This window comes from Sceloporus occidentalis, unplaced genomic scaffold, assembly GCF_023333645.1.
Source record: "Sceloporus occidentalis isolate IW3139 unplaced genomic scaffold, rSceOcc1.0.p SCAF_3, whole genome shotgun sequence".
In the NCBI taxonomy this organism is placed as follows: domain Eukaryota; kingdom Metazoa; phylum Chordata; class Lepidosauria; order Squamata; family Phrynosomatidae; genus Sceloporus; species Sceloporus occidentalis.
The window spans coordinates 209,280,438-209,424,616 of NW_028316983.1; the positions used below are offsets into that span (position 1 = coordinate 209,280,438).

Sequence of the window (144,179 nt, forward strand, 5' to 3'; positions counted from 1 at the left end):
CAGAGACCTTTAACATTTCAACTAGATGGACCTGAGGACTATAGCTATGCCCACTGAATGAGAATTAGGTACAGGTGAACTTGGAATAAGGTAGCTTCTGTGTAGGGATGGGAAGGATATTAAAAAATATTCAAAAATGATAAAAAAAACTTGGTGGGTTTTTTTTTTTTTTTTTTTTTTTTTGGAGTGTTGATGAGAAAATCCTTGACTGACAAGGATATTTGTATTTTTGGTCTTATTCTATGCAAAATTCACATTTGGTGTTTTCTGTACATAAAATAACATTTTCTGTGCAGAAAACTATATTTCTAGGCAGAAGTTTTATTATCTGTGTTTTCTATTCAAATCAACCATATGCAGATTTTGTAGAGCATAGGTCCCCCATTACAGCATTTTCTGTGCAGGAATCAAGGTTTTCTGCACAGAAAATAATATTTCTACACAGTCTGTTTAGAAGAGCTTCTTGTAAATGGGAAGAAAATTTTTAAAATTGTGACCAAAATGATGAAGGGTCTGACAACTATGCCTTATGAAGAGAAACTTAGGGAGCTGGGTATGTTTAGCCTGGAGAAGAGACAATTAAAAGGTGATATGATATCCCCTTTAAAATATTTGATGGGGTGTCATATTGACGATGAAGCAAGCTTTTTTTCTGCTGCTCCAGAGAATAAGACCCTGAGCAATGGATGCAAACTACAGGAAAAGAGATTCCACCTCAACATTAGGAAGAACTTTCTGACAGTAAGAGCTGTTCAACAGTGGAACATACTCCCTTGGAGAGTGGTGGAGTTTCCTTCTTTGGAGGCTGGATGGCCATCTGTCGGGGGTGCTTTGAGTTTGGCCCTTGTGGTCTCTACCAAAAGTATGATTCTATGATTCTAAAGTTACTTATTTCGTCATTTGAGTAGGAAGAATGTCTTGGTGAACGCACTGCATTGAAAAGTGCATGCATATACATTGGGCCCTTCCCTTACGCAGGGATCTGCCCCCCCCCCCCCCCGTGTAAGTGAAATTCTGTGTATGCTGGAGCCCCATTAGAAATAATGGGGTTCACGCCCATGGCATGGTGCAGTGCACGTGCCACAGGAGCACACCCCATTACTTCTTCTGGCGTGTGCCAGGGCTTTTTCCGGTGTGACTTTCAGCATAGGCTAAAAGCTGCGCATGTTGCGCCCGCATATCATGCGGGCACACTGTAGATATATTTCTTCATTTATTAGACACTATTGACTTAAGAAGATTTCTACTTATTCTCAAGTAGAACTTGGTTGGGAAATCTATTTTATATCACAGCTATCTTAATCCTTTAACATTGGCCATGATGGAAGAAGTAGTCCAAATTATGGAGGATATGAGCTTTCTTATGTCAGATTTTAAGATATATCTGGACAGCCAGGCTGTCCTCTGCACTGCTAATGTGTATAATCAAAGTATAGAAGTAAGAGGTGTTAGTGCACTACACTGAATTACCACAAGGCTAATATTAATTGAGTGGTAAAATGGGAGTATTGGGGATTGTTTGTTAGGCAGTGTCCAAAGCCCCCAAACAGTCCTGAAAATCATACTGTGACACCTTCTGGATCCAGCTGAATAGATGCTGAAAAACTTGAATGCATGTGCCTTGAGGGATTGTGTATGTATTTGTGTGTATTTATGTGTGTACATTCCTGTTGCTAATGTGGATGTTTAGCTTCTATAATCACAGCAAGACAGCTGAGGACTCCAGTAAAGATACATCATTATTAGGGGTTAAAAAAAACCCCCTCATTATTATGTGCTGAAAGCAACTGAGACCAGACAAAATATAATGCCTAAAAGATGGAGTTGTGAATCCACACATCCCCATTGCAACTTTTGCCTCAAGCTTATTAGGCAGCCTCAGGCAAACTACTCTTTCTCAGACCCATGGCCCTCATCTGGAATTGGGGGAATATAATACTAACATACCTTAGGATTCACATAAGGACAATATATGTGAAGTGCTTTGAGCAAGTGAAATGTATATATCTTTATCGTCCCCATCATCATCATCATCATGATCTTCATCATCATTGGTCTGTCTAATCATATAGGAAGCTTTACAGTGCAAATGTGTCTTAACAAAGTGACTGTAGTCTGAAATGAACTGAACCTCTCTCCAAATAAAGATCCCTAGGACTTTTAGGCATTTAGTATGATTATGAATGTCAAGTGATAGAATGATGGCTATACTAATGTCTCTGGAATCAGGTCTAGAATAGTTAGTTCTCCTTCAGATCTTCACATTAAGGTTCTATAACAGTTAATACCCTTTTCTGTCATCATTGTTCTGTGAAAATACTTTACTAAACTAACTGTAATCCTTAAACTGTAACCTTACACTTATTTACTTTACAGTGGGATTCAGAAAGCCTTAGTTCTGAGTGAAAATGCAAAGGGTTGTGCTATGAGTGCATCTGTTTTCTCCTTCTTCTTTTAACCACTAAAGAATGAGTGGTCAAAATAAATAAATACACCAAATTATGGGATTAGTAATCCAACACACTTGTGAACACCAGGTTAGAAAAAGCTGACCTATTATTATTATTATTATTATTATTATTATTATTAACCTTTATTTATGAAGCGCTGTAAATTTACACAGCGCTGTACATACGATCTTTTTAGTTAGACGGTTCCCTGCCCTCGGGCTTACAATCTAAAAAGACATGACACAGAAGGAGAAGAAAGTGGAGGAGGGAAAGGGTAAGAGGTCCAGCAGTTCCTCTCTACCTCCAAGGCCTGGACCAAGGCAGATGGACTGGAGGGAGGGCTTGGGTTCTTAATGGATGGTTAATCATTTTCCGGGGGAAAAAAATCTGTATTATCATTAAATAGTATTTATACTTGTATAATGCTTCCATGTATTGTAGTGTTGAAATCATAACATAGTATGTTCAAAAAAGGTAGTCTTGAAAAACATATCTTTGTAGTGGGGGCATGCATTTTTGCCAGTTGGTGGCAGCTTCCTGTGCCATGTGGAAGCATGAATTCTGGAAATACTTGGCCAGTTCTACATAATTTCCCAAGCTCTGATACAAAACTTAGAAAAATGATTTTTGGACCATATCTCTCAGAATATCCCATGCAGCATAGCCGAGGGATTCAGGGAGTTGTAATCCAAAAATAACTTTTCATCTGGTACATTTGGAGGATGCCAGGTTGGGGAAAACATTATGGTAGGCTCACAATCAGGACAGTCATTGTGCCTGTTAAAAAATGAGCACCTCTACATAGTGGCACTTCCCTGCTTCTTTGTGTGTCAAATAGTTTTAAACATAAGAACTATTAATGATAGGAGGTTAGTTTTGTGAATGAGGTCATGGCAGTTCATGAAAAGTTATGTGGAGCAAATGTCTTTTGAGTGAGCATTTAAGGAAGTGGGAGTTGGCTTGATAACAGTTTCAGGTGCAGGTCTCAACATGCACACCTAAGATTTCTCTGTAGCTGTTTGAGTTGGCATTTCAGAAAGATGAGTTCAGAGAAGTAACCTTGATTTTTATTAGCTTGTTTTCTTTTTTTATATCCTCATCAGATTGATTACATCTAATAGAAAACAGGACAATTAGCACACCAAGGAGTCTTACTGATAACACAGGAACACTTTCTGATAGCATCCTTATCAGCTGGGAATGAGTTCAGAATCTTTTAAATTGCAATACAGTGACTTGCACTGTAGTCCTTCCCTTGGAGGCTGAAACTGTAAGTGATAGAAAATACAGGATCACCTACAGAAATGGCAGCACCATCTTCCTCTGTAATGGATAGTAAATATTTCTAGGGTCACCAGGTTATTCCATCCCAAAACCTTAGATCTAGCATAGCCTCTGGTGATGCCAGAGGAAGTAGCTGGTAGTGATGTTACAAGGGTTGGCTCCTCTTTGTGTCATTAAGCTTGACACACTAAGCATCAAGCTGTATGATTCAAATAGAAAAGGGGAACAGTGGATCAGTGGTTAAGATACTGACTGATGATGTCAAAATTGGCAGGTTGGCAGTTTGAGGACCAAGTGCCATGTGATGGAGTGAGCTCCCATCAACAGTTCCAGCTTATGCCAACCTAGAAGTTCGAAAACATGTAAAAGTGCAAGTAGATAAATAGGCACCACTTTGGTGGGAAGATAACAGCATTCTGTGCAGTCAAGCTGGCCACATGATCACAGAGCTGTCTTTGACAACGCTGGCTCTTCAGCTTAGTAACAGAGATGAGCACTGCTCTCTGCAGTTGGACAAAATCTTGTCAAGTGAAAACCTTTACCTTTACCTATAATTCAAATAAAAACAAAATTCCCATTTAGTATTTATAATTAACTACTGTTGTAGAAATTAATTGTATGGTCAGTATGTATGAATGTATGTTATTGTTGATAACTTATTTTAATAATAAAGTTCATTATAAAAAAATTCCCAAAGGAGATTACATACACTCATATACAAACACACACACTTTTCAGTGCAGAGCAGACTTTGTGAGATTCTTCCTCCATGCCCTGAGGATGAGAGAAGAAGATTTAGGCACTGAGATTTGGGAATCCTATTCTTAATATACATGTCCTGTTATCATTATGACAAGTACTTCTTTATTACTGTGGTGGCACATTATTTCTTGATTGCTGTGCCTCTGCACAACTAGATAGTGACTTTGATTCACTAGATCTAGTCAGAAAAGACCCATTCAAGTCAGTGGGACTTAGGCCCACCACAGTATACTTGTCCTAGTGATTTTAGTGGGCCGCTCATAAGTATAATTAAGTCAGGGTTCAATCCAATGTGTACAACCTCATCCCCCTGGACTGCTGCTGCATTGTATATGTAGAAGGCCTTTTATGGTTTTACAGAAATATGTAGCTCACAGTGTAGACCCACATTTTTTAAAAAAAAAATCCCATAAAATGTGTGGGGTTCACTATAAGTCAGGAGGTGACTTGAAGGCACATACACACACAACACAATTAACAAATGCCCAAGTATGAAGATCTACCAACCTATTTCCCACCATTGTGAGTGGTAGAAGATATGGAGATAGGAGGGAGGGACTTCTCAGTTGTTGCACCATAGATAAGGAATTCCCTTCCCCTGGAGGCCTGCTTTGACCCAGCATCTGGTGTTGCTTTCAGTCACATTGAGACCTGGGCCACTGTCAAACCTCTTGTACAGCTACATGTGCAGCACTGGGCACAATGGCTTGCTCAGGGTGTAATCCTGTAAAAGTACATACATTGGTGGGAATTTTCACTTTGCTGACTTGAAGTTGGATTTAGGTCCTGGCTTTTACCCAAGTGTTTGGCTCTTATTGACCCCAACTCTGTTCTGATTTACTGTTGTTAATTTTCATATTGGATTGTAGATTATGGTTGTTTTATGGTTTTCTATTGAATAGTTTTTATTGATTGTATCCTGCCCTGAGATCCGTTCATAAATGACAGGTTAGAAATATTATAATCAAACAAATACACACACACACACACACACACACACACACACACACACACACACATTTATTTGAAGCCATTTTCTATTATGGTGCTGTGGTAATACTAAGCCTGAATGAAATTCCAGGCCACAGAAACATCTTCTAAAGGTCCTGATTTGACAAAAACATTCCAGATTTATCCTGTGTTGTCCCACTTTTCTCCCTCTTCTTCCCACTTTCCTCCTTGGTCCTCAGTTTACTTCAATTGCCAAAAAGTTCAAACTGCTAAAAAGGCTTGCATTGAATTAACTCAGCAGTGTCAAGAGGAGAATGCAGACTCTTGCCCTTACCTGTAGATTCAGGCAAAAGCAAATGGCTATAACCTCTCTGAGTTTGTGTAGTCTTCTTCATGAATAACTTTTGTCATCTTGACCATAATCTGATGTTGCTTGGTCATATGTGTCCCAGTTTTCATTTGTGAAGTGTTGGAGGACATGCAGAAGCAGTTATTTTAGAACAACAACTGCTCCTGTCTTAAACCGACACAGGCACACACACACACACACGCACAGGTATTCCAAGTATAATGAAGCTTTATTTAGACAAGTTATTAAAATGTGAACTTGGAGCTGATTTTTTTTAAATTAAAAATATTGATTGAGAAAACAATTAGTGACTGGAAACAGTGGACGATATCACTTGACTGATATTGGAAGTATAATCCAGTGTCATCCTGAATGGAATCATGAGTATTCACGTTATTGCACAAAAGGTTACCACACTTGATTGCTGGCAGTCCGGACACACTCTGAATGCAATCACGCGTCGATCCACAGTTAAATAAATTCGGTGAACTAGCGAAGTCACAAACCCTGTTCCTAGGCAACTTCACACTCAGTGTGCTGTTGTTTGGTGTGATGTGCATGTATCCTTTAGTCCTGCCCCCCCCTGCAGTCTGGAAGGGGGGGAGTTCCCATGAAGCCAGACTGCAATTCCGCTTCAATTTTGCTTCTGCTTGCCTTCAGCATTGCTGAGGGGAGGCTGCTGCCTGCTAATTAAGAGGGATGGATGGGGAGCTATTGGATAACCATTATGTTTTAACATGACAAGAGTGAATATATGCTCATTTTAACATGAATAGAGCATGTTCTTTCGACCATTCTTCCTGCTCCCCCCTCCAACCTCTTTTGTAAATTGTGGGGTTCCTTGATTCCTCTCTCTCACTCGCCTAAATGTGCTATGCTCCAGTCATCTGGCGTCTCACTGAGCATGCGCAATGGTGCCAATTCACAATTCAGACCCCACCGATGTGATGGCTTACTTTGTATCAAATGTGGGTCATGTTTGGAGAGGCCATTACAGCGAATTTAAGGTGTGATAAGTAATCATGTAATTGCATGAATTTTCAAATTGCCCACGCTACCTTCTCTTTCAAAATTGACAGCCTCCCATCCCGCTTGATAAACACCAGTAAAAAAGAAGTCTTCTGAAAGTTTATTTTATCTTTTCTCTTCTGCTGCTGCTCCCAAGGGTCTTTGAGTCAAATGAAGCTTTCATACTGAAATCCTGAGAGAACCTAACCCATTTGGCAATCAGCTCAAAAAGTTTTGCTCAGCATCTGTGAACCTTTCAAGTGAAGATTTGCTTTCCTAGTATATTTCAAGAAAATGCTAAAAAATGCTGTTTGAAAAAAGTTAATCAAGTTTTGAGACACAGATATCACAGATATCTATCACCTGAAAAGAGTACTAGAATAATAATCTTGGTTCTGACACTTCTTGGCATAAACATTTCAAAGTTTGATATTATTCCCCTGACAGCCTAGTAGAAGTCCCAGTAATTAAAACAATTTTTTCTCTCTTCTGCTTCATGATATGGATAGAACATCTGGCTGGATGAGGAAAAACCGACTCAGCCTGAATCCAGAGAAAACGGAGGTACTCGTGATAGGTTCCCCTGGTCCAGGAATGGCGGTGGTTCCACCTGTCCTGAATGGGATCACGCTTCCTGTGAAGGACTCCGTGCGCAGACTGGGGGTGCTTCTTGATTCGTCGCTTCACCTTACATCTCAGGTGAATGCGACGGTCAGGAACACCTGCTATCAGCTTCGGCTTATTCGCCAGCTGCGCCCGTACCTGGCCCAGAGGGACCTAGAAACGGTGGTACATGCTCTGGTAACCTCTAGATTGGATTTCTGCAACGCGCTCTACATGGGGCAACCCTTGTATCACACTCGGAAGCTACAGTTGGTACAGAATATGGCGGCCAGGCTGGTCACTGGTACTTCCAGGACCAGCCATATTACACCGGTGCTTAAAGACCTGCACTGGCTGCCTATTCGCTTCCGGGCACAGTACAAGGTGTTGGTGATTACCTATAAAGCCCTACATGGCTTGGGCCCAGGATACCTGAAAGACCGCCTCTCCCCATACATTCCGTCCCGCACCCTCAGAACTTCTGGGCAGCAATTACTTAGGGTTCCTGGGGCCAAACTCTCCTCTACAATGAGGAGGACGTATTCCATCGTTGCCCCGACCCTTTGGAACACGCTGCCCACAGAGCTCCGCTCGGCCACCTCCCTGGCTCAGTTTAGGAGGGATTTAAAGACCCTCCTATTTCGAACTGCATTCCCCGAGTGAAGTCCTAGATGGCCTCTCTCTCTTTGCCGACGGCAAGTTGGAGGGCTGACCGGGGGTTTTATGATTGTTTTAATTTGTCTTATTGTATGTATTGTTTTTATTATGCTGTTCACCGCCCTGATCAGTGGAAGGGCGGTATATAAATAAAAGTTTTATTTATTATTATTATTTATTTATATCAATCATAATGTGAAATAGTTTTTTTGTGGGTTTTTCGAGCTATGTGGCCATATTCTAGCAGGGTTTCTTTCTGACATTTCGCCAGCATCTGTGGTTGGCATCTTCAGAGAATGCTTTCCCTGGAAAAAGTGGGTCTATATATACTGTGTGAGCCTGGGAATGCAGGAGTGATTTGTGTGTATTGTTCTGTATTGATGGCTGGCCTCAGGCTGGGAGGCTAATGCAAACGAGGATTAATGTCTGCTAATTGGTGATCATTATCTGCTGGGAAAGCCCCTGACTCTGAATGGTTTCCCATTTGCATTTGCTGAGTCCTAATTTTGCTATTCCTCAGGACTGGTAGCCAAATTTTGTTCACTTTAAGGGTTTCTTCTTTCCGGTTGAAATTGTCCAGGTGTTTGTGGATTTCAGTGGCTTCCCTGTGCATCCTGACATGGTAGTGGTTGGCATGGTCCAGAACTTCAGTGTTTTCAAACAGTATTTTATGCCCAGGATGGTTTGTGGCATGTTCTGCTACTGCTGATTTTTCTGGCTGACCCAGTCTGCAGTGTCTCTCATGTTCCTTGATTCTGGTTTGTACACTGCGTTTGGTGGTCCCTATGTAGACTTGTCCGCAGCTGCATGGTATGCGATAAACTCCTGCGGCTGTGAGAGGTTCTCTCTCGTCCTTGGCTGAGCGAAGCATTTGCTGGATTTTCTTCGTCAGTTTGTAAACCATTTGAAGGTTGTGCTTCCTCACCACTTTGCCTATTCTGTCTGTGACTCCTTTGATGTAAGGTAAAAATACCTTCCCTTTGGGTGGCTGCTTGTCTTCACTTCTCTGGGTTTTCCTGGGCCTGGTAGCCCTTCTGATGTCTGAGCTGGAATAACCATTGGCCTGTAGAGCCTGGTCCAAGTGCTTCAGTTCATCTTCCAAGAAGTGGGGTTCGCAGATGCGTTTTGCTCGGTCTACCAGTGTTTTGATTGTGCTTCTTTTTGTCCTGGGTGATGGTTGGAGTTCTTGTGCAGGTATCGGTCTGTATGTGTGGGTTTTCACTATACTGTGTGACCCAAACGTAGGTTCGGTTTGCAGATGACAAGGACATCCAAAAATGGCAGTGTTCCTTCCTTTTCTTTTTCCATAGTGAATTGGATGTTGGGGTGGATGTTGATCAGATGGTTCAGGAATACAGCCAGGTCTTCTTCTCCATGGCTCCAGATGGTGAAAGTGTCATCCACGTATCGGAACCAAGTTGTGGGTTTTTTCGGTGCAGTTTTCAGGGCTTGCTTTTCAAAGTGTTCCATGTAAAAGTTTGCTATCTCCGGGCTTAGAGGGCTTCCCGTTGCTACTCCATCTCTCTATGCAAATGGGAAACCATTCAGAGTCAGGAGCTTTCCCAGCAGATAATGATCACCAATTAGCAGACATTAATCCTCGTTTGCATTAGCCTCCCAGGCTGAGGCCAGCCATCAACACAGAACAATACACATGCAAATCACTCCTGCATTCCCAGGCTCGCACAGTATATATAGACCCACTTTTTTCAGGCAAAGCATTCTCTGAAGATGCCAGCCACAGATGCTGGCGAAATGTCAGAAAGAAACTCTGCTAGAACATGGCCACATAGCCCAAAAAACCCACAAAAATCTATGGATGCCGGCCATGAAAGGCTTCAACTTTACATAATATGAAAGTCAATAAATTAGGATGTGGTGGTGAAGGCATGACTTTGGCCCAATCCGGACGAATGTAAAGAATGTATCCAGTACATACTATGGTTAGGAAAGGGCATCACTTCCTGATGCCCCTAACCCTAGTACGTACTGGATACATACAAAATGGTGGCACCCATTCCACACGGGCGCTGCCATCTTGATGTAGCGGACGCATAGCATCCGCACGTCGCGCCCCAGATGTGACGCCGCGAGTGTGCGACTAGCGCCTCGCGGCGTCACATCTGGGGTGCAAAAAGAAGCACCATTTTTGGGCTTCTTTTTGCTCCGTTAGGGAGCCATGCAGTACGGAAACTGCGGCTCCCTCGCAGAGCAACCGGCGGTGCCCACAGACCGCTGGTTTTAGGAGGTCTGTAATGTGCCTTTGCCCCATTCCAGACGGGCATATAGTACATCTCCAGGATGTACTAGGGTTAGGAAGGGGGGGTCACTTCCTGTCACCCCTAACCCTAGTACGTACTGGGTACGTACAAAATGGCGGCACCCCTTCCACACGGGCACCACCATCTTGACGTAGCAGACACGTAGCATCCGTACATCGCACCCCGGATGTGACGCAGCGAGTGCGCGACTAGCGCCTCGTGGCATCACATCCGGGGTGCAAAAAGAAGTGCCATTTTGGTGCTTCTTTTTTGCGGTACAAGGGAGCCTTGCAGTTTGGCCACTGAGGCTCCCCCCGTGCTGCAAATGGCAGCGGCGGCAGACCGCTGCTTTTAGGCAGTCTGTAACGCGCCATAATCTACTTTTAAAATTCTTAGTTTTACCATTTCGAATAAGTTTTTTTACTTAGAAATTCTGGTGCTGTAGGAAAACCAAATGTACTGGCCATCTAAATAAACTACTAATTTTCAATGGATATTTGAATCACACTCTCCACCATTTCAAAGATGGAAAGTGAGATGCTTGTGGCCAAGCAACATCAGAGTGTGGCCAAGATTCAAAGATTCAAACTGAGTGGGAGTTTTTGATTTTTAAAATATTTGACTACAACTCCCATTAGCCCTTAACATTAGCTATGCTGGTTAGAACTGATAGGAATTGGAGTCCAGTGATATCAAGCGTACATTTTCCCACATAATCTTCGAAAGTAATGCACTTGAATCTCCAACCTCTTTACAGATTTTTCAGAGCTATTTCAAGGAGTTGCTTCATTCCGAAAGAATTCCAAATCTGTTCAAACCAACCTACATTAGATTTAGATTTCTGAAGATTTTAACACCCCTAATTTTTCTTCAGAAATATAAAAAGAAGGGGGAAAACATTGCTATATTACATAAAATATGCATTGATTTCTAAGTACAGTGGAACCTCGCCATACGCGGGGGATCCGTTCCGGATCCCGCCGCGTATGGCGATTTCCGCCTATGCTCGAGCCCCATTGTAAACAATGGGGCTAGTGCACGGCGGCGCGGAGGTGTGTGGGGCACAACGGGTGCATGCACCCATTCAACTGAATGGGATGTGCCACCCTTTTCACCCTGCGCGCACCCAGCGGCTTGAGCGCGTACACTCAAAGCCGCTTATAAAAAGTCCACGTATGCGGAGGCGCCACTGTACAGTGAGCCTACCAGCCAGTTGTGGACTGGAGCTCCTGCAGATTGCTCCGCTGCCATTTTAGCCAATGACTAATATTGCCCACATACACATCACCACCGATTGACTAGTATGGCTTTGAGCTCCTGCTTTTTTCCCCAATCCATGGGAGCAGGGGTGGTGAAACCAAATCCCCACGGATGGGAGGGGCCCACTGTACTATAGCAGTCTTTTAAATGTATAAAATAATGATTATATGAAGTGTTATTTAATTGTTAGGCCTAATTGTAGTAGGACCCCCCCCCCCCCCATCACTGGTTACTTAGTAAGTCACCACTTATGTAAGCACTATTAATCCAGGGAGTTTATTTTATTGGTAAAACAGTTGACTTTATCTCTGGAGGGGGGGGGGGGGAACCAGACTGCATGAAGGGGCAGCTTGAGGCCGCCCCTGCCCAAGATGCCTTAGGACTGCAGCAACCACAGGCTGTGGTCCTGAGGGTGCCCTCTGGCGTGAGCCCAAATTGGAGTGGAAAAAAACCCATTCCTTTTTGGGCCTGGTTTCTGTGGTCTGGGCACAGCTTCAGTGTGTTTTCCGCACATCTTGGGGGCAAGCCCACAAATCCCATAGAAGCCAGCTTTTTTGACCCATCTGTTCAAGCCCTCATCCATTATTCACAACACTTTCTGGAATGATTTTCCAGAAACAGCATGAAAGAATACCACTGAATATAAAATGTAAAATTCAGATTTACTTGTCATGTCAACTTTAGTAGATGTATTATCTTTTCCATAATGAAATATTCTATAGCCTGTGGTACTAAGACTATGTATGTCTGCTCCCCTTTTAATTGAATCCTTGTGTAAAATGCTCTGTAACTCATCTACAGGGGGAGGGGGGAGCCTCATAACACCTAATCTACACTCAGAAGTATTGTCCTGTTTGGTGATCTTGGAATTTATTTATTTATTTATTTATTGAAAAATGAGACCCAAAAGGTAGCCACAATATCTCATTTCTCCCATATGTGATAGAATGAGTCTGATATATCACATCATCTCCACAACCTAATAAATTATTTTTTTAAGTATATGATTCATGTCAGATGCCAGAAATGGATCATTTAAATATCACCTCTGAATGTTTGGCACAAATAACTATAGACCACATCTGTTTCCAGGATTCCAATAGAATGGGCAATTTCCTACATTACCCAAAGACCTTCAATATTGCCAAAAGTTAAGTTGTATTATTAAAGCAAAAATTTTGCTGCACCACTTCCTTAGAGACTACCAAGACATAATCCATAACTGAACTTGAAAGTAGTCAAAGAATAAAGTATTTGAGCCATTGAGCAATAACATTCTTATATTCTCTGCACAGTGGTAGGATGATGCGTTGGAACCCAGAACAGTCTATCATAAGCTGTTCAATATCGTTGTTGATTTGTTAAAGATGCATATTGTGCAACCAGGCCTATTTGGTGATCATGAATTTGAATCTTTAACAAATCAGTAACTGACATTGACCAGTTGATGCTGAACTATTAGGGGCCCAGAGCATGTCATTCCTAATAGACAGCAGCACAGAAATAATATTTCAAGCCTGTAGCTTTGGTGAGACACAGTGTTCATCTACACTGTAGAAATAATGAAGTTTGACACCACTTTAACTATCATGGCTCCATTGTACAGAATCCTGAGATTTGTAATTTTGTGAGACACCTGCACTCTTTGGCATAGATGGCTGAAAATCTTGTAAAACTACAAATTTCAGGATTCCGTAGGATTGGGCTACAGCACTTAATATTGTGTCAAGCTGCATTATTTCTACAGTGCAAATGTGACCCTAAAAGCCTACTCCCATGCATGTCTACTTAATTACTCAAGTATCATATCATTTATGATAACAAAACCACCAGAGTTTGAGTAGTTAATTGCAGAAGAAGACATAAGCTATAGACATTTTCCTTCAGCCCTAGTTGCTTAGCCAGTAAATAGTTTAGGGCAATTTTACCAACTTATAGCTCCCATTGATAATCTCTTCCTGTGTTACTGAAGTTGTATTCCATGATAAATATTATAAATCTTTAACACACTATATCTATATCATTAAAACAAGCAAGGACCAAGGAAGGGTATGGGAATATATATGGGTTCCAGATGAGATCAATCATAGAAGCTTATTATTTTTAAACTGATAACTTTTAAATATATTTTTAGAGATGCATTTTCATTTGCTGCCATGCATTTTCTTGCTTATAGTGTGTTAATGTCACTTTACAGTTTCATATGTTGGAGAGATGTCAGGACTTCACCAGTGTTAAGATACCAATCCAAAAATGGTGGTTACCTGACTCCTTCCCCAATTCTTTATTGGTTTGGCCATGTCCAAACATCCTTACTATGTTTCATTCCTACACAGAGCTTAGGAAAATAATTTCATCAAGTACAATTCCTAACTCCCCAGATCCCCTAGTTAGCATATCATGCTAGCAGATGGATTTTGGGAGCTGTAAACCAAGAGTGTAACTCTGCCAAGTTCAGTAGGCAACAAGCTGACTAACAGCCAAAGAAGTCTTATCTCCCTTTCTTATGGAAAAATAGGCCAAGAATTTGCCACCCAGTGTGCCAACCTGTTCAGACAGTCTAAATACCTCAGACAAATGTCAGAGAAGAACATAATCTTCACTTGCTCCAATTTTACCGGGACAGTCATGATTATTCTTCCCTTGTCTCACTTCTTCAGCTACATTAAAATGTCTCAGTTTCTCTTTCTTCCTCTCATTTTCTCCCTTTGTCCTCAGCTTATTTCTGAGTTCAGTGTTCTGCACAAAAGTAGTTTTCATGCAATTAACTCAGCAGAGGGGAGAGAGGAGAGGAGTAACAGAATGTTGCCTTTCCCAGTGGACTCAGGCAAAAGCAAAATGTTGCATTCTCTCCTAGCTTCCTTATTAATAACTGTTGCCGTCTTGATAACACTCTGATGCTGCTTGGCCATGTTTGTCTGATTTTCATGTGTGAAATATTGGAGGGTATGCAGGAAATACCTGATCTCCATTCCCCATGGAAAGCAAAACTTAGGTGGTTGCTCATTGGCTATCCTATAGCTGGGAAACCTACCAATCAGCTAAGCTGCATCCAAGGAATCACCTCATCTCCCATTCTCCCATGGTGACTGGTGGATTCTGAGAATTGTAGATACAAAATTATTTATTTAGTGTATTTATACCACACTTTTCAGCCACAAAGGCTCTCAGTGTGTTTTACAGCTTGTTAATTTGACAGTTCCTTGCCCTCAGACTTACAGTCTAAAAAGACTTGAAACAAAAAGAGAAAGGAATGCCAGTGAGGCAGGGGATCAAGTCTAGTATATACTGCTGGTCGTTCTCTTCCTCCAAGGCCAGGGCAGTGCCAGTTGGAATGGAGGGAGGATACTCCACCTACTTCTGGGGCTAGGCATGTTGAGCTGCTCATGCCTCTTCTTCTCCCTCTCCAAGGTCAGGATGGTAGCAGTTAAGATGGAGGGAGGGCTTTTCATCTGCCTCTGCTTTCCAAATGCTACAATTTCTTCTGTTGGGAACATGCTGGTTTGGTCCTGTACAGTTGGAGTATTCCAGTCACCTCATCAAGGCAATAATGATATTGATCCCAGTTTTTCTCTAACATCAGAGTTGGGGAAGGAACTGGGGTCATTAACCACCTTTGCAGTGTAAAGATTCAGCTTTAAGATCCAATTTGTTCTACTCACGTTTGGTTTCAGGATGAAAGTCCTTGCTCAGCTCATTCTCACATATGGGAGCATGAAACTACATATGAAAACTTCTTTGTGTCTTGTGAAAGACTGGGATATTTTGTATTGGTCTTGATAGAGTTTTCATATTTACAGAATCATTTCTCCCCATAAGTTTGGAAGTGCAGTAGTGGCTGCCTTCTAATTTTATAAATATCAGAAACACCAGATGGGTTGTTTAAATGTGTTTGATGAGGCACCTGATCCAGCTGTGCTTGTGTGTGTGGTCCCTTTGTGTCACAAAGAGAAAGACACATGTTGTGCAAATAGGATAAGCCTGTCCAGGAAAAAAAGTATTCATGTTCACACACTGAAGTGAGAGGGGTTGACCAATTCTAAACAGTCCATCTCACTGAGAATGAGAAATGGAGTTGGCAAGTGAGAAAGTGGTTGCCTGAATGTGGTATCTGTGGAATCATTGGATGGGTACTTTGTGCTTGATCAACAATTTCACATACCTGAATTGCTTTCCCATTTGAACAAGGGTCAGACTATCATGTTAATGATTAATGAGATGCAACAAGTCACAGTTTTACAGCTCTTTAAGAAGAGTGTCTCTTGCAAACAAGACATTACCAAGTAATGTATTACTACAGTTTTTACTCATGCAATAGGTGATTGGAAAATGTTAGGGATGTAATTCTTCACTAAGTTCTTCTTGAAGGTAGCAATGAATAATTTCAGCAATTTTCTTCCTATTCCAAGAAAGTCATAAAAATCCATGCAGTTTTTGAAGGCTATTAACAATTCAGGACTTATTCTGTACAACATTTGTATGTGGTTGTTTGGTATATGCCCTTTCTGCATGGAAAATAATATTTCAACACAGAAATCTTAATTCCTGCAGAGAAAATGTTGCTTTCTGCACAGAACAAAGTCTGCATTTGGGGATTTGTTCTCTGTAAAATTCATATGTGGTGTATGTTTGTTTTGTTCTGCACACAGCATTTTCTATGAAGGAAAATAGCATTTCAGTGTAGAAAAATTAATTCATTTGGGGAAAATGCTATTTTCTATGTAAATCAATCAAATTTATCTATGCAGAAAATGACAGACAACAAATCTAGATGGACTGCCAAAAACCTTGAAAAACAAAAGAAAACTGATCAAAAATCCAGATCTGGTATCAAAAAACAGGTAATTTCGATACCAAACAGTGCAGGAGAAAGGCTAAAACATGTTTCAAAGAGGAACTGCTATACTTGAATGTTTCCACAAAGGAGAATTCACATTTGTTTAAAACCAAAAAATATGGAGGTTCGTGGGAAATCTGGAAAGGTCAACTGCTGCAAGCTTTCCCCTCCCCCCCGGGAGGGATACTTGTAACACCAGAGCTCCACTAGAGTAAATTGGGATCTAGATACCAACAAGTAGGTCCCACAACTCCCACTTATTTAATACTTTCACTCTTTTTGTAGTGAACAGCTTGCTTTACATATCTGGGGTTACAGGGTGTCCGTGTTAGAGTCTTACTACCAGCTTCTGGCATGTTTGCAACCGATATACCACAATGTTTTGCACACAGGGTTTAAGGCTGACACCCTAAATGTTCAAAAGTATGACCCATCAATTACAGTAGATACCTTCCACTCTTCCATTTTTTTGAACATCTAGGTTCTTGCAGTTTTACAACAATAATGCTGCAAGGATAAGAAACTGTATTTGGACTATCCTCCCAATAGCTTTTTCTCATAAAAAGTCAGACAATGGTTGTAGTAAGTACAAGTAAGGCCTAGGTATGGAGTGTGCATGATGCAGGCACTGTGAAAACCTTGTTCAAATAAGCAAAGCCTCTTGCATGTGAAGGCCTAGAAGAAAACTGAAATTTCTTCACCCCTCAAGAATGGGGAAAAATGGATGATGCATTTTTTTAAAAAAAATATTATGAATAAAATATTTAAGACAATGAGTTGATATATTTACTCCCTCCATTATTCCTAAAAGCTATGTACTAGATAGATCTTTATGTAAGAAAATGTATAGTAACTGACAGAATTATAATTCCTTGTCCTGCTTTCCTTTTTTTTTTAATTATTTTTTATGGCAGTGAGTGTTCTATGTCTGCTTTACACTCTGGAAGACTAGCTCAAACAATTTTCTTTGTTTTACTAATGTTGCTCTTCCTCTCTCTTTTTGCCTTTTTCTCATAAATGGGAAAAAGCAAACAGGTAGTTTAGGTATTCCTTATGCTTCAGCTCAATTTATAACAATAATATTTTGAAAAGCAAATTCTAATTCTAATTATTTTTGGAATAATTTGTACCTTTGACATATCAAACTTTCATTCCAAGTTAAATAGTATGTAATACATTCTGTTTTCCTAAAGTACGAAAGTGATATTTTCCCAGTTTTAATGAAAAAGACAATTTCCCTTTGAAAAACTCCCCAAGGAAAAGCCAGCTTTTCCCCCCCATGGCTTCAAAATCTTCAGCTCTGTCCATACTGTTTCCTGATGGAGGAGTGGAACACAACATTGCTGGGGGGTTTTGTGTGTGTTTATATGTGTGTAATACCCAAAACATCTTGCACAAACAAATAGCCACTTTTGTTCTTTGTGCAGGATCACTTCTTTTTCGCATAGAAAACAGCAATATTGCACAAAACACAGACATGGCGATCTCATATGAACAACCACCCATTATTCTCAAGCAATTTCCAATATGTATTTTTGTGCAGAATAATTTCCTGAAATAATTCAGGTTATGTGAAAACCAGGTGAGGACTGCATGGAATATTATGGAAATCATTGATCCTCACTTGTGGACAGCCCTAGTAGGCAGAAATGAGCTAAATGGGTCTGATTCACTGTAGGGCAACTTTTTGTATTTCTCATAGTAATTTCTGTTATGCACAGCCCTCTTTTCTGCCTCTTTGCTGTACATGAATATCAAAATATTACGTGCAAAGAGTGGAATGATGTCTTCCTATCCATAACGCTTACACGGAATTTCCCTTAATTTAGATTGGATTTGGTGCATTGTAAGATTTTCAACCTATTGTTAATAACAACAAACTTACTGTTACTTTTAAAAAAGTAAAGCAGATTTAAAAAAAAACCCAGCTGGAAAAAGATTGCAGTTAAAGGAACACTCATGCCTGTCAGAAACCAATACTTAAAAGTTTCAGTGAAACATTGCAAGATAATTAGGCTGATTGTACCCCATAAAAAGGAGGAAAAGGTACAGGTTAAGCTGAATTGTTTCTTTTTATAACTCCTCCCATTGCAACACATAAGTGACACAGTTACAACTAATACTTCTATTACCAGTCACTGATTGGCAGAAAAAAAGAGTAGACTGCATCTTGTCCATTGAAGGAAGTGTCATTTTCTCAAGTCACATTCAGCAATGAGGATCTCAGAGCCAGTTCTGGACATGGATATGACAAATTACACTGAAGGAGTCTTAGATCCAAGTTATACTAGTTTGGAGTTTGAAACCATGCAGATCTTGTATAATGGCAATGGTGAGTTTGAATCTTTTCAGACATGATAATCTGAGCTTGCAAGTAGACAAGAAAGATTAAGAAAATGACACTTGTAATGGGTTAGCCAAAAGTTTCACTGTAGTTTTGTTTTGATAACTGTAACTCTAGTTTTCACTCTCTATCTTTACATATTACCAATAACTGTGTTAATAAAATTATAAACTCTTGAATATAGAAAAGGCTATAGACTAGCAGGTGGCCATAGATCCTGTACTGTTCTTTCAGGCTTGATAGCTAAATTCAGTTTAAACCACCCCCAAATGGTAGTGAATGTGTAACAGTTCTGCTTCATTTTTGGTGGCCAAAATATGAAAGAAACAAGAACTTCTATTTTTGAGCAGGAAAAATATCTGATAAAGAATACTAATGCATACAAACATCTATGAAGGCAAATAATAATAATTAACAACAACTACAAAAATAGGTTGAAATTTATTTAGTACAAGAATCAGAAAACTTAACCCAAGAATTTAAAAATGAAGTATTAGATGTTTAAAAGCAATTATGGATAGTCTGATCTAATTAATGTATTGTTAATTAATATGATATCTTTACCATATCTTTGGATAATATCTCTGTGATAGACTGTTTTCAGAAAGAGATATATAATAAAAAAAATACTGTACAGAAAATAAACTGCCAGTTCTAAGTAACATAATGACATTATAGGCATGTCAATGGGCAATTAATCAAAAGAAGAAAAATATTCTTTTTGCATTTATGTTATTTAGTGTAAGATGAACAAGTAACTTCCATTGACAGGTTGGAAATGGAATATTTTTGAAGATTATATTTAAAATGACAGCTAAGATGCAAATATGCAGAGGGAAAAATAATTGACTATATAGAAAAGCATCTGATGGTTTTTTGTGCAGCTGATACGTTTAATATGTGGTAATATTTCCACTGTAAGCAAACTGAAGTGAGTTGTTAATCACAAGAAGTCCTTACAAGCTAATGTTTAGTGGAGAAAACATTTTGCTATTTGATTAGAGTAACTTTTTAACTTTGGTCAGGTGGAAATTGTCTATGTGAAACGTTAGTTTTTTGTGGGTTTTATGGACTATGTTCTAGAAGAGATTATTTCTGACATTTCATCAGCATCTGCGGCTGGCATATTCAGAGAAGATGCTGGTGAAACGTCTAGAAGATGGCCACACAGCCCAAAAACCCCATAAAAAGCTATGGATGCTGACCATGAAAGCCTTCAACTTCACATTGAAACATTGTTATTACTATGTAAGCTAGTCTGATATGAAGCAAACAATATTGAATTTTCATAGAATCACAGAATTGGAAGACCATTTTACTCAGGCAGAGCTTGAGATTTGAATGATGTAGCAGTAGTGTGTATGAAGGAGTGTGCTGTACTGTGTTATCCTTTATTAGTAATTATGTTTAAACTGTTTTCAACCATGTTTTTTTAAAAAATAATAATACTGTTATTTAATTATTTTTAAAAAACCAGTTTGCAAAATAAGATTTTACAACTTATTCATGTTTTAAATTACTGGACACTGCCTTGCAACCCACCCCAGGAGAAAAGACAGGGGTGTAAATTCAATAAATAAATAGATATAAATAAATAAATATGAGTTACTCAGATGTGTGTGGAAGAGATCAATTGGGGGGCTTAGAAGGAATGGCCAAGGAAGGCTGCTACCACTGCTCCTACATATTGTTTCTATTTTCAATCACATTTGGGTCTTGTCAAATTGCAGATCCAAGAGCCTTATATTGACTAGGGTGATGGGAGAAGCACTTCAGCAACCTCTGGAGGGCCACATGATTATGTCCACTGCTCTGATGATGCAGTACCCTCTGTGCTTTGTTCAATTAAAAAAGTAGTCTTGTGTCATCTTTAGTAAATCAGTAAATTAGTTTCTGCATAAATTTTATGGGTCACAGCTGACTTCTTCAGATGTTCTAGGATATCCTGAATGCTTTATGAATCTTGAAAGTACAGCAAGACTACTTTTTCATTCCCCCTTTATACTGGAACAAGATAACATAGCTACCTCTTTCAAAATTACTAGCTTTTGTGTGTTTTTCAAGGACATGGAATATAGGGATGAGACAGACCACCTGAAAATGGTGGTCTGTAGGCACCCGTTTTAACTCTGGAGGGATGCCACAGCCACCAAACCGTGCAACGTCCCTCCGGAGTAAAAAGAACCCAGTTCTTCCAGGTTCTTTTGGTGGTACCTGGGTTATGTCACGAATGTGCCACTGGTGCATTCATGACGTGAGCAATGCGCAGCGATTTGCGGGTGCTGCGTGTCACTTACATAAAGATGGTGGCCCCCCATGTGGACGGAAGGCCGCCATCAGGCTACCGCCTGCCCATACTAGGGTTCTGGAGTGTGCGGTTGCCACACGCTTCAGAACCCTAGTTTTGGTGGCAGGGCGGTGCTTTTGGCCCGTCTCAGATCATAATAATTTTAGGGATACAGTTGTGCAGGAAGCATAAACTTATATTATTTCATATCCTCTTTAAAACCCACTGGATCTTTAGTCTCAATGTAGCTGAAAAGGTGGACTCACTTATTTGACAAATAAGAAAACTTCCCATATAAGGTGGAAGGCTGGTATTTATTTATTTATTTATTTTGCCGATAGCCTGCCATTCTCCCAATGTGGGACCATTCACAATAACTTTCCAACAATATGGGAAAGTACTGGTACTTCTTCATTCATTGTTGCCCCGGTCCCTAAGGACTCAGTCATCAGTGAATAAAATATACTTAGGCCCAAATAATGTAAAATTTCAGAGACTGACAGTACTACTTTGAATATGTATATAATACTAATGGAAAGGACAGTGCAAATTGAAATCACAGTATTTTATGTTTGCACGTATACCACTGCATAGGTGACACATCTCCTGTCACCTTCTTGTAGTTCCATTTGACAATTTAAGAAACTTGGCCTAATCAAATTTGAGTAAAATTAGAGCTATTTCTGAGCCAATTAATTAACACTATATTCCAAATAATTGTGTAGCTGTCAAGGGTATTTTTTACTTATGAGAATAATGCTATCTATCTTAGAATCTGTTATTTTTGTGTATATGTGTTTCCCTTATTTTTAACCAATTGTGAAAATTATTGTTTATAGTTTATTTGGGGAATTTGGTTTGATTTATACCCTTCACAGTCTGAGACCCTACATTGTAGTTTACTTAGCTGGTGCATGCACTGCTAAGTCCCTGTCCCTGAATAAACTGAATTATCTTTGTGACAACAAATCACAAAATGAACCCCCCCCCCCACACACACACACAAAATGTATGAAGAAAAACAGTAAGTGAATAATTTGCAATTGTATACACATCAAGGCATAATGAGTTTATTCCTTAAATTTTCTGGTTATAACATTTAGAATGGGATTTAAAATCATTGGAATCTCAGACCTGGGTGTGTTGATCTACAAAAGTTCTTTCTATGCTCAGAATATTATACAAGCAGCAAGCAAACAACCAAACATCCAAGTCACCCAGCAGCCAGATAAAGTAGTATTGCAAACATCCATCAGAGAGATAACAGACCCTGGCTAAAATCCTGTTGGTTGATCCTGAGTAAAACAGATCCATTGAATCAAGTGCTGAATGATGAGTTAATACATAAATCCAATTGTTTTTAGTCTAGTCACAATATGATTTTGGCATGTGTTTGTTTTTCTTGTGCTTGTCATCTTCCTTTGGAATCCAGATGCTAACTCCAACCAGTGATGACAAGTGCATTCTAAGCTGATCTTACCTTTTAACCAGGGAGACCCTTGCTTGTTTCTCCACCTGAAGACATATGGATGTGAGGCCTTATAGCCTCGTTACATAGAATCCCCAGTCACTGTCAAGTCACTTGAAAATTTATGTATAGTGATTTTGCAAGCATCCCAAAGAATGTAGCCTTATGGCAGCATCTCTCAATTATTTAAGCTAACAAGGATTTTTAAGCAGTTAGAGACATATGTGAAGCTGGGCAATTGTATTAGTGCTGTAACTTCTATTATAAGTCTTGGGGGTTAGCAAAACAAAAAAAGGCATTTATTGTTATGAGCATCATAAATTCTGACAAGTAGGCATGATAGGTTTATTGGAGGTAATTAGGCATGCTGTGTTTTCTGCCATCTTTAACTGGGAAATGCTAATTAAAAGAGAAAGCAAGTACAATCTCCAGGATGGGATAATTTAGTTGCAAGGCTGAATTCCCCCCAAGCTTTATTCCTAATTATGTACCTTGTTCTTCTCCCTCCTCAGATAGTTGCTCAGCAGAGCCACTCAATATGAACACTGCAGACAGTGGAGTCGTTGGCCTTTGTGCAATATGTGGAGACAGAGCAACTGGTAAACATTATGGTGCTTCAAGTTGTGATGGATGCAAGGGGTTCTTCCGGCGCAGTATACGAAAGAATCATGTTTACACCTGCAGGTATAAAAACTATCAAATGTAAAGAATGAAAAAGTATTTCCCCCAGTATTTCTATCCTGTACTTTTTCGTAAACCCTACCAAGAGTTCTAGAGTAAGGACAGAGAGGAATTTTGTTCAGTTCACATTCTAACTTGAAATTTCTTAATTTTTCCTTTTCAGGTCACAATCTTATCTGAAACTGCATTATTCCTTGAAATGTTCACTTCTTTAAAGATGTTATAAGCAAATAATTTTTGTAAAAAACCCCAAAAATCTAAAATATGAAAAACCTTAAGTCAAGTGATCATTTTCTCAGTGGGGTGTCTCTATGTGTGGAGACACTCTTTCTTATTGAGGATAAGAAAATGGATGGATAGCCTTTGCACTCAGTCATAATGAACCTTTCCCTATCTCCCTCAGTGTTTCACAGTTGAAAGAATCATTTCAGAATTTCAGTTGCCTTCCTGTTTTCAGATGTCAATGAGGTCAAATTGGGTATTTGCTGGCCAGCCCCAGAAACAATGACACAAAACACAATAATGAAGTAGACACCAAGACATGGGTTGAAATTGGGCCATTTTATTAAACTGACCTATTTATTGATTTCTTTAGAGAACTGCAACTGGGGGGGGGGGTATCCTAACGTGAGAGGAGCTGCAGTTTCCCCTGGGAGATCATACCTGAACCCCAAAGAGAATCCAAAAGCTGGGTTGCTCTCCAACTGGCCTACATCAGGAAGACCAACCAGAAAGTACCTCTCCTTATCCCTATGGATTAAAGAGAGGGTTTATCCTTTAGGCCAGCCTCAAGGGCTATCTCTTTCCCCACCTCCCAGGTCCCAAGACCTAAAGAGATAATTTCAGATACCTCCTTTCTACCAAAATGGTGACCTAGGTGCTCATTGAACTCTAAATCTCCCCCATTTCTGCCATAGATAAGGGGCAAGTGTTGGTGTAGCCCTATCTCCCACTAAGCCACAAAGACACCCCAAATACCTTGTTGCAGCTCTCTCAGGAAAAGAAAATCAACTAAATCTGATTAACATAATCAGTCCAGTAAAGCTCTGGTCTCTCAAAATTAATGTGAGGGTGTGACAAATAATGGTCCAATCACTAGACATTTCTGTCAGCCCAGTGTTGGGCACCATTGATCAAATGTGGCAGGAGTCAGGGAGGGATGTGTGATCCTCTGGAACTTCCCCATCCCTGCCATGGTCTGTATGCCTGGAGTACGAATCATGCAACCCTCCATACATTGTTGGACTGCAATTCTCAACATTTCTCACTAGTGGCAACATTGGCTAGGGTGAATGGGAGTTAGAATCCAACATCTGACTACAGAAAAAAATTCCTTGCTGAATGGTCATTGGCAGTAAAAGGCACAGTACACTGAACTGCTTTTTGTGTCTGGCATTTACAAATCTGAATCAAAGTATTTCGTTTGGAAATGACAAGAAATGTAGATTTTGATAATAATTGTTCTGGAAGAAACATTTGCTTTCTGCCTTCTCACTGCCTTGCTATCCCTTGTTTTATTTTTACTTCCCATATCTCTGATATATATATATATATCTCCATCCCTCAAGTACTACTAGATCTGTGCTACAAGATGCCCTCTGGCATTTTCTTTTATCTGCTTCTCATTTTTCAAGAAGGTTGCCTAAGACTGCTACCGAGGTTAAAAGGTACTCTCCCTCCTGCTATTACTATCACTTGACTCTGGTCTCTCTTTCAAGAGATGATTCTGTTATCTTGAGACTTTCTGGCCCAAATTTATCTATATCTATATATGCTAATATTGAAGTGGTGAAAACAGTAGCATGCCACATGGTATGCTGGCTTTCAACCATTATGAATGATATCTAAAGTGGTATAGATGTCTGATTGTATCAGACTATTTTAAATACAGTAACTCACACCATTGTAGAACCTTAGCCAAAATAATAGTCTAACCAGAGATTTGAAATACTACTTTTAAGGCTATTTATTCTATGTTTTAGTTAAATTTATACCCCACATTTCTCTCAATATGGGACACATTGTGGCATAACAATTTGAGTTAAGACAATAATACAATCAAAACAATGGATATTAGAAATATTTGTAAAAACATATCTTATTAAAAATTAATTTAAAACAGTTTCAAAAAGACCACCAAATTATAAAAATAATGTTAGAAATACAATACACTCAAATTAAAAGACCCTTAACTGCCTGCAGAAAGTAATCAGAAATGTGGCCAATTGAGCTTCCCAGGGGAAGGAACCTCCAAGAAGACTCTATCCCATGTCCTGTGATGGTGGTAGGACCAAAGAGAGAAAAGATCTTAAAACTTAGGCCAGCTTATATTGGAAGAAGCAGACTTTCAGACTGTCTGGATGACAATTCCCAGAATTCCTCCAGTGACCATGCTGATTGGGTAGGATTTTCAGGGTCAAAACACAAAAAGTAATGTTTCCATATTCTGATTCTAAACCCATTTTTTAAAAAACAAACCCTGACTGTATGAATATTTTTCTGTGGAAGTGAAAAGCATTTGTAGGCTCACCAGTACTTTCCAGACAGTGCTGGACAAAGTTATCTTGTCAGCCTAACTCAAGGTGCATAGCAGTGAAAAACAATTATGTTATTTTGGCATCTGAGACAGAAAATCCCACAAGCACCTCTTTTTCTTCCTAGTGCTAAAAATGAAATAATAAGAAAATAAATGCCAACAAATTTCTATCCTTTCATGACACCCAGAAATGTGAAGGTGTCGCGTTACCCATATGGCAGGCCACCCCTGATCTCAGGTTTTTAATATTTCTTAGTTTGGACATGGATCCCATTGATATACTTTCTGACCTTGGGTTCTCAGACTCCATTCTCGACTGGTTTAGATCTTATTTGTCAGACAGATCTTTTGCAGTCGTCACAGGTGGTCAGACTTTGTTTTCTGTTTCCTTATCTGTTGGAGTTCCCCAGGGCTCTGTTCTGGGTCCCCTTCTGTTCTCTCTCTACACACTGTCCTTAGGAAAACTCATCAGCTCTTTTGGTTTTTCCTACCATCTGTACACTGATGACACCCAGTTGTATCTTTCCACCCCCTGACCTTTCTCCAAGGCTTGAACAGCAAGTTTCGTCTTGTCTCTCAGCTGTCTCACAGTGGATGTGCATTCGGCGTTTGAAGCTCAACATGTCCAAGATGGAGCTTCTTGTCTTTCCTCCTACACCCACCCTTCAACACTCCTTTTCGGTCTCTGTGGACAACATTTCCATTCAACCAGTCCAGCAAGCCCGCAGTCTTGGTTTTATCTTCGATTCTTCTCTGTCGTGTATCCCTCAGATCCAGACTACAGCCAAGGCTTGTAGATTCTTTTTATACAATATTTCCAAAATCCAACCATATCTCTCTGCCTCTACTGCCAAGATCCTGGTTCATGCCCTAGTGGTCTCACGACTTGATTTCTGTAACATCCTCCTGGCTGGGCTTCCTCTTTCTCACCTCCATCCTTTAATTTCTGTCCAGCATTAAGCTGCATGCCTTATCACATCCGCCCACCACTCTGACCATATCTCTCCTTTGTTGGCATCCCTTCAGTGGCTCCCCCTCCCTTTCCATATTCAGTATAAGCTCCTGCTGTCGACGTTTAAAGCCCTCCATGGGCTGCCCCCTCCTTATTTATCAGACCTTCTTTCTCCTCACCTTCCCACTCGAGCCCTCCATTCTGGTAGTCAAGGTCAGCTGTCCCAGCCCAGGATTTTCTCTGCCCCATCTAGGAATCGCCCCTTTTCACTTGCTGCCCCTCATTCCTGGAATGTTCTTACCCCACGAGCAAAGGCCATCACTTCTTTAACCAGCTTCAAAACGGAGTTGAAGACCATCCTGTTCAGAGAAGCATTCCCAGACATTGCGTGATTATCATTTGTTATTTGATGTTCTTTTTTGTTGCCTGTGTTATTGAACCATTTCCTGTATTGCTATGTATTTTATATGTATTATCCTATTATTTCTTAGATTGTACACCTTAGGCAGCGTTACTCTTTTATATTTATTGTTTTTATGTACAGCGCTGTGCAAATCTACAGCGCTATATTAATAATAATAATAATAATTGCTAGTTTAGATGTTTTGGGGTGTTTTTTGTTTGTTTGTTTTAAAAGGGTGGTCAAAGTTAGGTCTTGAGATCAGATCTCACTCCTCAGGAACCTGATTGGAGATGCTTTCTCCCTGTCTATGATGCCACTGTTTGGTGGTTTTCTACCTTTTGCATGGGTTTACGTTTTCACCATCCTAAAAGAGTGAAAAACATAGTTACTACTCTCCAGATTTATTTACTACTACGAGTAGCTTTAATTTAAATTATCCTGTTCCTCTGAATTCTAGATTGAAGGGTAGGATCAAAGATTGAAGGAATAGAAGGAAATATTAGGAGCAAAGACTGAAGGATAGAGTTTTGTCTTTATGCCTTGTCTCAGTGCCTCTCAGGGGTAGGGTTGCTTAGAAGTTGAGAGCTGGATTAGGGAAACTGACCATTGGCTGTTCTGGCGGAGGATTAAGTGGACTGTAGTCCAATATACTGGTAGAATACCAAGTTGGAAAAGGCTGTGATAAACCTTTGTCCTGATCCAGCCAGGCTCTTTCCTTTAGGGGCTGTGCATTCCGACAAGAAAGGCTGGTCTGGAGGCAAAGTCGGGGCATGGTGTCTACATGACACATGCCCTGAGTCCATACCCAGGCCAGTGTGACACCATGTGTTGCTCCACATCGTGTGTGGTATCACAGCGCTTCTCTGATGCTGTGTCTACATGATGCAGCACCAAAGAAGTGTGGAAAAGTTGCACACCAGCAGCTATGGTGCCCTTTTGAGGGTGCAAAAAGGAGCCTTTTTTGCAGCTCCTTTTTTACAGCTCCTTTTTGTGCAGCGGAAAGCAGAGATTGGGGCTGTGGCATGTAATTGCTGTGGCCTCAATCTGGTGCTAAAAAGGGTGGCTGAAGGCTGCCCCTTTTGGACGGTCTGTCAAGCCTATTAGTTTCATAGTCCTCATCATCTATGCACCAGCAAGAGATGAAGCTGCAAAAGGAGTCACCCTAAACATCTTCTAGAATGAGAGGAAATTGTATATGCTTTACTTTTCACAAGATGATGAATAACCTAATGGGACTTTACTTGCCCATCACAAGGCATTGTTTCTTTTAGAAGAATGGCAGAGAGAAATGTTTCAGGACTGATTAAAGGAAAAGGAGCAGGGAAGGTTGATACTTGAAGACATTGTTTTGACAGTGCCCATTAATTGTTTCACCCATGCTAATCAGGATCCTCCTGTACTTGCACTCTAATATATTTATCCTCGATTCTGTCCAACAGATTTAGCCGGCAGTGTATTGTTGATAAGGACAAGAGAAATCAATGCAGATACTGTCGTTTAAAAAAGTGTTTTCGTGCTGGGATGAAGAAGGAAGGTAACTTTTTTTCTAACCTCCTGTTCAAAGAAAAAACACTTTATATCAATTAGAAGGAAATAAAATCTATAAGCAAATAAATAGTGACTCTGGAATACTTCCTGAGAAAGCGGGGTTTTTTTACCCTCAAAACAGAAATAGAAATATGTCTCCAATAGGACGTTAGCTCATGGTGTAATTTTTTGCTACTGCTAAGATTTGGCAGGGGCTAATTTTAAAACAAAACATAACATGCTTTCTTCTATAGTCCTGTATAGAAGGTTGCAAGGAGCATACAACTCACTTGCTGCAACAGCTGCACTAGCTGCTGGTCTGCTTCTTGAAATAATTCAATATACTGGTTATTAACTAAAAGGCCGATATAGCTCAGGTGTAGGGTGACAAACTGCATCTCCCCATATCAATTGTATGATCCCTGAGATTTTCATGAGATGCTCTATTATCACTTGCATGGTCTGCATGCAAGAATAGAGTAAGTAAAGATTTATCTCCCTGTGGAAATAAAGTTTTAAGGGAAATTTTGGCAGTGATTTAGTGCGTTCAGTAAAATCACTGTTAATAATTATCACCAACGAGACCATGGTCCAAAACACACTGCAAAAATAATCCAGTTTGAGACCACTTTAAATGCCCTGGGTCAGTGCTAGAGAATTCTGGAAACTGTAGTTTTGTGAGACATTTAGCTTTCTCTATGAGAGAGCTCTGATGCCACAATAAACTACATTTTTCAGAATTCCCTAGCACTGAGCTTAAAGTGATCTCAAATTGGATTATTTCGGCAGTGTGTTTTCTCATTTTGGGGAAGGAGGGGAAAAAACACAGGGGAAAGGGACATGTGACCTTTGATGTCAGTGTTCTTTGTATAGATGTGAAAGAGATCTGGGAGTCCAAGTATACCACAAGTTGAACATGAGTCAACAGTGCGATGCAGCAGCTAAAAAGGCCAATGCAATTTTAGGCTGCATCAATAAAAGTATAGTGTCTAGAGTGCGGGACAGACCGTCCAAAAAAGACGGTCTCCTGGCGCCTAGCTTTAGTCCGCGGGGAAGCTACAGCCTTCAGACCGGGTGACTTCCCCACGGACCAAAAAGAATCCTCAAAAAGTGGGTTCTTCTTGCGGTGCGATTATGACACTGTAGTGCACCAATGGTGCACTCACAACATCATAATGGTGCCGTGACGTGTGGACGCTAGGCATCTGTCATGTAATGATGGCGGTGCCCATCTGTATAGGGCATATTCTCCATAGGGCAACGCCATTTTGACACCTTCGTCACGTGCGAAGGGTGTCTAAAAGCATCGCTCCTCGCATGTGACAAGGGCATCCTATTGCACCCATCTGGACCGGGCCTAGATCAAGGGAAGTAATCGTGCCACTCTATTCTGCTCTGATCAGGCCCCACCTGGAATATTGTGTCCAATTCTGGGCACCACAATTCAAAAAAGACATTGAGAAACTAGAGTGTGTCCAAAGGAGGGCGACTAAAATGGTGAAGAGTTTGGAAACCATGCCCTATGAAGAAAGAATCAGGGAGTTGGGGATGTTTAGTCTGGAGAAGAAAAGGTTAAGAGGTGATACAATAGCCCAGATTAAATATTTGAAGGGATGTCATATTGAGCTTGTTTTCTGCTGCTCCAGAGACTAGAACCCAGAGCAGTGAATGCAAGCTACAGGAAAAGAGATTCCACGTCAACATTAGGAGGAACTTCCTGACAGTAAGGGCTGTTCAACAGTGGCGCACATTCCCTCCGAGTGTGGTGGAGTCTCCCTCCTTGGAAGTCTTTAAGCAGAGGCTGGATGGCCATCTGTCAGGGATGCTTTGACTGGGAGTTCCTGCATGGCAGGGGGTTGGACTGGATGGCCCCTGTGGTCTCTTCCAACTCTGTGATTCTATGTATATAAAAGCATTTAATATTTAGTATATGTTGAATTCAGGAATCTTGTGGATAAATGGAAGAACCTTGGTTGGAATCTAATTTAGATAGGAATGAAAAAAAAAAAAACTAATCTCTGTGCAAATTTTTGTATAACTAATTAAAATCAAAATAAGATAGCACACACCCTCATTGGTCCTGGACTAGGAAGAATAAGAGCTACCTTGTTCTTTTTAAATTTTTGCTTGTTGCCATTTGAAACATTCAAAGAAGGAAAAGTGTCAACTCAATTTCAATCTGTTAAAAGAGCAAGTCATAATGCTGTTTATTTGCCCAATGTGGGCACATGCAAAAGAAACAGAACATCAATATTTAGTGCTCAGTATCTTAAATAAGCTCAATGTCTTACTGATACAGATTTACATGTCTCTAAATCCAGAAAGGAGATCCCAGAAATAATCCAGTCTGACACCACTTTAACTGCCATGGCTCAGTGCTATGAAATACTGGAATTTGTAGTTTGTTGTGGCACCAGAGCACTCACTATATATTTGTGTATATGTGAACAAAATTCCATCAATGAGATTGTCTTGTCTTCTGTGTTCTTTCTTGGTTTTCTTTTTTATTTAACTTTTATGCTAGAGATTATATTCTCATGATAGGATTATCTAGAGTGTTAAAAGCCTACATTTTTGAATTAAAGGTCTTGGGGAGTTATGGGAGCTGCAGTTCAAAAAAAGTAATATTTTAAAAGGTCTAGGCTCACCATATACATGTGTGTGTCTGTTTGGAAAAAATGGCCATATTGAAAAACCAAATTGAATTGCGTACAAACAAAACAGTCCTTTCGAAGATACTCGGTGCTGCAGTTGCTTTAAATAACTTCTAATGCAATCCAGCCACTTATACTGGATGATCAAAGCAGTTAGATGGACATTTTTCTGGTATGATTTTGTATTTAAAGATTTAACCACAGTTTGTTGTTTAGTTGCTGAGTTAAGAAATGAAAAAGATAGCATTTTCTCCAGTTAAAAAAGACTGGAGCATCATTCTTGATTCACGTCTACATGACCATTTATCACTTAGTGTTTATCACTGTACGGCATTTCTTATTATGACCTTAATAAAAGGCCCATCAGTGAATGTCCTTGGCTAAGAATCTAGTGCGCCTTCACCATAAAGTGTGTTCATTCTTCATATAAACTGCAGAACACTATATAGTGCACAGAACACTTTATTATTGAAGCATTGGTGCTGGCGCGCCACTTCTCAGATGCAGATTGCTTCCCTAAAAATAACAAACAGATCATTGGAAATACAACAGCTGCTCTTATAAAACGTTATGAGGGTCTGTGTAGACTGAGGAATATGTTGATCAGAACTGTGCTTTTCTATCCTTGATGTAACCTTGGACATAAAATAGGCTCAGGAAAACTGATAGGTAGCTGCATTTATCACTTTCATTTGTTGTATTAAAAGGAACACCTTATTGCTTCACCAGCCTTGTAGATCCACTCTCCCACCCTCTTTTCAAAAGCTTGTAGGAATATTTCTGTTTCAAGCTATCTGTTCAGCAGTAGAGCCTGGAAAAGTTAGTTTTGGTGTTACAATGTACAGAATCAACTCTTCCAAACTCTGCTTACAAGGCAGAACTTCTTACATCCTTAAAGCTTGCCATGGACTGAAAAAACAGCAGGTCATATCTAGAGTTGCACAGTGCTTTGATTCTTACTGAGCAGCTCCTTTCACCAATTCAAAGCTGCTTTAGAGAGTTGAGGAGCTCTGAGTTGGCCCTGGATCAAGAACTAAATCCTCAAGACTGGTCCTCACCCAAGACCCATGCTAAAACAAACAAACAAAAAACGGAAAAAAATTGTCAAAGAGAAAGATAGAAGCACTTTTATGCCTCCATTTTCTACATGACATTAATTGAAATTTCATTAAGAGTAAGTATCATTGAGTTCAGTGTTGCATTCTTTGGTACATATGTATAAGGAGATTATCACACGGATGCTTACCATCGCTAAAATGTGGCTAAATCATCCAAAAACCACAACGGTGTGAATACCAGTCATGTTTGTTTCCCATGATTAAATTGTCAGGGAGCCTCAAAGCATTTGTGCAGCAGCCATTTCTCCAATAACAGAAGTTCCTGTTATTGGAGAAATGACTGCAGCATGAATGCTTTGATGATGGGAGAGGAGCGGGATGTCTCCCTGATGATTTAATCATAGGAAATAAGTGCAACTGGAGATCACACCGCCATGGTTTTCTGATGATTTAGTCATGTTTTAGCGATGGTAAGCCTTCATATGATAATCTCCATTCTTTACAATGTTCCAATACATCCCTATGCAGTTTTACTTGAAATTGTCCATTATGCTCAATAAAACTTACACTCTGGAAAGGGTGCTTAGACTTGCAGTTTAAGGCCACAGTCCCACACTGATTTACCTGGAAGTAATTACTGAATACAGAAAGATTTACTACAATACAGTGCAGACAATTTAGCACTGCATTGTTAATTTTTCTTCTTTCCCTCCAGGTTTTCTTTCTTTCCTTGTTGAATGGCCAGTGTAGACAGGGTATAGATCAGGATCTACTGGTAGATTTGTGGGTAATTTAGTCAATAGTGTTTTTTTTTTACTTCAAATCTTTTAATTTAAGGGGAAAATATTCTTCTTCCCTTACTCTATTCTAAATTGATGCAAAAGAAAATGGGACTCCTGTACCTTTAAAGGTAGTGCAAAAGAGTGGATTTCAACATCTATAGTTTCTCCTTTGCTTTACCATCTGAAATCCCTTCTTCTACACAGTTTCGAAAGGTTTAGGAGCCCTCTCATCATTTGCATGTGGATGCAATAATCCTAAATTAAACTCATGGCATTTGTTTGTTTTAATAAGTGTATATGCCAGAGTATTTTATCAATACTGCTTATGGCTAACTTGTGCTGCCTCTTGGGTTTATTAGCGTGAAGGCCAATGTAAAATCAATAAAGTCTACAAACAGATGTTTGTTTGGGTCCTTGATATTATCAGATAACCAATATTATATTTCAAACATGGTAGGATTATTTCAGCCCAGAAATTACCCATGTGCTTTCAATGCATTGTTAATGAGTGTTTTAAAAAAAATGCTGGCGTTACTGGCCTAAATTTTTACTGTTAGTACCAACTAGAGTAGATATATTGAATATATAGGAATCACCTATATGTTGATTCATCATTCAACATTTGATTGAATGGATTTACTTTAGCTGAGTCATCAACAGGATTCTAGTCTCTAGGTGCACTATAAAAATGATGGGGAAGGACAGGTACTACAGAAAGTAGGATTAGGCTTTTTTGAGTGTATGGAAGAATGGTGAATAATGTTCATTTTTTTGACACACTAAACCTGCTCCTGGGTTTAGGAATATGTCACTGTAATGATAATAATATGGAGAATATGAAGAAACAGAATGGTTCCCAGTTGGCAAAGAGGTCAGGCAAGGCTGCATTCTATCACCGTACCTGTTCAACATGTACACTGAAAATATCATATGAAGAGCAAGTTTGGACTCAGAGGTAGGAGTGGAGAAAGGAATATCAACAATCTATGATATGCTGATGGCACCATATTACTAGCAGAAAACATCATAGACTTGGATCAATGACTAAGGAAGGTCCAAGAAAAAAGTGCAAAAGCAGGCTTACAGCTAAACATAAAGAAAACAAAAATAATGACCATAGAGGAGCTACATAAATTCATTTTAGATAATGAGGAAATCAAAATAGTTGAAGAGACCTTAATAAGGCCAGGAGAGACCATATTTAAAAACCAGGAAGTGAAAATGTTTCCAAATATCTGGGAGCTGCATGTGGCCCCTGGCCAACACCTTCCCAACCTCTGCTTTAAAGTCACCTCACGTAAAAAACATAATTTCCAGCATTGCACAGATGAAAAGCAGGACATGTATGGCAAAGCAATATTACTCAAAGAGTGTTGTTATGATGGCAAACATTATTAATGGATAGCGCATGGTAAGAGAGGCTACAGTAGTTTGTTTTTGCCTGAATCTAGAGGAAAGAGCAAGATTATACCCTGCCTCTTTTCTTCACCCTGATGTAGCTGAGTACAAACTACATTTGAACTCAGTTTGCAGCAACTGAAGTAAGCTGAGGACAAAAAGGGAAAGTGGGAAGAGAAGAAAGAAGCTGGGACATTTTAAAAATTGCTGAACAAGATGTATAAGAGAGGATTAATTGGAACTGACCATTTCAACTTGGGACAGTTGTAACATATGACAAATATTTAACTTTTTCCTTCTCCAATGCTTCTAATCCTGAGATTTGTCTCCCCAGCTACAGACTCAAACCAATATAGCAGTTTGCTGAGACTTCAGCAAACACTTTGCGATCTGGACCTCTCCACTGCAAACCCTGTGGCCATGTCTGTCATTTAATTCTTTAAAAACAACAATACAGTGATGTAAATTTGACATCATTGAATAAGGTGAAATTAGGCCCTCAGTTCAAGCACAAGCAATAGCAGCTTCATTTATATACCGCTTCTTACCTCACTGGGCAGTCTCTAAGTAGTTTACAATTGTAAGGTAATTGCCCCTATCAAACTGGGTATTCATTTTAGCAACCTTGGACGGATGCAAGGCTGAGTTGACCCTGAGCCCCTGGCTGGGACTGAACTCACAACCTTGTGGTTTGTGAGTGAGCAGCTGCAGTACTGACATTTAACCATTATGCCACCAGGCTCTTCTTCAGTCCCTCATCAGCATATTATGGACTTCTGTGCCATTCAAGCATTTGGGAATCAGCATGTTGTGCTTAGCTTATCTTCCCACATCAACTACTTTGGCAGCCTAAAAGTAGTAGCAGCTTTTCAGGATTACCTCTAAAAAGCCATGAGATGCAGTCTCAGTTCAGAAAAGCAACGGTCATAAACATATATTGTTTTAAGAGTGTTTATTATAATGTTACTATAAGATATAATAAAATGTTTGCTGTTTTTCTTTCTGAAATAACTACCAAATTTGGACAACACAGTCTATGGTTCATACAGTTTCTGAATAATACTTTGCAAAGCAGTTCAGCAACATTGTCTTCAAGCAAATAAATTACAATCAATGTCTGTTTTTCTCCCCAGCTGTCCAAAATGAGCGGGACAGGATAAGTACAAGGCGAAGCAACTCTGAAGGTAGCAACAGTCCTTCTATTAACACATTGGCCCAGGCTGAAGTGCTTTCTCGTCAGGTATGCCAATCCTGAAAGAGTCATTCTGACCTTTTTCTGTCTTGATCTTTTCTGAATGCAGGGTTCTTTTCATATTGATAACAGGGAAGAAAATTATAATTATTTCTATTTTATAGCAATAACTTATGCATGTTTCAGATTCAAAATAATTAACTATGTGATTAGTCAGGCACTAACCTCATTAGATGTATATTGCAAGGAATCTCGTGAAATATTTCCCCAGCTATTTTGAAGTTGATGGAATGCCTAGGGTTGAAGTTGATGGAATGTCTAGGGTTCAGAGCTTTAAAATCTACTTTTGTTGTGGCAATGAATACAGAGCTTGGCTAGGGGGTGGCAAGAGAAAAGGAAGGAGAGAGAGATATTATGATCATTCTATGCAGCCATCATAGAACCCCAGGAAAAAAAATTCTTCATGCAGATTAAAGATGAAATATTGACAATTGTCTGTGATGTACAATCTGACCTCTTGACTCTTCCAGACTGGTCAAAGAAGTGTGAGCTATCATAGTATAGCTCCTTCATTGTTTCTGGGTATTGTGTTGGGATGTAATTATTCACTAACTTTCTTTGTGAAGGTGGAAGTGAATAATTTCAACAGTTATCTTCCTGTTGCGAGAAAGTCTTAGGAAACTAAGCCATTGTTGAATGCTATTCGCACTCCAGGACTTATTCTGTGCAAAATTATGACATGGCCATTTTGCAAAGAAAACAGTATTTTCTGTGTGGAAAATAATATTTCAGTGCAGAAATATTAATTCATACACTCATTGCTGTTTCCCAACTCAACCATTTGCAAAATTTATGCAGAGGAAACCCCCTATTCAGCATTATTTGTGCTGTTGTTATTGTGTGCCTTCAAATCATTTCTGAATTATGGTGGTACTAAAGCAAACCTATTACAGGGTTTTCTGGCCCGTTTCTTCAGAGGAAGTTTGTTACCTGTTATTACCTTTCTTTCCCTTACCTTTGATGTCCATCTTTGACTTCTCTTTCCACTAAAGCTTCTTGAATTTGTAGCATAGCTACAAGAACTGACTGTCAGGAAAAGGAGTCGTGAAGGCTACAATCCTAGTCACACTTACTTGGGAGTAGGTCTCAATTGGACTTAACTTCTGAGTAGATTGATGTAGGATTGCTTTGTTAGTCTCTGTTGTCATGCACAAAACTTTATGTGGGCTTTCCTGTTACTAGGAGGAAGATGTATTATCTTTATCTACAGGCCAAATAACAGAGAGATTGATTATACACCTAGATGCACATTATTTATATGTGTGCATTAGAGTAGGCGGCAGCAGCAGGTCTAGGAGGCAATTTTTTGCCCTTGGAACCCCACAAGGGGCTACATAGACAGCCAAAATGGCCAAAAGAATATAAACAAATGCTAATGGCCAGGAAGACCATTATCATAATCATGCTGTGAAAACTTCAGGCCTGGCTTTGCAAAATGGGTATTACTGGGTTTTCATATTAAACACTGCAGAGGGTCCTGAACCTAAGTAAAAGGTGATACTATACTTGGAGACTTTTGATTAAAAAAGAAGTCTGGTAAGTTTGATGGAGTGAAGGACTCAGGGCTGCATGTTCATCCCAACTGTAGATACATTGTCTGCTGTTATATACGTTGTTGTTGTGTGCCTTCAAGTTGTTTCTGACGTCGTAACCCTAAAGCGAAACCTATCATTAGATTTTCTAGGCAAGATTTGTTCAGAGGAGGTTTACTATTGTCTTCCCCATATACTAGGGGATTGTATATTGAGCGGTTTATATGCAGAAACTGTAGGCACATGAAACACATTTGGTAAACATAACTAGAATGTTATTGTAAGGATCACTCTAATAATTTTTTAACTTTGTTCACAATTTCTTTCCACTATGATCAGATCCCTGTTTCAAGCCCCAGTGGTGGTAATACTGACATAAATATTAAGAAAATTGCTGGTATTAGCGATGTCTGTGAATCTATGAAGCAACAGCTCCTTGTTCTTGTTGAGTGGGCAAAATATATTCCAGCCTTCTGTGAACTACGGCTAGATGATCAGGTATGATTTAATACACTGGAAAACCTCTGTTGTTAACATGTGTACAGTGTAATATTTTTATTTTCAGTTTGGAAAGAACATGGAGCTACTGAACTAAACTAAATCTGAGACTCTGGGACAAGTTTATGAAATATTTGCACCTAGAATCTTTCATTGTTGAGAAAAGTCTTGGTAGGACTGGGTCTAGGAGCAAGACAAAGCAAGACCTGGTTCCAGGATATCCTTACCACACCAGCAGACAGAAGCAGATCAAGAACTTGAAAAAATATATTCCCAGTGACTTGGGGGGGGGGGGGGGATAACTGAAAGAGAAGTAATTTAGTGATTTACAGGTTCACTTTAGTGGATTTTAGTGATTCACTTTATATGGGTCACTGCTGATTTAGAATCAAACCAAGCATTCCCTTGGTACAGTATATGTGTGAACGAATTCTGTGTCTTCTTTTCCTTATGGGGAGGGAGGAGGAAATTTTACCTGGAACACAGAATATGGAGATACTTATCCCTTCTCTCCCAGTGCTGTCACTTAAGATGCATCTACAATAATGCAATTTGAGACCACTTAAGTGTTGTAGCTCCATCCTATAGAATCCTGGGATTTGGAGTTTTGCACGGTCTTTAGCCTTCTCTGATGAAGAGTGCTGGTGCCTCACAAAACTACAAATCCAAGGATTCTATAGGATGGAGCCATGGCATTTAAAGTGGCATTATTTCAACAGTGTAATGTAGATGCACCTCTAGATTAAATTTCCCTGTTTGTTAATTGTGAATTTATTAGTTACATTTTTATCATGCCTTCCATGCAATGATTAGTCCTCCCCCTGCTCCCAACTATATCTTCATAACCGTCCAGTGAAACAAGTGAAGCTGAAAGAGTTGCTGAAAATCACCTAATGAGTTTTGTGGCTCAGTGAGGACTAGAACCTCGCTTCCCCATGTCTCTGTGCAGCAGTTTAACCACTACGCTGTATTAGCCTCCATATTTTCATCTTGTGGGGTGGGGAGTATTGCAGTGATGATAGAGACAGCAGAGATAATTCTCCCTTCCTTGATCACTACTTTCTAAGATGTTCTTCCCATTCACTTGTCTGTAATTATTTAAGGGAAAACTAGATGCCTAACTGCATGCTACAAATCAAGACAATAAATTATCTCTGAAAGGAAATGCTAGAGACCTCTTTGTACTGTACTTCCTTTCCAGAGGCAAGTTGAAAGGCTAAAACTAATGGGGTCAGGGCAACTAAATTACATCTAGGGACAGTAAGGAAATGTTTCAGGTTTTTCATTATTGCTTTAAGTATTATATACACTAAAAAACTGGCAACAAAGCAACAAGAGAAAGCACTGTCTTTTAACATAATAGCAACAGCTACTTCATACGATGTGTCGATTTTACTTGCTTAATTTTTGATGTTACAATGTTTTGTATGCAACTTTTTCAAGGTTGCTCTGTTAAGAGCACATGCTGGAGAACACCTGCTTCTTGGAGCAGCAAAACGCTCGATGGTTTACAAAGACATTATTCTTTTAGGTAAAGTTACCTTTATGTTTCTTCTTAACAGCATCATCCTATCCATGTTTACTGAGAAGCAAGTGTTTGTAGCATAAGACTGAAATCAATGACACATTGGATTGAATCCAGAAATAGGCATGTGGTTGGCACAACTGGTCTCTCTTGTCCCCTCCTTGTGATAACAGACTTATCTGGAATGGGCTATAGCAGAGAGAAAAATGGGCGAGAAGGGGAGCGATCTGGCAAGAACATATTCTATTTTCCATCTACGGACCCTTAGGGCAGGATTGGGGGAAAATTGGCTCTCTTTTTGGCATTATAATTTTCATCATCTTTTTCCATTACCCTTTCTGGATGGAGCTGGTGGAAATTGCAGGCCAAAATATCTGGCAGGCCAAAGGTTCCCCACCTCTGTCACAGGAGAAAAAAGGTTGTTGAAGGAAGTAATTTGTATGTGTTTTCCTATCTAGAGCATAGAATCCCTCCATTCCTGAGCAGGAACGGTCTCCAAAAATTATATTAAAATGATAATTGACTGTTGTAGCTAGTTTAATGAGTCTTAATCTGCTTTTAATATTTGTCTGTAAAGGTAAGAGGGTCTCTCCTATTGGTCAAAACTTTCTCACCTACCTTAAGAACATAAGAAGAGCCCCACTGGATTAAATAAAAGGTCTTTGTACTCCAGCATCTTGTGCAAAACTGAATGAGTCTGGGACGTATGCAAGCAAGACACAAGTGAACATATGGGAGACATCAGGTCTTTTCACACTGTTATAATACTGTGATTCCACTTTAACTGCCATGGCTGAAGTCTATGGAGTCCTGAAAATTATAGTTCAGTGAGGCTGGAGAGTCTCTGGCAAAGAACTGTAAACTACAAATTCCAGGATTCCATAGGCTATTGCTATGGCAGTTGAAGTTCAGTTGTTTAGTGTGAAAGGAACTCTGCTTTATTAATTTTTTTTGTAAAATTAAATGCTATCACCAAACATATATTTATGGGGTGAACAACAATATGTACAGTTATAAGCTTTAATACAGTTGTCTCATGGCATACTATACATAGGAAGAAGCAGTGGTATGAATAGAGAAGCAACTTAGTGAACATTTAGATCAATGGATATATGCCAAAGCAAAACTAGAAACCAGGTAAGTGTTATTAGACTACAGATATTGTTGCTAATAATTGTTTTCTTTTCTTTTTTTAAGGTAATGATTTTGTAATTCATCGCAACAGTTCTGAAATTGAGATCAGTCGAGTAGCAAATCGGATTCTTGATGAAATAATACGTCCATTTCAGGAAATTCAAATTGATGATAATGAATATGCCTGTCTAAAAGCTATCCTCTTCTTTGATCCAGGTATTTTCAAAAATGTCCTCATGTCTCCCAAATATATTAGAGATAGGAAAAGGAAAATTTGATTAAGTTATTTGGATGAGCAGAACATTGTTGATGCTGGAAGAATTTTAGTTTGAGCCTCCTCTTGGATGTTGAAAGGTATCTTAATTCACATTGCTTAGACTTAAAGTCACAAGACTTGCCTATGTGTTAGGTGTTCTTGTCATATTAAAAATAATATGTCATTTGTATTCTGAGATTAAAATTATGCAGAGTGAAAGGAAACCTTTTGTAACTATTGGAGAGTAGGCATTTCTTGCTTTTTGTCTATTAACTTTATTGCACAGGTCCTGGAACGAGCCTGCTGCGTTCTAAAAGGGAACGTGATGGGGATGGGAGGCAGCATAGAAAGCATCTTACCGCACAGGGAGAATACTGCCTCTGCCGCTGGACATTCCCATTGCGTTTCGGATGTGTTCCCCTTGAGAAGCATTCCTGAAAATCGTCCCCTCTGGGATGCATCCGGAACAAGATGGGAACGTCTGGCAGTGGCAGCAGTGTGCTCCCTGTGTAGTAAGATGTGTTCTATGCCGCCTCCCATCCCCATCACATTTCCTTTTAGAATGCAACAGGCCCGTTCCAGGGCCTGTGCAATAAAGTTCCATGATAAGTAGTAACTGTTAGGTTTTCTGACTTAGCAATGTATTTGGATTCCCACCAGTACCCAGAGCCATGACTATATTTGCAACTGAAAGAGATCCATCTTAAATACCTTGAAAGCACCAAATCCCATCTGATTTTGGAAGCTAAACAGACTTAAGGAGTGGTGATTCTTTTTGGGACACAAATTGTTGAGACTTATTTTCCAGTTAATATCCTGTCTCACTAGAGACTCTATAGACAAGTAGAATGGATTATATTGTGCTTCATTGTCATTATTTTTCCTGATTATGTGTCTTATCCTTATGTGACTGTTTTAAGTTAGTGTTGTTTTAATAGGATACTTTATATAATTGTTTTAAAATACTTTTTAACTGTCAGGTCTTTAGCTCTGCTTTGTTTTAATTTATGCTGCGAGCCATGTTGCGACCTTGCCAGGAGAAATGAGGAGTATGCATTAAAAGGAATTAACTGATTCACTAATTAAATAAATTTTCTGTGTTCTCTGAAGATGCAAAAGGACTGAGTAATCCAATAAAGATCAGGAACATGAGGTTTCAAGTTCAGATCAGTCTGGAGGATTACATCAATGATCGCCAGTATGACTCCCGGGGACGATTTGGAGAACTCTTGCTGCTGCTCCCTACTTTGCAGAGTATTACCTGGCAAATGGTTGAGCAAATACAGTTTGTGAAACTCTTTGGATTGGTTAAAATTGACAGCTTACTTCAGGAAATGTTATTAGGAGGTGAGTATATCAGTAGATTTAACAAATGATTCCTTTTTTTTTTCTTCATTGGTCCAAGACATTGGAGAGTTGTGCTACTTGGAACAGATGGTAGGGGGTTAGTGAGCTCAATGTCTTGCTTAAATATAAAGAAAGTGTCCATACTCGAGTTGAGGGCGAAGCAGATGGGCATCCAGGAGTGGCCAGAAGCTTCTCCCAGCTCAATTTCCCTGGGGCCAGGGTAAACACGCGCTGCAGCCCCAAGGGCACCTCCTGCTACAGTCCCAAATGGATCACAGAAAGTAGTGGGAAAAAGGTGCTCCAATGGCATCCATCATGTAAATGCCACACCTCCAAAGCAGCCAGAAGCCACCCCATCTATCCTTCTGTTTCAGGTCATAGTTGTTCTGTTTAGACTACTGTGGGGCAGCTCATATGCCTTCACATGTTGTTGGACTACAGCTCCATAAACCCTCATTATTGTTTCTGCTGGCTAGGGATGATGCAAATTGTGGAAAACATGTGAAAGGGCACAATCTGATCACCCCAAATTTAGACCTTTGGATTCAACTAGAAATGCAAAATGCAAAAGGAAGTGTGGTCATGGTGGTGTCAATGCTGACAGCAGAAATTCTTTTATTATCTGGGAAGGTAGTGGTCTGTAGAGGTACTGTAGCTCTGTTTTAAAATATCTCATCACATTTTATAAGCTACTTTATAAGTTTTATTATTTCAAGCATGCAGTGTACATTAAACATTGGTTGAATTTGGTCAGAATGGGAACAAGCCAGTATAAATCCTAAATCTGCATGTTCATCTCCTTGCCTGACTATCTTTCCCCAAAATTCCCATGAGGAGAGCTCAGAAGCTTTTATCTCAACTGTTGATTAACTGAAGCTCAGGTCATGCAAATTCAACAACTTGTGGTTAATTTCAAGTAGGCTTGCTTTGAGGAAGTAACCAGATCAGAAGTAGTTTGTGTCAATAAACCATATTTAAGATTAATTCTGTTTGTTTGGTTTAGAGATAATAATAAATTGAAGTTTATCAAAAACAGAAGCAAAAGGCTTTGATTTCCTCTTGAAATCCTTTTAAAAGATGAAAGAAGTACAACTTGCACAGGTTCAATCCTGTCACAGGAAAATAATGACTAAGCACCAATTGTAGAATAGCAAAAGAAGGCTATGTAGACATTTAAGGATGGGAATATTTATAAGTTTCATTTTGTCCAACATTTGATTTTTTAAAAAATCTTCATTTCTTCCCATCCCAAATCTGTAGTTTGTGAATTTCTGTGATTCTTCAAAAAACAAACTGAAATGTAATTCTCCACTATTTATATTGACCAAATCCAATCGTTGTTTGTTGTGTGCCTTCAAGTTATTTCTGACTTATGGTGACCCTAAGGTGAATCTTTATGCTAATGTGTAAAGATAAAGAAAACTACTACAATGACCAATGCAGAGAAATAGAAGACAACAACCAAAAGGGAAGACCAAGAGACCTATTCCACAAGATTCAGGAAATCAAAGGAAGATTTAAGCCAAGGACTGAGATGCTCTACGACAACAAAAATAATTTAATTCAAGACATTGGATGTAAGACACAGATGAGTTATATAAAAGAGATGACAACATGAAGGAAACATGGAAATAAGAGTCATATGTATATGAACCCCAAATTTCTAAAAAGCAAGGTGAAAAATGCAACAAGAGAAATGGCAAAAAACAAGTCTCCAAAAACAGATGACATTTCAATCAAACTGCTACAGCCACATCGACAGAGTCAACTCTAATGCTAACCAAGATATGTCAACAGATATGGAAAACAAAGCAATGGCCAATAGACTGGAAACGGTCAATATACATCCCTATCCACATAAAAAAAAGAGAGACAAGAAACTGCAGGAACTAAAGGACCACAGCACTGATCTCACATGCAAGCAAAATTATGCTCAGAATTCTGTAACATAGCATCCAACCATACATGGGCCTGTTACAGACTGCCAAAATAAAGCTGCTTCGGGTCTCTTTGGAGGTATGCTATTTAAACGATGCATGCATCCTAAGAGTCCGGAAGCTGCACCAAAAGCTGCACTCCGGTGCTTAGGAATGGAGTGTGGCTTTGGTGCAACCTCCGGACTCTTAGGACCTATGCATCATTTAAATAGCATACCTCCAAAGAGACCCGAAGCAGCTTTATTTTGGCAGTCTGTAACAGGCCATGTAGAGAGAAAAAGAGGCTAAGGAACACCACTTGACCGCAACTCTGCCATGCGTTCACATATTCGCTAAGCCCCTAGTCACTGGGAGGCGCTCTTGCGTTATGGCCCCCGCAATGGCTATACGCCTGCCCAATTCACCCCCAGGTCCCGACTGACTCCCAACCCAGAGCTCCGTAGCCCTGGTACCATACCATGCAGATCCTGGCCTATGCTGCCAACTCCAAGTTGTGACAAAAACCCACAAACCAAGCGGTGGGTGGGTGGGAGAAGCACTCCATTGCCTCCTCCCTTCCTACTTGGCTCCGAACCGCTCGGAGCCAAGCGCCAACTGAGGGCCGGAGCCGGCTGCGCGGCCTTAAATAGGCCCCGGCTCCGCCCCCAGGTCACCTGATCCGGGAGACTCCTCCTCCAGGGCAACTGACCAATGAGCTTCCCTGGAGGACCGGAACTCCCAGATCATAGAGCCTGGCCCCTAGAGCGTCGTGGGGCAGAAGCAACTCCCCTTCCGCCCCGTGCACCAATAAGGAGAAACAGAATGGTTGCCAATTGGCAAAGGAGTCAGACAAGGCTGCACCTTATCACTCTACCTTTTCAACTTATATGCAGAATATATTGTAAGAAAAACAGGTTTGGACACAGTAGAGGAGGAGTGAAAATAGGAGGAAGAAATATCAACAATCTGAGAAATGCTGATGACACCATAATACTAGCAGAAAGCCTCACAGACCTCAAACAACTACTAAGGAAGATCAAAGAAGAAAGTGCAAAGACAGGCTTACTGTTGAACATAAAGAAAATAAAAATAATGGCCACAGAGAACTTACACACATTCAAACTAGATAATGAGGAATTAGAAACAGTAAAAGAGTTCTCATACCTGGGATCAAGCATTGATTAGAATGGGGATTGCAGCCATGAAATTGCAGCTATGAAAGAACTAGAAAAGATCCTAAAATACAAAGATATACAACTCAGCACAAATGTTAGAATCATATAAGCCATTGTATTACCTATTATCATGTATGGGTGTGAGAGCTGGACAGTTAAGAAAGATGATAGGAAGAAAATTAATTAATTTGAGATGTGGTGCTGGAGAAGAGTGCTGAGGATTCCATGGACAGCCAAAAGAACAAGCAAATGGGTCCTAGAACAGATCAAGTCAGAAATCTTTCTGGAAGCCAAGATGACAAAACTTTGGCTGGCGTACTAAGTCATGAGAAGACATGAATCACTGGAAAAAAACAATAATGCTAGGAAAGGTGGAGGGAAGTAGAAGGAGAGGAAGGCTGCACGCTAGATGGAAGGACTCTATTAAAAAGAGGAGTATGAGTTTTCAGGAGTCGAGCAGAGCAGTTGAGGAAAAGGGGTCTTGGAGATGTCTCATCAGCAGGATCACCATGGGTTGAGATCAGCACAAAAGCAGTTAACAAAAGCATCAAAGGTGAATCTTTGTGAGGTTTTCAGGCTATGGTGACATGTTCTAGAAGAGTTTTTTCCTGACATTTCACTAGCATCTGTGGCTGGCATCTTCAGAGAATGCTAACCTGGAAGAGAGTGGGTATATATATACTGTGACCCTGGGTGAGAAGTGATTCCCATGTTAATCTGTGTATTGTTCTGTTGTTGATGGCTTCCTCAGGGTAGGAGGATATGCAAAAGAGGATTAGTGTCTACTAATTGGTGATCGTTTGCTGGGAAAGCCTCTGACCCTGAATGGTTTCTCATTTGCATTTGCTGAGTCCTGGTTTTGGTGTTCTTCAGGACTGGTAGCCAAACTTTATTTACTTTGAGGGTTTCTTCTTTCCTGTTGAAGTTGTCCAAGTGTTTGTGGATTTCAATGGCTTCCCTGTGCATTCTGACTTGATAGTTGTTGGCATGGTCCAGAATTTCAGTGTTTTCAAACAGCATTTTATGCCCAGGATGTTTTATAACATGTTCTGCTACTGCTGATTTTTCTGGCTGACCCAGTCTGCAATGTCTCTCATGTTCCTTGATTCGTGTTTGGACGTTGCGTTTGGTGGTCCCTATGTAGACTTGTCCGCAGCTGCATGGTATGCGGTAAACTTTTGTGGCTGTGAGAGGGTCTCTCCTGTCCTTCACTGAGTGCAGCATTTGCTGGATTTTCTTGGTCAGTTTATAAATCATTTGGAGGTTGTGCTTCTTCACCAGTTTGCCTATTCTGTCTGTTACTTCTTTGATGTAGGGTAGAAATACCTTCCCTTTGGGTGGTTGCTTGTCTTCACTCCTTTGGGTTTTTCTGGGTCTGGCAAGCCCTTTGATGTCTGAGCTGGAATAAGCATTCGCCTGTAGAGCCCAGTCTAGGTGTTTCAATTCATCTTCCAAGAAATGGGGTTCGCAGATGTGTTTTGCCTGGTCTACCAATGCTTTGATTGTGCTTCATTTTCGTGATGGTTGGAATTCTTGTCAGGAAGAAACTCTTCTAGAACATGGCCGCATAGCCTGAAAAACCACTAGGATGCTGCCCATGGAAGCCTCCGACTTCACAAAGGTGAATCTGTCACAGTTTCTGAAGCTGAGAGAGTGTGGCGTGCCCAAGCTCACCCAGTGGATTTCCATGGCTGACTGGAGTTTTAAACCTTGGTTTCTCGGGGTCTCAGTCCAACACTCAAACCACTAGAATACACTGAATCCCAGTAAGAGCAACTATTCTTAGTACGGAGAGGATGATATTGTAGACACCTCCCATCTAGATCTTAAATGTGAGCAATTTTTTTTTGGGGGGGGGGGCAAGCGGGGAAGAACTGTAGTAATGAAACACTACAAGCATATTACAAGGATTCAGATCTGGACATTTAGTAGTTAGATATCTGAAAACTCTGTGCTGGAATTCTCTTTGCCCCAGATTCATTTTTTAAAATTCCTTCTTGATAAAAAGAAATGTGAAAATGTTGGGAATTTTTCTGTAAAAAGAAAATGAAATTGTCATCCATCCCTAAATCTAGATGGAGAGAAAGTTTATTAAGCATAATGTATTTTGGAATGAATCCTTCGGGGACTCTGCAGATAAAGATGATAGGAATTTGTGATACACAAAACCTATTGATAAAATGTCACATAGGCAAGTAGCACATGTTGTAAAATCCAGAATCAATCAAACAAAAGCAATAATATTGTACTTAATTTGCTTTGCCTAATGAGTATGAAGCTAACAATTACTCAAGAGTACTCTAAATGCCAATTAAAATATTTGTATAGCAAAAATAATTACTATTTCTATATTTTGCAAAAATGATATACTATAAAAACATATCATTTTTAGATGCAATAGAAAATGAGAAACACTAAAGAGAGAGAAAATGGCATTTGTAAACTATCTTTTAAAACAAGGGTTGGCAAAATGTGCTCTGGAGGCAGCATGTGGGTTCAAGAGCCTCCCCAGGGATCATATTGTCCCCCCCCCCAATGTCAACTAGGGGAGGTGGCATTTTTAACACATCTCTCCAACATTCAGTTTCTTTTAGGTCTGGGAGAGGACTTTTCTAAAATGCGAGAGAGAACAGGGAGTTAAAAACACTTCCTGATCTAAAGCAGTCCCTGTGAGATTTAAAACATGGTGAAAATAATCTCTAGAGAGAACTACGAGAGCCATACGCTCCTACTGAGGAGGAGGACAGCTATTGAATAATAATAATAATAATAATAATAATAATAATAATAATAATAATAATTGGTGTTCAGTGGCTCAATATTGTTCACAGAAGATACTTTTAAGCAGGTAGAACTAATATTGGACATTTGATCTCTAGATGGCATTTGGAGGGGGGAGGGTTTCTGAGTTTGTTTATTGCTAAAAGCTATAAGCCATCACAGTTCAATGCAACTGAGGTAAAATCCAAACAAATAAACTACAATAACAATAATAAATATAAAATAGGATACAGATAACAAGCAAGTGCTGCAAAAATATAAAAATGCAAAAATACAAAATGACCTTTAATATAAATTAAAAGCCCCTGGATCCAGTACCATGTATCTTCATCACCTCCATGTAATTCTTATAAATGATTTTGATGCCTAGATTTGCGACCAAGTCAAATTTTGCACCCATTGTTGTGATATATGCATTGTTGCCAGCCAATAGGATACAAATCTGATCAAGGGGAGGTCAACTGGAAAGGGAGAGGAGAATATAATTAAGACACATTTGCATAGGGGCCATATAAAGAGGTTATTGTAAAAGATAGTGGTGCATGGCCTCTACTCACAAATGCAAAGTCTTTTAGTGCACAGGAATATTATTATATTCCTTCCCTTCAAGTAGGCGGATGGATTATACGGAAAGAGGGCATTTGGGTGCAAAAAAGTGCTTTTGATTTTTTTTAGGCTTTGTGACTCTCCAGGTTCTCCTGGAGAGCCTATGTTGTCACCTATCATCCCCTTCTGTTTCGAAAGAAGAGTATTCAACCAACCAGATCCTATGTGTAATATTAGTTCTACCTGCTGAGAAGTATCTTCTGTGAATAATATTGGGCTACTGAACACAAGTGGTTTTTTTTTTAGTCAATGGCTGTCATCCTACTCAGTATTTTATGAGATTGTCCTCTGGACCTACAGTCTCATAACTCATCTTTATGGTTGTCAGCAACAGATAGTGACCCCCAAACCTACCTTTTCAGCCTGCCAGTGCCCCAACAGAAAGGTAGATTTTTGGTGGGATGGCTTCAACAAATGTAACTACACTGGCAAAGTTCTGTCATTACAATTATGGTTGATCATGCAGGATCTGGCCACTACAACATGTATCACATCTAATATGCAACTATTTTCATCCTTGCTTTTGTCACAGTTCAGTCCATAAAATCTTATAGGTTATTTTGATAAGGGAAATGAAACATTTCATACAGCAACATGTTAAATTGTACTGATGCATGTTTTGGGGATTTATTGCAGGTACTTCTAATGATGCTTCTAATCTCCATCCAGCACATCCTCATCTAGCTCAAGATCCCCTCACTGGACAAACTTTGCTTATAAGTCCAGTGACTGTTCCTGTACATTCAGAACAGATTTGTAAGTTTATTGCAAATATCATTTGATTATATAGCTTCTGTGGCTTATTTATATTTTATTGGGGGATCAGGTAATATTTGTCAGTAACATCATGCTTGTTTCTATTCCTTCCATACATGCATGCCATGAATTTGGTTCAAGTTACTTTTAATCGTACCAGATATGAACACAAAGATATTTGTGGTCAAGAAAAAGCATTCATAGCCTCCCATCAAAATTATTCAAGCATAACTGAGACCAAGAGCTTGGAAAATTCTCGTTTTTAAAGAACTGGAACTCCTAGAATTCTTCAGTCGGCATGATTGTAGCTAGGGGATTCTGGATGTTTAATCAATAGCAACAACAAAATATTTCCAAGCTCTGATAGAGACAGTGGTTTTGTTCAGAAGTCAGGCTGCCCAGTAACTGGATTCTTACTCCAATCCCATGATAAACTCTGTGAGATAAATTCATTGTTAGCCTCAAATACAGAAGATCAGTTGAAATAAATGGGACTAGTTAGTTACCATTTAGGTAAGATCCATCGATTTCAGTGACTCGGCCCAAGTTGGGATGGACACTAGATTTAGCTCTGTGGGCAGTAACCAATAAGTGCTACAGACATATATAAATTCCACTTCTTCTCCAAGCCAAGGCCTGTTTATTGCTACCACTCTGTGCTTCTAGCACAAGCTTGATTAGATTATTGGTTAATTTATTTTCTTTTATTTATTTTCTTTTCCAGCAACTCCTGAAACTCCACTTCCTTCTCCTCCACAAGGCTCTGGCCAGGAATACAAGATATCTACAAACCAAGTTACTGTTATTTCCCAGCCATCTCTTTTGAAACAAAAGCCATTATGATACTGATCAATATTTTTTGTAGTACAAGCACTGTGTTAAACCATCATGACACTGGAAAACTCAGGACACAGAACTTCGACCTGCTATTAAAGAAGACAAGTACTGGTCTCTTTGGAGAAGTTTTTTTTAAAAAAAGATAGGCATACACACACATGGGGAGGAGGGAGAGATTGCTTTTGCTAATATTTTTTTAAAACCTGAATTCAGATAGAATTTGTGGTTTCTAATATGTGATATGATGAAAAAAAACTGCTCCATGTTTGCAGTGCTTTGAATCACAATTGAGGAGATTTAATTTATTGTCCCTCTATACCATTTGTCATCTTAAAAAATCTTAAGTAATATTCATTGCAGAATGCAAAGTCTGATTTTAATAAAAATGAAATCTGAAATGTAGAAATAATGAAACGGCAAAGCGAGTGGTTTTAACAGTTAATCAAAGCAGGCGTCTCATTTTCTTGAGTATATAGTACAGGTTAAAAGCCAAAATGCTTCCTGAAAGCATATATATATTGTGTGTGTGCGCGCACATGTACATGTATTGCACATGTTTAGTCAGAAATAAGGCTCACTGTATTTGATCACAACCCGGGAAGTGTACATAAGACTGGAAATTGTATAAAAGGCAGTCACAGTTATTTCAGTGGAATTTTTTAAGTCAGTGAATTTTGCTCTTGGACTTGCTTCATAAATACATTTTCATCTGTACCTAAACATCAAAAGATTTTAGGTTCTTCATGTACAATTAGTTTCTTGCACATTCTTTGTCTTATTATAAGCTGCTTTGTTATGTGCCATTAAAGCATTTCAATAATTTAAAACAATAAGATAGGAGTGCTACCAAAATTGGCCTTCCCTTCCACCAACCCACACACCAACAGCTGCTGGTCTGTTCCATGCTAGTGGGTAGTGAATTTGCTCTGGCTTTTAAAATGAATTTTAAAGGAATTCTCCAAAGTCTGAAATCCTGTCTCTGCCCCCACTTTTTGTGGCTCCTTTTTGCGCCCTGGAAAGGCCTGATTGGGGCTACGGCATGCGGTTGCTGCGGCCACAATCCAGCTAGGAAAGGGGAAGCATCATGCCGTCCCTTAAGGGCTGCCTGTACAGCCCCTTAGACATAATCATTCACATCTTTTCTGAATGGTTTTTTTTTTAAGAATAAATGTTTTTTTAAGTAGAAATGTTTAAAATAATGACAGTGGACTCCATATAAATAGCAGTACATCTCTTGGATCCAATGTTCAATGTTAGCAATGTTACTGATGAAGCATTGCTGCCAGCATTATTAGGCATTTTTGTCGCTGGTGTAATGATCATGAAAACGAAGAGAATAAAGATGAGCATGGTAGCTCTATGCTGCCTCAATCTCTGTTCCTATTGCCCTTCATGTGTTGAGGCTGAATGTCTGTGGTCTATCCATGTACAATTTAGAATGCTGAAGGTGGGTGTTGCTGCTGCTGCTGCTGCTGTGTGCCTTCAAGTTGTTTCTGACTTATTGACCCTAAGGTGGACTTTTCACAGATTCAAATTGGCAAGATTTGTTCAGATGGGATTTGCCATTGGCACCTGAGGCTGAGAGACTGTAACTTGACCAAGGCTACCCACTAGGTATCTGTAATCAAGTGAAGATTTGAACCCTGGCCTCCAAGAATCCTAGTCCAACCCTCAAATCACTACACCACAATGGAACAATTAATTAATGAAATTCCAAACTAGACGACGTTTGGTCTCTACTACAAGGTTGTTCATATTTTTGTATAAACTTCAAAGATTTGGTTAATACAAATTTATATTTGATTCAGACAAGCACATAAACAAAAGCCTATTTCCATCCTGCCCCCTCGCAGCTTTTCCCCTTGAAATAAAATAAAATAAAATGTGTAACTACTGCTCTCCTATCCAGACATGTTACACTGATTTCCCCTTATGATACGATGTTGCATTCAGTTCTTTCCTGTGAATGTCAGAGCCCTTGGACCTCATGGGAATGACTCCATGGCATGGCTACTATCCATATCAATGCTGTCTGGAAAATGTACTAGGGCATAATCCCATCCTGTAAGCGGCAACTCTGATTTGACTAAGAAGGGACAGCCACATTAGAAAGACCACCAACAACAGCTAGGGATGTGTTGCAGCCAAACTGCTCCACTAAGACACCCCTACACAGGCATCCTGTGATATGGCTTCTCCAACTTTGTTCTCCATCACCTGACCACAAGTCTAGGCTATGAGCAGCCTGGAAAAGAGTGAAGAGAAGGTGAAGTGAATTGAATGAGACAACTGCACTTTTAAACTCACCACTCGTGAGGAAGGAATGCACAAGTGGTGACCTGAGCTGAGAATTTGGATTATAGACCTTTGTGGACCAAGTTGTTCATCTGGAACATTCTTGAGATTCTATAACTCAAGTCATCTTTAATTTGTGGCTTCCACTACAGGACAGGACAGTGTGGTTGTGGTGATGAAAAAAAGGAGCCATGTTGTGGACACTTTGAGCCTCATTTTGCTTAACTCAAGATATTGATATTGATATTACAGTTGGCCCTCCTTATACATGGATTTTTTTAGCCACCAATTCAAGCATCCACAGCTTGAAAATATTTTTAAAATATATAAATTCCAGTAAGCAAACCTTGATGTTAGCATTTTATGGAAGGGACACCATTTTCTTGTGCCATTGTATTTAACAGGACTTGAGCATCCACATATTTTGGTATCCACGGGGGGGGGGGGGGTGCTGGAATACCAAGGACCCACTGTACATAAGTGGTGCAGCTAGAGGAACAGAAGTTTTGGTGCTTAACACTGTAAAAAAAATTCCTTGATTAATGACAGAATGACTACATTCTAGAATGCTAAAATGTTCCAGATATTAGGATTGACATTTGTACTCTTTTGTTTGAACTCTTAACACTGAGGGGGAACAGACTGGCAAGAAGATAGATTGGGGCCACAGCAAACACATGCCATGGCCTCAACCCGCCTTCAACAAGGCTGAAAAAGGAGCAGATAAGACCTGCTCCTTTTTTGGTCAGCTCCATGGTGGCTTCATGATGCTCTAGCAGCTTGCGGCATTTGAACACCGCACCACAAGAGCACCATGAAGCCACCCATGCCTGGGCAGCCAGGAGGCTTCAAGCTGGCTTCCCAGCATTATTGCTCCATGTGGTGTCTAAATGCTGCGTACCGATGTTGCCTAAAAGTGGGTTTATTGTGCCCATCTGTTTGGGCCCATTGTTGCCTATTTTATAAAATATGTTTCCTTGTTAAATAATAAGTATATTGTAATTTATTAAGAATCTGATTTATTGTCTAAGTGTAAAAATTATTTTTGTAAGCCTGAGTGTACCAAATCAAAATGACTACCTTTGTTGAAACAGCACATTGTGCTGAGCTTTCTAAACTAAGATGTAATATATGAATATAGGCTTGAGTAGCCATGATATGGTTGCTGCAAATGTTTTCAGATTGACTGTTTTTCATCAATCCTCAATAAACATATATTGAAAACATATGAATGTTAAATGGGCCTTGAAGTAACCTTTCTCCCCCTTTGCATAAAGTAAACAGCAATGTTGTGTTTCTTTTAAATTGCTATTTTAGCCATAAGCAGAAAAAGTTAAAACACATTGAAATCAGATGAGAAACACATAACTCTACATCAGCTAGAGCTGTAATTAGGATAAATTCCTCTATTCCATTTCCTTATACTGTTCACTGAAATCCCTAAAATTTCTAAGAAGTATAGTACTTTGAAAATGGAAGCAATTGATAGTTCCCTTTTTGAGGTTTCGTACAAGAAATCACTTGCAGAGGATGGAAAAGAGGACTTCCCGGCAGAAATATAAACATATTTAAAGTTCTGCTAACTCATGTACATGTGCATTTCTTATTTTACTTCTGTTGTTTTCTCCAGTTGGGAGTGGATTGACTATGCCAGCTCCATACATTGTGTAGTTTAGGGCCTTTGTAGTGGTGAATTGTCTGAGGAATGGTGGAACATAGATCCCATGGCTCCACAACCTCCTGGACATGCCCTTGTCTCCCACATGCTCCAATTTTGTAGCTACTCCTGGACATGAAAGTGTGACAGTGGTAGAGCTTTCCTTCACTGCCATGAGGAGACCTCTGTATAAAAGTAAGTTCTATTAGGATAAGATCTGAAGGGACAAAGATACAGCCACCTAACTCTAATCAGGCCTGATTCTGGTTATAATCTGGATGAGAAGACTGCTTGGATAGCGCATCTACACAATGGAGTGTCAGTGAGACCACTTCCAACAAGGTAAGCATTCCACATTGGTCAAAAGAGGAAGTACATATGTAGAATTCAGGGTTAGACCAGAGTTACAATGTGACAGAGAACACATGCAAATTAACAGATGTCAGGTTTGGGCACCATCTACTTGGCAAGGCAATCTTTCCCTAGCAGATGACATGTTCAAATGGCCTAGTCAGTGTTGGTAATGAAAAAGGAACAGAGAACAATGTTACTCCCACTCCTTCCCTTCCACAATGATTTACTAAAGGAAATAATGCTTTAAAGATGAGGTAATAAGGCAACAGGGAAGTAATTTAAAAAGATATAGCCAAGACAATTTTAAGGCAAGGAAAAATTGCCTTATCCTGCCTTTTTCTTGCTCATGATGATGGCCATAGTTAATATTTTCCACATTGATTGTATCTGTGGGTGGGCAAGCAATTTTTTTTAAAAAAAAATCTCATTGTTGTGAGTTTCAAATAAATTATTTATTTAGGTTGTTTAAATATTCCTCTTGGTAACAAGAATGATTTGATATACATTATGGCTAGGGACAACAGAAGCTTTTTGCTTATGAATGGGCTATGTTTGATTTTTATTTATTTTCAGTTGGTGGAAGAAAACTGAGGAAAAAGTAAATCCCATACAGAAATTGTGTTTGTATAGGCTCTTCCACAAGAATGGAAAAACCTATGCAAACTAAAATCTTACAAGGTCTTTTCAAGACTTTTTAATGCCTACAAGAGTTTACATTGCAGTTTTATTTCTGTGATACATTTCTCAGAAGACCTCAATTTTCACCCATAGAAGAGTTTATGAAACCGTACTATATTTTCTACTTCTACTCCCAGATCAATGTCTGTTCTTTGTCTCCAATTCTTTGGATCAATACCTATCTTCTTTTAAAAGTTAAGATCAGTGCAGGGAGGAAAGAAGTCACTTTTGTTGCAGAGGATAGCAGGAAGGAATCAACAGAGAGATATTTTTACTGTCATGACCTCAGACAAGAAGACAAGAAGACTGAATGCCAGATTGCAGTTGCTTTGTTAAAAACATTATTGCCATTGAGGTTTTCAGCAGAAAGATCATTTAAAAAAAGCAAAGCAATAAACAAAGTACTACAAATTACTATTTATTCTTATTAGATATATAGGCTAGTAGTAAACTTTACTTCTCTTTCATATAATAAAGTTCATCTCAGATACTGATATAGAAGGACAATCTTTTTCAGTATAAAGAGTGTATATTAAAATGAGAAGAAATCTTATAACATTTATTTGACCTTGTATAGTTTAATTAGAATAGTCACATAATCTGTGGATAGCTAACTATCCATATTATACTCTGCTTATGCACCTGAATGGAAATAAGATGACAAGGAATATTAAAATGCTAGCCATATAGCACTTCAGATAATTACATTTTTTTTAATCACTCAGCTGTATTGCCACTGGCCACAGCTTGAACTTCTACATTTGGGGAAGGTATCTGCATATTCAAAGTTCAGTTGGAAAGGGACAAAATAGATTCAAAATCCTCAGGTGTTAAAAAGTAACTTTGATGTCAAAAAGTACATAATTGCAGCAAACTGGTAATTTTTTTAAAAAAAGTTTTCTTTAAAAAAATGAATGAATGAAAGAAAGAAAGAAAGAAAGAAAGAGAAAGAAAGAAAAAGAAAAGATTAAAAATTATTGTCCACATAAACTAAATATGCATACATTACTGTCAGAACTGGAGTTTTCTCACAGCATTCAATATTTTTGTATCTTCTTAAAACTTTATATTTCATTCTTAGTCTTATGAAATGGATGAAAAGTAGAAATTCCTATGAAAATTAAGGACAGCAAAATTAGGTTCAGTATCAGTCACATGATTCATGCATTTTTGATAATCAAATTTTGAATCTGCCATAAAGATGGTAATTGGTATACATGATTCTTTGGAGGCTGGTACAACTAAATCTAGAACTCGTTCACTGTAATGCTGTATAAATCTCTATGAAATGTCTCTTTTCTGGGCTGTATACCCACTGTGTCCTAAGTGTTCACAAGAAAGGGCCCATTTACACTATGGAATTGTAGCACTATTATTCCATTTTAACTTCCAGAGTTCCCTCCTATGAAATCCTGTTTTTTTTAATTTGGCGGAGCACTGGAGTGCTCTTGATGGGAAATTTAAATGCCCCTCCTTAAACTTCAAATTAAAACCAGTGTGGTGTAGTGGTTTGAGTGTTGGACGAGGACTCTCAAAGGCCAGAGTTTTAATCCTCACTCTGTCATTGGGTGAGCTTAGTTAGGCAAATCATAGTCTCTCAGCCTCAAAAGAATGGTAAACTCCGTCTGAACAAATTTGCTGAGAAATCCCATGGTTGATTCACATTAGGGTTGCTGTAAGTCAGAAATGACTTGAAGGCACATAACAACAACAAACTGCAAATCTCAGGATTCCATTAGATGAAATCATGGCTACTGGTTCATAAAGTGGAATAGTAGTCATGATTCCATAAAGTGGAGTAGTATTCCACTTTATTCCATTTGATTCCGTAATCAGTGATTTCATAAAGTGTAATAGCAGTGCTATAATTCTGCAGTGTGAATGGGCCACAAGAGTAACTTTCAACTGTATAATATTTTAAAAGATATTACAAACCTGAAACTTATATACCCAGGCCTGAATCCTATTGGTCAACTAGAATAGACTTGAACTAGTGGAATTTACTAATGAATAGTTTCAACAATTCAACAATTAATTCAATGGATTCAACTGGCTTACCTCTTCCAGCTTCATTTCTGCCAAATATGCCAGTTTACATCTTCTGGCTTCAATTCTGGATACAGGATGCCCCCCGGATGCTATCATAACTAAATCACCAGTGATCTTCACAGGATGCTGCCACCCGGATGCATTCCAGGTCGAAGCCTTGCTCAGCTGGCCAATTTTTTAAAGAAGCCCCCTGACTTAGAAAAAGTGTGGGCTGAGTGAGGCCTCGACCTGGGATGCATCCGGATGGCAGCATCCCATGTAGATTGGTGGCGATTTAGTTATGATCCGGGGGCATCCTGGATCCAGAATTGAAGCCAGAAGAGACAAGATATCATTTGCCCAATAGATAAGCTCCTTTGCCCAATAGATACTGCTAACTAACAGAGTTCAGAATTATGCATATTAGCTTTGTTTCCAGTATGAATGGGAGTGGATCTTTTAATCTAGCTCCTTGAGATTTGCTCATTGTTATCACCACTGCATCTACTCATTCCATTCTTTGCAGTGGTCTAGTCATTGTGATTTCTTGGATCTACACTAGAATTATTCCAAAAACACATACAGAGACACACAGACACACAGACACACAGACACACACACATAATAGGCATGGTTTGCTGAGGTAGTCCTATGATTTTAAGTGAAAAATTTCTTCTCTCTGTTTTTTTTTTAAGAGTTGCAGTGCTACAGTGTAAATGTGCAGTTTCATCCAAGCACTGATAACACTGATTCAGGGATGCAGTATAACTCTGAAAAAAATTTTTTTTAAAAGAGAGAAAGTAGTAAAGGATGTTTTGTTTTGTTCCAATACATCCCAGAATTAAAACGACACCCATTTGAAGGATGAAATAAAATGTTGCAAGTGGTGCCATAAATTGCCATACAACAGGAATGTAGTTTGAATATTTTTTTAAAAAAACCTGAGAACTACAGAAACAAATACTGCAAGCTATTGACACATTTGACCTGTCTAAAGGAGACGATTGCTAAGGATTTTTGTTCCTGCCTGACACAAAAAGGGAGCTTAGTACAAAAATCCATGATAAAGAAAAATTTGTATTGTTGACAAACATTTTTGCTTTTGCAGTCAAATGAGACTGCATACGTGAGATTATATTTCAAAGGCTCAGTTGTACAGGCTCAGTGCAGTGGGTTTATCTTTGATGCTCATCAGACTTCTTGGTAGGCTAGACCCCATCATTAAATAAATGCATTATATTATTATTGTTTCTTTCCTACTATCACCGTTTCTCTTTCTAAGACACTTTGTTCCTTACACTGTACTGTGTGGGTCTTTATTTTCAAAACAAGTCCCATGCATCATACCTTTTCAAGACTCTTTGGATAATTTAAATATATGATGCACCTAACACTACATTTGTCTGTCATGCAAGAAATATCTTCAAAAAGTCTGGTGTGTTTGTAAAGCAAGAAGAGCTCTTCTGAAATTCTTTTTGTGCCTTGTTAACTAATCTCCTTATCATAGCCTTCTTTCCCTTCCTCCTGCCACAAATTAATCCATCAGAGACATGAATGATCCTGATTTACCTTCTGTGGAGAGATGCTAGCATGGATTTATATTCACCTCTATATTACAATAGGCTATTACTTCACCTTAAAAAAAATTAAGATCTTTGCCACAAATATTTCTCCAGGGACAAACTATTCCAAACATTGCAAAGAATCATCTTAGATGATCAAACTAGACTCTAGAGTTGATATGTGATCCTTAGTTTCCTTGAAAACAGAGCTTGGAAAAATTATTTTTGGATGACAACTCCCTAAATGTCTCAGACAACATGGCTACTGGGGAATTTCTGAAGAGAAGGTCCAAAAAAGGTAACTTGTTCTGCTTGTAAAATTCAGTGAAACTGGCTGAGTGTTAATAAGGTTTAGACATGGAATTTGGAAATATCTCAGGTTTAACAGTTTGAGGATACCTGGTACACTACCAGCTGCTGCAAAAGGGTAGGAAAGTGTTGCCATATGAGGTAAGGTATTATGCCAGTTGAAGGTCCAGCTTTCTTCTTCAGTTCTTCCTTTAATTTGATTATGGGGAAATCAAAATGCCAAGCACTTGGAGCCTTTGCTGATGCAGGCTTTCACTTTATATTGCTGTGTGAGCCATCCATCCAAAAGAAGAACATACCTGATATGCTGATCAGAAGAGAGATAAGAGAACAGTCAGTACATAATGCTGGGGTGGTGATGGTGGAAATGTGATAGCAGTAGGTTGTGGTGGAAGTAGAATGGATCAGCCATGGTGGCATGGGATCCAAGAGAATGCAAAGTGGCCAGGAGAAAAGGGGAAGGGAACAGCTTCGCAAGACTACATGGCCCTGTTTGTGAAGGACTGTGACAGCTAGAGAACATAGATGTGAAAGTACCACCTTAATCAGTCACTGGAATATTAGAAGTTGCTAAAATGAGTTTATTTGCCCATAAATACTAGATGAGTTTATTTGTCCATATATTCTAGTACTATCTACTGTGACTGACAAGGTCTGAAGCAGAAGTTTTTTGCATCACCTTACATAATTCTTATAACTGGAGATACTATGGATGAAACCTGGGGTTTCCTATTAAGCTATGGTTCCTCCCTCCAGGGGCTGGTTTGACCATTACATGATGCAAATGCTAAGTCTTCTACCTATTTGTTATAAATTCTTTTTTTTTTTAACTTCCACGATGGAGAAAACACATTTTCAGCTTCAGTTGTTTGCCTAAATAATTTGGCTGGGTTTTGGCTGACTTTAGAAAGTGGAAAGGAGCAATATTTGTTGCTCCAACCCACACACCAAAGTGTATTGTTACCTCAGCCTCCCATTATCTTCCCCAGACCTTCTCAGTTTGGAGCATCTGCAGCTAAAGATTCAATTTTTGTACCACTCTGATGAGAAATGGACAATTGATGGCCACCCTAATCAAGATAGCAAGTCAGTGTCATTTATTCAAAAAGAGGGGGAGATAGAGACGTTCATCACTGCTGGCTGTTGAGGTGGGATTGAAGAAACATTTTTGATTGAGTCAATAGTGCCTTGACCATGAATATTTAGTTAGTGAATCTGGAGCAGTTACAGAACTATAACTCTAGGTTACAAATCTGTAACTGCAATACAGGATGCCAGCCAATGTTGTTGTTGCTGTTGCTGCTGTTATATGTGTAGGTATAATAAGACAATTAGTACCCTGTCTGTTTACTGTGCTTTTGTTTTCATACCTTTATCAAGACAGTGGACTTCCAGTTTGTATTCTCTTTTTGGGGAATGGGCTGGATGAGGGAAAACAGACTCAAGCTGAATCCAGAGAAAACAGAGGTACTCATGATAGGCACCCCGAATCCAGATAGGGAAATTTGTCACCCTATCCTCGATGGGGTTAAGCTCCCCCTAAAGGATAAAGTTTGCAGTTTGGGAGTACTCCTGGACTCATCTCTACAATTATCGTCTCAAGTAGATGCGATGGCCAAGGAGTGCTTGGTACCAGCTACGCCTGATACGCCAACTGCGCCCCTGTCTGGATCGAAAGGACCTTGAAACCGTAGTACATGCACAAGTAACTTCTCGTTTGGATTTCTGCAATGCGCTCTACATGGGGCTACCTTTGTACCAGGTTCGGAAGCTTCAGTTAGTTCAGAACGCTGCAGCCAGATTGGTCATGGGTACCCGAAGATCGGACCATATAACACCTATATTAAAATCTCTCCACTGGCTGCCTATTAGCTTCCAGGCACAATACAAAGTGTTGGTCATTACCTTTAAAGCCCTACATGGCTTGGGCCCGAGTTACTTGAGGGAGCGCCTCTCCCTGCATACCCCCCCCTGCACCCTCAGAACATTTGGGACATATTTACTTGAATATCCCAGGGTAAAATTAGTAAAAACTTATCAGAGAGCCTACACGGCGACAGCTCCTGCTTATTGGAATGCTCTCCCTGAGAGCCTATGTTCCACACTGGATGCCTTCAAGAAGGCTTTGAAAACGCATCTTTTTCAGATAGCATACCCCCCTGATTCTCTTTAGAGATAGAATGGAATACCCTAATTAAGATCCAGATATCCAACCACAACCGATAGTTTTTAAATTGATTTGTATATGTTATGAGACTTTTATTGAATTGTGTAATATTGCTGATGTAACTGTTGATATACCGTATTGCTTGATTATTGTACTGCTTTGTATTGTACTGTATTGTATTGTGACATATGTCACATAACCCGTATATTGTGAACCGCTTTGATCAGATGGAAAAGCGGTATACAAATAAAAAAATTATTTATTATTTTTTATTATTATTATTACCCTGTGGAGGGTTTTAGGGACACTATTTTTTTATTATTGTACTGTATTATTAAAGTTATTCTCAGCTCCTTCTCAGTGTTTTTCCAGGACTTCTCAGACTCATCTGACCTTATTCCATGACAATTCTGGATGAGGTTCTGCCAAGAACAACTGTTCAGTGAGAATGAGAGTCAGACCCTAATACTATATACAGTCAGGCAACATCCTTGTTATTGTTATCAAAGTGCCCCATGTATTAGAAATCAATCCTTACTTTGATTTGACTCTGTGAGAAATGTGCAACCTCCTCATGCTCAGTTTTAAAGTTGTGCTCTGAAAATGAGGAGGCCACCCCTCAAAAAGTCAGAGAACAGGCTGCTTATTTTTTAATTGGGTCCCATTATGAATTTGTGCCTTATTTAGTTATTTAATATATATCCTGCCTTTCTCCCAAGTGAGACCCAAGATGGGCCAAAACATGAAGTACATATAATAAAACATAATAATAAAAAGTAAAAAAGCAAACAAACTGTAAAACAATATAAAGGCATGAGTACAATATGACTACAAAAATAAAAGTATCACATCCCCCCAATAAAGTTCTTTCTGCATAGCCACTTGTTGGCTGCAGTCCTCTATCAGGTTATACATTACTAACTTTACATAGTCTTAGCTACATAGAAGAGGTGCTAAAAACATTGTTAGTAAATTGAAAAAATACATAATAACACATTGGCAAGAGTATCCCAATGTCCATTGGTCCAATTGTGCGTCAGCTCCAATATGCACCAGTCACTTTGTTGTTTCCTCTGTGTAGCAGCATGACAGCAGCTCTTTACTGGATATAGATGTTGCAGAATTGCCCAGTTCTGTCAACAAACATTAAGGGTCTGGAAACAAAAGGGTCTGGAAACCATACCCTATGAGGAGAGACTTAGGGAGCTGGGTATGGTTAGCCTGGACAAGAGACAATTGATATAACAGTCCTGTTTAAATATTTGAAGGGGTGTCATTTTGAGGATGGAGCAAGCTTGTTTTCTGTTGATCCAGAGAATGGATGCAACAATGGATGCAAGCTACAGGAAAAGAGATTCCACCTAAACATTAAGAGGAAGTTCCTGACAATGAGAGCTGTTTGACAGTGAAACACACTCCCTCAGATTGTGATGAATCTCCTTCTTTGAAGATTTTTAAACAGAGGCTGGATGGCCATCTGTCGGGGGTGCTTTGATTGTATATTCCTGCATGACAGGGGGTTGGACTGGATGGCCCTCGTGATCTCTTCCAACTCTACGGTTCTATGATTTTATTATTAATACACTGATAAAACTGTAAATTCCCAAGAGGATTCTGACCATTATTATGAATTTTATTTATGGCCCACATTTTCCTCCACTCTGGAACCCAAGGTAACTTACACATTAACATGATTACAATTCAAAACATACAAAAAGTCAATATTAAAATGAGATCACACTATTAACCATATTTAAAACATAAATTTTTAAAAATATTGTAAAAGTTACCCAATGAAACCTAAAACAATACTGTACTTAACAGCCCTTTGTAAAAAAGGCTTCAATTCTAAAAGGCTGTCTGAAGTCTGATGATGGAAGAATAGCAAAAGGGAGGCCATTCTAACCTTCTTAGGCAGGTTGTTACAAAATGTAGGGGCAGCCGCCGAGAAGGCTCTCTTTCATAATTCCAGGAGAAGTACCTGTGAAGATGGTGAGACTGAAGACATTATTACACATCAGGTTAGAGACGAGTTGCAACCATCTAGAATGGATCTTATCACACTGCCCGGTGCCTGGGCAGTAGGCAGCCTGTTTCCAACCTGGGCTTCTCCAGCAGCTTTTCATGAATGGCAGAAGCTTTTAACGAACAGGAGAAGCCCAGGTTGGATATGGTCTGCCTACTGCCTGGTCACTGGACAGTGCAATTAGATCCCTGCCAGACAGTTACAACCCATGTCTATACCAGCATGGATTTCATGTGCAATGAACTCCTGAGAGAAGGGCCTCTCCTGTTAATCTCAAGGTATGGGCAGACTCACATCAGGAGATGCAGGCTGTAAAACTGTATAGCACTTTATAGGTCATCACCAGCACTTTGAACAGTGCCCAGAAACAAACTGACAGCCAGTGGAGCTGCTGGAACAGGTTAATTGTATGATACATGTTTACCTGCTGGCACCCAGAAAGTTTTCTCCCATGTCCTCACCAGCTGTATCTGTGAAGGTGGTGGAACTGAAAGTCCCCCCTTGATTATCTTAAAACTCAGGTAGGCTCATATAAGGAGATTCAGTCTTTCAGATAGTCTGGACCTTATTGTGCTTGTGATAACAGCACTAGGAGGATAAGCTTTGAATGCTTTTCCCATCACCAAAGCCCAGCCCTGCATGAACTCCTTGACTTTCTCCAGCTTCCTCAGTCATTGGTAGCCCTGGGAAGTTCATTTAAGATCTTCTAGAATAATTACATTTCATAGCACTCACAGCATTATATTTAACCAAAGCTCAGAAATAACTAGCAACAAATTGCTAATTACTTGTCAACAATTCCTTTCTCAGTAATACTCATTAACATATAGGAAATTACTTTTTAAATGAAATTTAATCAGGAATATTTCATGACTATGCCTTTTGCAGTCTAAATTCAACATTTATTGACTGTTTTAGTTAAAGGAGCAGAGGAGCATGAATCAAGGGCTAGCTTGTGCTGCTGCGTTGTGCACAAAGGAAAGTGTGTTTTGTATCACAAGTCAGCAGCTGGTTCAATGTTTTTTAAAAGTAAGCAACTACTTTAGTAGCCTGCAAGAAAATAATGATAATGATGATGATGATGATGATGATGATGATGATGATGATGATGATGATGATAATAATAATAATAATAAATGATCCAAACAGCAACCCTAACGGGCTGTCTTGCTGCCTGAAACACCTTTTTTATTGGAAAGGTAAGTTAAAGTATAATGAAATAGATAAATTAAATAATATAATTACCTTGTAGCTATTGCTATCACAAATTCCTTTAAAGAACTATGCTACAAGTTTTGTATTTTCCACAGCCCATTTCCTGGGCTTTGGTAGGTTTCAAGAAAAAAACACGATAGAAATGCTTATAAACAAGCAAACAAATGCACAAGCCCCCTCCCTCCCATCTTTTGGTTTTCCAATAGCATAGCAATCTACAAAGAATCCTCCCTTTTGAGTTTTCCTAGAGCTGCTTCCAACCATAAATATATAGAAGAAAAGAAGAACTGAGAACTTTAAAACAAAGTCATTAAAATTTGATCAAGAGCAAAGAGCTAACTGTGTTGAAACACATTCAGCAGAATAGAGTGCCAAATCAAGCAGCGAAATTAACCAAAGTCCTTACTGTCTGTGTAAGAACTGATCTTACTTCAGATGATACCCTTGTTGATTGATGTCAACCTTTATGATCTTTTAACATGGGATGTACATCACAGAACAATTGTCTGTGCAGATGTACAGGGGAATGTCTAAGCCTTGTGGCTGACAATGTCTGAATTTGGTGTAGTTTCAGTCATGCATATAGTACCGAACCAACCTCCAGTTCCAAGAGAGTAATATTTTTGTATGAACCTAACAGCTTTCATATCTATCATTACACATTGGAAGTGAAGTCTTGGAAAAGAAATTAATATTCCCTTAACATTAATAGAGAAATCTCATATATTCATGTACAGAATCATAATTAGTATCCTGAGCCTGTTTGGAACTGAGCTGAGGCAAGCTCAACCATCCCTAATGTGAAACAGAGGCTTGTAACAAGTCAAGTTGATCAAGTTTCCTATTTTGTTAACTTTATGTTCCAAAAAAATTAAACGCTTCACTGTTACCTATCAACCAGCTGTTCAATGTGCACTAAAGAAAGGTGACCACTTCATTCTATCATTTTTTTGCAATAAGGACTTTTGCAGAGATAAGTGACCATAGCAGGATATAAAACATATGCTTTCCCAGAAGACAAACCATTAAATAAAGATAAACTATCAAGTGGATTGGCCATGCTGATTAATTTAAAATTAAATTGTTGAGTACAAATTTGTCAGTTTTGTTATCCCAATATTATCTTTTTTTGTTGATAGGGTTATGGGCTTAATAAATGAGCAGAATGAGGTAGACTTACTTTACTGCAATTTCAATAGGGCTTTTCTGTGGTCCCTTTCTGGTAAAATGTGGGCTAGAAATGATACTACTCTTAAGTGGATTTGTAACTGTTTGATGGAAAGAACTTAACAAGTGATCACAAATTGTTTCTCATCACCCTAGAGAGAAGTAAGAAGCCGTGTTCTACCAAATTATACACCAGAGTCAGCTTTGTTGAAATCTCAGTAAATGACTGGATGAAGGAATAGAGGACATGCTTATAAAATTTACAGATGATACCAGACTATTACATATGTAGCTGTAGCTTTTACATGGGAAGATAGATTCAAGATTCAAGGTGACCTTAAGAAATGAATAATACTACTGACCAGCATATTGTTGGTTCATCCCAACAAGAGTAGACCTATTCATTCAGTTGTTGAAAGGTGAGTAAACATGTAGATAAAGACCATTGATAGAATGGGCCTACTCAAGACTAGCAGCAGAATTTAGGCCACTATTACTCTTAAATGGACACATTATTTAATAAAAAGATTTTCAATTTGAATATGGGAGAATATTTGGCTAACAAAAATTCAGATGCAGAAATATAGCTGACACCTGGTGTGATAGCAGTACATCTGAAACGATTCCAGGAATCCTAGTAGACAACAACCTAAGCATGAATTAATGGAGTGGGAACATGGCAAAAAAGCCCAATGAAATTCTAGGCTGCATTAACAGAACTGAAGTGTCAACATAACTCTATTCTGGTTAGGTCATACATCACTTGGAGTACTGTGTCCAGTTCAAGAAAGGCATTGCCAAGATAAAACATGTTCAGGAAAAAGAGATCGTGATGGTAAAAGGTCTGGAAATCCAATTGTTGAGAGCAGTGTACTGTTGTTGGATTTTTTGTTTTGTTTTGTTTTGTTTAGAGAAGGGGAGCTCTTCCACTAGTTCTCTTCAGGATCTTAGAGGCTGAAGGCTTTAAAAATGGAAAATCAATCAAAGTGCTCCAAGTGAAAATAAGGTAGAAGCCAAACTGATTTTGCAACAAAAAAAAACAACAACAATTATCTCTTTATTGAAAAGACAGAAAAAATAGTAGCAGAAACCAGCAGAACACTCTATAGACTATGTAAGTTGCTTCTCAAAATAAAAGAGGGGAAAACAACAACAAAAACATGGAAGCTAAAGGCTCTCCGCCTAACAAATCTATGGGGGAACTAGTGGGGGTGTAGCTAAGCTTAAGGGTCTTACAGACTAAAACACACACATGAGTTTTCTCACTGTCTGACATGAAGAAGATGACTGGAGTCTGGGGAAGATCAGAGAGAGAGAGAGAGGTCCAAGAGAGGGCAGGTCAAAAAGAGAGATTCTCTCTCTGTGTTTGTATTTTAAAAGTTTTCCTAATCTGAGGGGCAGTCTCCTAAGAGTAATGGAGATGCCTCTGGGTGAAACAGACATGACTTGAACATATGCTTGCAAAAGGGCCGAGGTGAAGTGCCCTTCCAGTTCTGATAATGGTGCTTAGGCTGTCTGAGACAATGAGCTGGAGATACACAGGACAAAGCCAATCAGTATAGATATCTACTCTCCTTGAAATCCAGGTGTGTTTGCCAGTCTCTTTGAAGGTAGCACAATACCTTACCTTGGGGCATGTCCCAGACTAAGCCAGTTTGGCAAGGTCTCCATTCAGCAGAGGTAGACAAGACAGTTAAGCATTAATTGCTCTCAATCATTTTCTTGTCAGTGAGGGGTGGGGGATGAGAGAATTTCCAGTCTTGCCATTTAAAACGAGGCTTCCCTTTTCCAAGACGGACAAAGAGTCCAGCCACAGCCCTAGTTTGTTCAGTTTGAATTCTTTAAACTCTGACAACAGACAGCTTTTTGAATCATGTGCATCAAAGTCTAATATTCATATTTACTGATCATAACTGCTAACACTATAAGGAATTGTTGCAGAAACTGAGTATGTTTAGCCTGGAGAAGAGAAGATGGAGAGGTGATATGGTAGCCATTTTAAAATATTTAATGGACTGTCATGGGAAGTTAGAGTTAGACATAGGTTTCTGCAGTTTCAGAGGACAAGAATGGAACTATTCTATCCAAATTACATGAAAAAATATTGCAACTAAACAACAACAAGAACTTACTGTAAGAGCTGTCCAACAGTGCAGTAGACTCTTGGAAGGTGATGGACCACTTCACTGCAGCTTTTGAAGCAAAGATTGTATGACCCCACTTTATCTGTAGATTGCTGCATTGGCAGGGACTTGGATGGCCCTTAGGATCTCTTTCAGTTTTATGATTCTGTGAAATCATGTTGTTGTTGTTGTTGTTGTTGTTGTTGTTGTTGTTGTGTGCCTTCAAGTCATTGATCTATCATGGGGCTTTCTTAGCATGATTTATGAAATCATGCCAGACTAATTTTATATCCTTTCAAAATCGATTGGTAGATTAGTGGGATGTTGTGGGTGTAGTTTAACTAGATAAGGCCCTCCTTATCTATGGTTTTTTTTTTATCCACGGATTCAAGTATCCATGGCTTGAAAATATACATTCCAAATAGCAAATCTTGATTTTCTATTTTATATAAGGGACACCATTTTGCTTTGCCATTTTATCTAATGGGACTTGAGCATCCACAGATTTTATTATCCACAAGGGATCCTAGAACCAAACCCCAGCGGATAACAAGAGAGATTTTGTAGCACCTAACTGAAATCTCTAATACAAAATCTCTCTAATACTGATTCTACAGTCTAACACAGCTATATCTTGGTTTAATATGAAATACCACAATGGTCTGACTCCAATAGATACACTTATTGTGGAATCTTTGGAGAGAGCAGAGGTGATCTTTCATCCTTACTTCTTTCCTTTCTGTACCTCAGTTACAGGGTGTGTTTGTGTGTGTGTGTGGGAGGGGGGAGGAATAATCACAACTCAATCCTTTGGGCACTGTTCAGTGGCAGGTGCACACCCAGGAATGCTTTGGTTACTTCTACACAGCTGTGGTAGATGGAGCAACCTCCATCTCCACTTCTACAATGACAATATCTTTTTCAATGGCTGTGTGATGGCAGATAAAGTGAACTTGGATTCATTTTTTCACTTCAGCAATGGTCAGAGAACAGAGCTGTGACCAGGGGCTTATTTCACACACTACACAATTAACGTGCTATTTGTTCCACTTTCACTGCCATACTTCTATGCTATGAAATTGTGGGATTGTCAGTTTAGGGAGGACATTTTAGCATCCATATGAGGAGAGAATTAGGGATCTGGCAGGGATGTAGCCAGGATTTTGGGAAGGGGGGGTCCAGACTAAGTGCCATCATTATAATGGGGCTTGGGTGTGGCGGCACAGCAGCATGCACCATTCATTGTATCTAACGGAAGGGGGGGTCCAGACACCATAGACCCTCCCCTTGGCTACGTACCTGGATCTGGGTATGTTTAGCCTGGAGAAGAGAAGGTTAAGAGGTGATGTGATAGCCCTGTTTAAGTATTTGAAAGGCTGTCATATTGAGGCTGGAGCAAGCTTGTTTTCTGCTGCTCCTGAGAATAGGACACAGAGCAATGAATTCAAACTATAGGAAAAGAGATTCCACCTTAACATTAGGAATAACTTCCTGACAGTAAGAGCTGTTTGACAGTGGAACACACATCCTGACAGTGCAATGCAGTCTCCTTCTTTGGAGATTTTTAAACAGAGGCTAGATGGCCATCTGTCAGGGATGCTTGGCAAGGGATTGGACTAAATGGCCTTGAGGTTTCTTCCAACTCTATGATTCTGTGATTTAGAATTCTGTGCAAGAATACTCCAGTGTCTCTACAACTATTAACTGAAGGATCCCATAGAATGGAACCATGGCAGTTAAAGTGGGGTAAAAGCACTATAATTGTGTAGTGTGAATGGACCCCAAAACCTCATCCCTGCTGCTATTTTTTGTTATCCAGGGCAAGAGGCATTCTTTGAAAAGTTATTGTTGCTGTTGTTGCTATTGTTGTGTGCTTTCAAGTCTTTTCCAACATGGTGACATGGGGGGTTTCTTGGAAAGATTTGTTCAGAGGTTTGCCATTGCCTTCCCTGAAGCTATAACATGCAACTTGCCCGAGGTCATCCAGTGGGTTTTATGGTTGAGCTGGGAATCAAACCCTGGTTGCTAAAGTTATAGTCCAACACTCAAACTAACTACACCATGCTGGAGCTCTGTGAGAAGCTATCCCTCCCCCTTCTACAACATCACTTCAGTGTACATACTTGCATAACCTGGGTTTACACTAATTGATGTCAACTAAAAGATCCTGGCTAAGGTCATCATATCCTTTTTGGGAAACTGCTAAATATGGGTTAGATAACATCACTGTTTTAGCAGGATAGTAATAGCAAGTACATTTCTATGCCACTTATCAGTGCAAATAAGCACTCCCTAAGCAGTTTACAAAGTGTAAGCTAATTGTCCCCAACAATCTGGATACTCATTTTAGCAACCTCAGAAGAATGCAAGCCTAAATCAAGCTTGAGCCCCTGGCTGGGACTGAACTACCAATCTTATGGTTTGTGAGTGAGTGGTTGCAGTACAGGCATTTAACCACTGTGCCACCAGGGTTCCTTGACCTGTATCTAGTTGATGAAGCTTATGCCAAGTGTCCTCATCAAGACCTTCTTGCCAAACTAGACAAAAATTATGAGTAGGTGCTGCAGGTTACCACACTGAGCTCCAAATTGTCTAATATATTTAGGAATGATTTGGATGGAAAAGCAGAAAATATTTTGGCTTATATCAGGTGGAATGGGCAAAGTAACACCTTTGAAAACAAAACCAGGTCTTCAGAATGAGTTGTTAGGGTTAAGAATTGAGCCAAAGCTAGCATAATCAACTTCAGCAGAAATGAATGTGGAGTTACAAATTTGGATGGAAAGTCAGGAACATAAATATAGGGTTCATGACCCCTGAGTTGAGAACAGCATGTGAGAAAAGCATCTAGGCGTTTTATAGGCCACAAGCTAAACATCAATCCTCAACGTGGTGAAACATCACTGTCTAAAAAGATTTAGACTGTGTATTTGCAACACCTTCATGATGATATAAACTGTTTGGAACATACCACCTTTGAGATTAGTTGCAGCTTTTAAAGGAAATGTTGGAGGAGCTCTTACAGATTTCCTACACTGGATGACCTTTGATTCTCTGATTCCCAATTTCATGTTTATAGTCTATCATTAGTATTTTACTATGGATATTGTGCTTTTTATAGATCTGTGCTTTCTGTTTTTGTATTTATTGACTGTTTTCTGTAAACTGTTTTGTGGGCCACTGAGGATCATGTCTGTCCTTATACTTGATTTTCTGGTAACTGGCCACAACAAAAAGTACACTGTTATAATGTTTGTTTTTTTCTTGATTGGTTATAACAAATCTTTATCCAAAATGGGATTTCCTCTCTGAAAAATATAGAAAAGGGAATGACCTGGCATGCTCCTGCAGAGTCCAATGTGCTGGCAAGAAGAGCCTCAGGCACTGTCAAGATGCTAGACCCAGACTTATATTTTCCCCTTTATCTGCTTTCCAAAGCTCATGATAGAAACATGATTCATTTTACAGAATTTAATACACTTTTTTCCAGTCATAAGGCTTAAAACAATAAACAAATTTGTTCTATCATCACAAGCCGATATACTTTGGTGAAATTAGCTCCTTATTTTCATATATTTACAATCTTGATTTTTTTCCCTGTACAAAAACCTGGGAATATAAAACTAGAGAATTAATTGCTATTTCACCTGGAACATTATAGAATGCACCCAATTGTCTGCTGCATTTGCTTTAGTGTGACTACCAAAAGAATGGAGGGAAATGAAGAATTATCTGAAAGAGGACAGACAAGGAAAAGAGACACAAGGCATTTCTTTTTGTATACTCAAACCTGATGTTTCCTAGTGGTAAAATTTTAAATGCTTCATGCAAACAAAAAATGCAGAATCAGGTCAGCTATAGACAAATGTCAGTAGACTGGATGCAAAATGCACTGCAGGCAGAAAAAGATGACATTTATCAGTCATCCATACATCAGTAACTAAAACAATTTTAGGGTTGTCTAGACAGGCATCCATTATTTCTTAAATTTAAAAGCTTTAGTAGAAAGACAACAGCAAAATGCTCTATTTATATTTAGGATTTTTTTTTTCCCTTCCAAGAGAGATGAGACAGGCAATGGAAAAGTGGCAATTTTCAAACCGAAAACTAAGATTTGCTGATTTCTAGGAATATTTTTAACCGATGTACTGCATATATGCGCATGGATGCAGGATAATTTATTGCTTTATATCAATAGCAGTGGAACTGAATTATCAGAGTGTGCATATTTTTATTCGATGCTATTACTCCAGTAGTTTGTATATAACAGGCATGATCCAGCTCCAATTAAACACTTTGTGGATTCATACTGTTTGCCATGAGTATGCTAAACATATGGTTAAATCATTCTTACAAAAACTGGTAGAACTAAAATGATGTAATTTTACCCCACATATTCTTTATCATATTTGTACTCTGATCTTCCTTCAGGGAGTCCTGACCCTATACAAAATAATATGAATTTCTGTCATATTATCTTCATTGCCTTGCTGTGACAAAGGTTAGATTGAGATGGCAACATGTCAAAGGTCAACCAGTAGATTTTGTGCCCACCCAGAGTTTTGAACTTGAGTCTCCACAATCCCAGTTTAATATCCTATTCTCTACCTTAGAAATGAATGCTAGCTAGAAACAGCACTCAGACAGGATGCATCTGCAGAAATAATGCAGTTTGACTCCACTTTAACTGCCATGGCTCAATCCTATTGAATCCTGAAATAATCTGAATAGTATTTGTCATTAAAATTTGGGGTGTGATTTTGCCACTTCGTAAAAGGGGATGCTGGATGTTTACTTGTGAGTACTCTTTTTTAATCCCAGTTCTGTATGCATAATGCAAAGATGTGGAACTCACATTCTTTAGATGTTGCTGGATTATAACTCTTCTCATCCTTTTTTACGGATTATTTTGGTTGGGTCTGATGAGACTTGTAGTCTTACAATATTGCCCAGCCCCTGCTTTCTCGATTTCAAAACATTTGTGCCTAATAAAGTTGAGGAGATTTTTTTGTATAAAATTCCATGCTACATAAATTTTAGCCTTAAGGCACCACGGGTATCTTTTGATTTTACAGTAACAGAACTATATGGTTGCCCTATGTGTGTGGGGTGGGGTGGGGAGGAAACAGTATTGAACACGGTATTTTTGAGGTTGTTTTCAAAGCTGAAATAGAAATAATATATTTGAATGAATGTCATTCTTTGCCCTTGCTGTCTTAAGGCTTCTTGCAAATTGAACGTTAGATAAGTATAATTCAGTGCATATTTACTAATAAACAATACCTTTGGTACTTTACATATCTTTCTAAGTGTGCAAAAAACAAAACAAAACAAAAACAGAATCATCAGCTTACTTCCCAGTAGGCACACATATATTTGTGCATGAATTGTTAATTTATTCCTAATTGTGCACATATTCCTAATTCTTCCTCTTCCTGTAAAGTTTGCTAAATTTTGAAGACGAATATAAGAGAATACTGATCGTGTAGAATTATTCCCCCTCCTCTAGACAACTGACTCCTTTGATATCTTTGTATGATTTAAAAAACAACAACACACATGATTTGTACAGGTAGGAAAATAGATGGGGAAAAACAATCAGAAACAGGATAGCATAGACTGGAGGAAAGAGATTTTGTTTTTCATCCCCAAGGAATATTAGATGAAGAGAAGGGGATTTAAAAATGGTTTTCTTCTTGTTCTTTTCCTTGGGTGCTGCTTCATTGGTATTATCACTGACAAAGAGTATTACCCTACTTTCCTTTTCTGTTGCAATCGATCTGTCTCTCCACTAGGTGGGGCTGTAACAATAGATTTCTTATATTTATGATAATAAGGAAACGGTCACGAACCAATTTGAAAGGCAATGTTCATTTTAACAATTCAGATACACTCCTGTTAATTTGTATTTTATAAAGGTTCAGCAGGCTTCACCGAATGTCTTGTTAAGCAGAGTTTTAAATTTGCTTCCAAATCTGCCATTTGATTGTCCATTTTAGAGAGTGTAGTTTATTTTATGGGTTTTTTTTTTAAAAAAGGTGATTGCATGATATTTGCATGAAGTGGATACATTTGTGTATATGCATAGGTGTAGTAAAATAGTCCCTCTCATACATGAGATATGGCATTTAATGTAATTTTTCTGCATGCACCAGGATATGATCAAAATGCCAGGCTAGCAATGAGACCCACGTGTTGTTTAAAAAATATATCCAAATAGGGAACATGATGGGCTTACTGTGTAAAGCCCAGCAGGCAGGCTATTCAAGATCCAGAAAAAGAGAGGGGGGGGTATGGTTTTCCTTTTGCAGCAATTATTTCTTCAAGAATATTTACAATGTCTTAAAGAATCCCTATGTCAGGCATGAGCTAGGTTCCTATTTCTGTTCAGCCATGAAAATGGCCACAATAAAATTGCCTTCTTTTACTTCACCGTGTTGTAGATGTGCAATGTAATGGAGTGAGCAAGAAAAAGTAGAAATGCATCATAATCACAACCATGTTTTTTTTTACCAGCCTCTGCAAAGTAGCAGGTTATCCACAGCTGAAAAAGGATGCACAGCCAGATGGGTTTATGGCCTGATCTGGCATAACCATTCTTATTGCGATCACTGGAGTCTTTCCTCACAATATGATAGCAGAGGCAGAAAAGAGGATGGATGTGAAATTTATTGGAGTCCATTTTTTATAGGAGTCTACTAAAAATCTGATTTTTTTTTCATATTCCGAGGGAAAAGAAATTCAGATTTTAAACATTCAAATGTGAGAGAAAACAATAATGAGAGATCTGTGTGGCCAGGCCCAGATTTTTGAATGTTTACAACTTAAAAGTCTTAAAATATTTTAAGAATGTTTACTTCTTAAAAGATTGTTTACTTGTTGAAGGAGTTTGAACATTTACTTCTTAAAAATCTGGGAATCGGGCTATGATATGTTTCATCATAGTTGTATCCAGGTGTTCAGGATAGCATCAACCTACAACACCATAATATTAGCAGAAAACCTCAAAACCTGGAACAACTTAACGTTGAAGATAAAGAAAACAAAAATAATGACCACCTTGTTAGGAAGGATCAAATTAGGGGAATTTAATTAGCTCAAATTTAGCTGAGAGGTGGCCCTAACAACACCACGTGCTAGGATTGGGTCCCTATGTGTATACCAGAGGTCACCAGTACACCCCACGAGAAAGAGACTCTGATACCAATTAGGTGTGATTAATCTAATAACATTTATTAAAGCACAAGTAAAACCATGCAGCAAAAAGGGGACACACACACACGCACACACTCAATGCTACAGCAGGGGAGAGGTGAGTTCGGGAGATAGGTTGAGAAGGAGAGGCAACAGTAGGATATACTACCTTAGAAGTCTTCTCCGGGAAATCCTGATGAAGCTTGGATGGACAGTGGATCACGGACACAGGAGCGGGGAAAGAGGGTCACGGAGGCTTGAGAGCCGGGTTCAAATGGGTGACAGTGAGAGCTCAGTGTAGCTCAGTGATTTCAGCGGAGCTTAATGCCCAAAGAACCCAGGCTCAGAAAAACCCAAGGAAGGTCTGAAAACTCAGTGTTTATATACTGTCAAATGTATCTGGAGGCTATGGGATTTGCTAGACAAAGGCATTGATTGCTTGGACATTGTTAAGCCGATAGCAAGCAATGGATTGCACAATGCATCAGGTCAGGACACAGTTTGGAAGGGCAGCTGACTTGATTGCTGAGCCATTAAGCTGATCACTGGCCCATTAAGTGAAAAGCCAAGTCTATAGTCTAATCTTGGGCTAGCAGAGGCGAATCTGGTTTGGCGACTCCCAAGACTTCCTATGCAATTTCCCAATACTACCTTTTTCTCTAAGGCTCTGCCTGGGTCAGGTGAGCTGCCTACGTGGTCTCTCCACTTTTAGGTTAATGGCGGGTCCTTTATGGGGTCAGTCAGGGGTCATAGCACAGACTGCATATACCCAAAATTTTATATAAATCCAAACTTGGTAACAACCTTCACAAGTTCAACCTAGACAATGAAGAAATAGAAATAGTAAAATAATTCCCATACCTGAGATCAAACATTGATAGAAATGGAGACTGTAGTCAGGAAATCAGAAGAAGATTAAGAATGGGGAGGGTGGCTATGAAAGAACTAGAAAAGATCGTAAAATGCAAAATGTACAACTCAGCATTAACGTTAGAATGTATTCCCTGTTACCATGTATGGACATGAGAGCTGGACAGTTAAGAAAGAATCTAGGAAGAAAATCAATTCATTTGAAATGTGGTGCTAGAGATGCATACTGAGGATTCCATGGAACACATCATGAGAAGGAGGGACTCACTGAAAAAAATAGTAATGCTAAGAAAGTTGGAGGGAAACAGAAAGAAAGGAAGGCCACATGCTAGATGGATGGCCTATTAAGGAGATCCTGGGTATGGATTTACACTGTACAGGAACTAAGCAGAGCAGTGTAGGACTGGGAGTCTTTGAGGTGTCTCATCCATAGGGTCACCATGGGTCAGAATCAATTCGAGGGCAGTTAACAACAACAAACATTGATACAATCAAAGAAGCAGCAACATTCATTCTGTTCATACACAAACACTGCTACGGTTTTTGAGATAAGTTCAACCTGAATTAGCTCTGCCCACTTTCTTAATTATTTATTTGTTTGTTTCACACCATCAAATAATATGACGTGTAATAGCAGAAAAGGAGAACGTCCATTATTGATGGAGGTTCTTTGCACAGTGTGGAACTTTGAAAAAAACACGGTATCCAATGATGCAGCGAGGCTGCAAACAGAGAGGATAGGGGCGAGCTTTATCTATTACAGTTTTATTACAGTTCAGTCACTTCATTTTTATTGGTCAGACTGTGTTTTCAAGAACATTACATCAATATCCCACCAGCATGGGTTCTTTTCATCCCCTTCACTGTTCCCATTACAAAGAGGCAATTACTGTTTTTGTTTATATGTCCTCTGTTGGATCTTTCCATTTTTATTTATTTCTGGCTTTAATTCAACAACTTTTCCCTTTAAAAAAATTTTTAAACATGGAACATAAGGAGAAAACAACTTAAGGAAATAGAAAATGAAGAAAAAATAGGGAAGAAAAAGGAAGAGTAAAGTGATTTTTTAGAATAAGAAACTGAAGCAATAAAAAAAGCAGTAGTGACAACAGCTCTGCAATAAAACAAATAAATAAAGGTCTCTAAAGACAACAACAATAAAAGCAAAAGGTGAAAAATTAACTAAACACCAGTTACATTTAGCCCCCAAGAAGACTTCAACTTAACAATTCCAAAAAATATGACAAAAAAGAAGAAAAAGTTTCCAAGTTTAAGAATTAGTCACTTTTTCAACAGGGAATCTGCAAAACAGTTCAGATGGAATTATTTACCAAGTAGAGAGGTCTCACAAATGTAAATTTTCATCTTTTTTCACCTCTCTTCGGGAGATTTGGTGGCTTTTTAGCAAAGTGGGTAGACAGAGATCTTTCCAGCCTCCTCTCTTGATTCCCAGACAGCTTCCAAGACATGCTGCTGCCCGGCAGATCCTGCTGTCTTCTGGTGCATCTCTCCATTCTCCACTCCATGCTCCTCCACTCCTCCAGTTCCACTGTGCTTTACAAACAATGGCACTCTTTGGATCCCCTAATTTCTGGGGACTCACTTGATAAATGGAGATTGCTTCTATGCCCCCCCCCCCCCCCCCAAGCCACCTGGATTGAGTTTTGGAAGCCAGAACTCCACTTTGATCTTTGTTTGGTTGGTCCAATCCAAATCAGAAGTCCCATTATATATCCTTTATTAATTTGTTTAAGATAGAGCTCCCAAACCTGGTGAAGAGATGAGACTGAGCAAAGGCATGGGAAAAAAAAAAGAGCAGGAGAAGTAGACATACTTTTAAAGGAAAAGGATTTATTCTAAGTAGCAAATCTGCATAACAAAAGGATGTCTCTTGACATAAAGGACCACCTTCCCTTCAGGTACACTTAGGAGTTACAGAACAGCTTACATCATCTTAGCTAAGTCAGCAAAATAACCAAAGTCCCTGACATGATTAGCTAATACAGTCTTCTGTTTTACCCACAAATCAGATAGGATTTGTAGTTCTTGATGTTCATGGGGAGTTGGTAACTATGAGTCTAACTGCTTTTGTCCAGTCTCAGCCCAGGTGTCCCTTAGAGTTAGATTTGTGGTCATTTGAGGTTTTTTAGAACCTGTGGTGAGAAGGAGCTTGAAGATTAATGAATCTGTCCAACTGCCATCACATTGGGCAATTGCTCTCTCATTGCCCCTGTGATACTGAGCCCCATTAAAATGTAACTACGAGGCTCAACAGATGGGTGGTAAAACATCATCCCTGTTTGCCCCAGATTGTGGCCGGGGCAACCACACGGCACTGTAATGATCTGCTCCCTCTTGGGAGCAAAAAGAAGGGGCAGAAGGGGCATTATCACCATGACGCCTGTGCATCATCATGGTGCATCCTGTGTGGATGGGCATGCGCCATAATGGCACATGGGCAGCAAAAGTAGGGCTGGGTGCATGTGGACGCCCAGCCCTATCTAGCCCCAACTGGCCCCAGGCCAGCACAAAGTGCTGGTCTATTTAGGGCCTACATCTCATCACAACATTTAATCTTTTGTTGCCTTCAAAGAGGGCTGCTTGTGCTGCCCAGATAATGAGAGACCCTCACATTATCACACATGATCTATGTGGAATTGACTGTTCATGGATGTGGCCAGTGTGACTGCTTCACAGTACAACAGCTTCCTGTCAAATGGATGTGTTTGCTAACATACTGGTGTTTTTGCTACTCAGAGAGCTGGAATAGCATGGACAGTTCAGAATTTCTAGAATTCTGTGTATCAAAGCTCAGTCTACACTTCATATCTCGCTTTCTGCATTTTTGTTTTACTTTTCATCCATAATTTCTATTATGAGGAAGGATATTAACTCAGTGGTAGAACGTAGACCTTGTGTATGGAAAATTTGAGGTGTGATTTTTGGAATCTCTGGTAGCAAGGGATGGGAAAGACCACTGCCACTCTGAATAGACAAGACTGAGTCTGACAGAGAATGATCCTGATCTAGTATAAGGCGCTTTCCTGTGGACCTGTATTTGGCTCCTTTGAATGAACTGATCAATGTGTGACTCTTGGGGAATCTTAAAATCCACTCAGTATTTAAGTTTGCACATCATGAGGCTGCTGCTCATGTTTGAGTATTGGCAAAAGACCTTTATACCATTGCTTTGAAGCAGCATTTGTTTCCAATTTGTTTCTAGGTTCAAATGAAGACTTTGATTTCATTTATAAATCTTTCTAATAGCTTAGATCCTTTGACTATGAGATTTCATTTTCAATGAAAAGCCCTTTGTCTTTCTACCTGAAATTTGACAGCAATCTAAGGGATATAGATATGTGCCTGGAAGCTTTATGATCAAATCCCTTATATAACTATGCCAAAACAGAACATACATTTATACTACAATCATTGGCATGACACGCCCTTCAGAAGAACAGAATCCACTGTTCCTACTGTGGGTATTTATTTAATAATGATTGAGAAGGAAACACATATTAATTGAAGAATGCATTGACTAACTGCTAACTCTGATGTGGCCATAGTTTGGCTTGAGGCAGGTCAGCTTTTTCAAAAGAATTGCACTAGCAAAACAAAAGAGCTCTGTTGAAATTATTTAAAAGTCCTGATTCCTCCACACACTCCCCGATTTCTCATATACCCGATCAGTCCCTCCTGCATTGTCCTTAGCTTTGGGTGCACTGGCAACCCAGTGACAGATATTAACCATGAACCTCCAATAAATGGACAATTTCTGACAGCAATTTTTGCAATCACAGTGACAGGTTTCCTTCCTGGTCCCAAATGGATAAGGCTGCTGGCTGTATCCATTTACTGCTGGTTCACACAGTGTTTTTGTACATAGGTATGTGCTATTGTAGGGGAGAGCAACCAGATGCATAGACAATACTGAATTATTGACAATCATAGTATGATGATCAGAATTACTGTAGTGTATCAACAACTAATATGGGGAAAAAGTAACAAAGCCATTTTCTCTGTTGGTTGGTTTGTGTGTAAAGCTTGACTATGCATCAACTGCCTCTTCTTTCATGGCAATGTACCCTTTGAAGGAGACCCCTTGCAGTGCCAACAGAAAGACAGTGCTAAGGGGCTACCATTTCCAAATAAAATGAAATTTACCTTTTATCTAGAATACAGAGGGTTCCTACACTGTTTAACCCCCTACTAATCATACTGAAAAAGGACTACTGGGCACTGCATTTTTGGTGGGAGGAGTAATTTTTGATAATGTGTGCAGCCCCTATAGGATCTCAGTTGTAACCTGAAGCAAAGGAGTAGGAAAAGCTGATCTTTGTTGCTTGCTGTACAGCTGTAGCTTGCCACATTCTACATGTGCATCCTGCATCCTCCCCGAGCCATTAAATGTCTAAGGGAGGCCATGACTCCCAAGCTAGCCTTTGTATTCAGGCAACAGCATCCAGGGCAGAACTTTGTTCAAGGACTAGGAATTCTAGAATAGGTCTTGCCATAACATTCATGGGCAACATACAGGATGCCTATAGGTAAACCTGGATAGAAAAGGACACAAAGGAACTATGATAAACTATGATAAAAGAGAGGAGTCAACTTTTAAAAAAATGTGCTTTAAAAAGTTTTACCAAAGAAGGAAGCTTGCTAGAAATTATAAGATACTTCATTTTTTTTTTGGGGGGGGGGGGGAGTATGAATTCTGGTGGAGTTGCAGACATAGGAAGTATAGGAAACAACAGGAAGCTTGCATAGAACATGAGGGAAAAACTGAGTAGAAACATCACAGAGATAAGGGTGGGGGCACAAAGACTGGGTGGCAATATTTAGAATTCCATTAGAAATTAAAATGAGACGTAGTCTTATTTTTGTTGGCCAAAGTTGCCTGTTATATGAGGTGGTGTTTTACAGTGGAATAAGCAATTTTAGGAAAGAAAAACTGGCTTGGGAGTTAAATTGTGACTCCAAAATTGATATGTGGAATTGCATCTGTTCCTTTGACCATCCATGTCCTTTTGTACCAAGATTTGCCTATAAATATCTTGGATATCATCCATTCAGCCATTAGTTTTTCACTTTAGACAGGCTTGCATGATTCTACTCTACTCTTCTCCTAGCTAAACATATGGAATTCAGGTAGGGACATCCATACATTTGAACCCCAGTAGGCTTCTAGCTGTAATCACAGGGCTCTTTTATTGTGTTTTACTTAATGTGTCATATATTGAATGGGCTTGATTTTGGCTATCAAAGTTCATACCCAATACGATGGTAATGTCTCAAGCATATTTTGAATCAGGAATGACTCTCCTCTGTTTTTGAAGAGGCATCTTCAATTTTGTTTCCTTGAGGTTCAGCTTCATTTACACTTAAAGAAGGCAGGACTTTTGTTCATGTTGTTGCTGACATATTCAAACAGAAAATGCATTTGAAATAGGTGTAAAATCTCATAGGGCTCACCTAAGTCCCATAAAGATTGACAAGTCAGAAAAAAGAAAACAATCTGTTTGTGAACTTGAGCATTGTATGCTGTAACTAAGTGTGTTACCAATAAGCCTGGTGTAGGCCATACAAGCAGCTTAAAATGTGATTGTCATGGGTACTCTCCATATAATATATTCATCCCAAGGTGCACATAGATTTTTACTATTAGCTTAGAGAGATTTGAGTTCTGCATATGAATTGATGCTGTTGAACTCCAGCACCTCTTCCATCACTCCAGCTAGGGGTGATGGGAGTTGAAGTCTGGCAACATCTGAAAGACCACACATCCTTGGCCTATAAAATCATCATATGTGAACAGTGAACGGTGAATAGTGAACAGTCAGCAGGCTTTTTGAGGATGGTAGGAAGAAGCTACATTCTCTGTATATGGAGAATTTAGTATTTATCTCTTATATCTAATAGCCGCCAATGGATTTCTTGTTTCTGAATACAACTATCATTTTTGAAGCTAGGACCACCACGTATCTCCTAACAAGTTAAGTGTGCATTGCATGAAGAAACACCACCATTGTTCTGTGCTACAGAAGGGTATGAAAGTCTCTCAGCCTTTTCATTGCATTTCTCTGAATCCCATCACCATTTTTCCCACCCTAGTTTCCATCAAGTTGTGAGATTTCATCTGTTTCAGCCATCTTAAATATCTCAATGTAAATTACAGTGGAAGCAGTGTAGGTGATAAGTGCAGGGAGCATGGCTGCATCACATGTGCCATGGGGATGGGAAGCACATCTTGAGGGGGAGAGAAGCAGGCCAGCAACAACAGGCCTCTGCCTGCTAAGAAGACAAGCCCTCCTCCCGACCACCATCTTGCTTGTCTTTATTGCATGTTGTTCTATTTTTAATGGGTTTTTTTGAGGTTGTTTTTATGATGTGTTAATTTTTATTGATTCTGTGAACTGCTTTGATCACCTCAGAAAAGCGGTATAAAAATAAAACATATTATTATTATTATTATTATTATTATTATTATTATTAGTTGTCTCAGTCAAGAAAGAAAACTCTCCTGCCAGTTTCTGAGCTGTGTAACTTGTTCAGTGTAACTTGTTCAGATTGTGCAGGCTCCTTCCCTGACATGCAACAACAGCTGGGTGGGTAAGTGCTGAGCACAAATCCATCTCCTTTGTCACCTAGGGTTTTTTCCTGCCAACTGTTGAGTAGTGAGGGGGTAAGGCACAGCCCCTCTGTGCCCCCTTTTTACCACCAGGTATACCCACACAAACCAGTTACTAGTTAGGGAGACAAAACTGTGCCTGGCAGACCTCTCTGTCTTTTGCTTCATACCAAGAGAGGCAGCTGGAAAGAGGGAACAGCCTTCACCATCTCCACTGTTATATTGGCAGAAACCTATGCTCTACTAGCATGACATAGGATATCATTCAGTTTTTAAAAAATGTTCTGTAAATATTCTTCTGATGTTTCTTCGAGCAATTAATATTGGGAGATGCAGAAACACTGTTTTTGTATTTTGTTGAGATTGTTGAATTCAACAGAAAAGCTTTTTCATCCATAATGGCAGAGTAGCCACTATGTATGTATGAGGCTCTAACTTCTTTGGATTTTAAAGCATCTTAAGTATTCAGGTTTAGGACAGTTCCCAATTTAGATTTGTGAGGATGAGAAGGAAGGAAGATGAGAATCTGGCCGCCAGCCATAGTCAACATTTACCCAACAGTTTGATAAAGGCATGCTTCCTTTTGATGAGCAAGTGTTTCAGCTGAAATATAAAGAAGCTTTATGATTTTGTTTAGTATGCATTTTTAAGAGAACTGACTTGATATATACACTTCCAGGATTAATAGATAGATTGTAACACAGTTATTGCTTGGATTACTATTATTTTTCAAATTTTGCAATACATTTCCCAGATTTTAAAAAATCCCAGAATTGGTATATTATGTGTAGCATTTGCCATATTAGGAGTAATATGAAAACATTTAGGATAATTTTTTTTACAAGAATGTACTTTTTAGGATAGCATTACAAAAATGGATATTTAGGATACAGTTCATGCACATATTTTAGAATAAATGTATTTCTAATGTACATTTAACTGCGTAGCAAAATGCAAGTTTTAGGGTTAAAAAAATTAAAAATGTGTTTAACAAAACTTCACTAGAGTTGTTTAGAATCATGATGGTGATTTCTTCAGCTTTAAGCCCAAGAAACAGCTTCATTGGTGTCAGGCACTCTTTCATGACTGTAACAACAACTGACAATACAGTCCTGTTGTCCATTTTGAGCAGGAGAAGGTGGGACAAGTTCTGGAAATCATGAAACATGACGTTCTGACTGAAGGAATGAAAAATCCAGTTGATTCATATGCACCTTTTGTCATTTTAAGGAGGTTGAAAAATGACTTGCAAGCAACAAATACAGTGTGGTATTTCCTTGTAAAATTTTCAGCATTCCCTGTTTAAAAGCCCCTGATGGCCTCCTCCCTCTTTTGCCGGCAAGATGGCTGGTTGACTAAGTTTTTAATTTGTTTTAATATTGTATCGCACTTATTGTATGTGTTTTTAACATGTTGTACATCGCCCTGATCTACGGAAGGGCAGTATAAAAATAAATTTTTTATTTTATTATTTTATTATTAGTAGAGCCAAGGCCTATTGATTCATATGTATTTAACATCTATATGCCAATAACATAGTGTCTGCAAGTCCTAAAACAACTTGGTGAAAAATTAAAAACCTGATATAATAATACAGATTCCAAATTTATTTATAGCATTTATATCCTACCCTTTGGCCAAAATAGTTCCCAGAGAGGCTTACAGATTGTTATTTTGACAGTTCCTCTGTTTTATAATCTAAGTAAGGTAGGATACATAAGGAAAAGGATTTGGCCATGGGGGAGGGAATACAATCCAACAAATGCTGGCCTTTCTCTTTCTCTGAAGCCATAGCAAGGGTAGTTGGGATGGATGTAGGGCCTGTCACCAACTGCTGGTCCTGTCCACAATGGGGCTGTGTCTGCTTGTTCTTTTCTCCCTCTAAGGCCACAGCAGTGGCAGATGGGATGGAAGAAGGGCCTTTCACCAGCTGCTAAACCAGAGCTTTGAAACATTAGCTGTTGGAGTATAGTTCCCAGAATCCCCCAAACAATATTATCAGCGGGTGTTGTAGTCTCAAAAATGAGTTTTATTACTCTTTTTGAAACCATTCAGTTATACCCCACTTAGAATTAACACATGAAAAATGTAGTAACCAACAAAACTTCATAGATTAGACAAATCAGTGTCAATAAGAACATGTAAAAGAGAAATATCTTAATTAACTGCATAAATATTTCACATGAAAAAGCCACTTTGATTTTCCTTGGTATGGTGTAACAAATACAGGCACCATTTTGTTTTTGCAAGAGGAAAGATCACATCAGTGAGTGGGCACACATGAAATAGGGTTAACCATCACTTGATCTGAATTATGTGGTAAGCCATAATTATGTGAGGTTAGCAGGTTGTATCCTTATAGAATATTCTAGTAGTATTGGTCCTAGCTGATACCGGGGTGCTCACAACATGTGTATGAGGTATACATCTACTAAACATGCATTCCTTGGAGTGGCAGAGTCTGCCTTTTAACAGATTCATTGCATTATTCAAGAATAAAAATGAGCATGGCATCTCTATAAAGTCTGATTGATTGTTCTGTACATCTTGGAAGATTGGCAATAGTGTATTTTGAGTAGATTGGGCCCAATAATCCACATCCTCACAGTCATCTAAAAGATAATTTTATTGAACATAATGAGATATTATTATTATTATTAAACTTTATTTCTAAAGCGCTGTAATTATACAATTACAAAACATACACAATGATTGCATTGCAGAATAGCAAATATCATGATAGAGCTTCATGAATGGAAAATAGAACATGCAAAATACAAATAGTAGTTAACAGAGCCCACTTGTTTTAAAAATGGAAAATATCACCTTAAAAGAAGTAAACTTGTAAAGTGCTATAGAGGATGAGATTCTCTTCCAAGTTGGAGGAGGTGGCAGGCTTTGATACTAAGCAATCTGAAATTCAGGGGCTGCTAAGAGAGAGTGGTATGGTGAATGGTGGTTAAGGCTAAGCTACACAATTGTACACTAGAAAAAGAGGAGATAAGTGGAAGATGCTGCTAAAGCACAAGGTAGCATATGGACAACAGATTTTGGAGTGCAGAGTTTGCCTTTTCTTGAATTTCACTAGGTTTTACAGAAGAGTTAGGGACTCTTGTTGGACTCTTTAGAGCAAAAATATAGCCTAGTGAGATTTTCTGGCTCAAATCCATGGTTTTTGCAGACAGGTCCCAAGGAAGAGATTTCAAAGAAGCCTACAATTCCAGATTTCAGCTTAAAGAGATGTCCAAGATAAGAAGGCAGTACTAGGCTAGCAGATGTCTCCTCAGAATGAAATTAGCATGAGAGTCAGGAATCTTTTATGGAGGTGGGTGGGGAAAGCACTCCAGATCAGCAGAACTGTGCATTCAAACACAGTTGACAAAACTGTAATGTCTAAACAAGCACCCATGTGAAAGAAATATTTTATATGGCTTCATTTGTACCTGATCTGAGCCACCTAGGATGATTGTCATGTCATATAGGTATTGCCCAGATACAAGGCATCCATCTGCAAACAAAGGGGCTGTGCAGGCCTCCCTGAAGGGGCAGCCTTCAGCTCTCCCTTTTACAGCCAGATTGGGGCCGTGGCAACCATACGCTGCAGCCCTAATCTGGTCTTTGCAGGGCACAAAAAGGAGCTGCAAAAAGTGGCTCCTTTTTGCACTCTGCAAAGGGTGAAATAGCTGCAGTCCCACAGCTTTATGGTGCTCCTTTGGTGCTGCATCAGGTGGCTACAGTGCCAGAGGAGTGCCGTGATGCCACATGCCATGTGGTGTGGCACGTGGCATGGTGTCACGCTGTCCTAAGGGTGGAGCCAGAGCATTAGTCATGTAGATGCTATGTCCTGACTCCACCCCCAACCCAGCCCAAACTGCCAGTCTGCACAGGGCCAAAGTTCTATTTCCAGGCAATATGTGTATTTAATGTCAAGAGAATAAGAAGGTGTTTTGCCTTCTTGTTAGGAAACATGTTTTCTGAGAATATTTGAAAAATTGTCAGTAAACATGTTTCCTGATAAAAAGAAGGTAAAAAACATTTCCCTAACAAAAGGAATCTTTACTGTTTGGGAATTATTCTCCAAAAAAATTGCACATGAGAGATTTGACTAGAAAACAGCATTTTCTGTGTTGTAAATAGGGTTTTTTTGGCAGAAAATTCAGAAAATGCAGTTACCTATATAGGAAATATGCTTTTCTGTGTACAAAACCCCATGTGAGAATTTGTCAACATGGTCTGCACAGGTAACATGAATTTCTGCACAGGAAATAATATTCAGTTTCCTGCCCAGAAAATTCTGTTTTCTGCACAAAATCACCATGTGCTAAGTTTGCACAGAATAAACCCAGAACTGTGATTAGTCGTGAAAAATGAGCAGACTCATTGCTTTGTTCAAGAAAAAAAGAGAGAGCATGACTTCCCTATAAAGTCTAATTGATTGTTCTGCACATAAACATTAAAGAGTTGCTATTATTTGGAAGTTAAGTTTCTATAATTTCCCCTTGAGGTTGATTTGAAGACCAGAGGGAGAATTCCTTTCAGGCTCTGGTTTAACCCTTCTTCATGCTGAACTAGATGAGATTCCAGGTCAGCTAGTACTTTCCACATAATGCACTCATATATGTCTTGGCAAAGATGTTGCAAAAAATAAATAGGTGACATATGTGTTCGGGTTTAAAAGACCATTACTCACACCTTACAGAATCTAGAAACAAATTAGCCACCAGTAAATAATTTGAAGTATGTGAGAAGGTACTGATAGGATGCATTCTGCTGCATTTTTTATACTGGAAGATTCAGTGGTAGCGCCATGAACATAGTGTTGCTGTTGCATTTGTTAAATTAGAACACATAAGGCAGTGACTGAACCCCTTCAGAAAAGGGTAACATTGATTTACCTGTTAAAGTTGAGAGAATATACACCTATCCATGGTCAATATCTGGGGTTGAGGAGAAAAGACAGAAACAATGATGCCCCCAAATTTGTAAGTTTCCAAACATATAGCTTGCATTAATGGGGATGCAGTCTAAATCACCCAAAGCCACAGTTAAAGAAGTAGATGTGTTTCTGGGCATTACTTTTTTAACAGAAAATTTGGTACCAGAAGCAGAAATAACATGCAAAAATTAGGGAAAGATTTCTACAATCCCACCACCCCAAAAGAACAGTTCAATATGTTTCAGCAAACTTTTTATTCAAAAATGGCAAATATGCACATGTGAAATAAAACAGCCAAGTCAGGAAAGCCATGCATAAGTGAACAAAATGTTTTGAATTTTCCATAGACCATTTGAATGCTTTTTTCCAAAATGAATCACTTTTTCTTTCGCTATTCTCCACTTTTCTTATGACTCCAATTTTGATGGCCAAACTTATAGATCTATGTTTTTAAAAAACTTGCTGGGAATAGTTGGTGAGACAGTTTTATCTCTTCTCCCCTCTTCTTTGTTCCCTTGTTCACATGTGTTCAGTAAGGGATTTTGGAGGCAGCTGTGGTTTATCTTACCTGTTGTAGGCAGGTACATCCACAGTAGGATCAGCTAGAGCAAAATCCTACTCTTTCCCAGCTCAGGCTTTCTTTCTTGTACTGTTCACTTCAGACACACACCTGCTGCTGAACATGAATAGTCTGAGTCTTTTCATCTGGCTTCCAAAATTTACCATCCTCCCAATCCTGCTAAAAACCTTCTATCTTGACAGAGGCGAAGGAGGAGAGGGAAAGCCAGATAGACATAAAAAAAACTTTTGGGGAAAATAATTCCACTATTAAAGGATTTTGTTAACAGTGGTATGTCTGTATTGAGTTGGTCTGCTGTAGGCAAGGGTTATTCTTTTTGGCTGGCAGCCCTTCTCCAGTGTTTCAGGCAACTGTCTTAACCCAGATTGGAAATCAGTGGTATTACCTGGTGGTCTCCCTTCTGAGTTTTAAGGTTATCTTGCTTAGCTTCTGAAATTAGTCTAAGTTAGATATAATCAAGGTGGTCTGACAGCATGTTCTAGAATAATCCATAAGAATATACACATCCTATCCTCCTGGAGATTCTCCAGCAATATAATATAGCTCCAAGCAACCCACACCAAATGTGTCACCTGAACTAACAGCAGAGCATTAAAATACTAAAATAAGCAGTGAATTGCCCCCCTCTTTACTACGCTATAAGAAGCTTTGGTAGACTTCTTTGGTTTCAGTTTGCATATGATTCATTTTAATGTCCTGCTCTTCTGAAAAAAGTTTTATCTGTTGCTCTTGCTGGTGTTATTATACACATTCTATCTCATATATTTCTTTAATTATTTAGCTATTGAGTATGTTTTTAAACAATAGATTATATTCTATGCTGTTAACTAATCTGCTCCATGAGAGTTTTTAACATGAAAAGTGAGCTACAAATATATTAAGTGAATAAAGAAAAGAAAAATATAATAAACAATTGTTTCTGAAGGAAATATCTAGTAATACTCCACTATAATATTCCTTTGACTGCCTTAAGTGAGAGGGAAGGTGTTTCAGGGCCATATTTGATGGATCCCATGACTTACTATTTCTTTGAAGAACAGCATATCGAAAGCCAGCATGTTGTAGTGGTTTGAGCATTGGACTAGGACTCTGGACTCCTTGGCGTGTTACAGACTGCTCAGAAGGGGTAGTCTCGCGCCACTGCCGGTTGCAGCGTGGAGGAGTCACAGCAGCCAAACCGCGCGACTCCTCCGTGCGGCATATAAGTAGCGCTGAAATGGCGCTTCTTCTTCTGCCCAGGCTGTGACGCCGCGAGGTGCTACTCGCGCACTTGCGGCATCATATCCGGGGCGTGACGTGCGGACACTATGCGTCTCGCCCGTAATAATGGCGGCGCCCGTGTGTATAGGGCACCTCCATTATTACGCCCCCGTCACCTGCTAGGGGTGAGGCCGGTGTGGATGCTAGGGGCGCCGGAAGGGCCTGTCTGTAACGGGCCCTTGCTTGGCCATACAAAGCCACTGGATGACCTAGGACAAGTCACAAACTTTTACCCTCACAGGAAGTTCATATCAAACCCTCTTTGAACAAATACTGCCAAGTAAAACCCATGATAGGTTCATCTTAGGATTGCCATAGGTTGGAAATAATTTGAAAGGACACAACAACAACCAGTACAAATGTCTGATCAAGATACACACTCTGTTCTAATCTGGTGTTGAAATCCTCACATGGTAATCGTTTTCACAATCTAGGGACTATTGTGAAATAATAGCTGAATTGAGGAAGAAATAGTTGAAGAGGTTCTTTTATGTGATCATTTTAATAATTAGTTTGGGAAAATTAGGAACTGACATTGGTAATTCAGTTCAGAAAACCCATAACGTTTGGGTAAGAAAACCCAGAACAAACTAAAAACAAAGCTCCTTGGAGATTAGATATGAAAGGCTCTTTATTCAAACATGACTCTCACCTAATACTTTGGATGGGTTGCTTTTAGCAGAGCTCAGGAAAGCTAAATATTGGAACAACAACTCCAGGTGTTCCCTGAACCAACAAAGTAATTGGCCATGCTGGCTGGGGAATTCTAGGAGCTGTATCAATGACCACTCTTATGTAAGTGGGAGTTAAATATGCTCCAGGTTTTAGTCCATACTTCAAAGGAAGTTACCCAAAGTGCTGAACCCTATCCCTCCTGAAAAATTCAGCACCTTAGTTATCACTCAGTGGGTCCAGTGTTCCATCAGAATGGGAATGACCAGTTGCTACTGGCTGTAATTCAGAAAACTAATGATTCAAAGTTCTGTTTGAGCTTACCTTATGGATTTTCAAGAAACAAACAATGTAAACCTATGAATTCAATGGGACACATGCCCAGGTAAGTATGTGCAGAATTGCAAGATAAATGGGATTTAAAAACCAATACACTTTGTACTGTGGAAAGGGCTAAAGAAATGATAAACAGTTGCTGGAATCTTGCTCAGGCCTCACATATTTGTAAGTGGCCCTCACTCTGCAGGAGTTAGAATTGTGTAGTTGTACAACATCCATATCTGGTAGACAGCTGCTGTTATATTACTATGTAGCAGATCCAGCAAAATGCACATTACACATCAGTGTGTGATGCACATTGTGATTTGGTGCACATGATATTCATTGAGTGCTTTTGCTGGTGTCCCATTACGCATCTTCAAAATTCAGTAAAGGGGTTTCTTGGCACCTCTGCTGCATAGCTAGGAATATGTAAAGTTATGTAACATAACAAGTCATATGAGATTCCAGAAAGTAAGTGTACAAATTTCATTTACTTATCAGTATAGTCTCTGCTCAACATAACTAAGACTTTTGTGCAAGATAGCTAAACCACTTTGCTACTTCTTCTCTTCCTTTTTCAGTCTCTAAATTGTGAAAACTAAAGAATTTGAGGATATATTTTTAAAAAGACTTTAGTTTCATAAGCCTCAGTGTCATTTTAAAAAAAAAGTTAGAGTAATCTTTAATTTTCTCACAAAACAGTTTCCTGAGATTTGTCTCCTTAGTGCTAGCATCTTTTTCCCATTTGTGCTTATTCATGACCAGTAAAACAAATTATTCCCATCAGGACTGGGTTATTTTTAAGAATCTCCTTATTGATGAAAACCCCAAAGTACCCTTTATAATTTTTCACACTTGTGCTCCCTCACACTTTCTAACTCGTCTTGGCTAGATCAGCTAAATTTCCCTAAAAGATTGAGAATCTCTCCAACCTCACTAAATCATAGTCCAGGAGGAATTCAGTCATTTCAAAAGAAAAAAGTCTTATTACATAAGATTCTTTTATTACCGCTTGCTATTTATCTGTGTGTGTGATCACCATTTTCTTTCCCCTCTTCTTCTTAATTCAAATTAATAAAGTCCTGCAGTGAATAGTCCTTCTCTTCTATAGAAAATTCTTTTCAAAAGATTGAAAAGTCCTCCAAAATCACAGTGCTCATAAAATAGTGAAAGGGGGGGAGGAGGGGGTGGGACACCTTTTCTTCTTTCCCTTCGACTTCAGTGACACTATGAAGTTTCATATAATTTGCAGACTGCATCTCATAAAATACTGGCAAAATTTATTCATTTCAAATTAAATAGATGTAGCACAGAGTAATCTTTCTCTATTAAATATGTCACTTTTTGCAATTGTTTCTTAATATCCTTCACAGCTTCCATCTAAGATTAGCACTTTCTTTGCTGCCACAGTTTCACTAACCTACTGAATTATTCACTGAAGCAGAACCTTCAGATATCAGGTTAGAAAGGCCTTGATTATGGCAGGAAGTGAACTGTATAAACCATTTTTCTTTAAAGGAAAAACTGTTCTTATAGAATATATATATATATATATATATATATATATATATATAGAGAGAGAGAGAGAGAGAGAGAGAGAGAGAGAGATCTGTATTAAATTAAATCCAAAAATGTTTATAATTGATAGAAATGTGGTTAGCTGTGGCCTCCTTGTATTTTGTTTTTAATAATGCATAGTAACATTTGGACAATACTGAAATCTTTTTTAAAAATGTACATGCCCATGACACTAATTTCAATGGTGCTGGATGTAGATGGCTTTTTTAAAAGTTTACAGTAGAAGAATGCTGAGCACGTGTTATTCCAGAATGCTTCCTACAGAATACACAATTATTTATATATTTCATATCTGACTCACCTCCTTTTCTACAGGAGCTTCACAGTATTTTGAATCTACTGTGACAGTGCAGTAAAGCTCTTTTTATGGCTTACTGCCAACATAGGCCATTACGTTGTGCCAGCCAAGTGTTGAAAAGTTCTTTGAACATACCAAGGAGACAGAAGCTCCCTTTGCTAGTGTTGAAATACAGAAACTCACCACTCACAATTCTGCTACTTGATGACGTGTCCAGAGGCACCCAAGTGTTTGAAATATAGCCCTGACACAGAGCAGGCTGAAGGCACTAACTTTTTTCAGGGCTCCACAACATGAAGAAAAGTGTATGCTGCTGATGTCCATTAGTCAGAAGAAAAGACTTTCAGCAACAATTCACCTTAACCAAGATTGAAACACCTTTCTTGAAACCCTCAAAGGGCTGCTGTCCTGTGGATCCTTTTTACACTCCCCAAAAGTACAATTTTCAAGTTCAGTCTCAGAAGTGCTAGTCCAAAAAGTGACTTTTTCAGGCTTTGGTTTTTATGATGCAAATGAATTTCAGCTATCTTTCTGATTGATTTGAAAGTCACCATAATCAGGGAGACAAACTAGACCATAATGCTATTTGTCTTTCCCAGAGTCAGAGTAATGTGCCAGTACTAACAGTTGTGGGTGGTTGTTGTTGTTGTTGTTGTTGTTGTTGTTGTTGTTTTAAAGGACCCAGGAACTTTGGGAATTAGAGCTTACTCGTGGGATCTCCCTGATCTACATCAGGGATAGGCCATTCACTTTGCATTCAGAAGTTCACATGCTTAATATCAGTTTGCTTTTGCATATAGGCATGTGGAAAATGCCATCATTAGCTCAGATAGGAAGATGCCATGAGTAGGCTCTATTTCCAAAAGCTCCTAGGTCCAGTCACTAGCATCTTCAGGTATAGTTGCTAAAGAGTTCTGTATGATACCTTGGGGTCACTGAGATGCATGGACCCATGGTCTGACAAATTATTAAGGAAAATTATGGTGTTCCTCTGAATTGCATAAACAATCTGCTGTATGAGGCTATACTTCCATTGCTATTCTGATTTGACTATGAACAGAGAGGATTCTCTTTCATCTCCTGCTTCAGTTTCATCTTCAGTTTCATAGCCACCTGACTGTCTGCAAACCATCCTAAAATGATTAGACTAAAATGTCCTCACCAACTGTTATGAAGCCTTTATCTTTTCCATGAACCAGCTGACTGCTGATCGAGGCTCTATTAAAAAAACAAAAACAAAACCCAAAACAAAACATTTTTTAAACTTTACAATTTTGCATGCTAGATAATTTATTTATTTATTAAAATGTTCACATTCTGCCTTTTATTATGACTCTCTGGACAGGGTCCCATAAAATCAATATAATCATCTTGAAATAATTTAAAACAGTAAAAAAAGACTTAAAGCATATTAAGTTAAATTAAAACAAGATAGTTTAGAGACAAATTTGAATGAAATCAAGCAGACTCCAAAGGCTTCCATAAGGAGTCATATTTTTACTTGGCCTCCTGCAGACTTCAATACTCAGGAAAGCCTTGCTCTTTCACACATGGGGTCCTAAGCCTTTTAGGGACCTGAATATTATCACCAGGTCCTTTAATTCATAATAGAATCACAAACCCTTCAGCATTTCACAGACGAAAGCTGGGACATGTGTGGCCAAGCAACATGCCTAGGCCTTCATTCTAGCTGCCATGGCTGTGGCCTTGGAGCAAGAAAAGAGGCACAGCATCATAATGTGTCATACCCATGAGCAGCTGAAAGGCCCTTCCTCCATTCCAGCTGCCACTACCTTGTCCTCGGAGGGAGAGAAGACCCATATCTGCTGGACTTTATCCCCTGTATCACTGCCATTCCCTTTCCCCTGTATATTGTGTCTTATTTAGATTGTAAATTAACAATTTGTAAACTGTTCTAAGAGCCTTTGTGGCTGAAGAGTGGGGTATAAATACTCCAAATAAATAAATAAACATTAACGTGTATTTAAGATAACAAAAGTTATTAATGAGGAAGAACACACAATCTAAGCATGGATGTAACAGATTGCTTTTGCCAGAGCCTATAGGGAAGAACAAGGTTTCATACTCTCCTCCCTTCCTTGCTGAGTTAATTTAGTTTAAACTGCTTTTGCACTTTGAATTCAACTTGCAATAATTAGGTCCATGTAAAGGAAGAAGCCAGGGCGACATAGTAGTTTGAGTGTTGGACCATGATTTTGGAAGCCAGGACACCTACTGGGTGAACTTCGACAAGTCACATGATCAGAAAACTTTGTGATAGGTTCACCTTAGGGTCTCCATAAGTCAGAAATGACTTTAAGGCACACAACAACAACAACAACAACAACAACAACAACAGCAACAACAAACACATAAATGAGGAAAGTAAGAGGATGAGAGAGAAACCAGAACATTTTAAAAACATTTGAAAAAGTGGGATAATAGATAATCAGGACTGCCTCTGCCAAATTTGGACGGTGAAAAGGAATGGAACCATACTGACAGCCAATGCAACTCCTTTAAGACTGGTTTTATATGGTTTCTACATGATACTTTTAAATAATAATAATAATATAAATAAATTGTTTATTCATTAACTGCTTTTCCAACGATCAAAGTCGTGTACAGAAATTGTTAAAAACAGACAATAAAAACAGTAGAAACCACATCTTAAAAGTACATAATTAAAATGGATTAAATGTGACCAAAATTTAAAAACATCCAATGACATTATTAAAATCAAGAATCATAGATACTATACATCGATAGGGGAATATATTCTTAAACGGAATTAGGAGGGAAGGCTTGAAGGAAGAGATAAGTTTTTAAAGCCTTCTTAAAGGCTTCCACTGATCCACTAAGGCGGATCCCTTCAGGTAAGGCATTCCATAGAGAGGGCGCCACGGCCGAAAAGGCCCTTTGTTGAGTGGACGCCAATCTCACCTTAGGTTGGTTAAGAGACAGTTTTCCAGAAATTCTGAGTGTGCAGGGAGGATTATGCAGGGAGAGGCGTTCCCTCAAGTAACCCGGGCCCAAGCCATTTAGGGCTTTAAAGGTAATAACCAACACTTTGTACTGGGACCGGAAACGAATTGGCAGCCAGTGTAGAGATTTTAAAATAGGTGTCATATGATCAAATCTCATTGTACCCGTAATTAGCCTGGCTGCTGCATTTTGGATCAGTTGAAGTTTCTGAACCTGATACAAAGGTAGCCCCATGTAGAGCGCATTGCAGAAATCCAAACGAGAGGTTACCAGTGCATGTACTACTTTTTCTAGGTCCCCTCAGTCCAGACAGGGACGCAGCTGGCGTATCAGCCGAAACTGATACCAGGCACTTCTGGCCATCGCATCTATTTGAGATGATAAACATAGGGATGGATCCAGGAGTACTCCCAAACTACGTACTTTGTCCTTCAGGGGAAGTTTAATCCCATCAAGGACAGGATGACAAATTTCCCTGCCCAGGCCAGGTGAACCTATCATGAGTACCTCTGTTTTCTCTGGATTCAATCTGAGTTTGTTTTTCCTCATCCAACCCATTACTGACCCCAGGCAGGCATCTAGAGGAGAGATGCCATCCTTACTCACTGTGTCAGTCGGAGACATGGAGAGATAGATCTGGGTGTCATCAGCGTACTGATAACACCGAGCTCCATGGCTCCGGATGATCTCTCCCAGCGGCTTCATGTAAATATTAAATAGCATGGGGGACAGAATGGCACCTTGAGGGACACCCGATGTAAGCTCTCTTTTCCGAGAGCAGCTGTCCCCCAGCCTCACCATCTGGAACCTTCCCGAGAGATAGGACCGGAACCACTGGAGCGCAGTGCCCCCGATACCTAATTCTCCCAGGCGTTCCAGAAGGATACCATGGTCGATGGTATCGAAGGCCGCTGAGATGTCCAAGAGCACCAACAGAGTTATATCTCCTCTGTTGGTGGCCAGACGGAGGTCATCGACTAAGGCGACCATGGCAGTCTCAACTCCCTAGACCACCCTGAAACCAGTTTGAAATGGGTCAAGATAATCGGTTTCATCCAAGATCGCCTGGAGCTGAAAAGCGACTGCCCTCTCAATCACCTTGCCCAAAAATGGTAACAAGGAGACAGGTCTATAATTGCTCATGGATAGGGGGTCAAGGGAAGGTTTCTTCAGCAAAGGCCTTACAATTGCCTGTTTCAAAGATGTTGGTACAGTACCTTCCCGAAGAGATGTATTTATTATTTGGTGAAGAGCAGATGTTATAACATCTCCTCCCTGTACGGTCAACCAAGAAGGGCAAGGGTCAAGGGGGCAAGTCGTCTTTTTCATGCATCCAAGGAGCTTGTCTACGTCCTCGGTACTCACAAACTCGAATTGAGCCAGTGATTTTGCACTAGCTGTAGCTTCTTAGTATTTCCAAGAGTAGTTCCATGTAGAGTGCATTGCAGTAGTCTGATCAGAAAGTTACTAGTGTATGAACTATTGTTCTATTCTATCAGTACAACTTTACCATGGATGTTGAATTCACTCAACATTATGTTTTCTCCCCCTCTCCATTGACGCCCCCTTGTCGTGGGGGAGAGGCTTGCACACCCTAATGATGTTGTGAGCTATGCTGGCGGTGGTATAATAGCCACCGACAGGGCCTCCCATGTCAGACAGGTCACAACCGAAGGGTCTGACCAAGAGCGCCAAAGGGTAGGATGGGCTCTCTAGCCTTATGGCAACCATCCTAGGAGAAGGAAAACTCTAATCCCAAACCCGGGCAGATGGTGCTTGTCTAACCCTGCAAGGTCAACCATCTCAGAGAAGGAAACTCTAATCAAACCTACGACCTGAGGACCTCGCTGCTACTGTCCATGCTTGTCAAGGCCTCAGCAGATGAACCTCTGGTTTAAAGAGTGAGGCCAGTGCTGTGCACGCTGCGCTCCACCAGAAAAATCCATTGCACAGGCTCGAAGGACACATCCAATCTCCAGAAAAGCCCTGTAGCGATAGGCAAGGGATGAAACGGCAGGTGTAAAGATGCACTGGAAGCCGCAGACCCAACCCTGGATGCAGGCGGTTCAGGACTTTGGTCGCTCGAGACTGACCGGGGATGATAGTCTTGTTCAGCAGCATCCTGAATGACCAAGCAGCTTTTTTAAAGGAGAGCACTGCTTGCTCCATATGGAGAGGGGCCTAGAAAAGGTGGCCTAAAGAAAGCTCATCCCCAACAACCCGGTTGGCTAGCCGCGGCCAACGGGAATCTTCTGATGCGGTCAAACAAAGACAAAGAGACAAAGGCACACACCAGCCTCCAAAGGTGCAAACAGACTAACGCTTGCATGCTGGAACATCAGAACCATGCAAGATTCTGCAGACAGTGGACGTCCTGAGCGTCATTCTGCTCTAATAGCCCATGAATTGTCACGACTTAACATCGACATTGCTGCTCTCAGTGAAGTTCGTCTCCACGAGGAAGGCAGCCTTAAAGAACACGGTGCCGGCTACACACTCTATTGGTCTGGCAAACCCAAAACTGAAAAACATCTTTCAGGTGTAGGCTTCATGATCAAAAACTCCATTGCCTCCAAACTCGAAACCTTGCCAACAGGACACTCTGATCGCATTATCTCCTTACGCCTCCCACATGTTGTTCTCTTCAGTATATATGCCCCAACTATGCAAGCCGACCCTGCGGAGAAAGACAAATTCTACTCAGACCTACGCCACCTTATACAAAAAGTCCCTGCAGAAGACAAATTCATTATCCTAGGTGACTTCAATGCCAGAGTAGGAAAGAACTTCGAAGCTTGGAAAGGTGTTTTAGGCAAGCATGGTGTTGGAAACTGTAACGATAACGGACGTCTCCTGCTAGAATTTTGTGCAGAACAGCAGCTGACTATTACAAACACCATCTTTCAGCAGAAAGGCAGCCTGAAGACAACCTGAATGCACTCCAGATCCAAACACTGGCACCTTATTGACTACATCCTAGTGGCCAGAGAAATATTCGCGATGTCCGCCATACCCAAGTGATGCCCAGTGCAGAATGTCAAACAGATCATCGCCTCGTAAGATGTAAAATAAACCTTCATTTTAAGTTTAAACCTAAGAGGGATGGCATCCTAAAGAGGAGACTCCAAGTCAACAATCTTCAACAAGCTGCCATGAGAGACAACTTTCAGGCAAATCTGCAAACAAAACTTGAAGACCACCCTATAGACTCTTCTCCTACAGCGCTTTGGCAACATATCAAAAACAGCATCCTGCAGTCTGCGGAAGAATCCTTAGGGTTCTCCCTCAAGAAAAACCAAGACTGGTTTGATGAAAACAACCAAGAGATCCAGGAGCTGTTGGCAAAGAAGAGAACTGCTCACCAGGCACACCTCGCCCAGCCATCCTGCCATGTAAGAAAAGCAGCCTTTCTCCTCGTATGTAGTCAACTCCAACAAAAACTCAGGGACATTCAGAACAAGTGGTGGATCGATTTAGCAGAAAAGACACAACGTTGTGCAGATCTGAGTGATTCCAGAGGATTTTACGAAGCTCTTAAAGCAGTGTTTGGACCTACATATCAGACCCAAAGCTCCCTATACAGTTCAGATGGTCAAACACTAATCACAGATAAAGCTTCCATTCTGGACTGATGGGCTGAACACTTCCAAAGCCTCTTTAGTGCCAACCGAGTAGTCCAAGATTCAGCTATTCAACAGTTGACACAACAACCGACGAAGAAAGAATTGGACATAGTTCCCACATTGGAAGAAACCGTTAAGGCCATACAGCAGATGAAAAACGGCAAGGCTGCCGGGATTGATGGAATTCCACCTGAAGCTTGGAAACATGGAGGTCATGCACTCCATGCTAAACTCCACAAACTCCTTGTGAGTTGCTGGGGAAAAGGCGAACTGTCATCAGATCTTCGAGATGCAGTCATTATCACCCTGTACAAGAAAAAAGGAGCAAAATCGGATTGCTCGAACTACCGAGGTATAACACTGCTCTCCATTGCTGGAAAAATCCTCGCAAGGATACTGCTGAACAGATTAGTTCCTGCCATTGCAGAAGAACTTCTTCAAGAACTCCCTAAAACAACATCTCAGGCTTGGCCAGATAGATCACCAACAATGGTCCTCCCTGGCCTCGCATCGGGAGGCATGGAGACACACTATCCATGATACTGCAGCCTTCTTCGAAAGCTCATACCGAACGAGCCTCGAAGAGAAACGACAACGCAGAAAGAACCGCAACCTGGAAACATCACCCAAGGAGACTTTCTGCTGTGCTTTCTGCAACCAGACCTGCTTATCCCGAATTGGCCTTTTTAGTCACCAACGCGCTTGTACAAAGCGCAGGATGAGTCCTTCCTGAATCTTCGTTCGCGAAGCAAAGCCAGAGAGAGAGAGAGATGTTTTCTCCCCCATCATCTTTGAGACCACCTTGCTCAGTTTGGGCAGAAAGGCTGCAGGCATCAGGATGGGTACTATACCAGAAGTAGAACTGTTGCAAAGTGTTTTTGACTTAAACTTTTTTTTTTTTAAAATGGGAAGTTATAAATATACTGGGTATCTGATATATCTGACAAATTAACATTTTATATTTTTTCTGTATCAAATATTTCTGTAAATCTTCGATGTATCTTAGCATTATTCGGGGTTCTGTCTCATTTTTTTGCTCACTCACAGTAAAGATATAATAGATATTTTGAAATGTGTGTCCTTTTTCTTGTTTGGTAATATACAGAACCTGAGAAGTACTAGGAGCTTTGTTTATATCTGGAGTCCAGTCATAAGAGAGAATTAAATGTGAACCAGAGTATAATACATAGTTATACGAGTTTCATACAACTTAAAATTCCCTACTAGACAGCTCGAGTGCATTAGTTCAGCGAAGTGCACCAGAGCAGTCTTACTCAAAGTGGTGATCACTGCCAGTTTATAAGGAATTGGCTGCCAGTCCCTGGAAAACTCCCAGTAAATAAATAAACATTTGTAGCCAATGGACAGTCATAGCCATCAAGGACTGTGGAGGAGAGGGAAGGGCTCACAACATTTTATTTTCTGCTGCTCCTGTTACTGTCTTGATGAAAGATCCGCAAGATTTTAACATGGAGCAGCACTTTTGAGGTTACATGTGTAACAAAGCCATGATGGCATGATGCATCTAGTTTGATTCTGTCTCAGTTATTGACAATAGTGATACAGTAGTTTAGATCTGAGCTGTCCTATGCACCAACCCTATAGTTATGGAGAAGCTTCAAAGCTCATGTTCTGTTTTTGTACTGGTAAAAGTGTATGGAGAGAATATTTGATAGAGAATTTTAAAGCTAGAAGAGGTGGAGTGTGAAAGTGTGCCCAGCTCATATAAGGTCTGTACTACAAGAATATGCACTGAAAGATACATTTCTGATACTTTCTCTTCTTGATTGATAAGTGGTTGTGATATATTTAGTGAAAGAGTTGGTAATGGTGGATCAAACAGCATCTGCTAATTCCTTAGATTCCTGTAAGGAATTCAGTGAGGCAGATCTTTGCCTAATCTATCAATACAGTACATTGTTTATTTGCTTATGCAGGTGTGAATACTCAGGACCAAATTGTGATGTTCCATAACTGAACATGTAATTACCGTATTTTCCGGTGTATAAGACAACTGGGCGTATAAGACGACCCCCAACTTTTCCAGTTAAAATATAGAGTTTGGGATATACTTGCCGTATAAGACCACCCCTCTTCCAATGCACATCAAATAAAAATTTAAAAATCATCACTGCATTTACCCCAACTCGTTCTCTAATCTTGGCTTGCTTGCTTGCCTGCTTGCTTATCTCTCTCTCTCTCTCTCTCTCTCTCTCATCCATCCATCCATCCATCCATCCATTTCTCTATCTATCTATCTATCCCTCTCTCCCTCTATCTCTATCTCTATCTATCTATCTCCCCCTCTCTCTTTCTCTCCTATCTATCTATCTATCTATCTATCTATCTATCTATCTATCTATTTCTCCCTCTGTCTATCTCCCTCTCTCTCTCTCTCCCTCCCTCCCTCTCTCTATTTCTCTCTATCTATTTCTCTCTCTCATCTCTCTCTCTCTCTCTCTCTCTCTCTCTATATATATATATATATATATATATATATAAAATCTATCTATCTATCTACTTATCTCTATCTATCTATCTCTCTCTCTCTCCCTCTCTCTCCCTCTCTCTCCCTCTCTCTCTCTATTTCTCTCTCTCTCATCTATCTATCTATCTATCTATCTATCTATCTATCTATCTATCTATCTATTATCTATCTATCTATCTATCTATCTATCTATCTACTCTATCTCCCTCCCTCCCTCTCTCTCTCTATCTATTTCTCTCTCTCTCATCTATCTGTCTGTCTGTCTGTCTGTCTGTCTGTCTGTCTGTCTGTCTATCTCTATCTCTATCTCTATCTATCTATTTCTCTCTCTCCCTCCCCCCTCTCTGTCTATTTGTCTCTCTCTCTCTCTATCTCCCTCTATCTCCCTCCCTCTCTCTCTCTCTCTATCTCCCTCTCTATCTCCCTCTCTCTCTCTCTCCCTCCCTCTCCCCCCCTCTCTCTATCTCCCTTTCTCTATATATATATATCTCCCCCCCTCTCTCTCTCCCTCCCTCTCTCTCTCTCCCTCCCTCTCTCTATCTCTTTCTCTCTCCCTCTCTCTCCCTCTCTCTCTCTCTATCTCCTCCCTCCCTCCCTCTCTCTCTCTCTCTCTCTCTCTCTCTCTCATTTTTTATTTTTATTTTTATTTATCCCAGGCCTTTGCTGAGGCCTGCAAAGCCTGCCTTGCATACAGGCAGTGCCCTGGCCTAGTATAGGCCAAGTTTAGGGGGCCTGATGCCCACAAATGCCGGCTTCCAAAGGGCTCCGGAGGGCTTTGGAAGCCGGCAGCCAGGGAGGCACCCCCACGCTGGCTTCTAAAGGGCTCCGGAGGCCTTTGGAAGCTGGCAGCCAGGGAGGCACCCCTGTGCCGGCTTCCAAAGGGCTTCGGGGAAGCTGGCAGGACAACCAGGTAAGTGCTCTTACCGGCGTACAAGATGCCCCCCCAACTTTTGACCCCATTTTAGAGGGTCAGAAAGTAGTCTTGTATGCCGGAAAATACGGTAACTATTTGGTTTCATTTATTGCAAATGCAGGATTTACCAGAAACACTGTGCACTGAACCTCCAGCAAGATCCATCTTCTATTCTCCTTTCGCAGGTACAGAAAATAGAAGGGGGTGGGAAAATTTCATTGGTTCTAGTGGGAATTATTTTTTATTGTAACCATAGGCAGCTGGGACATTTTAAAATCCAGTTATGCTAGAAAATAAAGATATCAGCCTCTCCTCTCTGAACAAGGTGTTTCTGATAAGGATTTCTCTGCCTCTCTGAAGTGCCTGTAATTTGCTAAAGCAAACAGTATATGTAGCTGTATGCTATGAATTTACTGAATGCCTGCTTTGGCTTTAAAAATTACTCAGTGCAGATATTTTGTGCATTGAGCATTATGAAATTCTTCATATATTCTGCTTGTTTTGTAAATTTAAAGTAATCAAAGGCCCTCTCCAGATGGGCCTAAAGTGTACCCTCGTCACGTACTAGGGGTTGGTCGAGGACGCACCGCCCATACTGGCCTCACCCCTAGCACGTGAGGGGGGCATCAAAATGGTGGCGCCCTGTACACATGTGCACCACCATTTTGACGCAACAGACGCTTAGCATCTGCACATCCTGGCGTCATTGTGATGCCGCAAGTGTACCATTGGCGCACAGCAGCGTCACAAATGCGCCGCAAGAAGAACCCACTTTTTAAGGGTTCTTTTTGCTGTGCAAGGGAGCCGTGCGGTTTGTCCACTGCGGCTCCCTCGCACAGCAAAACAAGGCACGGATAGACTGCCCTTTTTGGGCAGTCTGTATCCCACCAAATGTACTAAAAAAAGACTGGTTTTTTGTGGGTTTTTTTTTTTTAAGATAAGAAGATAATACAGTGTTCATCACTTCTGTAAAACCAGAATAAAGTTGAGATTTATTTACACTACAAATGTAAATTAACTGTCTTGTCTTCAGGAACTACCGCATATAGAATCACAGAACTATAGAACTGAATTGGATCCAAAGGGCCATCTACTACACCTTACCAATGCAGGAATTTACAGTTCAAGCATCCTTCAGATAGACATCAAACTTCTGTTTAAAATTTGTCAGCAAAGGGGAATCTTGTAATTTGGATCCATTCAGTTCAGGTCCCAGCCCCTGGAGCAGCAAACACACACACACACATACACACTGACATGCTTGTTTCTTCTTTCACTTGGCAGCCCTTCACATTTTTGGCTATCTTATCACCTCTCAGTATTCTCCAGGCTAAATACACTTAACTCCTTCAAGCATTCCTCATTAGACTTAGGGGCAAAACAGACTAAGCGCCAGTAGCGCCAGTAAGCACCAGGCTGGGGGCAGTATCTGAGTGTGGCATTTAGATGTTGCAAGCTCTGATGACACCCCCATGCCACCAGGAAGCTGTGTGGCTAACCACACATGGAGTGGCTTCATGGTGTTTTGGCTGCATGGTATTTACATGTGTCGCACCATCAAAACATTTAAAAGCTGCGATGGCAAGGGCACCCTTTTTCCGCATTTTGCCGCTCCTTTTTGGGCTGGAAAAACAACAGATTGGGGCTGCAGCATGCAGTTGCCACAGCCCCAATCCGGCACTCAAAGGGGAGGTGTAATAATAATAATAATAATAATAATAATAATAATAATAATAATTTTATTTATATTTCCCACCTCTCCCTGCGGATGGAGGAGGGATTACAACAATAGAATCAACATTACAAGATAAAAAACTATAATTTCATATAAAATACACTCAATAAAACAGTAAAACCACTATCAATACAATACATAGACTAAATCATCATTTAAAATACATATCTTTACAAATACAGGTGGGGTATTTCTAACTCTCTTATAGTAGATTGGTGGATAGGCCTGCCAGAAGAGATCCGTCTTAAGTGCCTTCTTAAAGGCATCTAAGGTGGTAATGAGAGGGATCTCCTCTGGCAAGCCATTTCATAATTTAGGAGCTATGGCAGTAAATGCCCTGTGGGAAGTTGTTAACCTGGTGTTTACATACTCTAATAAGTTCTTCCCGGTTGTTCTGAGAGTGTGGGGCGGATTGTGTCGGGAGAGTAACTTGAGCCCAAGCCATGTAGGGCTTTAAATGTAATAACCAACACTCTGTACTGTGCCTGGAAGCTAAACAGTAGACAGTGAAGAGATTTTAATACTGGTGTTATGTGGTCTGATCTAGATGTTCCAGTGACCAATCTGGCTGCCGCATTTTGCACCATTTGAAGCTTCCGAACTTGGTACATAGGTAACCGCATGTAGAGTGCATTACAGAAATCTAAACGAGAGTTTACCAGTGTGTGTACCACTGCTTCAAGGTCCTTTGGGTCCAGGTAGGGATGCAGTTGGAGTATCAACCGAAGTTGGTACCATGCACTCCTGGCCATCATATCCACATGGGATGATAACTGTAAAGATGGGTCCACATGTAGCTTTAATTCTAAGTATATTATTGTGCACTTAGGCTCTTGGTGCTTGATCTCTGAATTCTATTTGTTCTTGTAAGTCTGAAATTTGCGTACCTTTGCTTACAGTCTTCAGGGCATTTCTTCCTGTTTTGAAGATAAGGGTACTGTATGTCACCAACAACTTCATTAGGTGTTAGTGTTTACTCATACTGTTTATATTACCAATATATTTCTTTAGTGTTAATTGTTGTCATGAGTTGTAAACTTCTGAGATCTGGGTTAATTTAAGACATGAATAGGAATCATATACCCCATGGGCCTCCTGCACCTTTGGAGAAATCTCTTGTGGACTTGGAGCCTCCTGACTCCCCAGACCTCCTCACCTACTAAAACAATATTGTTTTTAACTAGAGTGACTACTTTTGGATGAGAAAAACACCAATACATCTCACAGACCCCCCCCCTCCCCCCAAACACACACAAATACTATTTCAAATCCTATCTGCTCTCCAAAAAGTGACTGGGAGTTGTGAAACATCACTGTCATTCACTCAAATGTTGATTCAGACATGTAGTGAGGACTGCTAGGGTCTCAGAGGAGACAGAAAAAAGGATATCTGAGGACTGAAGTATGTCCATCCCTAGTTTAAAACAAATATGGTGATGAAAGAAAGTTATACTCTTGTAAATAAGGAAACGATGATGATGATGATGATGATGATGATGGAAATGAAAATGATGACAGTGATGATGATGATGCCATCATGGTATTGTTGTCTTAATCCTTATCTTTATGCATAAGTATGGCTTGGTAAAATGATGTAATTCATTACTATTAAACAAGCAGAGGTTTCCTTGATTTATTGTTTTTGCCAGCATGCTTTGCATGACTTCCTTAGGGAAGCAATGTGGGATTTTACAAATGACTTCTAAATGCTTTTGTTTCCTTATCAGCTGTAGGGAGATAAGATTTCACACTGGCTTTGTAAAGCTTAATTGTTTATAAATAATTTGAGATCTCCCACTAAGAAAGTGCTCATTCCTGTGTGAATAAACACTCATGTTCTTTTTGTATGGCAGAAGATTCTGTCTGCATGCTTCAAATGTGTGCTTGCAAAAGTGAGTCTGGGGTGAGGATGCTTAGCATTAAGATGGATCTTTCACATTTGTTAGGTTCCAGACTTTGGATGAAGTCTATATGTATGTAAAACAATGCATGTAAAATACGAGTCAAATGTAAAATATGAGGACACATAAAATGTGTGAATTCTAATGTTGTAGACAGCTAGGAATTCTCCACCCTATGCTTCAAAGTGAAGACTGAATGGAATTCCACTTTAGGTTCGGCTTGATATTTGTAAGCTTAAGGTGATAGAAGACTTTCCTGATTATTTGTTTCCCCACCGAGGTCACATGTTAAGCAGAGCTTGCAAAATTCCTTTTGGACTTTGTTGTTCTGTGCCTTCAAATAATTTCTGTTTTATGGCAACCCTAAGGCAACCCCATCCCAGGGTCTTCTGGGACTTACAGTATGTGATTCACCCAATGGTTTTGATGGCCAAATAGAGAATCAGACCCTGATCTCCAGAAACAGAGCCCCATGCTCAACCCACTACACCATGCTGGTTCTTTATTTTGGACTACAGCTCCTCAAATCTCTGGCCAGCATGGCTAGTGATGATGCTGTCTGGGGTTTTCTGGAAACTGTGGTCCAGTAAGTAAAGTTTTTCAAACTCTGAATTATATGAATAAAGATAATATCATTTTAAATGGTCCTAGCAGGTTTACAATGAAATGTGCTAGGTCCTTATAAACAATTTATACTTTGAAAAGTTACTCACTATGCAAAGTTTGTACACACAATTGAGTTAGGTTTGAAAATGATTTTTAAATAGGAAATCATAGGTGATTACCATATATACTTGACTATAAGTTGATCTCATATATAAATCAAGGGCAAGTTATGGATTTTGGTATCACCCGTGGATAAGTTGAAGGTAAAACTTTGAGACTCTTCAGATTGATGGTGAGTTTTCGACATTTCCCTGGCAGTGAACAGAGACTATTTCTCTGCCTCAGTGAGGAAGTACCACAGAGCCCCCATTGCAGTCTTTTTCCCCTCGGTGTGGGGTTAAACAATCACAGGTGCTCTCTGATCCTTCAATCCTGCCAAGAAATTTAGTTTTACAGTAGATTCTCCCCAGAATGGAAGCTCTTTATTGCTGAATGGAAGCTCTTTACTCTTTACAAAGGTGAGCGGGAGACAGGGGTGAAGAGTTAGTTGGGAGAGAACCAAACATAAAAGGAGCTAAGGCAGGGAAGAAGAGAAAGTGTGTGTGTGCATACATGCATGCATGCTGGACTAGGGAAAGTGGGGAGGAATGATAGAACCATAGAGTTGGAAGAGACCACAAGGGCCATTCAGTCCAACCCTCTGCTATGCCAGAAAAGTGTGTATGTGTGTGTGTTTGTGATTGGATCAGCTGTTGCTCCCATAGAAATAAAAATTGCCCTGCACTGTGTTTGCTTCCCGTACCCCATTCCCAGACACAGGGGAAGTGGGGAAGAAGGTGCATGTGTGTGTATTCATGACCAGATCAGCTGCCATCATTGGTATTACCATATTGTCCCATATATAAGTTGACCTAGGATTTGGGGGTCAATTTTGGGGCATAAATTTCTTGATTTATAGATGAGTATATATGGTAAGATTATGGTTGGCATCTTGTTGTTTATTCCCAACTAGAGAAAACACATTCAATCATTTGTTGAATGGTCAGTCAGTACATAGATAAATCTAATGGATTTGATAGTGCTTGTCTAGTCAGAATTAAAAGAGATTTTAGTTCTATGTATGTTTTCTTTTCTTTTGTTTTTGCATATTATATTTATAGACCTTTCTCTCTTATTTTTTATGATTTTTAAAAAAATTGATAATTCATTCAATTTCTGTAATAGCTTTTGGCTACTCATTAAAATGTCTTGAAGAAGGCTGTAATGTGTTTCCTGTATTATATGCAAGCTATGTACAAAATTTGTGCAATAAAGATTTATATGTTTTAACCATTTCACGAACAATACCTATATATTTCCATTGCTTATACAAAAATAAATTTTAGCAAAATATTTCACTGTAAGCATTTCACATTTTCCATATAACATATAAGAAATATCTTCTAGTTTGTCAAACAGTGCATCTGTATCTCCATATTATGCTGTGGCCTGAACAGCAATAACTGAATGAAGCTGACCAGCCTTGTATTTTGGCCTGCTAGATATTCAACCTCACCTACTATTTCTTTTTCCTTCCTTCCTTCCTTTTTTTTTTTCCTTTTTCACCCCCAGCTAGGCAAAACAGACAGATACTCTCATGCACTAGACATCTCACCAGGCCTAGTCACATATGAAGCCTGTTTCATTACACATAAGCCAGTTCTGGTTTATTCCCTTTTTATGTCAAAATATATCTTGACAAATTGTTTTGTGCTAACGCGGATACTTCCCTAAACCAATCATACTTGTTTATTTCTATAACTGCTTCATACATATATTTATTCTGGGGATTTGTTCCTTTCTGTCCAGTAAATATGAAACTGTTACATAGATCTCCCTATGTGTGATACAATCAGAGTATGGAGGTGGGGAAAGCAATGACTGCATTATTTGGAAGATTTTGGGAATTGTAATCTAAAAACTTAATTGTCCAAGTGCTAGTCATTTCCAAGTATTAATTTGTTACCATTAGGTGTTCAGTGGCTATGCTGGCTGGATGATTCTAAGAAGTATAGTTCAGAAAGGTAACCTCTTAGCTGAAATACAGTATTTCAAGAGAAGACATAATGACTATCCACCAGTTTTTCAGTTTGATAATGATCTTATGACTGTGCATATGGGTAGGGTTACTCTTAAGAGAGTAACAAGTATTACCTGCATCAACTAGGATTGAACGTGATGGACTTGGAGGTACCTTTCTATGAATACATTGTCCTACATGAAGCCAGACAATAGACTCATAATTATCTGGCTTCAAATGGAGTGAGCTATTCATGCTTTGTTTGAGCTCCACTTCGTTCATTCTGAATGTGGCCCTGGGTGTCTGCCTTAAGCCCCACCTTGATTATACCAACACCCACCTTTTCAATTGTAAGGATACATAGTGAAATACACGTGTTGGAGAAGTTCAGCTAGGACAGTGAGGATATTTGTTTCTAATTTGTATTTTATAATGCTTTTATGATTGTTATTAATGTTTTGGCAAGGTGCCTAGAGTTGTAGAATGTAAAGTCCAATAAAAATTGTAATAATAATAATAAGCTATGCATGCATGTTTTATGCCTCTTTCTCCTTGCCTTCTACATCGCAGTCCCCATTACACAGGGAAAGCATAATGTGTGAAGTGGCCCAGAGATTCAATATGGCCAGTTACTCAATATTCCCCACAGCTTATGGTCAGTATAGTCATATAGCAGAAGAGTATCACACACAAGCATGTAAAACATTGTTTTACTTTTAAATCAATGGATCTCAACCCTTGGTCCTCCAGGTGTTTTGAAATTGAATTCCCAGGATCTGTTATCATTGGTCATGCTGGCAGAGGCTTCTGGGAGTTGAAGCACAAAAGACCTGAAGAATCAAAGATAAATAACCACTGTTTTAAATGCCCCTTCTCCAAAAAAGAAAAGAAAAAAAGAACCTCCCTAAAAACAGTCCTTTCCACATGCATGCATTTAATTGGGGTAAGATTTATACATTCTGCTTTCCCCCTTCATGCTGAAGGGATATAGTCCAGAAAAAGCTTTATCATCTATTTCTTCAACATAGATAAAGTGGACAATAATCAGACTTTTCTGTATCTTTAATTATATGAACCGCAAATTGTATTTACACTTTAAAATGTTGCCAGTTTCCTGTAGTCTTTCCCCGTTGTTATCTTCCTTTTTTAAAAAATCTGGTCTGAGCTCATCCTATTCTTGAATGTTTTCTTTTGTTTTCATGACAGGAATGCTAGAGAACTACAATGAGAGAAGCAGAGGGATTTTAAAGACTGTAATGGAAAATAACACTTAATCTTTCAATAAAATATTCCTAACAAAAACACAGAACAGGACAAGTCATTACATAAGTAATATGCAATTTACTTTGCCCTTAATAGGAACTGCCTGAGACCTTAGGAATGTATGATAAAACTACCATCTAGAAATTTGTCTATTTAAAGGCTTCTGGTGGGCCTTCAGAAAGAAAGAAAAACCTCTACAACAACAATTCTGTTCTGAATAAAAATGTAGTTTCTTTTATTTCTGAAAAATTAGTGATGAAGACATTATACAATACAAGTGACCAAAAAACTGTGTGAACAGAAAAATATGTTTTAGAGTAATGCTTTACACCCAGCTAATATATAGGACAAGATTTTCTTCCCTTCCAAAGCATGTGATTAAAGTCTTTCTTTAAGATTTCCTCCTAAAATGGATGCCAATATAATTTAGAATTAATGTCAAGAAGGCAAAGACAGGATCAGAGGTGTTGATGAATTTACTAGGGAGGGCTGAGCTTTTTCTTTTAGTTTGTATTTGATATGATTTTACCAAAATTTGCAAATATTTTTACACTGAGGAGAGGATGAACTTGGAATAAAAAAAAATCATAAGTCAGTGAAGGATTTTTTTTAAAAAAAAAAAACCCCAACAAATTCATCCAACAACACCTGGGGATTTCGATAATTATCTCTAAAAAGTAGAGTCTTGAATCCTTATACATCCCAGCATGTTAGTGCTAGAAGGTTGCTAGCTTTCTTTTCTGAGAAGCCTCTAATCTGTAACACCTAAACAGCAACAGATACAACATAGCCTTATTGAAGAACATTTTAAAAATATGCAACTTATTTGATATGGAAAATACTTGTTTTGAACATTTCAGGCAAAGGAAAAAGTAAAAGTGACAGATTTCCTCTAAATTTTACACATAGTTGGTCTCAAGGGGAGCAGAAAGGGCATGGGTATATACCTTAAAAACCATACTTATCCAGTTTCTGTTTCCTTTTTTTCTTGTTCAGAACAGGAGGGATCCTTCAGGGTAAAAGGGTAAAATAACTCAGACAGAAGTTCTAAAATAGAGACCCATGGGTCATATTGAACTTTAAACTTCAACTTCAGTTATACAACCTCTTCCAGTGAAGGATGTATCAGGAGTTACTCCTGTGGAAGATCAGCCCTCAAAGCAAAAGGAACCTGAGAAATTCTGCAGTGGAATCCCACTTTTGAACTATCATGTTAGCTAGTCTCGACAACATGGGTGTCTCCAGAATCATAGATCTCTTTCACTTTCAGCCTATACTGTTTCTTTGGCAGTTCTCTGCATATTAAACTGCACCCTCCCTTTCTCAATACATATCTTTTCTTTTCTTTGTTATTAGGTATAGGACAGTAAATGTCTATTCCCAGTCTGTCAGTTTTTCATGTATACTATCATGAGTCTTTTCCATCCAATTTCTGCATTAATCTATGTATTTTTTTAAATGTGAATATTCACATTTGTTTTTTAATGCATATTCCCATAATATATGAATTTTCTACATACCTTTCTGCCAAGTTTCTGTCCTTTAGCATTCAACATTTCCTAATAAATACTTTTTAAACTGAACTTTTCCTACTATACACTTTCTTGAGCTGACAGCTGCATCATATAATTTAATGGTTAACTGTATCTCAATCTGCATATTAGCCTGCAAAGTGAAATTTTACTTTTTAACAGTACAGACCATAGGAACTGGAGTCCTCTGTCTCTCCCCATTCCACACACTTATTAGTAGGTCTGTGGAGTGTTAGTGTTATTGAACAAAAGAAGGATAAGATTTAATGAAATAGATCATAAATGTCAAAATCTAGCGTGACACTAGAGTACATAACAGCATGCCTTTCTACTATCCTTGCACCTAAGAACTGATACTAGAGGGTTTTCTGCTCTTTGAAGTATTTTTTGGGTGCTTAGGGATGCATTGGGAAGGGGAAATTGTCCCATCTGTTCTAAATATCGAACTCTGAACCAGAAAGAGAGATGTCTATAGTTCACTACAATCCTACATGGTCTTAAAGAGATGCCACTGGGCATGCTAGCATAACTAGTGACCTGTGGAAGGACAATAACATCTATCTAGCTCTATATCTCCACTCTTTTACTGACCAGCCAGATGCTGCTGGGTAATGCTTGCTGCTAGCCATCTTCTACTTTATGTCTCTTGTGTGCGGGGGGGGGGGGGGCGTTGGCCTAAATATTCCAAAGGTACCACAACCCACCTGATCTTGGAAACTAAACATGGACCCAGTTGGACAAGGGACTGCCAGAGAATACCTAGATAGGCTATATTAAGAAATAAGCAGGCCTAGAACTGCCATCCTGACAATCCAGAGACAGGGGATGTAATTGGGCTGGCCTTTATCTCACCCAATTGGCACAAGCTGAATAGGCTATAATCAAAGGAAGGCAATGATAAACCACCTCTGAGTATTTTTCACTTATGGAATTCATGGGATCATTTTACATAAACAGACAACTTGAAGGCATGCATACACATAGCACTGAAGGTGGGGCCAAAGTATAGATCTGGGGCTGCAACAATTCTCTGACCCCTCCAGATTATCTGGATTGTCCTTCTTTTACCAGACCAAAAGAATGACTGGCCTTTGTAGCAGTCTAAAAGTGGCGATTTGCCTTTTAATTAGATTGTAGGTCACTCTTCTCACTCTCTAACCTCCCCCCCCCAAACATCTGTTTATCCAAATAATGTGGTTTTCCAGACACATTTCATTCCACTGTTTTAAAATTATATTTGTATTATTTACTTATTTTTTAACATTTGTAACTAACGTTTTAGTTCTGTCTTTCAAAATTATTGTAAGCTGCCTTGGTTCCCATTTTGGGAGCCAAGGCAGGATATAAACCCCATAAATAAATAAATAAATAAATAAATAAATAAATAAATATTCTTCTCATGGGGAGGGGTTGTACAAATTTGTGTGTGTTCCTGGTAGGTCTGCCCCCTGGATATGATCCAGTTGCCTGTCCCTGTTCTAGCATCAGATATTTTTCAAAATATGAGGATTCTGTTTAATTATCATCATTAACAGTTATTGGTAGGTCCATACTGTGTATATTTGCTTAATTCTCTTTATTAAAGGAATCCAAGCTCATATTCATCATCCTGTCTTGAAGTATTGAATTCCATATGGCTGAGAGAAAGAAAGCAATTCAAGCAATGTATGCATAATGCAAAACTGAAGAATGTAGTAGCTTGGCACTGCACATCATCTGTGGCTTTTTCTTGACCTTAAGGTGTCTAAAATACGTGGTCTGTAGAATTTGACCATTCGTCCATACATTTGTATGTGGCATACTTGGTTTATGTTTCAGCAAATATGTAATTGTTGAACAATTGTTGGACAAACAAAATTAACAACCAACACCAGTTTTCCAAATCTTCCTGCCACTTCTTTTTTGGGGAGGATGGGGAACCTTGTGCTTTTAAGGGTCTCTGGGAGTCTGTGTGCTCACTGCAGAAGTTCCAGGAGCAGCAAAATAGCTCTTGGGCCTGTCACAGTTCCTTCTCCGTGATCTTAAATAAAGCTACAATTTGAGCCATAGAATTATAAAATTACAAGATGGAAATGCATCAGAAGGAATACACACACACACACACACACACACAAATACACCTTCTTAAAGATGGCCATCCAACATATGCTTAAAAACCTCCAAAGAATAAGAGTCCACCACCCTTTGAAGCTGTCTATTCCACTGTTGAACAGTTATCACAATCAATAAGCCTTCCTAATTCAAAGCAGTATGAATTGCTGGAAATTAATCCCATGTTTTCATTTTTTCCAGAAAGATGGATCACTCAGATCCATGATTATGTTTTGCAGAACCTACATATACCTTCTGCTTATGCAACACTCATTGTTCACTTCAGTGGTGGGGGACACTACTTGTTTTTGCCCTCTCTAATGAGGTCAGCAAACAAACACTTCTGGATAGGAGAGTGCTGCACACCTTAGTGCTCCTTAGGGGATTGCCAAGTTATGTGAATTTAGGAAGAAGCATTCCACAGCATTTCCCATCAGCCTAAATCCCTCCAAGTAGTGGAAGAGTCTCTCACACTTTATTAGTGCATCACTGGGAATAACTGTATAGCTCAATATTAGAGCACACATTTTGCTGGAAGAAGACTTCTGCTTCAGTCCTTAGCATTTTCAATTAAAAGCATGTCTGACATCCAGTTTCAAAAAATGTGCTCAATGTATTTGTGTCAGTTGATGAGCATGCATTACTGGACTAGGTAGGTCAACAATCTGACTCAATATAAAACACATTCAGTTTTTATATGTTCAACCTTACATTCATGAGCTGCCTATTTACATCCAATGAATTTTCAAACTACTTGCCATAGATGTCAGTGACCAATGTTATTACTTATACTGTCCACATTTTTGTATTGGTCAAAATGAGTTAGTAGCAATGCAACCAATATAATACTGTTCACTAGAATTGCAAACCTGGATTTAATTTCAGTGAGTACTTCTTGTGCACAGACTATAATAAAATAGTGTTCATTATAAGTGAAGGTGTCTGAATTAACTCCTATTCATGTCTGTATTTGCTTATGCAGTAGAAAAGCCCATTGTTAATGCAAGTGAAATATTTCATGATTAAAGCACTTTAAAACACAACACTGATTTTTGTGAGATCACACAATAAAATGTAATATCAATAAGTGATCATGGAGCTTTCTAAACCATGCTCAGTTATAAGCATGCAATAGGATGCACACACAGACAGACAAACACAGTTTAAAGAAGGAAGTTTCAGTGTTAGACAAGGACATAATGGGTTAAAAACTATGTAAATGTTACTCTAGTTAAATTACAGCTTGTTGTTCAGATGAATACTCTCCACTTCTCATATAGCTTTAAATTATGGACAAATGCTTGCAATTGTGAACTACCTACATTGTGGCTGCCTGTTCCCAGGCTTCATCAACCCGAGCTGTCCAATGGGATTACTGTAAGCTTTCACGGCAGTCTGCCAGCCACTGATCAGAAATTCATATCCCTGGATGTTAGATTGCTCTCTTTATTCCATCCTTGTGATGGCTGTGATTGCTGTCATGGTGTTAGGTTAGAAATTAGCATTTTGTGGCCCAAATTTTGCCATCCAGAACATAATCAGAAAAAGGGGGAAGGGAAGAGAAAGGGGGCAGTAAAAAAATAACCAAAGAATAGTAATTTCATCTGTCAAAGAAGGGAAATGCAATGCTACCATGATACAGATGTCTACAAAACTTAGGTCAGGCAATGTTATGGTATTTATGGTCCTATTTGGCAAATGCATAGGCAGGTGGTGCTTTTCTACAGACTGAAGTCTGTAGTAGCAAATTAATCCCCCCCCCCCATTGTAATAAAAATATATAAAATCCCCTAGTGAAAGTATAGGTGGGTTTCTAGAACAATTACAGTTAAAACAAAGGAAGGAAGGAAGGAAGAAATAGGGGGAAGGAAGGAAAAAATCAGTTGCAGGGGTCAGAAAGAGAAAGGAAGATACCAGGATCTCTAGCAGATAGTTCCAAGGACATGCTGAATTAATCACAAGAGGCTGGTTAGCAGGAGGTCAGAGAAATACTTCTTAGCATCATTTTGGGTCATATGTCTAGAGGCAATAGCAGTATGTATGTATGTGCTGTACAGTAATATCCCCTTTCTGGTTTACTTGTCTGAGGCAAAAAAAGAAAAAGAAAAAAAGGATGCACACATATTGTGTAGGACTCTTGAAGGGAAAGAAAAATGGGTAAATGTTATTAGCTTCCATCCCCCCCCCCCACTTGATCCTGTTTCGAAACTGAATCATATTTAGCTATAGGAATATTGGTGAAAATGTTTAACATATAGCACAATGTTTATATAATCCTTCTATATTGCTTATCTCAGTATATAGGATGAACAGGATGCTGTTAAACAACATAGAAATAGTCACTGATCTGTAAATATTCTGTCAAAACAATTAGTTGATGGTTAATTACAGGGAAATAGTTTAAAGGAACTATTTAGCTGAAGCTATAGATAATATAAGGTAGATCTTGGTAGCTTGTTATTCTTTCTAGTCACTTCATGGACATGCTAATTTCTCTTTCTCCCTATCCCCATCATTAGTGCAAAGCAAGATGGAAGAATTCTGACAAGTGAGGTGCACAGATTCTGCAAGGAGTCTTGATTTTTATCCACCCAAGCCTATCTGTCATCTTTAATCATGCAAAAAGCAGGATTACTTAATCATTTCATTTTATTGAAAAGAAAAAGATTTACATTAAAATGATGACATGGAAAAGAGAAAAAAAATTGAAAATGATTATCAAGAAAATGTAATGTGGAGGCGAAAGCTCCATTGGTTTTGTGATGCTCATTTAAGGCAATGATCTAGTAAAGCTAGGATATAAAAGTAATGATGATGTTAGCTATTGGAGTATAACCATATTTCCTTAGCATTTTAAAATACATTTGGATGTCATATCTGTACTCAAGGATAGCACTTCTCTTAGGAAAAGGCAATTTTTTCACCTCCTTTTCCCCTTTTTTAAAGATACCTTTGTTAGATCTATCTAACCTTGTTGACATATATGCTCTGCTAACAAGTATGCTCTTTTATTATACGCAAGCAGATTTTTTTTCTTGAACTATTTTTAATTATAGACCAGGCCAAGGTGTGTTAATTAGAAGAGCAACTACAAAAATCATAATGCCCTCTTCCTTCCAAGTCTGAATATATATCAAGATATTTTTAGAAAGTTAAGAAATTGCTCATATGCTAATAGAGTACTTTCCTCTGTGCATTTCATTCATTTTAGTGCTCTGTGTATTTCAAATTATAATTTTTATGTATGCTGTTTCTTACATTGGCTTCTTAGGTAACATTTGTATTTTCAAAATTAATTCAGCTGCAGAGTGGCTGCATCTTTTGATGCAGTTTAAATATTTGTTTGAATTGTGCTTCTCACAGGTTTAGGCACAAATACAGCAGAAATCTCAGTATTTGAAACTGAAATAAATTTCCCCAAAAGAAGAAGAAGAAGAAGATGATGATGTCTGTTGTTTTCCCTAGCAAAAGAGACTTTTCTGGTGCTTTTCAAAATTCAACAAGTGCCATACAACAGCACAGCATTGCAGAATGCATCACAGTTTCTCATTATAAAACCTTCTCAATTTCACTGCTTTTGTCTGAATCAATTGTAATCTAATTATTAACCAATTAGGTGTTTAGAATCTACCAATCTGTAGTAAAATAAGCATTTTGGTTGCATAGTTTAATGCCAATTTACAATAATGTAAAATACATGAAGACATAATGAAATCTGAATAAAGTCTAGGGGCTTTCCTCTGATTTACCCAACAAAATCTCTCTTTGGTATATATTCTATTTAGGCTATAATTACAGACACATGTATTTCTATACAAATTCTGCCAAAAGTAAAAAGTCTGTGTTTTGAATTGTTTGAAATCATTGCAACCAACATTTTAGCATGATAGATTGTGCAAATATACTACTTAACTGCACAGGGAAAAGGAAGTCTATGTATATCTATGCTTTCTACGCTTTCTACATTTCAACTTCTACCTGAAATCGTCAGTTTCAACATCAGTGCAATATAATGCTATAAATTATGATACAGAGAAAATTATACCACCCTGAGAAGGAAAATCTGTGTATCTATTGCTATTGTAATGCCAACTGTTTTGAAACTCGCTACTGGCTTGTTGTTCTGAAACTATATAATAGTTGCTTGACTATGTGTCTGCTTCTGAAAAAAGGGCTTCATAGGTAACTTTCTAAAAGGGTTTGATAGCTAACTTTCTTTTTTTTAAAAAAGTACAATTGAATAAATGCATACCCAAAAAGTTATTTTGATGTCTGTCAAAACTTGCATGGTCAGCCTACAAATACTGCATTCAAGTTTACTTAAAAATCTGTAAGTAATGCAAAAACTGCTGCATTGGTAATAGGTTTTGTTCAATTGAAGCAATATTGCAAACATAATATTTTGCTCTTACAGTCTGAACTATTTTCTGTTTTCTTTATAAATGGTTTTATCATCTTTGAAATGTAGCTGTGCTTGGTTCTTAGTAGATTAGGAAGCAATATAATTTAACACACACAAGGCTTTTCCATTTCCTGTCCTATGTTGTTTATTTTAGATATAACTTTATATTTATAAGTCTTGCTATATACTTAGGAAAAATTCTTTCTTTTCTGTTGTTGTCTATATTTATATGGATATGCTGGACTGAAATGTAGGCAAGTGGTTATTTCACTTTCTTAAAGCTAATTGAAATTTTGTATTCTATATCTTTTACCACTTGCAACTTATGCAAAGGTAACTGATTATTTAATTAAAGTTTACCTTACTAATATATAAGACCTTGAGCAAATATTTTTTGCTTGGTAGTAAGGGCCTGCGATTTCATTTAGGGCTGAGCAGAACTGGATCTTAAAGTTTACAATTTTACATGCACCTTAATTTTCTTTAGCTACAAAACTGAAATGTGTTTTTCCTGTAGAATACATCTTGTATATATTTGGGTTGCTTCTATCATATGTGCTATAATTTTGAGTTTTGGTTGCTGTTAGGTTTATAATGTAAAAAAAAAAAGTAAATTCTGCATTTGAATAGCACTTTATTTAATATTTCACATCTCAAGGATTATTTCACCTAATTATGTTCCTTTTTAACACTATGCACAATGGTCACTTTACAAGAATCTAAACAAACTATACTATACAAATTTTATTTTTCTTTTCACGGTTGGTGAGATGCCTACATTCAAAAGCTAAGCAAAGATTAAAGGACATTTTAAGAGCCTAAGAATATTGTCAAAGATGTGCTACATAAACTGCAATAGTGTCATTATCACATTTCAACAATAGGTGGCAGTGTTAGCTAAATACACTTTTCTTTGGATTTCAAAAAGGATGGAAGCACTTAAAAGGGACATTGCATTGTTTTTATGTCTACATAATTGCAGGTATAAGCAAATTTAATCTTGTTCAAGATGCATTAGAAAACTTTTCTGGGCAAGTTAGTTCAAATAACCAATACTTAACTTAGCCCCATTTTATCCAATAAATATTATTAATTAAAATGTTACACAGTCTTAATTGGTACTCCTTATTGTATATTTGATCCTAGAAATCATCTATAAGAACTGTAACGTGCGAAGATACATCTTTATTTTTTTTAAAAAAGATCTTTTAAAGAGTAGTGCACAATAAAAAACAGTAGCTACAATATACAATAATAGCTGTTATGAATAATTTCCAGGAAATTAAAAATTGAGACATTTATGTTCATCTTAATACTCAGGCATAGTAAGTAATGCAAGATGAAAACTTACTATCATTACTATGTGATTGGTTTGAATAAACACCTTTATATCTATAGCTACATCTGTACCTATGTGACTATATCTGTGTCTATATTTATTGAACATTTCCATACAAAAGCTTGGTTTTCTTATGCAATATCTCCCAGAAAATAGTATTCAAAGTCAAATTGTGAAGTGGCTTTTTTCAAAAAAGGGAGATGCTTACATAAATCCAGTATGCCAATACATGTTTCTACCTGAAGTGTAAAAATAATAATAATAAAAAACAGAACACACAATACAAATGGAAAATGATTGTAGTTAGCTTAAATAGGTTTGATGATATGCATCTGCATCTATATATGATGATGGTAGCGTACAATAAAAATCCCATACTGACCAATGCTGCATCCCTGCTCCATGCTTATGTCTTCTACCTCTGGGACACAGCTTTTCTATTGTGCCTTCTCCAAGACATACAGTCATCAGTGTGTGCCAGAAGCACCACGCTGCACTTTTTGTAGCCTTTTCTTTAAATCAAAAAGCATTTGCCGGGAGATACCTTAGTGGCCTAACTGGCACTAACCATTTTTTGGATCAGTAAACAGTGTACTTTTTTTAAAAAAAATAAAACTAAAATTAGCATATTGCTACTGTGTTGTGAAAAGGGGGAGAAAATAAGATATAGGATAATCATGCTGGGGAAAGAAGATAGCGATGTATAGAAGCAATGATGAAATGTGTCTGATAGGGTCGTTTTCCTGTGTGCCACCATTTCGTTGCTGCTGTGGGATTATAGAAAATGGTGGCTACTTATATTTTATGGAAAATGTAAATTTTATGGTAACCTTCATCTTGAATCCAGAATGTCTCCATGGTACCGGCTATGGCAAGTAAATTTAGCAATAACCTGGAAAGGGCTTGGCAGCGATATTAGAATAGATGCATATATACAGAAACATGTATCAGACTGGAAAGCAGCATTTCCCTAATACTGAAAACAATGACATATTATGCTCTTAAAAGAACTAATGTCCATCGGTCATGTTCAGTGGAGATTACTATGTAATCAGCAACATTGTGATTGGTGCTTTTATTGTTAATGAACAGAAAGCCCAGTCTTAGTATCAAACAATTTTAATATTTTGTAGAATTCAGGAAGGAAAGGAAGCTTCTAAATCTTTCCACTGTCTGACCCTCTCCTGCTCTCAGTCCCAATATTCAGCTTGTCCAAAGAACAACTGCAGTGTTATTTAATAAATGAAGCCCTTATCTAATTTCTGGTTACAGGGTAAGGTATTGTAACCATATGAGCAAATTCACATTATTACAGTTTAGGGAAAGACACTGGCTTTGTGGTAAAACGCACTTTGTTCCCCACCTCCACCCCATGGACTGGAATGGATGTAGAATATGTGACTAATAAAACTGATTTTATTAGCCACATACATTAAAACAGAAGAGTGACAAGCAGAAATAAAGAAAAAGGGTAGGGATAGAGAGGAAGGTGTGGGAGGCACTGAAGGAACATTAACAAAGACATCTATAAATCAAAGGATGACACCTATTCTAGTCAGTCAGAGGAATGGTACAAAAGAATTTTCTTCCCGAATTATAAATATACTGATAGCTGAAAATGTATTCAAAATGCAGACAGTGCTATCTGTACAATGAATATTATTACATTTTACAATTTTTATGTTGGTTTTAATTTCATTAAATGTATTAAATTAATTTATAAACTGATAAAAATCATGGTATTGGTATATAGTCACAATTTATTCCAAAAGACTGTTATTTTCTTTGGTCTTACTGGATTGATTGTGTGTGAGTACAATGGGAGTTCCATATTTTTGCATAAAACTGTAGCCATGCAGAAAAATCTAACACATGCTTAACTGGAAATCCTGTTGTATCCAATGGGCTTACTACCAAGAAAATGTAGGCTGCATTGCAGGGTCATGCTCCTGAAATGCCAGTATTTTCCCCTGCTTTATGAAATGGGCACATTATTTTTGTGCCATCTATAGGATGTAGCACTTCACTGAACAGTGTGATCAAGACAGCAGTTTTGTTTTCTTTCCAGAAATTAATCCTATGGTCTGCAGAAAGACAATTTATATCTACCTACCTACATGCAGAGTGGTTGGAAATTCATGCCAACGGGAAAGAGAAGTGACACTATGCTTCAATCATACCCTTAACTTCCACTTCACCCCAAACACTTTTACATAAATGAATCTGTTAACTTCCTTTAGACTGATGGCACTATGCAGAAACAACAGACTGACTCCTTTCATGTGCTCTTATAAAAGGATTTCAATTCATGGCATTATGCCATTATATAAGAAAATGAAACTTGTTTTGTTGCCCCTTTATTTTCTTTCTATCTCATTAATCAGCAATATTTTTCCATCATGTACATCAACCATTTATTCCAGTTGTGCTCTTTGTGCACTATAGTGCACAAAAGTAGTATATTTAAAAAAATGTGTTTGCTATGACCTTACAAGAGAGACACATGAATCTTTGTATTGAGTACACCATTCTCTGTGTGCACACACATATGTGCATACCCCCCACCCCACAAATACTGAATTGAACTGGTTTGACCTATAACCTTTTATTTTATTTGCTTAGTTTACTAGTGAACCTCTAAGCAGGGCTGTTACACATTGCAGAACCTTACATGGCATGGATTACAGCAAATAAGACCTCAGAAATATTGTCCTCCTTCTGAATGTGATAGTTAAAGAATGTTAGGAGATATATGATATGGAAGGAAACCATCATCTAATTCGAGTATGAAGAAGAAAAATCCTCTATACACATTAAAACCAAATTTAATGTTAAACTCATATGTAGTACCACTAATGCACAAGTTTTGTTTAATGCTACTCTTTAGAAATTAGAACCAAAAAGAAGACTGCTAAGTGTTAACAGCAATATAAAGTATGCATGTGCTCCATACTTTGGCTGCCTGTAATGCATTTGGAATAACAATTTCCTAGACAATCAAAAGCATGAAAAATTAGGTAAGAGCTATAGCAGTTGTACCACCTGACCCCTAAGATCTGCTGTATCTCAAGACAAGCACTTAAATTGTAATGGAGTATCTAAACTTCTGTACCACGGAGGTGTCTCAGAACATGATATTTTACCAGCATTGAAGAGATGTTGTGCTGGGATTATAGGTGCATGCCCTAGGTTCTTAGAATGTTACTGTTTTAAGCACTAGTTCTTATCTACTTTATCTCAAAGAAAGGTGTGGGGGGGGGGAGTATATTTCAACCATGTTGCATTCTATTTGTCTATAGTTTGTTCTAGTGAAGATCTTTTGAGTATACTGCCATTTAAAAAAAAACTACTTTAAAATATGTGTTGCTTCTATATTTCATATTTCTCAGCACAGAGACAGACAGCATTGTTTGGGCTATAAAACATCAGCTCAGTACAACTACATTTTTATATAAATGTATGCTTCCTTTCTTATCTTATGAATCTGGCATACACCTTTTGCATATCTGTATGCAAAATTATTTTAAAAATATTTTTAAAAACCAGGAATATATTATACTTGCATACTACGGGTATAACTATATTAACATGTGGAAGAAAATTCAGGGGTAGAATGTGTATCTAAAATGTTAATTACAGGATATGATAAAGCACTTTAAGCATTCTGAATAGACTTGTAGATTTTTATTTTAAAGTTGGAAACTTCCTAAAATATCTCATTAGTCTACCTTAGTCGGAAATCTATGCTGAACATTTAAGTCTATGTTCAGTTAATGACATTTCATGATAATTGTGATATTATATATTCAGTGGTACTTGTAGCAGAGTAGCCTCAGAGATGTTGTCTGATATCAATTAGTGTCTTTAAAGCTTATCAAACAGATTTGAATTAATCAGTAATTTAAAACTCCACCACTATGAACTGATTTTTGCTGGTCCTTTTTAATGGGTGCATTTTAATGTTTTAGGGGAAATTGTAGCACGTGTTGTAATGTCTGGTGTTAATCTCTAAAGGAGGAATGTTACTTGAAAAATATTACAGTTCCAGAAAATATTCTATCAGATTATGAAAGTAATTTAAAAATCTAGGAAACTTTGACTTTAGCTACTTGGGCTGGAATTCTGCATTCACTTAGATTGTTAAAATATTGTCAAGACAGTGGAATCTAACCTAATTGAATACAGAAGCTTTGGACTACATAGGTTCTATCAAGGCTTAAGAAATATGGAATTACACATTAGATTACATTTCAAAGGTAGGCATCATAACATTTAGCTTGATTTCAAATCCAAGTTTGATTATGTTATCTTATGAATAACAATGTTTGGCAAGTTCACTCTCATGTAGGGCTGATGTTTGGGAAAGGGAAAAAAGGTCTAAAGCCTTCTTGGATGTTTGGACCTTGATTCATGATTTCTTGGATTGCAACTATTAAATTCAGCTAAGAGTCTATGGGGAAACAATGCATATTAAAATCAAAGATGAATTTACAGTGAAAATGACAATGACCAAAAAACAGCCATGCTAGGTCCAAGTTCATATATCAGTTTGCGTATTGTCTTAAATGGACAATCTTATAGGCAAGTGCAATCCTATTAGCATAATCTGGGAATAATCTACATTGAATTCATTGAGTCTTACCTTTGAAGAGTTATGTGTAGGATTCCAGTTAAACAATTCTGCAAATGTAAAATAATATCAATGCTAGTTGTTGCTAGCCCCCCCCCCCCCCGTTTGTTTGTTTGTTTGTTCTTTGAAGTGAGCCATTCTAGGGAAATGTTCCAAAGGCTAATTGACAGCCATATTTCCTTGTGGATATTTGGAAGAGGAAAGAAGCAAAGCGCCTTATCACATTACAAAAGTAAGATGATAAATAGAAAGATAGAAGTAGCTTTTTGTTTACCTCTTTGCATGCTCACGAAGCACTGTCATTCTATTCTTGATGAAGATGATCACCCTCCTGGAAAAAACCATTTGGCAAAAGCCATGCTTTTATTATCTTTTCCTTTTGGAGGAGGAGTGGAAGTACTACGACTTCATGAAGTTAGGTAAGCAGAAAGCCATTTCTATTTCACTACCTTTCACCTTACTTTTGTAATGTGATAAGGCTCAAAATCAACAGTGGTCAAGAAGAAGGCCAAAATGTATGAGGAGTAACCTGTTGTCTCCTCTCTCTCTCTCTCTCTCTTTCTTTCTTCCACTACTTTTTCTTTCCTTCTGTTCCTGTATCCTCCTGCCCAGAAAGATGCCAGGACAGGGACTGAGATCAGTCCTTCCAGAATTTTAATGTACTACTCTTAAAGGCTTTACTGATCTTTATCTGATCCTGCTTCACTTGATCTTGGGCATATGAACCATAAGGTCCTACTAGCAGAATGGTATCCTAGTCCATTTAAAAAAGGAGAACTGCAAAGACATTGAAAGTAATTTGTACCAAGAGCAAAAACAGGAATGGGGGCCCTTAAAACAGCAGGAATTTTGTTTTCCTGGATCTTACTCTTAAGTAGACTTACATTGATATGATTTGTCATACTTTTACTACAAGGCCAGTCCTCCATAAAGGCATGCAAGTCAGTTGAAATTATTCTACAGTAGCTTATTAGAATGATGGGTTAACTTTTCTCAAAATGGTTTGCAGACTTTACTTTTGCAACTTCCCTTTAAATGTTGCTTTAATTCCCCCCATTTCTTCCCCATGCACTTAAAAACAAATATTAATACATTAGCATGCCAAAAATTATCAGTGTTGCATTCAGTTTTAAATTGTTATTTATTAAAAATGAAATAGAATGAATGGCTTTCTCACCAATTTACAACAGTCAGCTTAAACTTGTATAGTGTCTTCTGCTAATAAAGAATTCAATGGTACCTTTCCTTCCTATGTCATTAGAGGAAATAGACACCATTTGGCATTCTGAATGTATATAGTGAATTCCTTAAAGATTAGAATAATGTCCCAATATCCTTTGTTTTATTGGAACATATATGAGACAAACAGGCTAGCTACAACATATCAGTTATGTATGTGATAATAAACCTGATTGGGTATGAGGCTAGTCTATAACCTTTATAAAACTAGCCCAAAGAAACTGGCTTCATTATTTTTGTGATATCTTACTACTTTGGGCCACACTCAAATATACTTTAAGTTGGCAAAATGTTGCTCCCATTGAAGTCATATATGTGGTTACAGAAGAAGTACACCAACTTTTCTTACTAGTATCATGAGACATTTTGATTAACCCACTATTAAGGATTTGTAAGCCCTATGATGGCGAACCTATGGCATGCGTGCCCACTCTGGCATGTCAAGCCATTTATGAGGACACACGGAGAGATGGGAGAGTGGGAAAAGGAGGAACAGGCACGCACGAGAGGGTGGGAGAAAGAAGAGGAACAGGTGCACATCTAACATAGAATCATAGAATTGTAGAGTTGGAAGAGGCCACAAGGGCCATCCAGTCCAACCCCTACCATGCAGGAAATCACAATCAAAGCATCCTCAACAGATGGCCATCCAGCCTCTGTTTAAAGACCTCCAAGGAAAGAGACTCCATCCCACTCTGAGGGAGTGTGTGCCACTGTCGCACACCCAGTGCGAAAGCACCTTTGAGTTTGGGAATGTGGGTACCATCAATGCCCTATCCCTATTGAGTTATTTATATTGGGTTATAATTTGGTTTGTCCCAGTTTAGACTTGATTGTGCCTGAATGAAACACACACTTGAACTGAGATGTGAAAATCTGGAATTTCATGCCTCCTCCTAACCTGCACTGGGAAACCAAAACAAGTACCAGTGTTTTCCACACAAGTGCATGAAATCTGAAAATATGGTAAAATTTGGAAATATGGAAATTCCTGCCAGATCCCAGGAAGTTTGGTCTACGAGGTTTTTGTACTAGATAATTCAACATTTGTTTTCCTAGCAGATTGCTTCTGTATTATTTATTTAATTCCAACATTTATATACCACTTTTCATTTTAAAAATTCAGAAATTGTTCACAATTGCAACCTCAAAACTTGATACAGTATTTGGACAGATAATAAAACAACAGTTAAAAGGATGAAATGCTAAAATAATCAAAAACAGCAAAATCTATAAAACTATTTAGTAAAACCCAAGGGTAACTGATGGAATTAACAATTAGGAAAATGGATGGCTGGGTAAGTAGATGGTTTTTCAGTCACAAATATAAAACTTGAACTGCTCCTGATAGCGTAAAAAAGGAGGATTTGTTTTGTTTATTAATTTTATAATCTGCCATTCTTCTACAAATAGGACTTAAGGTGACATACAATAAAAGACAACAATTGGAGTATAAAATGAAGAAAAGTATAAAACTGTAAGGCTTGCTCCTCCATTGTAGCTGCCACTGCTGTGGCCTTGGAAGGACAGAAGACGCAAGATCTGCCAGACTTAATCCCTTCCCTGACTGCCATTGCCTTTTCCTTGTTTCTTGGTTTATTTAGGTTGTAGCCCTGGGGCCTTACAAATTAATTAATTAATTAACTAACTAATTAATTTTGTAAGATGCCCTGAGAGCTTTTCAATTGAAGAAGAAATAAGAAACAAAAGAAATTAAACTGAGTATCTTATGAGATGTGTGTGAGTGTATGTGTGTGTTTACAAAATATATATGCATCTATGCGTGTCTCAGATCTAATCTAGATAAATCTAAATATAAAGGGCTTTCAAATAAATAGATACCTTAGGTTCTATGTCTTTTGGAAAACTCTTTATGGGTATTTAAGGCTGTAATTACTTACCTAAGATTAAGCTCATTGATTTCAATTGGCTTTACTGCTCATAGACATATATGTCTAATAAACTCTGTTAATCTGTTTTTGTCCAAGGTGCATTTTCTGTGCAGAACTCAGCTTCTCCCATAAGTAAGTGGTGGAAATGTGGCAAAATTATTTATAGTTCTTTAACTATAGCAATGTCCCAGAAAGAAAACATTCATTGTAGTTGTACTTCTGTGTCAATTCTGAAAGAAAGTATTGTTCAATAAGAAGTAGAAAGGTATTGCTTATGAGAATGATATCTAGTCCTACCTTCATCTTGTTCACTTACCATTGCATGTGGACATTGTAACATCCAAATAAATCAAGACAATGTTCAATAAATATGTCTCAGTATAAAAACCTTTATATCCTATGGGATGATATCATGGTTTCGGTACCAACTGTGACTTTGATCCAGCCTTAGTTATACTTACATAAGACCCATTGAAAATCAATGGAGTTTGGATTAGTTGTGGCAATCAATGGAATTTAAGTTAATTATGGCTAAGTTAAGATAGTCATAAGTAAATGACAATCATATTCTCACATTTCCTGAATAGATTGTAGATTGTGCATGTAGAGAAAAAATAGATTTATATACAGTACTCCCATTTCCCAAAACTTGTAAAAGTTGCTTTAATGTCTAGAGGATTCTGGGAGTTAAAAATAAAAATGGAATGTTTTGAAGTTAGGGCCAAAACCTAATCTACTCAAGAGCAAACAAGTTAACATACATTTGATTCTAGACTAACAGCTGGGGCATTTAGTACTGGTAAGTTTCCCAGTCCATCAGTTGATATAAATATGTAGAACCTGTTCTCCTTTTATTTTGAATCCATGGATTGTATGTTGTAAGCTACCTTGGGTCCCATGCTGGAAGACAAACATGGAATAAAATGCATTAATGAATAAATAAAATGAATGTTAGGAATGAAACCAGAAGATCTACTGTGGTGATATAAGTGATTCAATCACTCAGATGTTTTATTGTTATTTTTAAATGGATTGTATTCTGAAACAATCACAATTAATTGTATCATGAAATAATTCCTTAGACTTCAGTGGAATTGACTTCATAGTGTGAAAATGTAGCTTAGTTCTGTATAGTAATCTAGGTTTAGAAAACTTTATTCTTAAAAGTTTGGGGTTGATGTGACTCTTTGTTTTTCAATAGTACAACCCTGTCCAATTCTTTATGATCCCCTTGTAAAGGAATCTTTTTAATGTCTTCGGGGATAACTTCATAAGATAAACAGTCTTAACAAGCAGGAGTCTGCTCTTTACTTCCATCTTTTGAAGACAGAAGATCCTTCCAGGGAATTTTACTTTGTTAACAAAATATTCTTGAATTTGATCTGTGATTCTTTAAAGCACATAAAAGATGTTCCTTGTAAACAGGTCCCCTTGCCCTTGTTCTTCAGATCGTAGTAAGGATGTCAAAAGTTTTCAGAGTAATGGCACAAATGTTCTAAATTAAATATAGATTTGGGGTTCAGTGCCTGCTGAGTTGAATGCAGTAAAGAGTGTAGGACCATTCAAAACAAAGTGACTGACACATACAATCTCAGTCTACTCTTCATTTTCCATAGCTGTTGGCTGTTCATTTTAGACTGACACTGTTTTCATGCTTTGAAATATCTCACAAGGGTGTATGCTGGTGGAAGTGTCTATAGCAATTAAAAAATGTATGTAGGAGTAAAGAAATTCTTAGACATTTAACATAACAGACAACCTTCCATTTTAGTGTCATTTTATAAGGCAATAGCAGAACATAAATGTGAGGAGGAAATACAAAAGAAAATCTTTATGCTAATGTTGCCAACAAATCCAGTAACATTTGATAATGCTGTGCTAAGTGTATTAATTAACCATCATCAAAACATCTTCATAATGGTGACTTATCTCAAGATGTATCTGCACTGCAGAAACAATGTAGTTTGACACAGCTATAACTGCCATGGCACCAGAAGTCTCTCTGACAGAGAAAGCTAAATATCTCACAAAACTACAAATCCTAGAATTCCATAACATTGAGCCATGGCAGTTAAAGCGATGTCAAACTGTATTATTTCTGCAGTGCAGATGCAGCTTCGGAAGGATCTTTTCAAATTATTATTAATTAAATTTATACCTCCATTTATATAGTCAACTTACACTGGCTTATGTAACTCTTTCCTCCATATTATTCTCAGAAAAATGCTGTGAGGAAAATCAAGGAAACCAGTTGGATATAATGAATTGTTCAAGGTCTATACCCAATGACCAATCCTATCTAGAGTAGGCACACTGATTTATTTTGATTTGCTGTGTCTACTCTAGATGAGACTAATCAACTAGATTCAGACCCAAGACTGTTCGAAGTCACAAAACAATAACCAGTAAGTCATCGAGCTCTTATGATGTTGCATAAGTGCAGAGGTACAAGTGATCAAGCTGGAACTATTATTGACTCCCTCAGAATGGAGTGGATATTCAATTTTCTTTAAAACTTCTTCCTACAGGCATAATTTAAAAAATATGCTTAAGGTGAACTAAATTTCCACTTAAAACCAGGATGTGAAACCAGAATTTGAAGCTGGCTCATAAACTCTGGTTGAAAGAAATAGGCATATGTTTCTTATAATTAAATATATTTTATCAAATATCAGAAATCTGTTCTTGTACAGAATAGTCACAGAACTTTGGACTGTACTTAGCCTACGTAGAAGAATCCTTCTGTCAATCTCACTAGGATAGAACAATTTCATCAGTGGAATGCATCAACATAAAATTCACCATTCCACAAATGAGTCAACAAGTCTACTCTACTTGGGAGTAACCAATTGGATACATACCATAGGCTTGGATCTATCTATGGACATAGCACTATTAAAATCTCTTCATTGGCTGCCGATCAGCTTCCGGGCGCAATACAAAGTATTGGTCATTACCCTTAAAGCCATACCTGGCTTGGGCCCAAGTTACTTAAGGGAATGCCTCTCCCTACACAATCTGCCCCACACTCTCAGAACACCAGGGAAGAAATTATTGGAATACACGAAAACTAGACTAATTACAACTTCTCATAAAGCATTAACAGCTGCGACCCCTAAACTATGGAACAACTTAGTGGAAAATATCTGTCTTATTACCACCTTAGAAGCCTTTAAGAAGGCACTTAAGATGGATCTCTTCTGGTGGGCCTATCCATCTGACCTTCTATAGCTCATTTCAAAGAACACTCCCACTTCTGATTTTGATAGCATGGAAAACAAACAGCGATTGGGTCATTTTAGTGATTGGTAGTAATTGTGTTGTTCATTCTATTGATTGTATTTTTAGATAATACTGTATCTTGTATTTTATTGTTGATTTTATCTCTCTTGTAATCCCGCCTCGATCCGCAGGGAGAGGCAGGAAATATAAATAAAATAATAATAATAATAATAATAATAATAATAATAATTATTATTATTATTATTATTGGACTCTCTTACTGGAAGAAGGAAAGGGTGCTGTTCATCAATACTCCACACCCCTTTAGCTTTGCGTCTCCCCTGAAGGACAGCTCTTGAAGGTCAGGCTACTTTCTGAAATAGCACTGGAGCCAATGTTGTCAATTGGGTTGATGTCACTCCCAGGTTTGTAGCTACCAGACCAGTGTTGTAGCTACTTGTTGCCAAAAGCTGATGGACCAGGGCACCTGAAGGGACTACTTGCGTTTCAGGTTGTTCATATTTTGAGGCTATTGTACTTTGGCCACATCATGAAAAGACATATATCATTTGAAAAGACAATGATTCTAGGAAAGGTAGAGGACAATATAAAGAAAACAAGACCACATGCCAGATGTTTAGACTCAATCAAAGGGGGCAAAGCCTGCAGGATCTGAGCATAGCAATAGAAGATAGGGTGTCTTATCATAGAATCATAGAATCATAGAGTTGGAAGAGACCGCAAGGGACATCCAGTCCAACCCCCTGCCATACAGGAAATCTCAATTAAAGCATCCCCGACAGATGGCCATCCAGCCTCTGTTTAAGGACCTCTAAGGAAGGAGATTCCACTACACTCTGAGGGAGTGTGTTCCACTGTCGAACAGCCCTTACTGTCAGGAAGTTCCTTCTAAAGTTGAGGTGGAATCTCTTTTCCAGTATCTTGCATCCATTACTCCGAGTCCTAGTTTCTGGATCAACAGAAAACAAGCTTGATTGTCCTGCTGCATAGCCTGTACTCAGAAAAAGAGACTGACATCAGAACTGAATATGGAGAAACAGAATGGTTCCCAGTCAGCAAAGGTGTCAGGCACGACTGCATTCTATCACCCTATTCAGTCTGTATGCAGAAAATCTTTTATGCAGAGCAGACTAAGGGCCTGAACAGACCAGCCAGAAAAGCTGGCTTCTGGGTGGTTTGGGGCATCCCCCCCCCCCAAAAAAAAAAAAAAAGATAGCAGCCATCTGATGAGAGATACTCTAAACCGCCCCCAAGATGACCAGAAGCTGTCTGGGGTTTGAGCCTAAGTCAGCCCTAAAGGAGCCCAAAACCGACCGAAGTATAAGAGGATATTTTCCACTCCTGTTTGGGCCAGTGGCATATGTTTGCCGTGGTCCGGAGGAGTCTTGGGGGGCGGTTTCAAGCCGCCCCTTTGTGGCTGTCTGTTTCAGACCTAAGACTCAGAGGCAGGAGAAGTGAAGACTGGAGGAAGGAACATTAACAACCTTATGCAAACAACACAATACTACCAGCAGAAATGAACAAAGACCTGGAGCAATTACCAAAGAATGCCAAGGAGGTAGGCTTAATGTTGAACATAAAATAACAACAACAACAACAACAACAACAACAACAACAACAACAACTGCCATGGAAGAGCTATAAGAATTCATCTTAGATAATGAGAAAATTGAAATAATAAAAGAGTTCCCATACTTTGGCTCAAATATTGATTGGAAGGAGACTGCAGTCAAGAAATTAGAAGAAGAGTATGATTGGGAAGGACAGTGATGAAAGAACTGAACAAGATCCTAAAATGTAAAGATATAAATCTGGATACCAAAGTGAGGATATTCCAAGCCATTGTATTCCCTATCACCATGTACAGATGCGAGAGCTGGACAGTGAAGAAAGGTGATGAAACAAAAATGAACTCATTTGAGATGTAGTGCTGGGGAAGACTGGTGATGATACCATGTATAACCAAAAAGATGAACAAATCAATTCTAGAACAGATTGGGCCTGAACTCTCCCTGGAAGCCAGGATGACTAAATAATAATAATAATAATAAAATTTATTTATATACCGCTATTCCATGGATCATAGCTGAGGCTGTAGTACTTTGGACTTCCTTACTACACTATGGTTGTTATACCATGATGATGACCACCACTACCACCACCACGGCACTTTCCCCACTTTCTGGTGTTAGCTTTCTAACATCAGAGATAAGGGCTATGGGGAGAAAATCTATGGGACAGGGGATGCTGAGATATGGAAGCTTACCGCACAGGCCCTCCTGGGTCTGTTCTGAGAACGGAACGGAAGGAGCAGGAACGAGTGCGGAACGAGTGGGGGACGGATTTTACCGCACACACCAGTCCCTCATTCATTCCGTTCCCCCTCTCTTCCGTTCTCAATTCATCCCAGAGGGGGCAATTTTTGAGAACTGTTCACAACAGTTCTCAAAAAGCGTTCCCTCTGGAACGGAATGGGAACAGAAGAGAGGGGGAATGGAATGAGTGAGGGACTGGAGTGTGCGGTAAAATCCATCCCCCACTCATTCCGTTTCCTGCTGGGCCGTTCTGAGAATGTCCCAGAAGACCTGTGCAGTAAGCTTCATGATTTTCTTCTCTGAGGTTGGAGCTGTGTCTTTAGCCTTGAAGGAGGAGGTTCTGATCTATGAGGAATTGCACTGTTAATTCCTTTGGAATTCAGTATTGAGAATATTCATACCATCTAAGCCTGAATAAAAACTTGACTTTTTTTTATAAGAAAGAATAAGTGATATAGAATCAAGATTAGTTTTTCTGTCCTGGGGTATATAAACAAATAAAAACAATCTACTTTAGAGGTGACTCTTGAAAAGACAAATGAAGGAATTTGAGCAGCAAACACACAAACAGATCATAATTTGCTGCTATTAATCACTGCTGTCTTCAGGATGTATATGTCCCTTAAAGTGGGACATAGCACATCCAACATGTCTTGCATTGGATAAGAGAAAACTGAACAGTTTAGTTAGTGGCTAAGAACACCCTGACGTTTGGTACTGCAAATTGAAAGTGAAGGTTACTTTCTTTGTAGACTTTATCTTAAAGCAGTAAAACGGGTAGCAGCAGCTACAACTGAAAGTATTGATTTTGTAATTTCAGCAAATTAAGAACAAGACAGGAAACCTATTAAACCTTTCCACTGATTGCCAGGGCACTTTTTGGTGATGCTGGTGCTGACATTAAAATTACATACACCTGTCTCTTTAAAGCAAAAATATACATCTTACGGAAGATAGTGACAGCTAGCATGCTGAAAGAGATTTTTCTGACTTAGTGTGATTTCACCTTTCAGATCTGAAAATATCTGAAGCAAAGATGACAAGAACATACAGCATCACCTATAAAATATACTCAATTTAGGATTTGGCTTGGAGGTTCCTTTATTGCATTTTAATAAATTAACATTTCCATGAAGCCGGGAGAATTTTTGTAATAATAGCAAAGAGGGCAACTCTAGTAATAATATTATCTGTCAGAACTTTATGAGCAATGATTATGTTAAAATCCATATAACAAAAGCTAACAGCAAAAATCATCAAATTATAGACTTCTGTATCCATATATGAAACAACTTACTTTATTGATATAGAACAAGCCTCATTTCTATGACAGCAATTGAGGAGAAAACTTACAATTATACTAGATTTTTATAGATGTCAATTAGAAGCCTTAAGATCACTTGTTTCAATAGCAATTGTTTTTAATCACCCCTCCCATTATTATTAAGAGTATGAATTAAAATGTGGGTGTTCTACATGCTGCACTGCTATCAGTCTTTAGTAGTTCATTCATTAGAAATGTGCAAATGGATTCTTCCTGGATCTCACAGTAAATATACAATAATCCTGCCTCGATCCGCAGGGAGAGGCAGTAAATATAAATTATTATTATTATTATTATTATTATTATTATTATATCAGACAGAGAACTCATAAAATATTTAAATGTAGAATTTGTAGGTATAGGTTGCATCATCTTTTTTCTTTCTTTCACGCACAATGCATAGTGATATCTGAAATGAAAGTTGTAGCCATCCAGGTGAACCTGCTAGTCTGAAGAAGTTAAAAATGACCCTTCTTACCTTTCAGAAGAACTAAGGCCCGTTACACACGGGCTTAAAAGTACGTGCGGAGCGCGTACTAGGGTTAAGACGGGGCGGTGCTTCTGCACCGCCCTAACCCTAGTGTGCACTGCGTGCGCACAAAATGGCGGCGGCCATTCCACACGGCCGCCGTCATCGATATATCACGGCCGCACCGCCTCCAAACGAGGCGGCGCAGTTGTGACGTATTGGGGCCGTTTCGGAGCTCCTTCCTGGTTTGGTCCGTTGGGCGCAGCCTTTAGATGGCTGCGCCCAGCGGACCAAAGGAGAAAGGGGCCAAACGGCCCCTTTCTCCTTCTCCCCGCCACCGCGGGGTGTCCTTGGGGCTTGAAGCCGCTTGAAGCGGCCTTTTGCCGCTTCCCCGCAGCCCGGAAAGCGGCGGATCGGGGCTTCAGCGGCTGCCGCTCTGGCCGCTGAGGCCCCGATCCGGCGGGGAAAGGTGCGCCTACAGGCCGCCCCAAAGGGGCGGTCTGTAACGCGCCTAAGTAACCATCTTGACTTTGTTAAAAAACATTTTGAATACAACACACAGCAGACCTTGCCACATCTCAGGATCTGAGTGCTTTTCTCCAGTCTTCAGAGCAGAGAGGAGGAGCAGAACAGATAAGACACAAAGGTGTGCATGCATATCTGTTGTGTATGTGAGTTCAAGTCGCCTTTTGACTTGTGGTGATCCCACAAATTTCATAGGATTTTCTTATATAAGGAATATTCAGAGGTGATTTTTGCTTGTTCTCTTCTCTGAAATGTGGGCTAGAGCACCTCCTATTTGTTGGTGGTATCCATCCAAGCACTAACCAGGGCTGACTTTGCTTAGCTTCTAAAATCAAATGAGATCAGGTGCCTGTAGGATATTTAGGCAGGTTACACATTTGTTATATGTAATGTTTTTTATTTGAATTATACACTTTGTGTAGCTGTGATTAGGCTTAATGTTATCATGCTTAATGATGTCACCAGAAGCTGGCCCTTGCAACATCACCCCTGTGATATTACAAGGGCCCACCTCATGTAACATCACAAGCAATTTTCCTTAGGTTTATGGCTCTGAAATGTCCTGACCTGGAAATCCTAGTCTTATATGAATTTGGTTTTATCACACTTTCACATGTATCTAAGAATGAGATCACACATTATATTAATATGTAAAATTAATAAAATGATCTCATAGATCCAGAATTTTAAGATGAATTTAAAAAGCCATCAATGTGGAAATGCTTTCCCCAAAAAGATGCATATTGCAGCTGACCTGAGACTGCTTTAAGTTGATTTAGTGAATTGTAATAGTGTGCTGTTAGCCTGTGAACTGATTGCTATATTTTGTGGTTGTTTTATGTAAGCCAGTTTGTAAAGGCTATGCAATAAAAGGCTACTTTAAAATACTTTGATCAAGCATAACTAGCACATGGCCTGCAGACAAGTTTTGTGGGCTAGTTTAGTGGTGCTAAACAGCTTTGCCATTTTTTTTTTAACCTCACTTGAAAGGAGAACTCCCGGAAAGATCCCAGATGCACGAATCTCCTTTAAAATGGAAGTGCACATTCCATATCTACCTTTTAAAGGGGTTTCTTTTATTTCCTCACAGTTTGTATTTCTACAACTAAATTTCAATGGCACAAAGAAGGCATGGGAAGGGATCAGATCCTTATTAGATTGCAGAGATAAATTGGTCCCCATACTCAAAGGTGTTGTTCCTCTCTGACTTAAGTCAATCCATGAATAAATAACAGAAGTTCTCATTTGACCACTTATGAAAATGCTATAATCAGTCAGCATTATTTTCATTCATATTCTCAAATAGAATGACAACTAAAATGAGAAGCAATGGTAAAATTAATGATTAGATGATTGCCAATAATACTTGGTTCATTGTGAGCTCAGTTTAATAAGAATGTTAATGTTTTACAGAAAATTAGTCCTCTGAATGAAACACTGGCTTTTTTGTACAGCTAAACACTAGTCAGTATCCTTCCTCAGTATTTGGACTGGGAAAGCCAGTGGTTTGGAACTTCAAAGATATGAAGTGCCCACTTATAGATCCATGTTCCTGCTGTAATAACTGAATTAAATTCTATACAGTTGTCATCCCAAACAAATCTACTTGAAAATAACTGCATAAATGTATGTGTTACATGTATATTCCATGTATTCCATGTGAATGAACATTGGATCACTTATAACCTTATAAATGGGAGAATTCTGGAAATTGTGGAAAGCTTCATCTTTTTCTGACATTGTACTCACAGAAAGGAGTAGGGTCAGTGTCACACTGGTTAACACATCCTTGATTCCACACATCCTGATAGTTTTATGTATTCCTGAAGAGAAAGAGCCTATGCATGTATACTTCTTTATGATCTTGTACTCCAGTTATGCAGGATGGTAGACCATATGGACCCCTGACTCTTATTGGAGTCAGGCCAGTGGGTCAGTAGACATGATGGGTGGGCTGATTTGTGTATTCCAACTCTGCGGCTCATGCATTGATTAAATCACTCAAGCAGAATGTCTGAATGATATCAACATTTCTGCCAGTCCTTTATTACTAAAGCCTTGACTAAAGATGTTACTGTGCTTCTTAATGATACTTTTAATGACAGGAGATGCTACTATGAAGCATAGACATTTCTAACTTTTTAACATAAGAATTAGGATGGGAGAATCAGAACACATACTTAGTGCTATATTTTTATCTCCTCATTTAGCAGCTTCATATTGGTCCCCATAAACTCAAAAAGATGGGCAACTTCAGTGACATCTTAGAAACAATAAGCACATTGGAGCAAAATGAGCCCTTTTTTCTCAAATCTGTTTTCAGTAATATCCCCATCTCCAACATTAAATGGAACTTACATTTACAGACTATTTTGATACTGCCATAATAAACCCCTATATGATGTATTCTACATTTTCATCCTTCCTTTATTAAACCACTAACTTTTCTTCTTCTATAAATGGAACTTACATTTACAGACTATTTTGATACTGTCATAATAAACCCCTATATGATGTATTCTACATTTTCATCCTTCCTTTATTAAACCACTAACTTTTCTTCTTCTACTGGATTGTTCACATGGACCAAACAGTGAGTGTTCTCCCAGGTCAACATGAGAACTGGTGTGTAAACACCCATCCATCCCTGTGCTGACTCAGGGGATGCACATCTGGGCCTAAATAGCACAGGCTCAGCCCATGCTGTCCTGGCCCATGTCCTGCTCATCCCCTAAGATTAGTTTGGAGGTATTTCAACTGAGTTCCTTATCATCACTAAAACACTTTTTGAAAACATCATTGTAATATTTCCCATCCATATGAAGATTTTGTAGCATCTTTGAGACTAAGAATGAGTTTTTATAGACTAAAGTCTACTTCCTCAAATACATTTGGTGATGCATTGAGGATGTAGACTTTAGTCTACTAAACCTCATGCTGCCAATCTCTTTCTTTCAGTTAGTCTCAAAGGTGTGACAAGATCTCTCTGCAATTGATTCTACAGATTAAAACAGTTATATCTTTGAATAAGTAGATTCATATTTCTGGTTTCAGTTGTCATTGTTGTGGATCAACATGATTATTAATCCTTTCATTTGAAATACTAAAATGCCTGTTGAACTATTTTGTTTGCTAGCGATATTCAGTTCTTAGTTACATAAAGGTGACTTGTCTCCACATTTTAAAGTGCCGAAATTAGAAGCATAATTGGAATTCCAGCTAAGATGGACACATCTCTCACTTTTACTTCTTCCCAGTTTTTTTTTTTAAATTTCAAGTTCCTCCCATCACATCAATGAAAAGGTTGAAGAATATTGGCAAGTTCTTAATCAAACAATAAACTAAATCTATTCATCCAATTTATACAGCTACACTATTATTTATTAACCTTTATTTATGAAGCGCTGTAAATTTACACAGCGCTGTACATGCAATCTCTTTAGTTAGACGGTTCCCTGCCCTCGGGCTTACAATCTAAAAAGACATGACACAGAAGGAGAAAGGAGTGGTGGAGGGAATGGGTAAGAGGTCCAGCAGTTCCTCTCTACCTCCGAGCAGTTCCTCTCTACCTCTACGTACGGAGAAAATCATAGTGGAATCAATAACTATCCCCATTGTATCCAGTATGGTTTCATCTACTATACAGATTAATGGGATGACTCTTGGTCATGTATCTCCCTCCTGTGTAAGATGGAGAAAACTCTGTCCTTATCCACTTTTCCCATACCATCTATAATGCTACACCCCTCTAAAACATTCCCCATTTCTCAACATTTTTCTTCCTTCTCCTGATGATTGGCTTTGTGTTGAAAAGTCTATAGTGTGAGAAAGGCCCCCACAAGTCCTGGTAGACTATTAGGAAGGTATCAATTGACTACACTTAAGCTTTGGAGGTACCTATGACCTCGTGCAAAATTTAAACTATTTGGAAACAGTGACCATAGTATTATGGGACCGTATATTCTATTCCTGTCATGCCTCAGTCACATTTGACTTCAAAAGAGGAAGCATCTCAGAAATTGTGAAAGAGGAAATCAAGAGGGTAATTTTTTCTCCAGAAAACCTGAATGGTTATTCAAAATCACAATATTAGAAGTTCAGCTAAAATGTATTCAGCAAAGCAGAAGGGGTACCACCAAGTCCAAGATGATGACAGCATGGTTAATAAGCAGTGTCAAGAAAGTGATTAAGGACAAGAGAGAGAGAGAGAGATTCCTTTTGGAGAATGGAATGGAAATCTTGCCAAAATGAAATAAGGGAATGAAGAAACAAAATCTGCAGCAAAAATGCAAGTGGACAACAACAAAAATTCCCTTCCCCCAGTGTTTACTCTTTAAACATATTTCAATCAATTTTTAATTTGTTTGCATACAATTAAACATACCTATATATATCCAAAAAGCTAGTTAGAGAACTAGGTGGACCATTAGATAAAAAGCAGATTGAAGGAAAACTAAAGAAAGTTAGGCAGATTGTAGAGAAATAAACACATTTTTTTCTCCCCACTGTAGAATATGTACAGTAGATATTTCTATTTAAACTGACCCACCCACCCCAGAAATGTAATCTGAAGAATGCTAAATAATGGTGATTTGCAGTTTAAGAAAGGGCATTTAGAATTCTCAGCCAGAGAGCTCTTAGGCCTCACTGAACTACAAACTTCAGAATGCAACAGGAGGCAGCCAGAGCAGTAAAAGTGGAATAGCAGCACTATAAGAGTGAATTGCAGTAATGTAGCTAGTCTCTAACAATGTCCTTAAATCATTGTCAAACAATACAAAGAGCCCCTACCCTTTCCTTTCTGGTACACAAGAATGGATGGCAGCTTCCAGGCATGACTCCATTCTGGCTACAGGATCAGGCAGGCGGCGGCACGCAGGCATATTCTACTCCTGTCATGCACTTGGTGGAGAAGGAACAGCTTCTGCCATTAATATAAAGCTGCTGCTTCTTCACTGGGTGATCCAGGGCAGCTGGAACACAGGTGCAACTTAATGCAATACATCCTTGTGCAATGTCATTCAAAGTACTTTGGTCAATCACATACCCTCCAAAATTTTACAGATGCAAACTAGGAAACATGTGGCCAAGCAACATCAGAACCAACTTGGCAAAAATTATTAATGAGGAAGAACACACTAATGTAGAAGAGACAGCAGCAATTGATCTAAAAGGGCAAGATTTCACCCTCTCCCCTCTCTTCTGCTGAGTTAACGGAGTACAAACTACTTTTGCACTTTGAACCTAGCCTGCAGCAGTGGAAGTAAGATGAAGATTAAGGGGGAAGTGGAGGAATAGAGAGAAGTTTGGACATTTTAAAAGCAGTTGAAAAAGTGAGACAACAGAAAATTAACTGGGACTATCCCTACCACGTGAGGACAGTTGGTCACTATACAGTTAGCAACAGGATCTTGGTCACTATGTAACTTTCTGGTTGGTGAAAAGAATAAGTCACACATGGGAACTGGTTACTTTTAGAGTTGTGCTAATGTCCCAGTTCCACCTGTTCTGTACCTAACCATTGTAAAAACCAATCCACCAATGCCACCTTTATTTAGATCTATAGTATTTTAATTTATACTTCATGGTTTAAAACAGGAAAAGAAAAATTTGCACCTTGATTTAAATCTTGTTAAAAACTCCAATGACTTCAAAGATACCAAAGCCCAAGTAAAAAAGTCCATTCCAATCCTCTTGAATAAGCATAGGACAGGGCAAACATTCCCCTCCATCAGTGAACACTGGTTATATTTCTGTGTTGGGTGATACATTCATCCCAGAGGCCCTCTGCTGTGACCCTGGGAATTCCCAGTGATGGAACCTTTACTGCTCTAAAACAGCAGTCCATGTCTAGGAAAGGGCAGGAATGGCTCTGAATGGGCTGGATCCAAACCTTCTCCTTCCCCCTTGCATCTCAAGGAAAAGTCCCAATATATCTGGTATTGCTTCTCCATGCATGTGCTTAATAGAGGAGGGAAAAGAAGAAGGAAGTGCTGAAAGAAGAAAATGGCAACATATTGCTCCAAACCTCCATTTCATGTCTTGGCCAATTGTGTTCCATTAAGGCTTTGGATCCTGTGGTGGCTCCCAAACTGATTTTCCCTTCTTCTTTGTTTGGATTTTGTCTATGATGGCATTCATTTCAGTGAGATGGTAAATCTAGTCTGGGCTCTACACCAGGTCCTTCACATCTGTTAGGCTTAGGAGTGCAGGGCCCTCATGGAAGTGAAAGAACTGCAATTTTTTTTTTAAAAAACTACTCTTTCTTTTTTTACCTAAGAGAACACTTGTCTAGGAATTTTTAGGTCTTCCAGTGCAACTCTCTGGCCAACATCTGTCAGACGTATGCCTAGAGAAGTGTTTTCTCTAGGAATCTCTAGGTTTTTCACTCTGATTCTATGTTCAACATCTCAGAGAGTTGTGCTGGAGGACATAGAGATTCCCAGGGAGAAATTTAATCAAATTGTGAATACGGTAATCAAATCTGCAAAAGTCAAATCTGTAAATGTATAGGACCAATTGAACTTCAAATGATCTATCCAAGGTAATGATCCCTGCCCCCAAGATAGACTCAGTAACTTGGATAGCTCCTTTAAAGTTAAGAGTAAAACCCAGAGTGGATATACCAACCCATTAACATGGAAACCACCTGTTGCCACAGACTGCACCAAAGTGATAAGCTTTGGAGAATATAAAGAAAATAAAACAGTACAGTAGAGAGAAGTGATGAAAGAAATGTTTGGACAGATCAGACACAACAGAACTGCTATTGATGCACATACAACATGCATCCACATGTTTATAAATAGCCCATTCCATATACGACACCAGTACATGAATACTGATAGGCTGTAGATAGCCATTATCACTTATTAGGATAACTTAATTAAGTAAGCTTATTAAAAACCCTTTAATTCGTTAGTGACAAAATCATGATTAGTGCATTTTCCTTCTAGGTGACCTTATAATTTAATAGAAAATGAATTTTTAAATGAAGAGAAATGCCTGTGGCAGAGATTTTGTGTAAATGAATAGAGTTTGTAATACACACAGGGATATAATCGAGACTAATTAGTGAGGGTGCAAATGAATTTTTATTTCATACACCAGAAGTGTCATTGATGAGCCATGGTGTAGAGTTTGAAATGCATTCAGATTGGCAGTGTGAGACTGAAGTCTGTGGGAAAATCACTAGCTAATTCATTGATTGCCCCTTGGAAATACTGCTGTTAATTGTTAGGTAATTAACATGGAGCTACAATTATGTTGGCCTTAGGGGGTGATTAATGTTTCAACATGTCACATTAGCAGCAGCTAGGTTTTAAAAGCTTGTTTTTTCACATGGATGCAAGACAGATGGCAGATTGTTTCTTGAATTTTTTTTTTAAACTGAAGTAGGTGGAACATCACTCTCTGCCTGTGCTAATGTCAGGCTTATTTTCATAGGGACTGCTTATTAAGCATTTGTTCGTACTTATGCATTTGAGCAAACAAGATTGGGGTTGCCAAAATGATCTGCACATTATCCTCCATGGAAATCAAAAGGATATTTTCTTTCTCCTAACCCTGTGAAATCAAAAGAGCACTGGATTTTAAGAAAGCAACGCTTCTGACTCATAGCAGCTTTCCTATTATTTAGGTTCTGTGAGAAATCAAGGATTGGGCAGTGTCATATTTATTGTGATCGATACAACTTAAGTAGAAACCAAATAAAAGCATGTTGAACAAATGTATTTAGTAACACTAATATTTACTACATTAATGTTGGCACACTTCAGTGCCTCATGTATTTGGAGCTGAAATCCATGTTCTTGTTGTTCAATGCTTCACATTAATGTTCCTCTTGTTGGCATTTACCTGTTGGAAGTGTACTTTGAATTAGGTTTCAGTGCTAAGCATCCAACGAAATAAGGATCCCCCCCTCTCTCTCTCTCTCTCACACACACACAGACACACACACTCAGAGAGAAAAAGAGAGAGAGAAAATTTTAATTGTATTTGTACTGTTTAATGGTAAACCACTTTGAGTCCCATCCTTAAAGGAATGGGGGAATATAATTCAAAAAGGACATTGAGAAACTGGAGCATGTCTAAAGGAGGGTGACTAAAATGGTGAAGGGTCTGGAAACCATGTCCTATGAGGAACGACTTAGGGAGCTGGGGATGTTTAGTCTCAAAAAGAGACGGTTAAGAGGTGATAAGATAGGCCTGTTTAAATACTTAAAGGGATGCCATATTGAGGAGGGAGCAAGCTTGTTTTCTGCTGCTTCAGAGAACAGGACCTGGAACAATGGATGCAAGCTATGGGAAAGGAGATTCCACTTCAACATTAGGAGGAGCTTCCTGACAGTAAGGGCTGTTCGACAGTGGAACACACTCCTTGGAGTGTGGTGGAGTCTCCTTATTAGATGTCTTTAAACAGATGGCCATCTGTCAGGGATATGCTAAAGGAATACTCTAAAGGAGTACTCCACCTTTAGTAAATCACCTCTGAGTACCTTTTATCAGAAAATACCTACCGTATATACTCAACTGTAAGTCGACTTCATGTGTAAATTGAGGGCAGATTTTGGAACCAAAATTATTCATTTTGATATGACCCACTGATAAGTCAAGGGTCAATCCTAGATGGATGTAACAAAGGATCTAAAGGATAAAGCAAAAGACAACAATGCCAAAGAGCATTCAGAATTCCAGCAGGCATAGCTGTTTGTGCTCACAATGGATGAGATAGTAGAGGGAAGTCAGTGCTACCAGGATAGATTAGACACTTGCCTTTCACTAGAGAATGGTTCCTTTTGAAATAAGAGTCAAAGTACTGTACTTACATTGTCCTGTGAATAAGTTGACTCAGGTTTTTGGGTCAATTTTTTGACTAAAATTCCTAGACAGAAATAGTGTTAGAAAACAAGAAACTCAGCTGGGAAGGTACTCAACCAGCTAGTGAAATGCAGAGGACAATGTCCCACACTGATTAATATGAAAATGTTTGGTAATGGGGAAGACAGTAGAAAAATAGGAAGACTACACTACAAGGAGTCACGACCCCGAGTCTTCAAAGCCTGAGCAGGTCACTTGCTGAGGCTTGTCATTCATAGGATCATTTTAAGTTGAAAGCAAATAACAAAAACAAAAAAGTGTCCAACCTATTTCCAACAAAATGGTGAGGGAATCTGTCTGCATTTGTTAAAATGAGTGAGGATATTCCACTCTGTCTCCAGCCTCTCCTACTTTGTTCTACTCTGTCATGTATGGTAGTATTTATTATCGAAAAAGCTTTGACAAGGCCTTTACTCTGCAAGGCAATAAAAATCTCCAACTTCCCACTTTAAGCACACGTGTTATTGTGTTGTGTTTGTTGTGTAGTGTTGATTTCATGCTGGCCTTCTTAGATATGTGAAGAATTTCTTCAGTCTTTCTTTACTGGATATATTAAAAGAATGCATGCAATTTGTATGAGTGAAGTTATAGTTAATCTTTTGTATGAGTGTAAAGCAGCAGGACATATCTTGTAAAGGAGGGTAGAGAAAGTGTGGCCTGTGGGAAATGGTTGTGGTCCA

At 38.8% G+C, this 144,179-nt stretch overlaps 1 protein-coding gene across 1 annotated transcript; it reads left to right on the forward strand.

Annotated features, from left to right (window-relative positions):
- The first annotated feature begins 18,636 nt into the window (after nucleotides 1-18,636).
- LOC149317428 (hepatocyte nuclear factor 4-gamma-like) lies at nucleotides 18,637-50,368 on the forward strand. The gene is made up of 10 exons (XM_089518909.1): nucleotides 18,637-18,754; nucleotides 23,034-23,205; nucleotides 28,533-28,627; nucleotides 35,646-35,752; nucleotides 37,636-37,794; nucleotides 39,238-39,325; nucleotides 40,517-40,669; nucleotides 41,820-42,056; nucleotides 49,171-49,290; nucleotides 50,015-50,368. Exons 1-10 carry the CDS (start codon nucleotides 18,637-18,639, stop codon nucleotides 50,131-50,133), a joined length of 1,368 nt encoding a protein of 455 aa, XP_089375035.1. The 3' UTR covers nucleotides 50,134-50,368.
- The last annotated feature ends 93,811 nt before the right edge of the window (nucleotides 50,369-144,179 follow it).

Bases quoted from the DNA above. Each gene is read 5' to 3' on its own strand.
- LOC149317428 (XM_089518909.1), top strand. From the start codon at position 18,637: ATGAGGATCTCAGAGCCAGTTCTGGACATGGATATGACAAATTACACT. The intron at 40,670-41,819 runs GTATTTTCAAAA...TGTTCTCTGAAG, and splicing joins TATCCTCTTCTTTGATCCAG to ATGCAAAAGGACTGAGTAAT. The intron at 42,057-49,170 runs GTGAGTATATCA...GATTTATTGCAG, and splicing joins TCAGGAAATGTTATTAGGAG to GTACTTCTAATGATGCTTCT.